The sequence below is a fragment of the Rhipicephalus microplus genome, chromosome 4 (assembly GCF_043290135.1).
Source record: "Rhipicephalus microplus isolate Deutch F79 chromosome 4, USDA_Rmic, whole genome shotgun sequence".
NCBI classification, from domain to species: domain Eukaryota; kingdom Metazoa; phylum Arthropoda; class Arachnida; order Ixodida; family Ixodidae; genus Rhipicephalus; species Rhipicephalus microplus.
In genome coordinates, this window is record NC_134703.1 from 127,974,260 (window position 1) to 128,118,438 (window position 144,179).

Consider the following 144,179-nt stretch of genomic DNA (forward strand, 5'->3'; position numbering starts at 1 on the left):
GTTGTTGTTGAAAGCTCACTTTATACGTCATCATATGCAACCAAAGCCTCTGCTGCCGCATAGTAGTGAGCATGCAGATGGGCTGGTTTGCGACGGGCAGCATTCCCACGACGAGATGGTTGCATATTCCTGTCTCAGCCGCTGACAGCTTCCAAAGCAGAGTTAAAGCGATAAGCCGGAGATAAGCAGGTCGCATTAAGGCGGTGGTTTTAGCCTAGATCCTTGTGATGAAACATCAGCCGCTTCGACGTCTTTGCGGCTATTCTCGCTCTGTTGTACGAGAATACATAGAGCCGAGTCCATTACGTATGCACGACGTCAACGTATCTGTTGATTTCGTGTCGTCCTCTTTTGTTTGCGTTGCAAATCACGACAACCTATTCGATGCTAAACAGCCCCACGTTCACCGTCTACAACAACACGGGTAACATAATCTTGGATATAGCCATGGTAGCTTAGCGACGTTATACAGTGTTGTGCTGGTAAGCGTAATGGTGTGGGTTCGATTCTCAGCCATGGTGGGCAGCTTTTTGTTGGGTGTAAAATGTCAGAATGCCCATTAGGTTCATATAGGATCCCATTAAAATACTAAATTGTGAAAGGTAATTCGCAATCTTCCTCCCCCCCAGCAGGCGGCACGTTTAAGAAAACGTTACATTAAAACTGCGTAATTGTTTCCGCATTTAAAATCATGCCAAAGATTTTCTTTTGTGCATAGGATGCCGCAGCTTCGAAGGTATAGACTATAGAGGACAACAGTTCTCGTAATCTTTGTTCCCAGGTTTGTGGCAATCGGTAAAAAAAAAACAATGCCGTGTATTTGCATGCTTCACTGCAAATGTCATCGATAAGTCTTCTGGCGGCCGTACTAAATTAGTCCTGGTCTCATTCGCACGAGATTTGGCACTGCGTAAGATATGGGCACCATCTGTAAGTGTCAACGGGAAACATGAGCTTGTGCAGAACCCAGGATCACTGCCAGGCAGGCCGCAGCACCATATCGTCCACATCGTGTATGGCGTTGCATTTTCTTCGTTCATAGCGTCGCAGTTTCAGCGCATTCTAAGAAAAAACTATAGGGTCTTTAAAATTACGTATCTCCGTATTTTCTAGTAAAAGAACACACCACCTAATACTTACCTATTGATGTTGCGCCTCAGATATGCTTAATATTTGCTTTTTAATTGACGATGTTCACACTGAGTATGAACGCAGGCACCAGTTGCAAATGGCTGGGAGCTCAGCGAGTGCTTAAACTTTGGCTAGGTGGCTGAATCATGCGACAGACAGACAGACAGACAGACAGACAGACAGACAGACAGACAGACAGACAGACACAGACAGACACAGACAGACAGACCGACAGACAGACCGACAGACCGACAGACAGACACAGACAGACAGACAGACAGACAGACAGACAGACAGACAGACAGACAGACAGACAGACAGACAGACAGACAGACAGACAGACAGACAGACAGACACAGACAGACACAGACAGACAGACCGACAGACAGACCGACAGACCGACAGACAGACACAGACAGACAGACAGACAGACAGACAGACAGACAGACAGACAGACAGACAGACAGACAGACACAGACAGACAGACCGACAGACAGACCGACAGACCGACAGACAGACACAGACAGACAGACAGACAGACAGACAGACAGACAGACAGACAGACAGACAGACAGACAGACACAGACAGACACAGACAGACAGACCGACAGACAGACCGACAGACCGACAGACAGACACAGACAGACAGACAGACAGACAGACAGACAGACAGACAGACAGACAGACAGACAGACAGGCAGGCAGGCAGGCAGGCAGGCAGGCAGGCAGGCAGGCAGGCAGGCAGGCGGGCAGGCAGGCAGGCAGGCGGGCAGGCCAAAACTTCTGTTAGGCCCGTGGCATGTTGCGTTTTCAATTTTATTTGTAAGACTTCGGAGTGGTAAGCATAAAAAAACGTTGCTCATTTAATTTCAGGCATTCAGAAGCATGCAAAGTGCGAACGCGTAGAAAATTGGAAAGTGACGCGCTTTAGAGGCAGTGCGGACCAGGAAACAAAGTCTCGCCGCACTTCTCGTGAAAGGCACGCAATTATGTTGATACCAATACAGAAAGTTTACCGAATACTGTCAACGAGTTGTTGCGAAAGCTTGAGCTTCACAAGTGCAGGGACGTAAGCGGTATGCCTTTACTTACTGCAACGAAGGTTTCGTGCAGTGCGATGGATATATCAGTCAGCGCTGGACAGCTTCTGTGCTCCGGGCATCTGCGTTGGGGCTATGCGTAGTACGTATACCTTCTTTGCACATGAACGCTGATGTATCCATATTGTTCACTGCTGTGCGTGCTAAAATGTCACTTACGTGGCCTCTATTTTGTGTAAACATCGATCGATTGACCTGCAATAAAACGATTTATTGTTGCAAGCTTGTGTGACCAGCGTTGTCATTTCGCTTGGCCTGTATGCGGCATCACAAATTACTGAAGTAAGTATGCAAGATACTTATGAGCTTATATTGAGCAGTTTACTGCAATGTACTATGTGGAAACGATAGAAATTGGGAAAGGGGGCTGCTACAACGAGTGGGGGTCAGCCATGACGCAGAAGCAGACGACGACGATGCCGTCTGCTATGCAGACGGCCAGTCGCCATATCGAAACACCCTGATGTTTTTGAAACCTATTTCATTTTATACGCAATTAAAATCATACAAACAACATTCTTAGTTATATTTGCTTCAAAAATATATTTATGTGTAGAAGGTAATGAAACCTTTTTCACTTATTAGTAAAACAGTCATTTTGCAATCTTTTTACGATTCCCTACAGAACCCTGACGGCGCTACCGTCACTTCCAAATTGCTGTACTCATTGGCTCTATGGACATGTCACTGCTTCTGCGTTCAAGTATCCCAAGAAAGACAACCGTCTTTAATAATCTGGCTGAAGACCAGCAAGTATCATTGCAACAGAACTTCAACAACACTTGCCATGGCCTGCCGAGCTATCTGAATGCATGTTTTCTCCGACAGTGATGTAATAAACGTCCTATCGATCGACTGAGTGCGTCTTAATCTTATTATTCGAACCGAACCAGCGTATTCTACAATGAATGAGGGTCACGGGAAAGGTCACTCATTTGATAATGAAAGATGTGGAAAAAGGAGGTATGATCTAGGTTCATGCTATCTGCACTACCTCCCCTCCTCCTCTTTCTTTTTATTTCAGTTTCGGTGATCTGCACGTTGTGGCAACTAGACGGTTCCCAAAGCATATTTCCGAACAAACCCGTCACACAATCCCTTTCGGCAGTCCACCACGTCTTGAGCCGCAGGGACAACCGACTGCAGCATTCACGATGTTCATGTGTCGCGTCTCATCGCCTTCGTATAACTTGAGAATCCAAGCGCCTTGCACTGAAGGATCACCCTGCAGCCACTTCAGGAAAGCCAGCGAAGGCACGTGCGTGAGTAAGGCATCATCTCTCGCGTTTACCTCCCGTAAATTGACTGTGGCGCTGTGGCACACACTGAAATAACCCACATGCAAACGTCCGGTCGAAATTAGACTGCATGACGCGATTGTAGGCAAAGTCACATTCAAAAGGAGATCGTCACCAATCCGCATCTGTAAGCAATCACACCGCGCACACTGGTGTGATCGCAGTGTTTGTTTCCCTTTGGTATAGTGATGCTTAGAAAACGTCCACGCATGAAATTTCCAGCAAATTGCCAGAACTTCTTACCAGTATATTGTCCCAGATCTACATCATAGTGCAGTGCATCACCACAGCCAGCCGTAGGGAAAGTACATCATATTATACATTATATCCGGCATACCGCGCATTCCATAAGCATCGGTAAACAACCTGTGTCCTGTTTTGGAGGGCCGGCGGGTATTCATTAACTTGTGCCAATGAGAGGCGCAGTAAATTTAATTGTTTTTTGAAGATGGCAAGGTATTGCTGTCTGTCCGTCTGTCTGTCCCATGGAGAGATATCTAATGAATTTGTAATTATGACGACCTGCTTTAATCCGCACAAAACATACGACCACTTCGATTGCCTTAGTGTGCGATCTGCAGCACTGCGGGAAAAAATGATAAATACGGTCCACATTTATGAACAGTCATTAACTAGATCGTTACTGAACGCGATAATAACGTGCAGTTTCACAAAGTTAGCCCTACCCATTGATGAAAATGACCACGAGTGTAGCTTTAAGAACCCCGAAACAGTATGCTTCGGCAAAATTTTTAAAAGATAACGAACCAGCGCCGTAATTCTAATGGAACGAATCTACTGCCTCTGTCACTGCGCGAAGTTAGCACACCCTCACCATCAGAGGCGTATAGCCAGAAGTTTGCTTCGAGGGGGAGGTGAAGGGCACCTCCTTAATACTATTCGGGGAGGGCACCCACTTGTGGACATTTTTTCCCTCTCTATACCATGGTGGAAAGAAATTTTGGAGGGGGGCAATGGGTCACGGGCCCAGTGTGGCACTCCCTGGTTAGGCTCTTGCTCATCATACTTGACCTCACGATAGCAGGTGACTCTTCTATCAATAATGATGTTTTCGTTCATTAACGAAGACTACAATGCACAATAATCCTTGGCATATTGTTAGCAGTAATCATACGAGATAAAAATTTCTATAAGTATTTTCCAAGGTGTGTGCGTCAGCAGTATAACCTGTTTTGTCTAGTTTGGGATGCAGATCCTGATGTTTCACGATTGTCTCTGCATCGCATTTCACGGAGGTTTAATCCAAAGGCTTATATACTTCCCATACGAGCGCGCAGAGGGGAGCTCTGCGCTTCTGTAACTGACGTTCGCGATTAAACATATGTGGCTTTCATTGTGCGTGTGTTGCCCGAGCCAAATCCTTCGCCTTAATTCGTGCCAAGAAAGTTCCCAAATAATATCTGGTCCTGATTCATGCCACTATGACTGAGTACTCAGATGTCTAGACGTCCGATGTAGCGTGCCATTTACAATACGCTAAATTTCCATCACTTCGTGACAAATACCTTATGTTAAATGATAATTCAGATAACGTTAAATGCTAATTTGCTAATTGCAATTCAGATGCACGTAAGATTTTCAAAATAACGTATTAGTGCCAGAAATAGTTTTAAAAACCCAGACTTCCACACGCACGTGACGCCTAACAAGCAGAAAGTGACTCCTATAGCTCTGTACCTATACAAGGTCGTCCGAAAAAAAATGCTTCGAGGCAAACTAAAGCAGTACAAATTGACGAGCCGTGTGACAAGCGGCCCTCAACATATAGCGCGCTTCCTAATAACCAACGCGCTGGCTGCAACATGGTGTCGCTTTCGTGCGGCGTTTTCGGAACACCTCGCCCACACCACCCGAAGAAGTGTCGCCGACTTGCGCAACCGAGGCACAAACCGCTCCTGACATGACGTATTGCTGCTCGCTCGAGAAGGACGCTCCGTTGGTCACGGCGGCGCAAATGCCTGCAGTCAGCGCGACGCATCCTCCGACCTTCAAAGACGAACAATCGTCGTGTCACGAAGGCAGTCGCTCACGCGACAGAGTGGGTTCGAAATATTGTTTTCGATACGTGGCCCTCCATTGTTTCACCGCACCTGCGCACATACCTGCGTGCATGGCCCTGAGCTGGCAGAAAGAAAAACGGTTTAGCCAAACATACTCCTGGTGTAATTCATAGGTTGTTTGTGGCACGTTTCATTTTGTTGTTTAGGGTTTATAGCAGCGACGCAGTCGAACGCACTAACACCGATAGATCAATTTCACCAAGTTCACAGAGCACGCACCGCACCCCGCCCAATGCAATGATTTGTGTGTAACGCAGTTTTTTTTTTGCTGTGATTTAATACATTCTAGTTGACACTGAGGAGCTCGCTGACAACGATTCCTTTCTATTCGGTGCGCATTGGGTTAATTTAAGGCTGTGAGGTTTTTCTGAACATCGCACTTGATTCACCGGTGGGGTTTAACGTACCAAAACCCCCATCATGATTATGAGAGACGCCGCAGTGAAGGGCTCTGGAAGTTTGGACCACCCATGGGGTTCATTAACGTCCACCCAAATCGGAGAACACGGGCCTACAGCGTTTCCGCCTCCATCGAAAATGGAGCAGCCGCAGCCCGGATTTGATCCCGCAACCTGTGGGTCAGCAGCCGAATACCTTATCCACGCAACCACCGTGACGGGGACCAACATCGCACTTTCTATGTAATTTAATTCCCGCCGCACTTCATTGCCAATGGCTGTGCTCATCATATATAGTGTGAACACGACACCTTGCTAAATGCATTGGTCCTTCAGCTCGTTGAGGACCAGTGCATGACATATATGAGCAAGAACAATCATTTGCGCATGTCTGAATGTTCTTTAATATAAAGTGAACACACTCTCATAAAAAAAAGGAAAGAATCAACATACCTGTGTCAATACCACTTCTATATGGTGGTTGATCTATACAGTGGTTGATCAAAGGATGGCCTCATTCAGGTGCGCCTTGCATTTTTCACGTCAGGACAAAACGACGAAAGTCTCAAGCCAGAAAGTCTAACCTGATGCGGCACGAACAACTGCGTAGACTATATTTCGTCTTCACTTTCTTCTCAATTCAAGCATTGTTAACGCGTCTATGTTATTTTACATATTTGTAGTGCCATGGTTTATACTGATATATCTGCGTCTCGCCTGCTCGGTACATCCCCTCTCTTTCGTAATGCGCACACATGCGCGTGCGCCTTCACACTCGTACACTAATCGTGACGTTAGGGACAAAGACAAAATGTACAAAAGGTTAAATGGTGGTGTAAATACGCCCTCTTTCTCACCTTCTGAAAAACGTTCGGGTACAGACGTGTTTTTTTTTTGTGTGTGTGTGTGTGGGCTCCGCCATGTTTCTAGCAGGCATTTTTTTTTCTGGTCTGGCAACCTATCTGGCACGCGAGAATCTCGCTATTTGCATAGAAGGTATGCGTGCGGTGGCAACAGGTAACAAGCTACGCCAGTGCTCGTGAGTTGTTGGCAAACCTAGCATCAACGACAGTGGGGCTTGAACCCGGGCCCACTGGGTGCCAGCCCAGAATTATACCACTGAGCTACACCGGTGCTTGTGACTTGTTGTCAAACTTGCCTTAGGCAGGCTTTATGTAGGGAAAGCAATCGCGTTAATACGACTTATAAAGCGTTTTACAACAGCGAAAGAACAACCAGTCGTCGCACAATGCGAATACAGTAACAAGTGGGCCGTTTAATGCTCCTAACCATCACAAAAGCTTGTTCTTGTTCCCCTATAAACTGTCGTGCATACCCACTTCAGCCATTATTCCTCATTATCGTCAGCCACTGCATGAACAATATGCACGAAACGAAATTCTTTGCAACTGTTCAGCGGATCCCACGACGAAAAATAGCAAAGCAAATGCCGGCCTACTACCCAAAAGTATTATTAATGCCATAGTGGGCATCAAGCAAGCGTGCTTGTTACCCAATGAGTGTTTTGAAAAGGCTCTGAAAAGTCACACTTCTAGCTTTCGCTGTGACTGTGCTGCGCCTTCCGCGCAGGCCTGGCGTTTTTTTTTTTAAATTCGAAGCATTTCTTGGCAAACTTTGGCAACTTTGAGCTTATCTATATCTATCTAACTATCTATCTAGCAGCTTACGTTTGGGTGTTCTCGTGGCCACCCCGTCAGCTTGGTGTGAATCAAAATAGGCATGGGGGGGGGGGTAAGGTGGTTTGACAAATATGACGCGCTGGTCAATACATGAATAATGTCACAGTCCCGTCGCTTACGTCGTCAAACACTTCCCACCAGACAATGGCACATACCCACGGGCGGGTATACGTGCCGCTGGTATGCGGGTATGTGCCATAGGTGATTGACAATATCGGAACGACGAAAACACACACAGGATATTTTAACGCGTGAACGTTAAGCAATACCCAACATCGGCAGCGTCGACCCAATGAAGGCATATAATAAATGTCAGTGTTAAGAAAACCTTACATGGGCAGCGTCTCAGCCGGGATTCGATTCCGCGACCTGCGGGTCAGCCGCCGAGTACCTTAGCCACTAGACCACCACGGCGGGGCTCCTTGCCCGATGCAAAGGTATATAAGGCACACAACGAAAGGAAAATGCTCGAGTAATGATAAAGCGTGGGCGCTAAAGCATATGGAATGGCTTTTACACTGTACACGTCACTATACAGGCTAGGCACACACAGGGAGAGAACCTCTGCGGAAAAAGGAAAACTCAACACTGAAGCCGAGAGACGTCGGGGTGCCTCCCTTCAGTAGCCACAATACCTTCTCGCTCAAAAGGTGGGTGGCCACGACGCCGGATATAAAACAATGTTCCGTGCTTCCCCCAGTACACGTACGCACGCACGCCGCACACAACGTCGCATTGTTCGAGCATATTGCAAGAAGTGGACGCAAAAGCACCTGCACGCGCACGCTATAGTATACGCTCAAGTCTTTGTACATACCGAGAAGAAACAGTGCACGCCATTCGCTTTTTGTGTGTGTTTGTGTGTGTGTGTGTGTGTGTGTGTGTGTGTGTGTGTGTGTGTGTGTGTGTGTGTGTGTGTGTGTGTGTGTGTGTGTGTGGGTGTGGGTGTGCGCGCGCTTCCTGAAGGCAGGCGAAGAACCAGCGTCTTGTCTGCCGCCCTCCTCGGTGGTCTAGTGGCTATAAGGTACTCTGCTGACTCGCACGTCGCGGGATCGAATCCCGGCTGCATTTCCGATGGAGGCGGAAATGCTGTAGCCTCATGTGCTCAGATTTAGGTGCGCGCTAAAGAGCCCTAGGTTGTCGACATCTCTGGAGCCCTCCACTGCGGCGTCTCTCATAATGATATGGTGGTTTTAGGACGTTAAATCCCACATATGAATCAATCGGCGTCTAGCCTGCCACCTTGTTTGTTCTTTGTATTTGCGGCACTTCGGTGGCATCCCGTTTTGTGCACCCTTCATTGGTGGCTTGATGGAAAACCTCGTCCAGACTGTGCCTGTGTCGTTAGCGCCTGTGCCGTGTGTCCTCGTCTTGTGTCCCCGTTTCTTAGCGCTATTTTCAGTCGTCACAATGCACCAACAAGCCCAAATTTCGACAGTGGAAAACCTCGCCAGGTGTAGGCTCTCGACCGGCGTGCAGTCGACAACATTTATATACAGGGTGTCCCACATAACTTGAGCCAAGAATTTGAAAGTCAAAGGCTCTTAGGAGGCGAATTGAACCAAACGCATACTACTGACACTAGCCTGTAGGTACTCAGGCTATTTTTTCTTATTTCTCCGGATACTAAATAGTTAATAATTAATAATTGCCTATTTTTTTTTTAATTATGGACTGCAAACTGAAGATATGAAAACTGCGATGTTGGGCACTTTTCGGAACCACCGACTAAATAGTTTTCTGAGCGATACGTCTAGCGATGTTATTCTTCCCACGTTGTAAAAAAAGCACGCAAAATGTGAAAAGAAGCCGTGTGACGGACCACGAGTGCACTTCTATAGTGCTACTATAGGCTTTCTTTACAACGCGGAAAAAATAACAGCACTAAACGTACCGTACAGGAAACAATTTAGTCGGTGGTTTCTAAAAGTGCTCCACATCTCAGTGTTCATATATAGGGTTTCCAGCCCATAAATAAAAATAAGTTATTAAAAATCAATTATTAATTAGCATCGGGAGAAATAAAAAATAGCCTTGGTGCCTACAGACTAGTGCGACTAGTACGCGTTTGGTTCAATTCGCCACTGAAGTATCTTTCATTTTCGAATTCTTGCCTCAAGTTATGTGGGCCACCCTGTATATAACGTGGGTGGATAACGCTGCCTCCTCGAAGTGGGTGTCACGGAGGCAGCGAGTATGCAGTGGGAGACAGCGCTTTCACGGGCATGCATGGGCGCGTGCATGGGGTATTCGCTTTTCGAAAGCGTACCATTCATTCGACCATTTTTCCGCGCCTGAGGGACACGCAAAATGGACGCCGTGAGAAGCGAAGTGCGCGGTGCGTCAGACCACTCGAGAAAAAAAACGTGCGGAGATAGCGGAGGCATACGAAAGAAAAAAAAATCACTGCATATCCACGGAATGAATGATGACGAGTGGGGCGAAGCATCCGTCCGTCCGTGCATCTGTTTCTCTGTCCGTCCTCTCCTATCACATTAGAGCACGCATCGGACGGGTGGACGGACGCTTCGCCCCACTCATCATCATTTCACTCCGTGGACATTGTGTAAACTTTCCACTATAATAGCGCCATCTATCCTCTTTTATCGTCAACAATACGAAAACCACTAACGCCATCTAGTGGCATTAGTTGCAAGAGCCTTTGCACACAACGCCATCTAGTGAGCAATTCTCAAAGCCAACTACAGAAGTGGCGCTAATACAGCACCCTACGAGGGAACGGCCCACACCCTAAGGAGCTTCGCCCCTAAAATTTTGCTCAGCCAAACGTCAGTTCTACTAACAGATGCGGAATTTGCTTTTTTGGACGTCACATAACCCAGTGTTTTTCTCTGTGTTACGTTTTTTTTATTTATGTTTCTTTGTTTTTTACGTTTTATTTTCTTAGTTCTTGGGACGTGTTTGTTTCCGGTTGTGGGCGCGTGCATATTTTGTATTATCACGTTTTTGATGATGACAGGGGAAGTTGGGAGTGACGTTCATGCGTGTGATGTATTTATAAGTGTTCGCTTCGAAATAAAAATTTCAGTTGCTAGTAAGCGCTTGTCTGTGTCCTTTCTGAGTGTGTGTATTTTGTGCGCTTGTCTCATCATGAACCATTACCAACACGCCGAACTGGCAGTCATCCTTAAAATTTTGCTAGAACGCACCGCGTCATCTCCACCGATCTTAGCACTACCAAGAGTCAAATTATGTAACGGACTTCATTTCTCTCCTCCGTTATGCTTCATCTACTATGCGACTCGTGTGCTACAGCTGGCCGCATCTCTCCGGTTTCTATCTGGACAAGCAGCGCTATCAGGTGGCGATCGCGCTAGGTACGTAAGTTGTCTGCGAGATTCATGCATCGATGCTGTGCTGATGCATATATGAGCTGCAGTCGGGGTGCTCTCTCGTGCGTCCCTTGAACGCGGTACAACCTATATGTATTGCCGCGCCCTAACGCAGTCAACAAAACATCACACCCTTCCCTCTAATGCTCGGCCTCTGAGACCCGCGGCGCGCGAATTAATGCTTGTAGTGAGATATTTCTTTCGCCGCCTGCGTGCATTTGTGGGGGAAAGACGAACTTCTGAGCTGATGTGCTTAAGCAGCTCTTGCACGGGAAGCGTGTACAACTCCACCCTGCAGGCGATATTTTATTGTTCTTTTTTAATCCAGAGCAGCTGCATAAGCTTCACATATGGAAACAACTAACTTTGGAATTAAAAAGAAAACAAGTTTGTAAAGGGCCATTTGAGAGGAAATGATTGAGTGTTCCTTGAAAAACTGGCAGCTCGCCCGACAGCAATGACGACGACTACGCCCTGACGTCGTTGACATTGTCGCCGTATCGCTACTCGAATGCGTAATGACACAACCTTGCAGACAGTTAGGAAAAGAACCAGGTGGGACTGGAAATGACGCTCTATACTTCCTGGCGAGCGTTAGTTCCCAAGAGAACGTGACGTCGACGGTTAAGGAAAACTGACGGTGTCGTCTCTGTAGGATAATGGCCGAAACGCTGACGGAAGTTCGTTCTCAACGTATCTATCGATAACCCGACAGAATACGTGGTTTGCGTATTTTCGTTCGCAAATATGTCCTAAATAAGTTGACAATCTGCAGTGCGAGCTTTGTTGTAGTCGCAGGGTGTATACCTGTAGTTACTATTCACCACGTGTATAACAACCTCTGTTTCTGTTTCGTTCTGTTCTGTTCTGTTTTAACTGTTTTGCTGTAGAGAGGTTGAGGTGCCTATTGCCTCGGCTACTCCATATCACAAAGTTCTGCAGCAAAAAAATAAAATAATAATACAGAACGGTACGCTGTGACGCAAGCGAACTCCGGGAAGTTTACCGAGCAAGTCGGAGCAATAAAAAAATAACGATAATAAACAACACTAAGGTAAAAGAGAAGTCTCTCGGGAAAGCCGCGTCAACGGACTCTCCATCATTAACCGTCATCGAAGCGCGAGCCCTCGAAACTATTGGCGGAGAAACGCGTTTTCTTCATTTTCGAGTGGAAGCATCATTTTGTTCGAGGCGCTGATGCTATTGGCCGCCTGCGCCTCGGCTCACATCGAATGAGTGAACGTCCCAGGAAGACGAAGCCGTAGAAGAAGCACGGCGCTGAGAAGCTGAGAGGGGCAAGTTCGAGCGCGTTATGAATCGCATACTTCATGCGCCCCAACGGGCCACAACTGCTCCGCGAACAGAAGCACGCGAGCAACCAAAGATGCGAGCACGCGATTGCTGGCCGCCACAGGCCGCTCCAAGTGTCTGTCGAAACTTGTTGACCCTGAGCACGAAACGAGCTCGCAGCCGAGTAGTTAATCACGCGTCGAATGGGGGCCCATGCTGCTGCATGCTATGCGCGCGTCGAGACTTCAGGGACCGCGGCCGTCGCCGAAGCGCTCGCAACGGCCGCACTGGCAGTGAAAAACTGTGTTTGCGGCCGGCAACCAATGAGCGGTTCCTATCGAAAAGCAATCAGCGCGCCCCGCCCCAGAATTCACACACTCGTTCCAGTTTGGACGCAAATGAAACGGCTCTCGCCTGATTTATCTCCGCGTTCGGTCGGCGTGCGCTCGGTGCGCACGGCGCGGCTGTAGCGTGCACCGGCCGCTCTGACGTCGGAGCGAAAGACGAAAACAGGAACCCCGTTTATCAAAAAAGTGGCCCGCGGAGCCGCCCGGGCAGATATTTATTGCGCCGAGATTCGCCACTCCTTGCTGTTATACTTTTTTTCCCCCCCTATTTGCATTCCAAGTAGGCGACGGGCAAGAGCCTATATGGCCGCTCCTTAAACGTGCGGCCATTTACCTGTAACTTCGTTGAGTCGACGGAATGGCGCACTTTTATGTTATTCCGCGAAGGGGTAAGAAAGTCAGCCTCGAATACTGGTCTATTGCGCAAAACGACAATGTGACAACAGTCGTTATACAGGTGACGCTTCGGATTGCATCCTCGCATATATAGGTGTAGCCTTGCTTCCTATATAGCAAAGTATTCAGCTGGAGAACAACTGCATCTCCTTTCGCAACGACGCGATGAAGTCCAAGCGCAAAGAAGTCTAAGCTGCAGGGAGGTGATATATGATGCTATAACGTGACGCGCATGAGGGATAATGGCATTCTGGAGTTTTACGTGGCAAGCAGCCATGCTTTACGACATATAAGCCTCAAGAAAGACACGCTAGGCATACTAACAACTGTACACAAAAAATAACTTGCCGAATTCCCCATTTCTCTAACGATCACCCCAACACGTAATGACAGTAGTGAAAAAAAAAACAAGGGGGGGGGGGGGTAAACAACAAGAGGGAAGGCAGGGAGGTTAACCAGGCACATGCCCGGTTTGCTACCCTACGCTGGGGGAATAGGAAGGGGGCATAAAGATGAGAGAGAGAGGAAAGAGAAGAGAAAGAGAAAAAAAGGATTGTCAGTCAATGGGCTGACGCGTATGCAGCGGTGGCACTACACAGAAGTTAAAGGTGGTCATGTAGGCCTGTAGTCCTGAAAAAGCACAAGACAGCGTTGACTGCTTTTTGAGACGACGAAAGGCGAGGACGGTGTTCCAGTAGCATCTGCACAGAGAGTGGCCGATCGTCCAATTGTCGCAATGCGTCCGAAAGCTTCTGTCTTTCAGAAGCAAATCGAGGGCAATGACATATCAGATGGTCGATGTCTTCTTTGGTGCAGCTGACGTCGCATTCCGCATTGTCGGTCAATCCGATGAGGGTTCTATATGCTTTTGTGAAGGCAACCCCCAAACATAGGCTCCTACAAAAAACAAGCTCCTACTTAATGTATTTGGGAAGATACACACATTTTCTTTAAACATGCAAAGAGGCTTTCATACCTTCTTCGACCCCCTATCTTGTGTAATTTGGACATACTCCACGCATGCCTCTTTATTTATTTCTTGTAGCATTTCTTGTGCATAAGTCATTCTCTTTGTTCATTATGGTTTCGCATGTTAATCACAATTAAGTACTTATTTTTGAGTCTAATTTTCAAAAACACAGCGATGTTTGATTCCACCGTTCATTCACACTTGTTTTGTCACGTGTGACTGGTTATACGTGGGCGATTGGCGCTTCGTCTGGCTCTTTGCCTTAAGCCGAACCCATATAGGCTATGCATACTGGTCGTCTGAAAAACATATATAGATCACCTATCTTCTCTGAAGTAGGAGCGAGAGGTTTGGGGCTTAAAAAGATGCTCATTTCTGCGTTGTACGGGACCGAGCTCGTTCTTGCTGCGCCGTGAGTGACCAAGTGTGGAGGTGTAGGTCAAGGAATAGAAATGCCACCATTCGAGATGAATATGCCGAACACTTCCGAGCAGCGATTTGGTCCGCCTATACCACCCTTTAGGAAAACAGGCAGGCTGGCCAGCGGAACTGCGGGAATCGAGACCAGTATTTCCCTCATCGGGGAGCGGATGTCTTCCTTCACCTCCTGCACTGCAGTCTGGAAGTGGGAGGTGCAGGAGCAGCTGCAGTGGTGATGGAAAATGAACGAACACGCGAGGGGGGGGGGGGTGCTCCGAAGACTAACTCTAAGAATGATACTTTCCTTATTCAGGACTGTCTGATTGCTGTATATGCTCGGTCGAAAGAAGCAGGCTGTTGGTTCGTGCTCATCACTGTCTTCGCGCACTGTATCTCCACCATACCGTCTCTCGCCCACACGCGTTTCTAAAGATATTAGTTTTTTTTTTCTTTGTGGTTATCCATCTTCAGCTTATGCATAGTATACCACGAGGTTCGCCGTTTCTGTCGCCCGCTCCTTGGTTTAGAGACTGATGAACTGTCTCTGACAGAGCATCGGCCCCCACGTTTCCGCCGCGCACTACGCTGTGCAGCTGGCTCGCAAAGCAGTGCAAACGCGGTGTTGAGTGACTGCGAACGAGAGCGAGAAAGCTGTGCGAGAGAAGGCTGGCACAGACTGCCGTTGAACGGGAGCGAATCCAGACTGCATCGCGAGGGTGTTTTCTCTTCCGATCCGTCATGCCCGCAGAGCTACTCGCGAGTAGCTGCACCGTGTACAGCTTTCACAGACGCGAATCTTCTTCAGCGGCCGCCCCTCCCCCATGAAGTCTCGCTATTGTTTTTATTTATTTCTTTACCCTCCCGCCCACATCTCGCGCTCTGCATGTTCAGCCGTTCTGCAGAGCAAGATGGGGGATGCGCGGGATATAAATGAACGCGAAGAAACGAAAACCTGTCTGCGAAAAGAACTCGGAGCAGACAGGCCGAGTGGTGTGAACGAATAAACAAGAGTGGCACGGCGCCGAGGAAATCGCGGGCGAACAGAAATCTAAACGGCGGGATTCGCTTACGTTCCCTGCTTCGAAGCTCGACTCGCGGTGGGTTTTTAGATCGGTCGTTTTAAGGCGGCCCCCGAACAGATACGCTAATGCAAAGGTTCCGGGCTCGGTTCTCGCAGGTGGCGAGTTTTTTGTTGTTGTTTTTTGACCACTTTATTGACCCTAATCACTGCAGTTAGCTAAGAAACTACAAATAACGTTTTTGACATTGGTACCTTCTCCCAATGTGTGCACAAGTTTCGTAATTGATTCAATCCTATATAAAACCATGTCTGACTGACTCTGACAATTTGCATCCTTTGGTATCATTATATGTTACGTAGGTAGGGTGTGAATGACAGAAACGGGCCTCTATATCAATTCAACTTCTTATCTTGCTTGCGCTTTAACGTTGTATGACCTGAGTTGGTGCTTATGGTGCGGCTATAATCATTCTTCGCTGTAGCCATTTCAGGTAGTTTATGCTCACACAGAGCTTTACTGCTGTGACTAATACGTCTGTAGCTACACCCACGTATACTGAGATGACTCGTTACGTAGTGTAAATAGTGCAGAAACCGATGAAGAAATTGGACCTTTTTCATCACTCACTTACAGTTCTTTTTTTTTTTCTTCTTCTCGTCGCGTTGCGACGATTGGACGATCGGCCGCTGTCCGTGCGGGTGCTGTTGCGTCAACGTCTTTGTCAGTTGTCGGCCCACAAGGCAGTAAAATCACTTCTGTGCCTCTTGAAGACCGTGGGCCTGTTTGTAGACCTTTGACAATCGTATAGTGCAACCAACACTTTATTTTTATTGCGGCACATACTTGCTCTAAAATCCTAACATTTTGCATGTGTATTAGATGTGCGCCGTAAGGCCGGTGTTGTGTAGGAAGTGAAGCAGTGTCTCGTGGAATTCGTCGTCATGTTGTCCAACGGTCATAAATGGTTGCGTCACTGAGGTGAAGGCTGGCTTGCAGAAAGTGACGGGAGCATTCGTTACTGTAACCCATGGCATGTCCAAATAAGATGGTATGCAACTGTTTGCAACCGACTCGTATAACTATCAGCGCATTTATTGATCACGTCCTTCTTCTCTATACACCCCTCCCTCAGTGTATAGGGTAGACAACATTACGTGGTTCTGGTTAAACTGGTTAACGTCACACGCCTTGTATGTTTCGTTTTTTTTTTCTCTGCTACTTCTATTTGCGTTTGATAGAATCCTAAGTCCTATTGAATATCGAATTCATTTTTGTCCCTTTGTTTTCTTTTTTTATTTTGTTACTTTACCTGCCGCATGACCGCAACATCAAAGCCCAAGGCGCGAGTATATAATCTCGCATTAGCACTTTTGCTAAACAAAAGTCAATTAACGACCAGTAGACCTCCAGAAGCGGAGTCCCATTGTGTACACAGACGCTCTTACAACTCAACTCCGTGTAACATTTGTTCCCACGATGTCATTTCCGTGCTGCCGCTTGTAGTCTCCACACAAATTGCTCACGCCGGAGGAAGACGTCTTTATTTTGCTCGCAATTAGAGGAAGCCCGATTGAGCGGCGTTGTTTACACGAGCGCGTCTATACGCCTTCCGTTATACTGAGCACTCGCCGCTGACCTTATCAAGCGGAGGTCACCAATGGTGCAATTACCGCCACGCAACAAGAATAATGTTCCGTCGCGGCGTTAGGTATATACACGAACTACGCACACAGAGTAGTGCGGGCATCGAGAACACGCACGCAACGTTTCTTCGACGGAAAGGCCAACCAACGTAGTTTTTCTATGGTGCTCGCAATTCTTTTTTTTTTTCATCCTACCCTCTCGCGTCCGGCACCCTTTATCGGTAATGAATTCCGGAAACTGGAAAGTCGGGTCGGCCGGCGGGACTCTCTGAAAGGAAAGCGCATCCTTTTCTTTTCTTTTTTTTTTTGTTCTTTTGTGGCCGAGCGCGCGCGTGCATTCGCGACTTGTACGACACGCGTCGATGCGTACGAAGGCTTCCGGCCCGCAAAAAGCCCACGGACACGCGAAAAACTGCCACGCTCTTCAAGAAAGCACAGGCGATCGGCGCCGAGATGAAATGAGAGAACTGAGTTCGCGCGTCGTCCCGACGCCAAAAGGCGTATCTACATGCCCGTATCTTTTACGTTTCGTCTAACGTTGTACGAAAGAGGGGTCGGCACGGGTTTTCGCGGGTTTATTGTACAAGGCGTCAAAACGCGATAATATCCTGCACAGCCTCGATCGACTTAGCAGAACTCATGCGAGGTATCGACGAGGGGCTGCGTCTGCTGGAAGGGTGATGTGAACAAGAAACAATGACGCGTGTCACGCCCAGTTTCATATGACGAAGCATGCATGAATATGAAGCGTGCATGAATGTGGGTTAGAAAAAAAAAAACGGGCGCCGTTGTGACCAGGCCCGGCATCGATGCGCTTACCTATATCAGGTGTAGTCGATGAACCGTACCGCTTGCAAAGTAGATTTTGGTGACGTCGCCAGCGACCGGCAACTATATAGAGCCAGAAATAGTGGACTGCTCGTTTTTCGGTCACCGCACTTGTGTACAGTCTGCTATGGTTTAATGTATACCCATAATTTTGAGTAGCTCAAGAAGCAGAGGCGTCACCGAGGTCCACAGTTATATATATATATATATATATATATATATATATATATATATATATATATATATATATATATATATATATATATATATATATATATATATATATAAAATCTGTGTGTGTGACGTAACTAAGCTCCGCGTGAGTGCCTCTGTGAAGCCTTCAGTCCGCGCGAAGTGGGGCTCCGCCTACACAACCTCAAGCTACCCATTTTGTCCCGCACCAGCACGGGAATCAGACCTCAACCACCTTTTATGGACGTGGACAATGCCCTGGTTTTCGAATGGCTCATCGAGGCCATTCCGACGCAGCAATGGAATTGTGGTCCGAACCACAGGTGTCTGCCGCCTCGGCTTCATGAAGGAAACGCAGCTGCACAATTTTGTTGAGTGAGGGCTTTCAGTGAGGGATAGCGACTTGACCACGCCTCAGCGTCATTCTGTTTAAAAGTTATATTTAATGGACAGAGCTTGCTTCTGAAAGAGTAAACATGAAGTTTCAGTTTATCGTTCTAATCATTTGTTTTGTTTTTTGCCGTTTGCTCTATACATAACGACAGACCTAAGGCGTCGTACATGACATTAACAGATGAGCCATAATTAACCTGCAAATGTCATGTATACGACGCTTTAACAATTGCAGAAAAAAAGTTATATATATATATATATAAGGATGTATTACTTAAATTATTTTGCTACAAGGCCGCATTTGCAAACAACTCTCACGGTGGAAATATTTGTAAGACTGCATAATACATATGGAACCTCTACCAAGTACATATACTGAAAGCCAGTTTTGCAAATTGGGTCTCAAGTACTCATGTATACTGTATCTATATTAAAGTCTTCTACATGGGGCCAGAAGAAGAACTTACACTAAGCCTGATAATGTATTCCACGTTTTCTGTTTTTCTTAAAATATGAAGTACTGGTTAAACAATTAAAGGACAGGACGCCCGATCCTCATGGCCTATATGTTTAGATCACTTGTGTCGTTTCAACAACGAGGAATTTCAATGAATAAGTTGATTTGTCCGCTGAATATTCCATCAGCGACGGCTACTACACACGCCTAGAGTATACTTATGCGGCAACAAAGCTTCGCGGGCCTGGAACTTGGCCCAAAAGTGCTCCAGCGTCTCGCTGAAGCGGCTGATGTTACCCGCACGCACTGCTGCACAGACGGGGCAGGTTCCTACGGCGCAAGTATCGATTGATTTGTGGGGTTTAACGTCCCAAAACCAGCATTAGATTATGAGAGACGACGTAGTGGAGGGCTCCGGAAATTTCGACCACCTGGGGTTTTTTAACATGCACCCAAATCTGAGCACACGGGCCTACAACATTTCCGCGTCCATCGGAAACGCAGCCGGGATACGGCGCAAGTATTCGGTATGACGTTCGTATAAAGTAACTAAAAGAAGTGGAACTCGCCATGCATTCCCCCTCCCCTCCCACGTCGCTTACATCACACATCCCAAGTGATACGAGAAGTATCAGGATCGGGGAGGAATTTCTCATACGAACGCCTCAAACATAAGAGCCTTGACAAGAGAACATGGCGTCGGCTTTGCTGTTGTCATGGAGATCCAGACGTTTCTCCAGCCACATCGTCTGTCACGCTTTCTTTCCTAATTAACAAGAGTATTTAGCCTTTATACTCACCGTTGATCAGATTCCTGTAGGAGAGCAGCCATAACCACGAACGTTTCACGCATTTCTCTGCAGATCACTTACTCGAAGCATCGTTTCTTTCCCATATCAACGCATGGAATGACGTCTTCCGGCCACTCTTGAACGCAGCAGCACGTGCGGGCTTCAGTACAGGCTGCCCCTGTTAAGCCCAAAAAGCCGGAACGGCAGCTCCTCTGATGACATCCAGGCGCATTGCGAGCAGTGAAGGGTCTCTGTAAGCGTCTCCCACCCCACATTCTCTCCGTCTCTTTTCATCTCTCGCGGCTTTTGAAGGGCGGTTGCGACAGCGGCCCAGGACACCGCATCTACATGGAATCAATGCATGTGCACGTGGAACGTCTCGGAAACATATGCAGAAAAAGAAATTCGGATCTCGCTAGGTGCGTTACATGCAAGTGATAGGCAGAAAGAGAGAGGAGAGAGAGTTCAAGCGTGAGATGCAAAACCCGACGCTGAAAACGAACTAAATACTAGAAAAAGATTGAACCATTGCCAGACAAGTATAAAAGCGGTACGCAAACTGTTCACTCTGAACCGCTTACGCCAGACGAATATATATATCTATGTCTATACACGCGCGTCTCGTAAGAGGTGACACGGGAGTTGGCCAATAAATCAACGCTGCTACAATATTCGTCCGTTCCTTCTCCTCCTCACGACGCGGCTGAGTTTCTTCTCTCTCTCACTCTTTTGCATTTCCTTCTTTCGACCCTCCTCAACAGTGCGCAGCCTGTCCTCTCGGATTCTTTGCCGAGACGGCTGGAGAAGCCGCGGCGACAGCCCTCCCTGCACGAAAGCGGCAGCGACGCGAAAGAAAGCGCACACGCTGACTGAGCGCTCTTACGAAAAACAAAAAAAAAAAACAAAAAAAAAACCTCTGAACGATACAGAGAGAGGCCAACGGTTTCGCGCTGCCTTTAACAAAAGCGCTGTACGGCGGCGCTGAGCTGTGCTGCAGTAGTTGCGTCTTTTCCTTTCCTCAACCTCTCTCGCTCAACGGTAGCTTCCAGCGCGTCCTCTCGTGCTCCTCCGCCTCGCCAACCATGTCGGCGTGGCGGTCGGCCTTGCAGCGCGCTCTTGGACGTCGAAGAGAACGCCGGCCACGTCTGTTGCAAGCTGCGGCCCGCATCGGCGGATATCGCCGCCACTAAGCTTACACGTGGCATGGTCTTCATCGCCATGGCGCTTCTATTCGCGACCCCGGGACAACGTACTGCACCTGAGTGCTTTCTTTCTTTATTTTTCTCTTTCTTTCTTTCTTTCTTTCTTTCTTTCTGTTGTCTTTCTTTCTTTCTTTCTGTTGTCTTTCTTTCTGTTGTCTTTCTTTCTATACACTATTCGTCTCACGTCGTTGTATACAGAAACAAGTCGTCTCTCTTATGCGCGCTCTATATTCCGACATATCTTCCCTTTTATTCCTTGGGAACCCCTCTCCCCTCCTCACAGTATCCTTTCCCAAACACACTCCTTGAGCATGCACGGCTGGAAAGCAGGCTCGCCGGACCAGAAGGGGAGAAATCTACGCGACTGCAGCCCGCGCGTGTGTGTTGTCGCATCGGTTGTCGTGACGCGCATGCGAAAACAGGCTGCGGCTCGCGGACAGTCGTAGCGAGGCCCACGGCCCAACTGCCACGGCGCCGGTTCGGTCGAAACACGTGGTGTGCCCCTCTCTGCCGCCTTGCGCGTGCCGAGCTCTAACGATGCCGCTGCAGGACTGAGGGACCGCTGCCGTGCATGGGCGCACGTATGCGGGCAGGGGCGTATATAGGCAGAAATGTTTTGCAAAGAGGGGGAGGGGTCACCACATTGATCTGAAGTGGTGGCCGGGCAGGTCAATGGTAATTTTTAGCTCTGTATACCACGGCAAAAAATGAATAACAATAAAAAAATTCGCGGGGCGCACTGGCCCGGTGTGCCACCGCCTGGCTACACAACTGTATGCAAGCGATGAGCGAAATGTGCGTGCGTCCGCTGTGGGGAAGCAGTCCACAGTTTTGGGGCCAGTCGGTGGGGAAACATGGAAGCTTTTAACGCTTGATTCACAAAGCTTGGCTAATATTTAATATCACGCCTGTTACGGCATTCTCGTTCACGCGGTGGTCCTAACTCGGCATACGTTCATCTAGAAACTCAGACTCTTCACTTACACATGTGAGTCACATGTGCAGCCCTCTCTTTAGAGAGGCACGAGGAGTCTCTTTAGAAGAGTCGTGGGACACATGACTTTCGAGAAGAGAGTAAGTGTATGATATATATATATATATATATATATATATATATATAAAGATGCAAGGAAAGGCAGGGAGGTTAACTAGACGCACGTACGGTTGCACGAATCTCCAAAAAAGAGTCAACGTGTCTACACACATGGCTCTCACGTGTGTAAATGGAGAATCAAAGGACACCGTTTTTTTTTTCTTTCTAAGTGCAGGAACCTCTTAATTAGTTGCATATTACGGTAATTTCACACCCAGCAGTGACTGGAGCTGGGTGAAAATGCAGAAGCAAAAGTTAAGAGGTTAAGTTATCGCTATTGCATCGAAGAATATACATAAGATGAGCCAAAGAGAAGGTGCAGCGCTTTGATTGTGTCTCGGTCCGATTGGAGACGCTCAAATGGGTATTGAGTTTGTCAATCTCGATTATCGTCACTTGTCCACAACGCGTTCGGTCACTGGTGCAGACCTCTCTCGCTATTAGGGCGAAAGCCCTAAGCATCATAACCAACAAGAAAATGTACAATCGGCGTTGACGCGTGCGATGGAAAAAAGTCACCACGTCACATGGTGACGTCATCGCCCCTTCGTTCGGTCGTAGGTTGGCCGATCAAGAAGGCGCGTGAAGTGCGGAAAATTTGCGCTGCCTCAGACCCCCGAGACAGTCCAAAAGCACACTCTATAGGTGCAGAATGCGTTCAGGGTTAAAGGATCATTGCAATCTAATTTTAACAAACAAACAAGCAAAAACAAGATACGATGCATTTTGCCTTCGAGTCATCCTGGGCGAATGCATTCGGGAGCCTATGAGTTTTTACGCGTTGTTTGATTGTGGTGAGTGCCAATTATGCGCATTAAAACATTGGTTCACGTGGTATATTGATCGGGCACTTAACCTTAGTACCAGTTCGGCTGCACAACTATATACAATATAACCAGAAATGCACCTCTCTGTAACAATATAATAGCATAGGCCAACACTAACGGTGCGTTCGTTGACAACATATCGGAAGCGAAGGGAAAACAAGGGCTAAGTCCTATGTGGCATAGACTCAATACCTTACATTAAGGGGTGCACTACAGCGAAATAACAATCTTGATTGTAATGGACGTCATTGTTCCTTAGATTACGAGCCTACTTCAGCTTTTGTCTCCAGGCTTCCGCGGGATCCAACTTCGTCGCGGCAATCTCCTTGCGACGGACTGACCAATCAGTCCACCCGTCGCGAATGGCACAAACACAAGCCAGCGTTGTCCGTGACATCAACCACATTTTAATGACAGCTTAGATCATACACAGTTCATGACTTCCAAGTAATGCACTGGTATAGCAAGAAGGTGAGGACGACCCGGCTTTGCTTGAAATCACCCGCACATGAGTACATTAACAGGCATCAAACATTTCTTTTTTTTAAGCGACTCACAATTTTGTCTCGAGCATGTATCCTTTCCCCCTCTTATCTTATAACTCTGCACACACAAATATGGTGGCGTTTCTATGTTACTACTATTGCCTCACTCCCTACCCTATCTCCTTATTTTTTTTTTATTACACCACAACCGGGAAACATTGCCGCATTCTCTTTGAACCAACCGCAGATGACTAAGTATGCTTTTTTTACGTCGCACAACTGTATCTCATGAGGCGCGCGCGGAAGAAAATGATTCAAACAATAAAACAAGACGTTGACACAGTTGAAATGACAATCTACACGCTATTAAGACCGGGGGCAACATGGGAGTGGACGAGGGACGGGGAAAGGACTGAGGAATCGGGAGGTACACCATGAATTATATGACAAAACAGAAGGGCAGGGCTTCACGTCAATACATTGTTGTAGTTTATGTTTTTTTTTCCTCGTTCACGTGAACAATGGAATGCGACATTCAATGTGGTGTAGATGCAGCGACGCGTGAGTGTGTAGATATATATAATTTTCTTTTTTTTCACACTTCTTCCTCTTTTCCCGTTTGATGACGTGTACATCTACGTACCTCCTTTTTTTTTGTCTGTATATGCGATATTTATATAAGTGTAGCGCTGCCGGGCGATCCTGATGATGGGTATCAAATATTTACAGAGAATAGTTTGCGAAGGCCCACACTCTCTTGCGCGGTTTTCTCGCTCCCCTACAGAGGGGTTCTTTCCTGGCGTCCTGTACGCACCTGACGCCGGAACCGAGGCATTTTTATTTCCCTTTACCGCTCGTGCAGAAGCGGGAAATCAAAGAGCTCTCGGGCGCTGCATGCGAGCACGGGCAACGGACGCTAATAACCTTCTTCCTTCCTCGCCAGTCTAAAAATAACGAAGCGCCTTCCGAGTCGGCGCTGCTCGCTCCTGCTGCTTACAACGAAGACTGACCACCGCTAATCCCTATACTGAACATGTACACACTGCTCTGGTGAAGAACGTGGGTGTCTCCGCAACCGCCCGTTTGTTATCAGACCAAACTCCTCTCCCCTTCCTTGGGGGGAAGGCCGTGACGTCACAGTTAGCGAACCACACACACACGCTGTTCCTCCTCAAATGACTACCGCAACCTTATACACCGGTCCAACGGCGGCGCGCCGCGGTGCTGAGAAGACTTTCTGGCCCTTCAGGACTGCCTCGCGTGAGATGGAGTTCAGAACTTTAGACGGATCTTTAGCGCAACGGTTGTTGTCATCAACCCGTCACCGGCGTGCTCTAGTAATTTGCCCGCGTGAAGGTGCAGGCACGGATTCGTACGGTGGTGTTCCTCGCGACTGTAATGAGCACAGCAGCCAGGTACACCAGTACATGCTCGGCTGGTACCTGGCGAAAGCTGTTAATGATGACGAGCTACACCTGAGACCGACGGTATGCCTTGGAGCATTCATTTGCCGACCTCACCTTGCTCATGCAGAATAAATAGAAACGAGCGAGCTTCAGTACCGCAGCAGTGACGTCAGAGGCACCAATACTGTCGACGTCACTGTTTGGTACGTCCCTGGTGCGCGAATTGTACCACTGAATCCTCTCATTGAATCATACATAAGTTCTCGAAAAGCAACACGAGAACTTACATCAAAGATACAAGTATATCAAAGATATAAGTACAGCGGCCACTCCCTAACTACGCCCTTGCTCGGCTCACTCAAATAATAACATTAGCTGGAAAGACTTGTCAATAATGCTACGCGGAAATTTGAAATTTTACTCAGTAGCAAAAGGACATGTTTCAAGTACCTTCACACGACAACAGTAACTTGCCAGTTGTGACCAGACCAATAAACACTTGAATGCCCCCCCCCCCCCCCCTTTTTTTTTGAGGCACTAACAGAAACTCGGAGCACGCAGAGCGATGTTGGTAACTTTTGAGCACGTCGTACCCTTCCTACAAGATGGAAGGATTCGCCGACCAGGACACTGCATAATCTAATCATATGTGTACGCCGAATGCAAATCGCGGAAAAGGCTGAATAATAATAGCCTTTCGACTGCGCTCCTCCGTGCTGTCACGGATAGCTGTAGCCTCAAGTCAAAGAACTCCTTGAGACAGGCATGTCGCCTCTGAAAGGACAGTCGAGACCAACCAGAAAGGTAAACTAGAAGTCTCCTCTCAGCACCGCGTTGCGCAAAGATCTGCCTTCGCGCCGCTGTTCTCGAACGCCTCCCACTAAAATGAATGTGGATGGAAAGCACTACATAAATAGTAATGTTTATGTATACATATATGTATATATTTATATATATCTGAAAAACTGACTTCGGAGTTGTTGTTGTCGTTTTCCTTCTTCAAATAATTCGGGTCGAGAGGACTCGCCATGCAAATGGCGCTTCTATACAAGCAAAGCGGCGAAATGGACAAAGGGGGGCGTGCGATTGGTCGGTCAGGCGGCGCCATTACGGACCCGCCCACTTTTCTTCTCAAAGTGGGCTGGGAGTGGTTGCTTACGCCTATGGAGAACTGGTTATTGTTGTCATGTTTTATTGTTTTTTCCAAGCCACATATTTGTACGAACTGTATTTTGCTCGTCACGATGTGAACTCATTTAGAAGTAAACGGAGTTCGAAGTCAAATACCATTTGCTATTGCCAATGAGGGGGTGCTTTCGAGTCGGCGAATCAGTAATCGCTATTAATATTTAAAAATTTCGTAATACATACTGAATACATAATACACTGTTTAACCTACCCAAGTTCTTAACTACTGTCATGATGGCAACTAATGTAATAGAAACGAAGCTGCTACCCCCTCCTTCCACATAAAAAAGGCCCGCATTACGTTTAATTTCGTTTTCTGCTAATCTCAAATAAGTAGAGTGCCAATAAGGGCTGACTTACGAGCACATTTATGTCCGTTAAAGAGGGCTTTTTTTTTCTTTTTTAACTGCCTCTACTTCTGTGTGGCGTTTTGGTTTACCTGTTTGATTTTGCAACAAAATCGGGACAGAATGCTGTATTCGCTTCGATAATCGAAGGCGAACCTTTTTTTAATGCAATTGTTGGATCCGATTGACAAATTTTTCACTTTCAACGCGGTTCGAACCTGCCTTGAGAGGGCTCTGCGATAGCGACGAGATAAGCATTTTGACGGGTCGTTCCTAAAGTGCTGACTACAAATTGCCGCCAAATTGCTCACCCCGAACGGCTGCCGTTCAGACCCTGTTTATGAACCAAGCGCGTCAGCTGCGCGACCAATCGCACTCCATGACATGTTTTATGCAAGGCGGGACGAAAAAACCGCTATTGGGAAATCGTGTGCCGGTGAGCGAAAAGCCGAAAATCGGTCTCCCAACATCTATCGTGGTAAATGCAAACGCAATAAATTAGCACTATGAGGAGAGATCAGCAAATTGAGAACAATATGGCACGAACCACAATTCTCTTGCTTGCCTCCAAACATACATCTATCTGTTTCATCGGGTTTCCTTTTTCTTTTCAGTACTTTTTTTTCCTTCTTGGCATGACTCTGTGTAACACAACATTGGTTCAGTCCTCAAAAGAGAATAAGATAAACCAACCACAAAATGAGCAGCACATTTTCACAAACTGTAAAAAAAAAAAGCAACAACACATGTAAAATAACCTATGTACAACACGAAATTCACAACCACATTCTCTAAACAAGCGTAGAGGGGTATCTCACCAAATGCTGCAGGTAACACGTGAAGTTGTAAATATAAAACTCAATTTTGTACATTCCTCCTTATTTGCACCAGTGTTAGTGGTGTGTGTACAGGCGTAAAAACCTGAGCAAAAAAAAAAAATAACACGGTGACCGAGGAAAACAAAGACACAGTGATAACCAGCCAGTGAACACAGGTTCATCTCTCCACACACTCCGCTCATTCGCCCAGCGATGGGTCCAAATAAAGTGCAACGAACCATCAATGCGACAAACGGAACAAGCAATAAAAAACACTTTTCGCCCACGTCACGAAGAAACGAAGCATCACACTTCACAACACACTTTTCGTTACCCACAACAACACTTCCGAGAAAACTATGGTACAAGCTGTAAGAGATATCTCGATATAGCACACTCGGCTAGGAGGGCGAAAATCTAGGAAACAAAACACAGACGGGGAGCACCCTACACTTCCTCGTAAGCTTCAATCTCTCTCGCGTTCTCCTTAAATTATTGAGTGTTCTTTTTTTCCACCTTCGCCTCTTGCCTTGGCCTCTGCTTCGCAACCACTTTTCTCCTTTCTCTCAGTAGTAAGCCACCCCACAGCCCATCTTTAACCCCTCAGTATGCCATCACATCAATACAACGACACTCTCCCTTACACCTTCTTGCGTCGTTTCATATTTCAGCTCCGAGGTGTTTTTTTTTTTTTTTTCGCGTACATGCTTGAAGACACCGACGCACACATAGGCACCGTTTCACGTAGCGTCCGCTGTGTTTAGGCATCATCACACAACTCGCGTCATAGAGTCCAGCCCTCGTAGCCGAAAGAGTGAGAACAGTTTGTTTTTCTCGTTCTTCTTTTCCTTGTCCCTTTGCCTTGGCCCGTGCTTTGTCGGAACGCCGCGAGCTCCCATTGGTGGCTTGCAGCGTGCAGCGCCACTCGGCGACTGGAGGAGGACACGGGCGTCGAACGACGTCATCTCTGGAACGATCGCAGCATTGGAGAAACAGGGGTGAAGGAGAAGGGATACACAGTTCGTGGTCACACAGTACTTAGCGTGTGTCTTTTTTTTTTTTGTAGGTTTGTGTTTCGTGTGTTTCGCGCGTGTGTGTTCGGTGTGCAAATCGTAGCTTTCACTTTTTGTTTTTTTTTGTTTGAATTCTGCCTCTCTCACTGCTCCATTATATCTTCGCTTTACACTTTACAGATCATACGTACTTTATATATAATATATATACATATAAATATATATTCCTTTTTTCCTTCTTTTATCCTGTGTGTGTGTGCGTGTTTCAGCGGTGTCACACACTGTATCTCTCGTCTTACAATTTTTGGTTATGCCGACAACCGGTGTTTGTTGGGGTGTCGTGTGCAGTTCGTGTACACACTCCGCTCACGGTGGGTCGGGGGTTGGTCCGAGAGTGTCTATCCAGGGTGGTGCCTTTTTCTTTTTCACCACAGCACACACAGAGCGAACGAACAAGAAAGCAACCCGTTACCCCTCCTCACCACTTTCACCCAAACAGTTCACTCGGATGACGCGGGATGGAGGAGGGGAGGTGACGTAAATGATGACACCCTCTTGCTAGCGTACGGGGCGCTCCGCGAGAACGCGACTCTTCCGTGGGTGACACCCGCTGGTGAACAAGAAGAAAGACGCCGGTGCGATGTGATGACGTCACTTTCGTCTGGTGGGTGTAGAGGGCGTGCACGTCGGAAAGCCAGTCCTCGCGTACACCTTGTAGGCGTGTTCACATGCCGAAGTCTCCTTATCGAAATTTTTTCTCCAAGCCTGTCTTGTTCCTCGTAGTATACAAGATGGCCTCCTCGTCTCGGCGAGTGTTCGGATGACGTCGATTCGTGTGGGTGTTGCGTGGGTCTGGTTGGTTGGCGCGAGTCCTAATGGTTCGAGCGTACGGCGTTTAGGTCACGCTTCTTCTCCTCGCGGAAGTGTGTGCCACACGGGTCGTGTTTTCAGAGTTTATAATGTTCTTCTACTCGTCGTCGTTGCTGTTTTGTTGCTTGCTCTGTTTCTCGTAGTAGTATGATGATACCACACGTGTGAACGCGACATGCACTTCTGGGCAAAGCTATTCCTTGACCGGATCCTTTTTTGTTTTTTTTTTTTAGCAATGCGATATGCTTGCCAGTCGAAGGGCAATTGTCCGCTCGTGTTTCTTCATATCTTGCCTGTTTTTTTTTTTTTTTTAAGTACGACGTGCCGGCGCGATTCTCGCGATAGTATGTCTTGTCGCACTTTCAGATTTGCCAATTTGGTGCAAGGATCCAGGTCTGTGCTCTGCTTATCCCAGTATTTCGATCACCACGCGCGTAGATAAGACAGCCGTTGTTATTCTCACGTTTGTTTGTTTCCCGAAAAAAGGGGGGGGCTTCAGTGCGTAAAGACACACCGACCGCAGTATAGGTTAGATAGCTGCCATACACCGCTGTGGAGGATTATGGGAGAAGCTTCGAAACAGTTCTGCTCGTTTTGTTTGTTAGTGCTGGTCGCAAAGCTACATTTCCGATATGAAAAGGCAATTAGGTCTTTATTGGATGCGCGAGGCTGAGACGAACCGATCGGGCGCAAGATATTGGTTGAACGGTGCTGGAAGATTGGCCCTATTTTGGTAATAAGTTTTAATGCCAGAATTCGAGTGAATTTTGTAAGATCAAGAATGCCTTATTACCAGCTTCAGCTTGAGGTTAACTTCCGAAGCGTAAGCTACTCAGAGCTTAATAGTTTTAGACAGAGCTGACTAATTAATAAACTCTCAGCAATTTAGTCGCGGGTGGGCAAAGAGTTGAATAACTGGCACCAGATGGTGTTCATCGGAGCTCGCTTCACTGAGGTGGTGTACGCATGGTGGCGGATGGTTATTACCTTTTTTTTTTATTGGGGCCACTTGTTCGTAATATCTTTTTTTCGAGTTTGGTAGTGTTACGTCTTCTCCTCCGAGAGAAGTGAAAAAGAAGAAGCTCTGTACGCACATGGCTGCCGAAAGCAAGCAAGGGGGAGGAGAGGGTCATTGTTTTTTGAAAAGCGATTTGACTGAGCTGGCTTTTTGGGCTGATCTACAATTCACCTAAGAAGCCGACGCGACCACCAGAGGAATAGCAGCTGCCGCTCATCACCTCTAAGGATGGCGGGGCATTGTAGCGTAATTGTAAACTTTTTTTTCTTTAAGACGAGGTGTTGACTTTGGATACTTTGATGCCCTTGGTTTTGATGATGAAACTTGCCTAATTATCTTAGTTATTTCCGCAACGTAACAATCAAATGCACACTCAGAGTGGCTCAGTGGCTCTGGCACCGTGACGTAAGTGATCGTTAAGACATGTTTTTTTAGGATTCGGCAACGTCATGTCGGATGATTAAGGAACCACGGAAGCAAGTCGTAGCTGCGAGGAACCATAGTGTTTTTTTTTTTTTTCGTCTGAGAGAGATGGGCTGATTCCATGCTGCCGCTTATCACGCTAACGTTTGATATCAAGATCACCTAAGTTCAAGTTAAAGGTGGCAGCTGTACACGACGAAAACCCCGGTATGAGGTGAATGACGCTTCCGAACCGATTTCCGACTTCCGATTCTGCGTTCCTCTGATAGCGCGACGGCTTCCGGTATTTCGTTTTTCGAATGATTCAGTTCGCCGGAGTCATTGTACATTTAATTGCCGCTTGCATCGATGCGGGGAGATCAGTCGACGAGGGATGGGACGCGTCTCGTGACCGCGGTCGCGCGTTCTGACGTCACGAGATTGCGAGGAGCACCGAAATGAAAAGAGGTGGTAGAAAGAAGAAGTTAAACGCATTTTAAGAAAAACATCTTAAAATAAAGAACGAGCGCACATGAACGAACGAACGAGGCGGGATCGACTGTACTTTTTTTTCTTTCGGCTTTTCTTTCCTTTCTCAAAATAATGGTTGTTTTTCCACATCATCTCCTTTCCGTTTTTTGTTTTTCCTCAATCTGGTGTTTGTGGGCATGTCGGAACGGGAGAAACAAGGAGAGAGAGAGAGAAGGGGGAGGTTTGTTCAAACAAACGGTTGTTATGAGAACGGCAGCAGCTGGCCTGCCTACGCCTTGGTTTCGCTGTGCATGTGCGAATGGTGGTCGGGGATCACCTGCGGAATCTGGGGTGGAATAGTGTTGGCCATCTTGTGCTCCTTCTTCCACTTCATGCGCCGGTTCTGGAACCAGATCTTGATCTGCCGCTCCGACAGGCACAGCGCGTGCGCGATCTCAATGCGCCGCCGCCGCGTCAGGTAGCGGTTGAAGTGGAACTCCTTCTCGAGCTCCAGGGTCTGGTAGCGCGTGTACGACGTCCGCTGCCGCTTCGTCTCACCCATGGCGTTCACGCCGTCTGCGTCAGAGAAGAAGAACAACAACAACACTATAAGACTCACGAGGAAGAAGCCGGCTCTGTGGCATCAGCGGCGCAGGTTCTCATCAAAAAACGCTTTTGTCGTGCGTCTGTTTGTGGGCGTGCGTGTGCAGCGTGTATGTGTGTATATATGTGTGTGTGACTGTAAGCGCTGTAGTCTGTGCCTCGTGTGCGCGAGCCACAGTGTGCGCGCGTGGACGCGCCAGAGTTTTAGTGGTACTGCCCGTTCGTGTGTGTGGCCGACGCCTAATGGTGCTAAATCACTGACCACCATGCAGAGCGTCCTTGCAAATGCATCTTCCTGCGAAAATCTTCCGCGATTACAGGTCTTTTCTTTCTTTCTTTCTTTCTTTCTTTCTTTCTTTCTTTCTTTCTTTCTTTCTTTCTTTCTTTCTTCCTTTCTTTCTTTCTTTCTTTCTTTTCTTTCTTTCTTTCTTTCTTTCTTTTGTTCGGTTGCTATTTTCTGCCCACTCATTGTGCATGAGCGGAATTTATTTCCTTGTCATGTGCGCCTCGAAGCTATAGGCCACAATAACAAAGCCTTTCATTTCTGTCGCGAGTTCTGACATGCCTGGCTAGAAATGAGCGACAAATAAACATCCGCCTTGAGTCAACGTTTTTAGTTGGGATTATGTAGAGGTGAAACTGGGCTCGAGTTAGCGAAGTCTTCGTCTTAAGATACGTATCGGTATTGTTCGCGAGAGAAAATTTTGGCCACTCCCGAAGTGGTACATATCATTAGTGAAGGGCGTCGACCAATGGCGAATAGCGCTTACATACGACTAGCTTTGTGAACATTGGACTTGTTGTATCCGTGTTTGTTCGCTTCATTTCTAACTTTTTTTTTCCCTAGAATAAGGTACATATACTGGTTATGTAAGCCCTGCTCAATAGCGAAAAAAAAAAAGAACGTATACATTAACAAAGTAGGTCTTCACAACAATGGATAGACGTATACAGTGAGATACATCTTCCCTGGGACAGTAGTGTTGAAATGTATCATGCGATAAGTTGTATTATCCGATGCAAGTCCAAATAAAATATGAATATAGGCGCACATGGAGACGAACTAAGTATAGCGCTGCCTCGTATGGCGTCAAAGGACACTACACCGCATGACACATTATGTTTTGTAGCATGAACCACATACAGCACACTTCGCTACTGAAATATTTCGGAAGATCACCTATGGCATTTGTAACGAAGTCCCCCCCCCCCCCCATGCTTGTAAAGCCGCATTAACCGATTCATCGAGTAAACGTAATCGCGATGAACGTATGAAAATTTTCTCTTCCGACGGGAAGCTAGTCGAAAACCGACAAAAAAAAAAGGATTACTCTGAAAATTCTATTCCGTGGAATAGTATCAACGAGATAACGCTGTACACATGAAGAGAAGCATATGCTCAGTTTCGAGCCCTAGTGGTGGCGACATCTTGTGACACTGCGTTCAACGATTCATTCCGATCGGTGTACAGTCACTGCTGTGCGGCATAACGGTGTAGGCAGTGATGTAACAACCACCATGACGGTATCTTCGTGTGGCTTCTTCACGAAGGTCATGCCACACGGGATCAATTTCAGAGCTTCACAGTCGCTCACGGCGCAGCAAGATGTCCTTATACCAACACGTGCTGTTTCAGAATGTGTGTACCAGGGCGCCTCGGTATGAGGGTATACGTTAAAGATAACAAGCCTATATATATGCTGTCTCTGCTGGACTTAAAGCAAACTAGAGGCATAGAATTTGTTCAGGCTTACACAATATCTGCGTATTTTCGTACGTTCGTGAGTGTACTCTCGCACTACATATCTTAGGCATTTACGAAGATAGTGTCAAGCTTCTGACAAGCTTTAAATGCTCAAAAATACGGTATAAAGTGGCCCAGAGGATAACCGCCGCTGTAGCTCGGTCGGTATACATCATCAGCCACGTTATCCGAAGGTTGCAGGTTCGATACCAACAGCCACCTGTCTTTTCGTCCACTTTTCTCTCTTTTCATTTATAACATAATTACTACAGTTAGACTACAAATATTGTACCCTATATCTTTCTAGGCTTCATTCCTTGTTGGTTGCATTAGCTTGCGTGTACAAAGAGATGCGCCTTTCATCCATTCCTTCTTCTTTTGTTAGCATCTGGCACTTCTCGGGAACCTGCAACAACTCGGAGATTGCACAGACTGTCTTTTTCTTGTAATTTGATTGTCCCTGCACGGCTGCTGTAGTGTTGTGTAAACCACACGTGTAATGACAATGTCAACGTTTTCGTTCGGGACATCTTATATACATCAGATGGCATGGGTCATTCACATCGATTCTATATACAGCACCTTGAAAACACTACAGAAAGCCCCCCCACAGTTGATCTTCATCTCACACCTTAGCCGGCCGGACGACGTTTCTAGAAGGCCACTTTAGTAGCATATACGTTCGTAATAGCGACTAACGTGCTACGACGTACACAGACAACAGAAACAAAACCAGCGGCGGCGCAGTCACATTTAGTTCCGCGTAGCAAGAGCGCCCTCAAGTCATGTACGGTTGTCGCTATATTCGTCTTGGTGTTTTTGGCACGTAACGTTCGGAACCACGCAACATAGCAACGCCAGATAGGGCATTCCATTCGCGTTATAGGAAACAGCAGGAGTCCCAAACTACATACCAACAATTCGTTCGTGGCGTTGGCATAAACACGTGCATACGCGACAGTCAGGGTCGCGATATCGCTACCCATGACGACGCCAAGCGTCATTTAGCGCCGCCGCAGGCTGGTAGAACACGTCGCGTCGAAGAACGGGACTGTTATCATTCATTTCCGCGTAGGCGTCAGAGGAGAAGGACGAAGCGGGACCAAAAGGCGCGAAAGTCGCGTGTCGCAAAGACTTCACCAGCTCAGTGGGACAGTATATACGGGCGAAAAATATTATGCCAGTTCTGACCACGTCGCAGGAGTCGATGAATTGCCTTCTATGCGCTGGAAATAAAGGTTGCACTCCAATACTGAAATGAGATTTGAAATGAGTTCGTATTTATGAAGCCATTCGTTTTTTCATACACTGCTTTTGGTAAAACAGCAACTGTTAGCTTGAGACACAGGTGCGCGCGCAGACAAAGAGGAGAACGCTATTACGCGTGTAACAACTATAGCTTCAATCGCAATTGCTCGTTACTAGTGAGTGCCCATCATGGAGCGCACGGGACAGCTTTATGATCTCCCATAGTAGAATACCAAGTACTCTAATTTGTTGACAACTTTTTCTAAACACAGACATTTTTTTTTCTAAACACATGACCCGGCCCGAGAGTAATTTTTGTCGATGCCGCCTCATCGAGTGCACCGAGGGACGGCTTTCAGTTCACTTATAGTATAGTACCGAGTATTCTAAACCGTTAACCACTCTTTCTATTCTAAACACAACCACTTCTTCTAAAACATCGTATGGGTCAGCGGGACGGCTCACTGCTCTACATGCCACAGTTGAGTACGAAGTACTCGAAATCGTTGAAGACTTCATCTAAACAACGTGCAATCGAACATTGGTTGTGATATATAAATATTAAAGGCAAGGTCCGATTAAAAAAAAAAGAAACACTCGAAGCGCGCTTGAGCTTCGCCTATTATAGAATGCCATAGCGTATGCATCAGGCCACGCATTGCATTCTCAACTGCTATCATATATAGCTTCGGTTCTCAGAGGATGCTTCAACCGTGCTGCAAGGAAAGAAAACATCTGTGCATGCACATAACCTTGGCCGTTTCGAACTATCCGGAAATGCCTATTGCAAGTGCAGTCGCAATGTGCCCACTAACGATAGTTATAGTGTGAGAACGGAACGACGACACAGAGACAAGAAGGACTCGAAGGACACGAGCGCCATGTCCTTCGTGTCCTTCTTGTCTCTGTGTCGTCGTTCCGTTCTCGCGCTATAACTATCGTCATGTCATACCATGCAACTAGCCCAAGCTGCCACACTTCTAAGTGCCCACTAAGCCACAATCCTTCGTCTTGTGAATCAACGAAGAGCCCACCATACACGTGCATAAGGTAACAAAGGTACGCAGCTGCTCACTTTCTTGATGCTTTTGCTGCTGATGATGACTAAATATACCTGAGCGCTTTGTAATAGGTGAGCTTTTAGAACGCCCACTTGTTGTGCAATTCACATATTTTGACACCTAATGCGATTCTACGCTTGTGTCACGCAACATTACAAGCGTTAAGGAGACTCCTCCCGCTGCGGGAGATTTATTTAAGGATGAAGCTTCATGAGGTCGAAGCTTGCACGTTGGCGTTGTGCACCGTATACCCTCCGATGACGATGACGCTGACGACGATGAAGAACAAGCGCGTTCCAGACCACACATTCTCTTTCTACAATCACGGTACATCACACGCAAGGTACCCGCTATACGAAAAAGGGATGCCGATGAAGCGCCCACTATTGCACTATAACGTTCATCATTCTGCTGATGAGCGAGGTACCCGTTACACATCATTACGTACACTTTGTTCTGTGGCTGACGGATGGATGGATGAAAAACTTTATTGGGGTCCTGAAGGATTCCACCCCTGTTTTATAGGGGTATACGATTGCGGGCAGCTCCCACGTTGACAGTGAAAAATAAGCGCGTTCCAGAGGTTCCCTTTCTACCATGGATGAAAACAATCGTGAACGCGCTGTCGTCATCTAAGCTGCAACGGCACGGGGAATGTGGACATTATTAACGACGACTGGCTTGTGCGGAATATGACGCCACGATATGCTCTAAGATGCGTTTCATATGACTATAAACAACCAACAACAGTCAGGGGCACGTGTACAGACCTCGCCTTTAAGAACTTCAGGTTACATCTTATCGAATAACCCTTGGCTCTTCATTTTAATGATCATAAGACAGTCTTAGTGAAGGCAAAAACGAAGTACGCACCTCAATACCATATACGACGAATAAAACAGCATCGTATGTACTGCACAGACGCGTTCTCACCCATGTGCACATTCTAGTTTGCATTCGAGTGCGTAATGTACAGAGGATTCACGGTAATCATCGTTCACTTCGTGGATATGCTATGATTCTTTGTTTTTTTCTGAGCTGTTTCAAGCGATGGTGTGACTGCGTCCTAGAACACCTGATTGACCCGGTTTGATACTGCCTTGAACCACAAGTTCTAATTATTTATTTCATTTGAATCTTTCTCGGTTTTTCGCTCCGTGACAACACTGATTTTTCGCTTACATTTAACAGCGTCGATTCTGACAGCAACACCAAAATTTCTGCAAAATGAGCTCTTTAACACTGTCGCTTTATTACTTAACAATAAACAAGATAATTTTAGCAGTAAGGGTTTAGTGTAAATAAAAAGTAGAAAGTTAAGCTTCAACTATTTAGAGCATCAGGAGGAGATAAGAATGAAGATATTTCAACGGTGAGTGGTGAACACGAGAGTACTTAGGAACTAACAACAGGTATAAAGGAAGAAATAAAGGAAGGAAGAACGGAAAAAAATAATGAAAGAAGGAAAGACTACACGTACCCCTTCACTCTCTAATTGCGTTCTCATTTATGCATGCGTCACATTCTCCCATTTGCCTTGGCTATTCTAGAGTTCTCACGTTTATCTTGAATTAAGCTCAAAGTTCATTAAATATACACTCAAGAAAGGACCGCCATGGCAACAGGCTCGACAAGGCCACTTTGTACGCGTCACGAAAATCAACATGCCAATGAAAACAAGGAAGAAACAAACAATTTGGCAACGCCTGACCCCATGAGAGCTTAAACGAAGCGCAAAACCCGCGACCAGCGGAAGGAACATGTCTGCAAACAACGCCGAGACTCGATAGAAAGCCGTAAGAAAAGCAAGAGATGCTGTTTACCCAAAACCGGCGCGTCTCACAATTTGTAAATGGCGGAATAAATAAATTATGCGTACGTCAAGAGGGAAGGGCCGCTTCAGCCGGGCAGGAGTCTGTCGCGCAGAGACAATCGCCTTCGTAAACTGGAAGAAAAAAAAAATACAACGGCCGGCACGCACAGGTCGCGCGACCGTATAAATCTTGAGAAATTAATCTTCGCGAGGAAAAGGAGGGAGTCGAGGCGGCGTGGACCGGAAAGGAACTTGGTGCCGAGAGGCGAAGCGAAAGAGCCGCCGCCGTTTCAGTCTGCGGCTTCTTCGAGAGGCGGAAGGCAACGGGGGGGAGGGGGGGGGCAAGGAGGATGAGAGGAGGGGGAAGGTTGTTGGAGGCGAGAAGAAGCGAGGGGCAATGAGTGAGGCTTCGTTCGTTCGTCGCCGGCGCGCTGGAAACCCGCGAATGCGCAAATCTCTTTCCATGGCATACAGCTTCCTTCATCTCTGCACGCACGACACGTTTTCTCTTATATACTACAGTCTTTCGTAAGAAGACTGCCTTTCTGCTTTTGCTTTCTTTTTTTTTTAACACAGGCAGTTTTGCAGAAGACGCTGCACGCTTTACTTCGTGTAAGCCTCCATCCCTGTTTGTCTGGCAGCACTAGGTCTCGCCTCCACTCCTACTCCAATTTGCAATCCTGATGGCACTTCTTCGACCCCACGTCGTTCTCCTGGTAACTCCTTCATACACGTCTCCGCCGGCGGCGAGACTGTTTATCTTTTCTGCTTTTGTTTCTGTTGACGACGCGCCTTCTGCAGCCGGCTTTTACGTATACCAGACAGACTGGGAGGGCTGCTGGGAGGGGATGCCGCGACGCGTCACTGGAGCGGCCTGCCGCAGGCGGCAGTGTAGAGAATTCGTGAGGCTGCGAGCAGCAGCGGTGCATCGGTGCTTGGGGGGCTGCCCCTACGCACACGCGTAGACGAGGCAAAGGCAGGAAAAGAGGCAGGCAAGCCAAGCACGCACCCACTTCTCCTCGCTTCGTTTCTGCTGGCCGCCGTCGTCGGACACGCTCGCCTAGCTTGAGCCTAACCTCAAGAGCACCCCCCCCCCCCCAAACCCCAAGAAAATGAACCCGTAATAATTGCGTGTTCCGCCCTCTCTGACCATTCACGGGCGGCGGGCAGGTTGATGCATTGCCATGGAGGAACCGGTCTCCGCCACAGAGAGCACATTTTCCTTTTTCTTCTTTATTTTTCTCTTCATTCGTTTCGCTCGGCCAGAGTGTGTTTCTTCGTTCACTTGTGGGGCTGTCTTGCAGACGCTTGTACCCTCAGGCTTCCGTCGGGAGAGTTCTTTCGTGATTCCGATCGCTTGGGCCGACCATGTCGGCTACTGCTTCCAGTCAGTTCCTACCGACTCGCTTACCGTTTTTGTTCTCCTCCTTTTTTTATTTTTCGAAGAGCGCGGGCAGTCACAGCAGAGTGTGCCGCGTACACTCAGTGGCGTCGTCACACCGTTCGGATCGTTAATAGATCACGAACTCTTCATATCCGAAGAGCCAGTCCAGCCTAAAAGGCACAGCCGTGCGGAAGGTACTACGCCCCCCCGGGGGGGGGAGAGAAACGGGGAGGGGGGCGTCAAAGCATTCTCGGGAATTTCCCTGCGGCTTTCATTTGGCCACCGGTAGGTGGCGCGCGCGCGCGACAGAGTGCGTTGACCGGCGCCACAGTCCGGCACAGGACAGGAGCATCGGCGGGATGGTGGTGAGACAAGTTGAAAGATCCCCTCCGGCAGGCCACTATAGCAGAAGACGCCACGCAATAACGCGTGCACGGGCGTGATAGAAAGGAGTGGCTTTGCATCGCCCCATCAGGGCCGGCGAGAAGGCCGACCGGCCATAGAAGAACGCGCAGGTCCGGCGAACGAATTCTCAAGCGTGCTTCTCGTTTCTTCTCCCCCTCTTCTTAGTCCCGATGCTTTGGAGCAAATTACTTCCAGATCGAACGTAGATCGCACAGAGGTGGGCCAGGACGGTTTGCCGCCTCCAAGTGCGATGATGGTCCGGAACCATGCAATGGAAGAAGTGGTGGCGCCCCATAGCACCACAGCTGGCACGCCCCGCAGAACCACAGTTGGTGCACGGGGCTTGTCGATGCGGAGATATGCATACTTAATGTGAATCCCATTTCCAACGAAGGCGCTGACTGCGGCGACACGATCTTTTTTTGCTTCGCAGTCGGGACGGCGGAATGCTTAATTCGGCTAATTGCAGAGAGCACTCTGTGATTTGGACCGTCGCGAGAACGCGGGCCGGGCCTGTCGCGAAGGCTTCCCTTCCCCAGCTCGGGCCCACATTTACGCACAATTACGCCCGCAGTGACGCCTTGCAAAGCCATGTTTTCTGTCTCTCTCAGTACGTGTGAGCCCGTGCTTCGAAGGCGTTACGGCGCCAACCCTGTCGTTACAAGGACGTTTCGATTCGACAGGTCCCGTGTTAAAATAACCCATGTTTTCTTCGGGTTCCCGCTGGCCTTATACAGCAGGTCATCATTTTGTTTTGAACGAGAAGTACACCACTTGCTTTCCACTTTGCTTGAAATAGGCTGGTAAAATGTAGCGTCGTTCTCAGCCTCGTATTCAGGAAAAGGACTCGCACTGAAAATATGCGCGAATGTTTCAGCCAACCGTAACCCTAGACATCTCATAAGCAAAGGCCACTAGCCAATGGCAAAACACTTTTAGAACAAAGCTTTGTGAATGCCATCCCGGGGGGATCTAGGCTTTCAGTAAATGGCGTATGGGAATTCAGTCCCAGGCGTATATGGCAGCGTTTCTTGTCAAGTCTGAGAAATGATGGAGTACCCCCTACGTAACACCGGAATATCTAATATGACAAGCGCGGAACGTTGGAAGGGTTTTAAATTTACAAACTCGTAATAACCGGAGTTAATTGATTGATCGAAATGTGGGGTTTAACGTCCCAAAACCACCGTATGATTGTTAGAGACGCCGTAGTGGAGGGCTCCAGAAATTTCAACCACATGGGGTTCTTTAACGTGCACACGAATCTGAGCACACGGGCCTACAGCATTTTCGCCTCCTGCGACAATGCAGCCGTCGCCGAATTCACAACAGCTTTACGTTCGTACGATTGGTTTGCATTGGTTGATCAGCGTCGGTATACGTTTGATATACGTTTATATAAAATCGGGTTTCGTTTAGTCTGCTCTCACTGCACTCAGGGCGTGAAACATTTCTTGTTTATATATGCGACAAGCAACTTCAATGTGTACATGTGTATGTGTACAATACATGTTGATGAGTGCATGCTCACACATGTGAAAATGTGCACAAGCACTATATGTATACATACACGTGTGTACACGCATTATACAGCAACGGTGGTAGGGGCTGGTCGATGCTCTTCAACTTTGTTTACCCACCATTTTTCGAACAGGCAACTGATGTGACTCTACTGATTATTTTACAATTCGCCAGCGAATAAAAACTGAATACGCTAGTAGATTTTTTAAAAAAGAAAATGTGTTTAGAACCAACAGCGACCATATTATTCGGAGAAGCCGAATACCAGCGAGAAAAAAGTTCTTACGAACAAAAACATTTGTCAATTCAGTTCCTGGGAATGAATTAACAAGCTTTTTCTTAATCGATGGCGATCTGCCAGACACATCCTGCAGCACCACGATTAGCTACTGTTTTCACTCATTCAATGTTTAAGCGTAAATCATTTTTGTGATCTCTTAAGCAGAACAGTTACAAGATTTTCTGTGGCGTAAGGACTCGTTCCATTTTAATTAAATAACAAAGTATAGTCTTTACTGCTATAACATAATATGCCATGGTCATCTTGCAGTCTGACACTATAAGATTAATATAGAGGAAAACCACCCGCTGCAAGCATTACAATAAATTCTGAATATCCACCCATTCGTAGATCTTTATTATTATTTCGCTCTGGTGCATTGAGAAACTGGGCATTTTCTGATATTTCTTGCTCCGAGTGACTGGTTTGTTTGACTCAAAGGTGTTTTTCTTTTTTTTCAGGACTAATGCTTTTCACTATAAGAAATGGCTCCCTTTGCTGAGGTAGTTTTCAGAATAAATCGTATACAGTTGAGGACGCGATCATGTTGCCAAATATTAGCCCAGATGCTCAACCAAATCACCTTAAATAGTGAAGCTGCTTCTGCAACGTACGGTAAGAACTAGCAGCTCAGTAACTCTGATAAATATAGTCGAAGAGCACTTCTCACCAAAACAGCTTTATAGGGACGTTAATATAAGAAGTTACCAAAGCTCAAAAGTACGTTAGAATCAAGCAGACAAGAATTTAAGATATCTTAGGAAACTGTATTGCCAATCGTGATCAGGCTGATGAATCAGCGACATAACTTCGGTCACAAACGAAAAAGAATGCCCAATAACAACAAAGAAATGTTTATATGAATATCAACGGCAAGCTTAAAATTGAAGTCATAGACGTGTACAATGTTCGTGCCCCCCCCCCCCCCCTCCCTCCTTATGTATATGTATGGGGCTGACATTGCACTCTCCACCTCTTAGGTGACTATAGGGAAAGCGCACCCCTGATCCTCCCCTCCCACATGTGGACGCCTATGATTAAAATGTCTACTTGTGTATAAAGAGCGCATTTTCAGAATTGTGGTCATCTTGCATACGGAGCACGTGCCAATTAAAAGATACAGCGCACTGGTGTTTGAGGGGAAAGTTCACCGAATGGTACGAAAACTGCGTAGTCTCTGTCGACGTTGCTTCGTTTTTTTAAAATAATATTATGTTGGGTTTTACGTCCCAAAATCACGATATTATTATGAGAGACGCCGTAGTGAAGGGCTCCGGAAACTGACTATCTGGTGTTCTTCCATATGTACTGGCATCGCAAAGTACACGAGCCTTCATCTACTTCATTCATTCATTATCTCCAATATGACCGTCCTTCCGAAAGGTACTATATAAAGCTTCACATTATTCAGCAGCGACGTTCAAACGTACATAGCTATACAAGAAACGAACCTGCGTCCTTCGAACTATATTACGAATTAGCATCGAAACGAACAGTTAGCGCTTGACTTGGCAGCTGTATACGCAGTAAAAAAGAGAAGCCACTTGACACATCTTCGTTTGTCCTGACTTGCCATGTTTACGACTCTCTTTAAAGATAAATGTGAACTCTCTTTGCACATCAGTATATTTTCGTCGAAGGATCGTTCGACCTCAACGACTTGCTATGACTCTCTGACGAAATTCATACACGTGGCAAGCCAGGACTCTCTGAAACGAGTAACACACACTGTAGCTTTGCCTTAAAGAGTGTATTCTTGCGCAATCTTCCACGTTCTGCTGTAGCGGTCCTCAAGCGATCCGTCCCCGTGGTCACTTGGGACTATACACAAGCGAGAAGCCACAGCCGTGACCCCAACTTCCCCGGCATGATAGCCACCGTTATGCAGCTTATACAGAGTCAGCGATTATACGGGCTTATAACACAAGCCGTGCCAACGTCAGCGGCGCTCCTCTCGAACGTCGCAACAAAAACTCGCAGAGCTCAAAGCAGAACAGTGGGAAAGCCGGGATGAAAAAAATAAAATAAAGGGGAAAAAGAAGATACAAGGGGCAGATAAAAACGAAAAAGTTTCGATGAAAAAAAAAAAAAAGGGAAGTTCTGTAGCTACGTTTTTAGCTGGTACGCCTCTCTTTCTCTCTCTCCCTGAGAGCGCGGGAAACACCGCCGGCTCGCGCTGCAGCGCGCGGGCCGTCCAATCGAGAGCGTGCAGAGCGGCGGGTCCCTGACAGGCGGTCGACTTGACGGTTGATGAAGATGAACGAGAGCAGAGCGGCGGCGGACTCCCGTCCCGTCACCAGTCGCAAAACCGACGCGTGGGCGAGGAGGCGGCGGGGTGGCGTGGTACCGGCGTGGCGTATATGTGCCGGAGATGCTGCTGGCCGGACGCCGGCAAGCGGCAGCGACACCGCCCGAAGCACGCCATAACTGAAGGCGCCTTTAACCGCGCGAGTCCGGATGTTGCAGCCGCCGTCCGAGATGACGCTTTCGACGGCGAAGGGAACGCGCACACCTTTTGCTGGGCTGCTTGCACGTCTTCGAAGGAAGCCGCGGTGTTGGTGCGTGCGTCGGGAAAACCGCCGCGTGGCATAACGTTCGCAGCGCGACGTGCAAAATGATCGATCCGGGGTCTCTTTTGGAGCTGCGGTCTTCTTAAGAGAACGACTGAAGGGAGAGAGACGTTGGGGAGCGACGGCGTGGGGAAGTACAGTTTGCGACGGCGTATTGGACACAGGCTCTGGACCTCTCCACTGAAGCTGCACATATAGCATTGTGTGTATATGTACGAACAAGAAGAGTGATAAACAGCCGGCAGACACGGCTGCATGGTTCTCGGCCCGAAAGCTTTCTGCAAGCTCGTTGCGATTGTTGTTGTGGCGGCGCAACTGCGTGCGCTGCGTTTTCTTTTTCTTCTTCGCGTGCCTGGCGGTGATGAATGAGTCCCCGGGAGAGCGGACGGGCGGCGCATCACGCATGTTGTGTCTGTGCACACGGCACACGCTCGACGAGCTGATTGGCTCGAATCGCGCCGTGAAGCGACGACGACGACGAAATGTGGTGACGCGCAAACGGCTCCCTCTTTCCCGAAGAGCCGACAGCGAGGACAGTAAGGGAGTTTAGCGAACACACGAATTGGCTCAGAAAACAAAAACAAAAACAAAAAAAGGCGGCGGTAATCGATCAGGCGCGACGTCCGGTCGATGCTGATGTCGCAAAGCGCTCGCCCATCAGCCGCGTTGAGTGGCGACGCGAGCATTGAACAGGATAGAACAATGACGTACAAGTGAAGAGGTTTCTATTCTCGTGAATTAATCCGCACCTTTCAGAGTTCTTACTCAATAACTTTCACTATAAGAACATATAGAATCATCAGGCCGCACGACATGGGGCTACATCATTTAGTAAGATGGCTCTAATACCTTACTTCGAAAAAATTGACTGATAAGACCGTGTTGGGCCTATCTGATAAGACCGTCACGACCAACAGTGCAACTGTGGTCATAAAAGTGGTTACAACCTTTCTGCAAGCAACTGGACTATATGCGCGGCTATAACATTTTTCTCAGCTAGAAAGAATCCTATATACTCACCTCTCTATCTCACCATCGTCATCCATTAGTCCTTCTTCTCCCCTTTCCCCTCCCCCAGTGTAGAGTAGCAGGCTAGAGCAAGCTATCGCTCAGGCCGACCTCTGCCTTTCTGTAAATAAACCCTTCTCTCTCTCTCTCTCAAAAACTGAACAAGACCTTTTGCCAACAGTCTACCAAGGGTTACGATGTCATTTACCTGTTATAGCTCTTCTACTGCGTCTTCCCTGGCCTGCTACGGTAATGCTCACCGACCTTGGTGCACCAGCCTTGCTAGATAATAACCATTTTAGTTGAGCGTCCACACAGCCGTTGCCAATGCTCAACTAAATCTTTCTTTTAAATGTGCCATAAGCGAAGCTGTCGCTTCCTTTAACCAGTCTCTTAAATTCATTTCCTGCGCCAGAAACAGCATAAGTACCTAGGGCAGCCAGTGTCTTTTGATGCGTTAACGCTGCCTATAAGTTAACACGACTCGACAAATGAATTTTTTCGATGCTATATATAGCTAAGCACAACTGAGCGACCTAATTGGGATGCATAACGATCAGGGGTTATTTGCCATGGGTGGAATTGGGTTGCCGTGAATCGACTCGGGTCAGAAACGCGTGTCCAGTGTGGTCCATGTGTTCTGATTGAAAGAAGGGGCTAGCCTTTCGAATCTGGGGAATCAGGAGCACGACCTCGGGGTCATTACACGAGTGGGGGGCCCACATACGCCATTGTGCATTGAGACTGACGCGCACGCACACACACAATGGGGAGCGATTGCACGCATGCGCTCGTTACACGCAATTCAATCGCAGACAAAGAAACACTCCTCCTGCGACCCCTTGTCCCCAGCGCGTTTCTAACCGCCGGTGGTCGGCGGCCCCGAGGGCGCTGGATGTGCCGCATCGCGCGGGCTGCCATTCCATTCGAGCGCACGTAAGCCCAGCGGCTGAAGCAGCATACTGCAGGCTGAAGAGACCGTATCCAAACCGGCGCTGTCTCGCTCCTTTGGGTGCGCGCGTTTCTTGTGTCTGTGTGTCACTTTATGTTCTTTTTGGATCCCCCGCTACGGTGCTGCGTTGTTGGTCCGCGTGCGATGTGCTACAGACGTCAGTCCTGAAGCAGCGAGTCCCCCCCCCCCCCCCCATCTCGCAGCCACCCTCGAAGCTGCTGGGCGACGAAGTAGCTTGCACGAGCGTCTCGAATTCTGCTTTGTCCGCGCGGCTGCCCAAAAAATGTGTCTACCTTGCGCGCGGCGGTGGAGGGACGCGCGCGCTCTCTGGCTGCCAGTTGTTTATCGCGACCGAGCGACCATTTTTCATTCGCCGAGTCCAGCGCAGCGGCATTGTGATGGATGGTCGCCGCGAGCGCTTTTGAAAGGCAAGCATAAGAAGAGCGCCCTGTTACTCTCCCTTCTCACTCTCTTCCTCAGCCTCCCCCTTCGCTCTTGATCGCGCAGCGAGAAAGCTTGCCCGATGCACCACCGTTGGGCTTCTGCTGCCGCCGGGTCTGTGGCTGAGCTTCAAGTCGACCCGCGGTTTCTACTCCTGCCTAAAAAGACCGCAGCCCCCATCCCCCCCCCCCCTGCTCCCCTCAAGCGCCCCTTCCCCCAACATCACCACCAACCATCTCCCTCCCAGGTATGTCCCAGGTGTCTCAGTGTGCGGCCCCGACGTGCCACTGCTGCAGCTGCGGCAATGCCTCCTTCCTTGCTCGCTGCTCTGCAACACCCCGCAGTGTCTTCGGACGTGCATCGGCTCGGCAAGGTAAACTCAACGTGATACAAGATATACGCATATGCACGGCCAAGAGAAAGCACGGTCATTCCTCGTCTGGCATTCCTACACCCTAAAGGCAGCATCCGCGCAAGTTGTTGGCATTTTCGCTCCTGTTTCGCGTCCCTGTCTCACTCGAGCAGGGTATCTATTCATCACGCAGTTTTTGCGCCTGAATTCCGATCCTCGTCGCCTCGACACCAAGGAACGCGAGAGACTCGCGGTAGAAGGCATTGGAACGGATGCTCAGCTACAGAAAATTAGGCTGCCGTCGCCTTAAGAAACGAGGTTTTAGCGTCGTTCCGCACTCCAGTTAGTACGTGGCAGCCTTCCAAGAATCACATGCGACGTGTTGCTCGGAGAAGCTTTGCCTTCCGCATGGCGGGTGCCCAGTTTTCTTTTCGTCACTGCAGTTCGCACGCTTGTAAATAGTTGGAGGAACTTGAACGCTTGAGTAACTGTTTCTCGTTGCCGTGCCGGTGGCCTAACGTAAAACTAAACGAATACAATCTTTCTCGTAAATCAAAAAAAGAGTCAATAACAAGAAACTAATCGAATGACAAACAAAGCTGCAGGTGTTGCTTCTCTGAAAGAGGAGAGCCTGAAAGGCGGCCGTCATGTCTATCGGTCATTAAATGTGTATTTATAACGTCACAACAGAAAAAAAGACAATCGCTTTTACTTGGGCTTTTTTGATACCCATGGCCAAATTCAGAAAAGTTCTCTTTATCAAGTACTTGTTCCCCGGCTTGGTCAGTGCTTGGTCAATGCTATCAAGTGCTTGGTCAGCCGGCTTCACTAATGATATGTCCAATATGGTGACTAGCTGAAGTATTCTCATATTATCTTACAAGAATTTTTTAACGTGGCATTTGTGTGAATATACGCCCACAAGACGAGTGGATAAGCATAGCTACAATAAAGCAGCGGTCTGGAGTAAGACAGAATAGAATAATAAACGGCTGCAGGACAATGCAAGCCTCTCTGTACTATACATAGAATGCAAGCGACTCTGATACAAAGAAATTCAGTCTACATTCGCTACAGTGCACTGTATTAGCACCTAAATCGACACTCAAAGCCGTATGGCTGCACGCCGCTTGCTTCTATAAAAGGGTTGCAATCTAGCATTTAAAAAAAATGGGGGCGGGAGGCACTGGCATCTGAATGTGCACCTGTGTGTGTCTATTTGAGTGTGTACACAAGTGGTCGCATACATACAGTTAATGATGGCGCACGCGAGCGAAGTCTATAATACCTTTTGTGTTATTGTTCGAGGACTGTTGTCTGTATTTTCTTCGGCTTCCTTGCTTCGGCTAGACCTTCGCCGCGGACGAAGCACGCAGTGGCAATGCGTAGAATGACTCCTGTACATAGAATAGCTGCTGCGCACACACAGCAGACTGTAAAAAAAAAAATTCCAAAGATACAGCAACCAGGCGTGATTGTGCAGCTGCCAGCATGCGGCAATACGTCGCCGCCACCGCCGCCATGACTGAGTCACAATGGACGACTGAGTAGACGGGCCCTGTGCTCTGCAGATGGCTTTTCGCCCACTAGATCTTCATGAGAGCCCACACAAAAATAAAAAAGGCGACTTCTTGGACGCACGGAGTGAAAAATGACATCATATATATATTCCGCCACACACGTCTTCGGCTGGGCCACCGTATATTCCGCATAAGCAAACCGGTTGTGGAGGGAGACCGTCTGTGCAACACTTTTTCGTTTAAAATTGTGTATACTATAGCTGCAGTTGTTCCATATTGAGAGCGGGATTTCCAGAAGGCCACGCTTCGAGTGAACACTCTAAGCTTCGATTTTAATGAATGGGAGTTGTCAATATATATACATGAAGCAAAAGCAGTTGCGCACAGGGACCACCTGTATGCTAATGGTTTCGTACGTTTGAATGGTACACAAGATTATGCAATGGTTAGACATGCTTTCTCCGTTTCACATGTCTCTTTGCACGAAAGCTATGGAAAGCCCCATGCATGGCTAATGCCCTAGCATTAACGCGCTTTCTGCGCTCATGCTCGCCACCCAAAAAGATCTGACCGGGTGCACACCATGCTTGTCTCCATGGTTCATTCATCAGTCTTAACTGCTCCTTTAGATGCTGAAATGTCACCAAAATTCACCTCAAACCGCCAAGTAATAGCTTTTCTTCTTAGCTTCTTTCACAACATGTATTTTAACAAGCTGTGAAGAACAAATGAATGAATGAATGAATGAATGAATGAATGAATGAATGAATGAATGAATGAATGAATGAATGAATGAATGAACGAACGTATCTGTTGGAAGAACTTATATTCGATTCTGAGTATTAGTCATCATTTCTCGAACCGAAGTGGAACCGCAGAAAGACAAGAAGGCCGCGTTATCGTGATGGGAGTTAAAGATGCATGTGACATCCTAAATTAGGATTGTGCGCATAGTGCACGATGTCTGGTGCCACGAAAGCTCTATTGTGCTTCTTAAGGACCACCGGACTTCACGGGCGATTGTGAAAGAACATGGCGACACCGTGCTGTGTAGTCTCTCGAGCTGACTACTTAGACATCTCTTTCTTACTCTTCTTTTGTCTCTTCAACTCTTTCCTTTCTAATATTCCCTCTGTCCCCCACCCTAAGTGTATAGGGTAGGTAACCTAGCCAAGCTTAATTAACCTCGCTGTATTTCCTTTCTATTTGTCTCTCCCTCTCTCTAGAGCATATTAATTACCATTACGAGGCCGAAGTTATATGAAACCTTCCACTATACGGTATCTTCCGCATAGTTAACCCCTTTGCGACGTTAAACATCGCAAACAAACCGATAAAACAAGACACACGGAAGCAACATTATGAGCGAATTCGAATCATAGCTGCAAAATATGGACGTCATTTGTATCGGAGAGAGGAAACACAGAGAGACGCGTCCAGTAACGTGAACGTGAACCATGTTTTTTTTTTTTTGCCATGCATTGCTGAGGCAGAAAAAAATGAGAAATGGATAACAAAGTGATAAAAACTGAACAGACACACACACACACGCACACACACACACACACACGTATATATATATATATATATATATATATATATATATATATATATATATATATATATATATATATATATATATATATATATATATATATATATATATATATATATATATATGTGTGTGTGTGTGTGTGTGTGTGTGTGTGTGTGTGTGTGTGCGCAACTTCCCGAATCAAGCACTCCTCGCGTTAATGGCCGCTTCCTCACCGAAAGGGAGAGGCGATAAGGAAAGATGAGACGGCACATACCAAAACAAAGCGGGCTGAGATAACCTCCCCTGAGCGGAGCTTCGGAACAAAGGCGATCCCAATTCGGCTCGTACAAAAGAACTCCGTCGGTGTCGCGGACTCGAAATTGACGCGTCCTTGCCAGTTCATGAACACTTATGTAGATATACGAATACGGAACGCAAGTACGCATAAACAACCAATGGAAACACAACTGCATGCACGGGAGCAACTATAGCAGCGAAACCACGAAGGCGTAGCACATAGGATGTTACGAGGACGTCACGAGGACGTTGCGAGAAAGGAAATTTCCTGGTGTCTGAACCAATGCACAGCGAGGATGGGAGGAGAGGAAGACGAAGAGGAAGTGAGGAAGAAGGTCCTGGGACGACGTCGACTGTGCTCGCGGGGCCGGTCGGAAATGGCTCGTCAGCGAACGCCGAGTCAGGAAGTGTCGGCGCCGGCGCGCCAATGGCTTCTGCCATTGCCTCTGTTTTTTCTCGCTCTTCGGCACCAGCAGTGGAGGACCAGTAGCCGAGCTAATTACGGCGGGCACGATGTGTTTTCGTACGCGTATACGCGTGTGCCGGGTCAACAAAGGCGGCGCACTTGTTTCTTCTCTCGACTTTGTTGCACGCAACAGGATGAAGGGAGTGCGGGATGGTCTATAACAAACACGGCTTCTGTCGCAGCTGGAAAGGTTGCCATAGTTACAGCAAGCGCAGCTTCGGAAATGCCACTTCGGCGACAAACTTCATCTAGCGCCCCCTTCCGCTATACGCCGCGCACACCGACTTTCGCCTAAGCTATGTAGTCACGGGCGCGGCTTTATTGAGCCCCGTGTGGCTGTGTTTCCGTCAGCGCGGAGGGTAGTTTATATATTTACCATTTTGATTGTATAGGCGCCAGCCTGTGCATCTTGGAGATTTTGTTTTTTTCTATGCGTGTCGTGCTTGGCTCGAATACAACGACTCCGGTCTGTTATTTGTTTATGGTCTTTTTTTTTTTTGATCGACATTTTCACGCGTCAGCCCCATATACAACCGAAAGCGGTTCTGATAAACGAGGCGTTGACTGTTTGTTTAGTTGGAACCACTCGAAAAGCTGCCGAGCCATACGAGTGACGCGACGAACAAGCTTCTCTCCCGAATATGAGGTTGTGAGGCTGTGACGCGTATTGTGTGTGTATGCATTAACAAATAAAGACGGTGCGTCTGAGGCCACACCAGGCAGCCTGTCACGAAGTTGTGGCGCCTTCATGCCGTCACGCCAGGGTTACAATGAGATGAATAACTCGGCTAATGTTTCGGTTTGGTTTGGTTTGAGAGAACTCGCGTGACTGGAGCCTAATTGAAGTGAAGCGAGGAGTCAGATGCCGAGAGGCGCTAATGAAGTACAGATAAGAGTTGACAGCTAACAGAGAGTCGTTGTGGTATACGGGCCTGTTTCACGCTTGTGTATAAAAATAGTGAAACGAGTGCTCAATCGAAGTGCGATGTGTCGTAAAAAAAATATAGTTCTAGGAAAGCGCTGGTCGACGAAGTTCTGGCAGGTGGTCGAGGCCGTAGGGTTTCTGGAATAAGGTACCCTCCCACATCCACTCATTGGCCACCTAATGAACGTTATCTTTCTTTAAGAGAGAAGTAAAAAATTACCCGTGCACACTCAACCGAATTCTCTCAAACGTTACATCTCTCTCAAGTTAGATAGGTATTGATAACAATTATTTTCATAATTACCACGGAGACGTCTCTGCGATTAGTAGAGAGTTAAAAGGATATGTCATATATTGATAAAATAAACCACCCGCACCTTCCCACGGGGGGAACTCGAGTAAATGCGTCAGGTGGCATGAGACGCGAGCTTGTAAAATGGGGGTGTCGACGGCGCCGCCGACGCTGGATTTGAGACCAGGTGCGACTATGAAATGCTCCGTATTAAAAAAAAAAAGAAAGACGGAAACTAACACACCGACGTGACAAATTATCCCCTCGCGCGTCATAAGAATCTGGCCTCGTACTTTCGGGTCAAAGAGGCTCTGCAGTTACGTGGAGGGATCGGTTAATCAATCAGGTCAGTTTATGCGGGGGCGCAGTTTACGGTTGCGTCGGCAAAACAGTCAGAACAGTCGATATTTGTCGTGCACCAAACCTACGCGGCCTTTAGAGCTGTATTATTATTATTATTATTACTATTATTATTATTATTATTATTATTATTATCCGGTGAAGTATACGTGCATCTGTTGCAGCATTGTGTCGTTCGAAAAGTATGGCGCTATACATTACGGAAAGTGAAACAACATTGATCGATCAAGCGAAGCTCCAACCCCGGCGGGATCACCAAATGGTCACAGCCAGTGGAATCACGTGAATCGGCTCGGATATATAGCAGCGGGGGCCTCTCAGCAACGCACGGAGGATGTCGGGATATATATATATATATATATATATATATATATATATATATATATATATATATATGTATATATATATATATATATATATATATATATATATATATATATATATATATATATATATATATATATATATATAAGCCACCTCAACGTTCACGGCGTGCACAATTTCAGGACGTCCCGATGGGGTCCGAAAAAGAATGCGGTGACGAAAATAACGACTCATTCCTCACGCAGTCACGACAAGACAGCGGCAACATTACGCGGAGTCGAGGGGGGAGGGGTCACGGTCTTTGACCTGCCCTGCGCTCGCCTGCCTTCGGCTGCCCTCTCTTTTCGTTGGCTAAGCTTGATGAAGAGCTCGCTGGAGCATCGAAAAATTAATGTGCAGAGAAAAGCGAAAACAAAGAGTCATTGGTACATTATTGTTTGTGAGATTTATTTACGCGACCTAGTAATGGCGGTTCCGTGCACGTGCGTGCGACCACCTGTATAGATAATGTATAAACGTCTCTGTAAGCCGACCGCCTCTTGTCGCACAGGCCATCATATCACATCTTAATAGCAAAGCGGAAGAAAACTGTGCACGTATAGGCTTTATAAGTGAGCTTGAATGTTACTTTAAGTGATCATTTCGAGCGCTGAATTGCCGTATGCCGAAAGGAGCAGCGAAAACATGTTTTGCGAAGAGTCGCGCGAGGTCTTGCTTCCGTAATGACTTGCCGTCATGGTCGTGTTTTTTTTTTCTTGAGAAACACGACACTTGCGTATACATCCTTCTCGCGTCGTTTGTCCGCATACGAGTTTTTGCGAGTGAGTGAGTGAGTGAGTGAGTGAGTGAGTGAGTGAGTGAGTGAGTACGCATATCCTCTGACAATAGAAATACCCATATAATATAGCACATGCATCATCTGATGACACACATACTGATAGAATACAGTACACATATTCTGTATAATAAAGTACACATATTCTGTATAATAAAGTACATATATCAGTATAATAAAGCACATGAATCTTTTTATGATGCCTACCGAGTCGCAGCTCATATATCTTCTGATAATTGATTTCTCAATGGTTTAAGCCACGCACGCTTTGCGTCGGCACACAAGCCTCTAAAAGCTGTAAAATACTGAACTTATATTGTATCGCCTTATAAACTGCCGTTACCAATTTGTGTCTATATATTTATGAAGGCAGATCTCTGCCGAGGATCAGTAGGCGTGAAAAATATAGCAAGCATATAGAAACGCATAGCGCTTGCGCTTTCAAAGGGAGAAAAAAAAATCCCCGAAAAAGACGTAATCTCGCCAAGTGGCACACACCTGAATAACCCAACGCGGGATGAAGAGAGACGCAGAAGGGAAGGGGAAAGGGAAATTAAAGCAAGAAGAAAACGCGCCGAGAAGTTGAGCCCACTGGTTCGAAGGGTCAAAGTTCAAGGCTGTTTGCCACTCGGTGGAGTCAGAGCTGCTCGGCGTCGCTGCAGCGCATGCAGCTGTGGTGCCCCCTTGCAAAACTGTGACGGGCCCAAAGCGCCGCGCCACTTTCGCGATCTCTTATCGCGTGCTCTCTCTTCTTCTTACAAGAGGCGTTCTGAAAGCTAATGGCGCTGCTGCTGCCACGTCGTCTGAGCTGAAGACGCAAGCGTCAATGTCTTCGTGCTTTATAACCGAAGAGACGACCTTCTCGAGGCCTTGTGCGACTTTTTTTGGTTTCTAATCCGCGCGCTCCCGAAAGGAGGTCATATTACTTCACTCAGTGTTTTTGTGTTTGCGTTCCTCAGTTCTTGAGAAATAAACAAACGAAAAATTGGCGGTAATGTAACGCGTGCACTGCGCGAAGAGGAGGACCCTAAGAGGATCCGCGCCGAAAGTTTAGCGCCGTAGACAAACCTGTTTGTCGGCTTATTTCACGGTTCTAAAATACGAAGGGCCACTGTCACCTCTATTGCTGTTTCCTTTTTTCTTGAGAGCTTCGCGTGAAATGCGAGATCGCTTCAATGAAATGGGTTTCAATGTGCTCGAATACTTGAAACAACCACACTCTGGATTTTAAGACGAATTTTGCGTGATCTTTGCAAATAATTTGTTTTTTTTTTTACGTAACTCGAAACGTACCGTATACACTCGGGAAAATATAAGCTGCTCCCGTCGGTATAGACCGCACCCTGCACTTTGGAGCCTCGGCTAGACATGGAAATCAGGCACCCAACGAATAACCTTCGTGAAGCGATGTGTATACGCAGGCCATCTTTAATTACCACTCATATTACTTGCTGGGGTTTTACGTTCCAAAAACACGACGTTAGTGTGGGGCAGGTCGTAGCGTTGGACGACGTATTAATTTCGACCAGAGGGCGTTCCTTAACATGAATATATGTGACGCAGGAGGCGTGATGGCTGTACGATGAACCATTTTCTGAGTTTGGGTGAATATGTGAAGCTATGATGAATGACAGACGTGGCCTGGCTCATACCTCATGTTTATTCTGATCTGCACTTCTTCCTCCTGTGCTTCTACCAATCATCCCTTCATACGTCACACGATTCCCCCTCCCCCCGAAAGAAGGCATGGATTACGAACAAGGAAAAGTACACAAGGAGAGGTTGAGAAGTCACAAATGTCAAAATGCACAATTGGTTTCATGGCCCCGTGGTGTTCCGTAAACTCGCAAAACTTCGGGAAAGAGTGCAGCAGTCCGGTTAACGCAGGAGTTCTGGTGGGCGAGGCTGATGGTTGCGTCCTGGATAACACAAGAATGCTTTGGACGTGGAGATAGCGGAAATCGCAGCCGGCATTCTTGTGAAAAACAAACGAGGTTCGAACACCTTGCAGAATGGACAGTTCAGATATCGTAGGCATCGAATCCTTCGTCGTGGCACAGGTCGTGCAGGCAGCTTGCGTGCGCGTTGATCGAGGTTGATTGGGCGCTGCCTGTGTTTCTGCCGAATACAAGGGGTGCTTTTGTGGCTTTTGGAAATTTTTCAATGGTGATGTCGCAGATGGTTTGATGGAAGACACATTCTTGATCTTTGGTGGAGAATGTATCCACCACGATGGGCCTTTTTGCAATCTTCTTCAAGCCTTAAGAGTGCACTCGATGAAGTTTTGTTACGCCATTGACAATGTTGAAGTATTCGTTGACGTTGTAATTTCTTCGTTTCGTCAACTTGCTTGTGGTGTGACATTGATCGTGTTGCGCCAGGATTCTTAGCGAGTCCTCCGCAGGCTTCTACGACGCCAACCAATGCAACTGTTTTCGGCGCAAGATAATGTGGCGGGTTTGATGCACTTGAATCTTCTGTATTTATAAACCGTTCATTGTTGGTCGTTGCCTGAAGCGTACTTATGTCATCAGAAGTCGCACCTGCGGTTTTGCTTTCATTATATGCAGTGAGGCTGTATACTGGATTCACGTCGCTTCGATCTTGTGATTGATGAACACTCGACGCTTCTGCAGAACACTTTTCTTCACAAGATGCTGATTGTGAATGCTTCTGTCTATGTGGAACTGCTGAACTGAATACTTTGAACAAATGAGATTCCTGTGAACATTCGTTGTCTGGGATGGTTTTGTGCGGATTTACTAACTCGTCGTGCGTAAATGCCGTCACGCGTCCGAAGCCGTGTGGGCCATGTGTGCGACACGAAGCATCAAGTGATTCGGGTTGTTCAGTAATACCTGAAGTATTATGGTGCCGTAAATACATTGGAAATGCCGATTTATTTGCCCGTGAAAAATCCACCCGTAAGTCCGGTCTTTTGGCAAAATGGTCTACATTCCTATCGGCATACGGTGGCATTACCTTCTCTGCTGCGACGTGCAAGTTCCTAGTTGGTGTTGTAATGCGTGAAGACTGATTTTCACTCTTTGAGTCATCTTGGCGTTGTTTGGTATTTTCCCCATGTGTCAGCTGGTCTACCATGAACAAGGCGTCCTTATGACACGAATAGTGACCGTTAGGAGCCTTTGAAGAGCTGTGTCGTAGAAAACCAGGTGGTGGACCATGTATGCGAGACGAAGCCTGAAAGGCATCAGTAGGGTGTGCGACGTCTCGTGTCGTATGTTGGTGCCACGACTTTGAAAATGCCGACTTTCGTGAAGAGAAACCAGGTGGAACGCCACGTTTCTTGAGAAATAAGCGTGGACTGTGACGGCCGAGTTTGGTTGTATGCAGATGGTCGGTAATGAGGAAGTCTTGGTCATAGTCATTAAAACGGGTAATCATCTCGTCTTTGATTTTTTGCCATGACTCATCGTTCTCGAATATGTGAATTAGGTAAAATTTGAATGCCTCACCGGTGACGTAGTCGCTGAAGTTCGTAACCATCTCCCGTTCCGACCAAGATGCAGCGGTAGCGTGGAGTTCGAACAGGTTGAACCAGTCCTGCACGGGTCCGTCGTCCGCTGATCCGGTGTACTTGGGGATGTCGAGGCCAGCCGATGGTTCTGTCATGGTGCTGGTCGTTGTCCTCCTATAGGCGATGATTCGGTAGTCAATGTACGGTCAGGGCGTCTTCTGGGGAACTGCGTCGATGATGAGTGACTGATGAAGGGGCAGGCAGGTCTCCATCCTGTCGACTTGTGTGACGCAGGAGGCGTGATGGCTGTACGATGAACCATTTTCTGAGTTTGGGTGAATATGTGAAGCTATGATGAATGGCAGACGTGGCCTGGCTCATACCTCATGTTTATTCTGATCTGCACTTCTTCCTCCTGTGCTTCTACCAATCATCCCTTCATACGTCACATATATATGCACACCTGATTATAGGCACACGAGCATTCTTGCACTTATAGTCCCCGTCGAAATGCAGCACCCGTGGAATGTGGTCAAACCCGCGCCTTGAAGCCTACAGCAGCGCGACACCACGTCTGCTAACCTGCAGCCCAGCGGAGTGCTAATAACCCCTGTTTAAAGTGTAAGTTTGTCGCGCTGCCAAAAGCTAAATTGTAAGTAAGAACATCACAAAGCAAACACTAAAAACAAAGAGAAATATTTCCCGATGCGCTGTAAGAAGACGTGATCGATAGGAAACACGACAAATGAGGTGCAAAGGCCACTTGTGTTGCTGCTGCTGTCCAGAAATCCCCCGCACTGCATATATTATGCGCCGCGGCTCGCCCATAAGCAGCCAAACGTGCGCTGTCATAGGAATATACAAGGTTAGTAAATTGTAACCTCTTAGAAAATATTAGCCATGACGTAGTATCCGGTTGTCCCGCCACGGTAACTCATTTTTACATCTTAAAAAAATGTAGGAGGGGTGTGTACGCCAAAAACAGAGAACTGCCGCATGACAATGTTCGCCTGTAACACGGTTTTAACGCAATTATACGGTGCCCACGTTATCAACGTGTTAGCGACAACTGTTATTCCGGTTGTGTCAGAAGCCAGTATGACTGATACTCGTTGATATTCGTTATGTGTAGTGTCACCGCCCTTATAAGCACACTATAATATCACTCAGCACGAATAAGTATATCGGCGTAGCACGCACATATCACACGATTAAAACGTCGAATTGCGACGATGAAGCTCGCTTTATGTTTTAGTATTTTAACCGTAGCGATAACTTTAATCAATAGTGTTTTTTTTTCCTCTCTTTGCACTGTGTTATTCTGCAGATGTCACAAAATGTCAGCGCTGTAAGCTACGCAGAAATAGCTGTTGTTGTTCACCTATTTAACGTGGCGCATACCCACTATGGGGGATTGGCCAAGAGTCGAGTGGCTTTAAAAATTACTGATTCTTGGCCAATCCCCCATAGTGGGTATGCGCCACTTTAAATAGGTGAACAACAACAACCACTATTTCTGCGTAGAAATAGGGCAAGGTTAATAAGAACAACTCAGTGCAAGCGAGCACTGCGCTGTACAATCTTGAAAAAAAAAATTTAGTAAAATTACTACCTAACTGCAAGCAGATAGGTAGTAACTGCAGACCTTACTACTTTTCTTTGACCGTTACTTACGTTTTGCTACCTGTTTACTACCTGAATTACTAAATAGTTAATGACTGCAACCGTTACTAACTTCTTGCTACCTGTTTACTACCTACGTTAATACACTGTTGGTAACTGAAATAAAATAGGTAATAAGTGCAGCCGTTACTAACTTTCCTGCATCGTTACTATACATTCTTGCTGCCCGGCCGTTGACTATTTAATTTAAAATAGTAGATAAGACCTATTGTATTTATTCATAAGAGGAGTCATCTCGACGTATCATCCTTAACATGAAAAACGACACAGGAAGTTTCCATAGACCAAGAGAAAAAACATGTTATAAATTACGCGACCGAGACATGTAAGCGTCCTTCTGCTATTGTGAAAACAGAGAAGTACAAGTTAATGGACCGTAAGCAAGTATATTACTACACACACGCGATGTATTAGGCGGTTACAAGAAATTTAGTAAATTACAACAAGCTAACATGAAGTTAAATAAAAATTAACCAGATGGTCAAAATTAATCCGAAGTCCGTCACTATGGCCTATCCCATTATAATATTGTGGCTTTGGCACGTAAACCCCAGAAAAGATTCTTACTTTTTAACCACTGATATATTAGAACTGCGAACTATTTAAGTGCACTGAGACAATGTTAACAAGTTCGGTACCTTGTTTTGGCCGTTGTAGATAATGCTTTCTCGTGGAACATTTATAGTAAATAGATATGACAAATCGTATTATATAAGTAAGGCTGATCAAAGGCCTTGTAACCAACACAAGTAACCAAGTAGTATAGGCTCATATTTTTTTTATATAATTTATCCTGAAACATAAGTTCTCACCTGTACCAGATATGCATCTTCTGTGTATACATAGAACATATACTCATAAACTCATCGAGTCATTTAGCACTGTAGCGTAGAGAACTTCTTACGTTTATTCGCCGCGTTGATGACACATGGTGCATCGCTGAATTTGAAGGTCGATGAAACATAGTGACGGCTCACTGTTTTCTTATAGTTGAGTGCGAAGTACTCGGAATCGTTAAACACTTCTTTTTAAACACACCGCACAAGATCAACCCAAACTGTGTAGTAAGAAGAAATTAATTGACCAGTAATTACAATTTGGAAATAATGTGTCAAAGTTAACATCGCAGTATCGGTTACTACTCTTTTCAAACCTTTAGAAGCCACTACCTGCGGTTAGTAACTCCTACAGCAGTAAGAATTACTTAAGCTGCTAGTAATGACAAAGCTATTGTAACTGCTACCACCCACACCGTTACTAACTGCGCTTACTAGCACAGTTGTAACACACGTGACAAACCATTACTACCCCAAACTTAGCAAGAACTACATTTTTTCAAAGAGTGTTCATTATACTGGGATGGCATATGGAATACAATCCTGAAGGTGCTTTCGTCTTGGTCATAAATAGTTTTGTTTTCATATAGCAGTATCGAAACTTTGCGAACGTGCTCAGAGTCTCAGCTGTCGCACTAGGATGCTATATTTGGTGTGCTTGGTATGACAGCAAGGGTAAGAAGAAACGTGAGGGAGATGTAACTTGAAAGAAAGAAAGAAAGAAAGAAAGAAAGAAAGAAAGAAGGAAAGAAAGAAAGAAAGAAAGAAAGAAAGAAAAGAAAAGAAAAGAAAAGAAAAGAAAGAAAGGAAGAAGCGCAAGAGTCGACCTATGCATGTGTGTAAGTGTGTTTCGCACGTATTATGCTGTAACATGCGCATTTAGAGCATAATCATGCCATATATACGTGCGCATGCTCACACGTCTTATTCTCCTTAATCCACAACGCACGGGTCGGATGGGCCGGGTCAGTGATATACAACGCGTTCATCGCGGCCTTCGCTGACGTTCGTGCGTGCGCGTTCTGAAAGCCCTCATCTCGCCTATAACGGCCGCGTTGTGGACAAAGCGCACCTGTTCTCCTCCGGCGCCGCCCGGGCGAGACGAGAGCCTCGCAAAGTGGCCACTTTTGGGCTTCTTATATATACCTCTCTCCTATATACCTGTGCGCGCGCACCTCAACTATACGCCTTCCTGTAATTGCGCGTTGGGTCAGCGGATGCGGCTTTCAGCCAGGGAGATGTGTATGGCGTGCGCGCTAGCCTGAAACAGTCAATGGCTATATATGCAGGTTATTCACAGTTGTCGTACAGCGTATACGTGTAGAGAAAATTTGGAGCGCGCCGCTTACAAGAGCATTTGAAGCGGTCAAACTATAATCAAGCAGCCGAAGACCACTTTGGCATGGCTTTTACGGATCGGGACTGAAAACTTTCTTATCGTTTTTCTGTTTATAGTTTCACATGGATTGCGATAACGAACCGTGCAACAGGCGTGTATTTGAATACATGTTGCATTCATATTCCTTTCATTATATGCATTTTTTTCCATTATTGCATTTTACAGATTTATGTCGTTACTGTTTCTTGAATTTCTAGCTTATTTATGACATTTCAGTGAAGACAAATGCCCATGGTTCTACTTTCCATTTCAGCATTTCATTTTTACTTATTTTTTCTAAGCATATGTCGTTACTGCTTCTTGCAGTACTAGCTTATTTATGACATTCCAGTGAAGACAAATGCCTGGGCCTATTTTCCTTTCAAGTACTTCATTCGTACTCATTTTTCTGAGCCATAACATGTCATTTTAACCCAATCCTGGGCACACAGACCCTGTCAAAGCTGATCAACCTTTTCGTCGGTAAATGCTAAGCACCGGAGTGTTTTTGACGCTGAAGGAAAATCCTGATTGAATTACTGACTGAACGAATGACTAAAGCTTGGTGTTTTGGAAGACAGCAATGTTGAAGCCTGAAACGAAATATCGGAACCATAAAAAAAGAAAGAAAAAACGCCTGCTAAAATTTAGCGATATGGCTTTCAACCTTCAAAGAATGGAAGTCCACCTTGCACGGACTCTAACGTCAGCAGTAATATTACTGTGATCAGTAATGGCTCTTCAAACAAATGACTGTCTATAACAATTAATCCTGAATGTCTTGTACACTTCCACCACACGTTTGCTTCGAGTGTAGAATCAAACTAGCCAAGAACGTATACACACACATACACACACACACACACACACACGCATATATATATATATATATATATATATATATATATATATATATATATATATATATATATATATATATATATATATATATATATATATATATATATATATATATATATATATATATATATATATCGGCCAGTTTTCCTGGCGACAACCACCAAACCAACGGGGAGTGGCTCGATGACCCTGATTTCGGATTCAGCGCGCGCCGATGGGCGGACCGCTCAGTCATTTTTATTTATTCCGTTTTTTCTTTCTTGGCCTCGCGTGCGTTGTCTTCCTACACGCGAACCGATGCCGTAAATAAGTCGTTAAATTAGCACGAGTTGGTGGTGCACTCGCGGTCTATATTTTTGATAAGTGCGATCGCGAGCTTTGGTGCATCATGAAGGAGACGGTGGGTTGTATTTATTATCCCTATATCGAACGGTTCCGAACCGAAACGCGATCCGCGAAATACTCTACACCCGGACCGTAACGCTTCTCGTCTAGCTGTGGGTGGTTAAGCCATCATTCCGAACCGCTAAACGTTTTCGAGCGTATACTTATCGACTGATCTTCAAGTTGTTGCTGTCGAACAAAGGAGTGGTCGTATATATACTTGCTTTTGTTGGTCTTCTCGCCAGCCTCGATCGTAGAGAGAGAGAGAGAGACGAGAAAAAAGGAAGGCAGGGAGGTTAACCAGATGCTAGTATCCGGTATGCTACCCTACACTGGGGTTGGGGAATAGTGGGTTGAAAGAGAAAGGGAGAGTTATGATACAGCAACGCCGTATACGCTGAAATCCGGTCTGCCGAGTGCGCATGATCTATTTAGGCTTCATGTCGCGAAAACGAGTTAAGAAGTCACCGCATAGAGTTGAATGACACGGCAGCAGTGGTACTGAAACCGACTATATATGATGTTATACGAGACCGCCTGCTGCTGGAATGTTTACAACTTGGCACGACGCTCTGATGAGACCATCTACAGCGAATGATACATGAATAAGAATAACGACTCACTCACTCACTCTCTCTCTCACTCTCTCTCTCTCTCTCTCTCTCTCACACACACACACACACACACACACACACACCACACACACGTGCACACACCACATGTTTTCATATACAAAGAATAACCACACATAAACATACCCGCACGTGCGTGCACATACACGCACACACGTACACAAATAATGAACACACACACGAATACACTTCCTCGCTTGCTCGTATTCTCTTCTTTTTTTGCTCACGCTTAGTGCAATGCAGGGAGCAATGTGATGGATTTACTCTGCAGCAATCACAATCGGCGCTTGCGCTCTTATCGCAGCGCTTCTTTCTTCTTTTTATCGATACTCGTCGCTGTTCCGCCGATCCGTTCCCATAGATTTCGACCGCTTCGGGGTCTGAACGTGACGACGCATCGCCCGATAAGAACTATAGACCCGAATTACGCGAGAACGTTTTGCGCGCGCGAACACTTATTAAGTGAAAACAGCTTGAGACAAATCGCCGCGGATCGACCTTGCTCGTTGCGCCCCCCCCCCCATTTTTTTCCTCTGCAACAGTTCACTAGTTCACTCTGCAAGCGTATACGCTCGCACTTTATCATGTCTATAGACTGAAAATAGAAATAATTGCGGTCGCAATCACGCAAACAGTTAATTTTCGTCTTTCCATTTGTTCATCGCCAGCGCGGAAACAATTTCGTGCAATTATACTCCGGGCCATAAGATATACGAGAGCATGCATATGCATAGCCCGCGGAAGAGCCCTCAAAATTGCTCCCTTCGTTGCGTTGTGTATACTAATGTGAACGCACGGCAGCTCATACAATAAAAATGCGTGCGGTTGAAAAATACCCACAGGCATAAAAATACACACACTCACGGCAAGCTTCGCATGGCACAAATACACGTTCCGCCACATGAGCCGCTTACACGAGATTCCCCACTGCTAATACCTCATTATAGGGCTGTTAATATCACAATTAAAAACAAAAACGAGGTTCAAGCCGCTAGTGAAGAGTGTTTCATATCAGGATCGCAGCAACTCCACTATAAGAGCAAAGACGATCTGAAAAACGCGCTTAAGCTAAATGAATATCTGGCACAGCACCAATACTCGAACGGTCAATCGATTAATTTTGTCGGTGTTATGTACGTTTGTCAGAATATTTCGTTATTAACGGACGTCACCTAGCAGAGAATGCTATGACACGACATTGATTTGCGCAGCATAGATTAATCGTCCCCTTTTACAAGTAAATGACGCGCGGGGGTGTATACTAAACATTCCCATTGAGTTGAACGCTTTTGCTCTATTTATTTTTTTTTTTTTGCTGATATGGTATATTCTCTTTATATGAAAGCGCCCAGCACACAATTTCCCACAGGTCCCGAATGTAACGTTTTTTCTTACTTTACCTTTTTATACTCTTACCTAATTAGTACAGATCGATACCATGGTTTCTTAAATGACCCGTACCATGTTAAAATATAGGGCGTGGACAGAGGCGTATGATGTAATCCTTATCTCGGAATTAGCCCCCAAGTGCTACTGCAAATATCTAGAGGGCGTATGCAAGTGAGCATACTTATTAGATTTAAGTAGACTATTCATTGATAACCTGGGAAAGCAGCACCAGATTTTCATTTATTGCACAATTCCGCGGTCAGAGAGCACACGTCTCCAATGACATTGCGCGTTCACTCCAGACCTGCAAAGCGTTGATATCGATAGGCGGTAATAACATGTAGCTTATCAACCATAGCACCTCTATAAGCATAGCTCTGAACTTCCAAGCAGTTACGGTGACTATAGCCTGTTTCTTGATTGTTTTTTTTTCTGCGCTCTTGGATAGTTATTCTTTCACGTGTAAGACTCTTCTCATTAGACATGCAATTGCGCATGACGATCGATGCTGTAGCGCTGACTAAGAGGAAAAAGGTTACTGCAACTTTTGTGTTTCTTTTTGTTTCATTTTTTTATCGCAAAGGCCGCTCTAGGTGCAGGCAACAATTATGCAGAAATGGGCAAGTCACCCTTGCATTTCTCGTTTATATCTTCGGTTTTTATGTTGTTTTTTTCATTCACTCAAAGAATGCCGTCTGAAGCTTAACTCTAACGTATACTCTACAACGTGTACACACACACACACACACACACACACACACACACACACACACTTTCAGAGGGGAAGGGGTGAGTTTTCAAACACCCTCCTCTCCCGTTTTGGCACCCGGCCGAGCTGACGCCGTGGCTTACACCGCAAAGTGCCATTCGTTAGGGTGGCTTACCTTCGCGCAGAAATGATGCCCAATGAAAAAAAAAAAAAAAGAGGGAGACAAAAAAATAACAAAGCACGTGAACAAAGTCATAGGCACGTAGTTACAATATTGCGTATAGTACGTATATACCGCTCGAAATTTATGCTTTCAAATTGCGAGAGTGCAACACGGCGAAAAATGGGCGTGCCCTTAGTGAAGATGCGGCCTAAATGTATGTACTGAATTCAACCGTGCGCAACCACTCCGCGCCACGTTTTCCACTTGTGCACGGGCTTTGACGAGTACATATACTCCAACTTGCAACGGCGACGAAAACGGCCAATGGTTGTTTTCACCATAGGTGACGCAGCATAATATGGCTAGATGAAAGAAAAACGGCATTACTTGGCAGTAATCGCACGAAAGCTATAGCTAGCTAAAGCGATTCTTAATAAAATGGTGCCTGCAGGCTGAACAAGCGAACGTGAACTATATACGCAGAAAGCAACCACCCAAGAGCAATCATTCACATATGCCGAAAAATATTTACATTACATAGGCGTGCCTTAAGGGAGGGGGAGGAAGCCATTTTCACTGCAGCGTCCCCCTCTCCTGTTGGGTAAGTTAGAAGAAAAAAACACCATAGATGCAAAAACAACGATGGAGCGATGTCGGGCTTCACACAATGGCGTGTCCTTGGTACAAGGCTTTCCGGGTCTAAAGGTGGATAGCATAAGCAGTCTTTTGAATGCGACATCAGCGGTTCTCAGATGCCATTATCGTAAAACAATATGATTTCTCATCACCTTGTGCTTAAACAAGGCATCAAAGGTCTGACTGAGTAAAGATATGTGGGCGGAATTGGCACCCCTTTTAACATCATTAGAGAGGGTGACTTCCTGCCCCCTCTACCGCCATTTTCAAGTCCGTGACGGATGAATTCACAAAGGTATTCGTTCATGGCGGGTGCTTATCATTGGCCGGTGGTCTCCTCTCATGACATGTCCAATGCGGTAACTGGCTGGCATGAACCGGTATTTATGCAATTACTTCTAACATGAGAAATTCATTTTACGTTCGAACAGTGTGCAGCAATTAAACTTGCAAGAGGAGGGAAACTAGTGTGCGGCGTAATCACGTGATTTTGTTAGACATCACAATTCAGCCTGTAACTGAATTCGCATTTAAAGTGGGCGGCCCTACGCTGAGCTACTTTTTTTTTTTTTTTGTCAGCAACGTGGGTCTCTAGGTTCGGGTAGCGTACTTCAGATGTTAAGATTATTCTTCGATGCATAGCCGGCAAGTAATCAAGGGCGAATGTATTATGCTCAAAGCAATTGCATTCTTGCAGCAATACGTTCTTTCAGTATTCAGCCTATGAGATTCCACGTTGCATAAACAAGTTGGTACTATAGATTTGTAAGGCTACCTTTGCAGCAAGATTACGCCCGCTTGAGGGCAATCATGCAGGGCTCTTCAACACTGCGTGGTTCAAACCTGCAGCCATCGAATTTTCCACATATTGCAATCGCTATCAACCGTGAAACACTTCGGACCATGAATATTCTTCCTGTGGTAGGCGACATTCCTCGCTTCAGAAGCAAGAAAATTAGTCAAGACGGATATATAAACACAGCAAAATATGCATTCTTTCACCCTTCCCCTTCATTCTCATTCACAGTCATTTGTTTTTAGTGCTTATGTTGTTACTGTGTTTACATCATTACTTCATGTTCATTACTGTCACCACGTTATTACTATAATGCGTGAATATAATGTCACTATATTATTATTATGTGCTTGTTGATTCAGAATTTTCACAAAGTTGACTTGTTTTCGAATCCGTTGCTTCTGCTGCCCCAGTGTGGTAGGGCCTAGTCAGGAGATTCGGATCCTCCTTTTGCCTTACCCTGCGGACGAACCATGTATACGTGTTATGCAAAAAAAAATTTACGGGGCGACACATAATGTGACCACAACGTTCTCATCATCAAGCATATACGCGCAGATAAACGACTCTGAGCTGACAGAACGCTTATACGTAAGCTCGTGCATTCGACTGCGTCGCGTCGCAAGCGTATACGTCGGATGGCGAGGGGAGCTCTGTCCACAGTCTTGAGAAGGGGCTCTGGTGGGCACGCTAATTTATTCACAATTACTGAGCTCATTAGCTGTTTTTTAAACAAGGAATGTGGCGCGCGCCTGCTGCACGGCTTCGTTCACCGACTCAACAATTCGTTCGCGTGGCTGTTGCTGCTGCTGCTTATATAATTCTCGCCTCGTTTCAGACTGTCGAGTCCACCATCCCCCTTCCCACTTCGCAAACACGTCGGTTCACAAACAGGAAGCCAGGCATCGCCGCCACCAGAGGGGGGGCGCTGCAAGCGCGCGAAGTGATCGGACGTGCAGCGCATCGGCTCCGTCGTTTTTCGGCTGGAACCGTCGGTTTCTAAGCTGAACCTCAACGAAACTGATGCCATTGGACGCCTAACACCACAAGGAGTCTGTGGACACCGATTCTCCACAGGTGGGCCAATTTTCGAGACTTTCACGCCGACCGCGTCCTGCAACGCCGCGGTTGAGCTGGCCCTTTCAAGGGCTAGGCTCGACGCAGCTGGCGTCTCGGATTCCCGGGTATGGCGGCAACTAAGATCACCGGGTATGACCCGGTAACCATGCAATGGACTGAAATCGACGCCACAAAACGAGATGAAGATGAAGATGTTCCACCCACCGAAGATGAGTGTTTGCAAGCCCTGATGCGTCTACGGCAACGCAGGACACAGGCAAATCCGACAACCAAGGGAGACGCCAGCACAGCGTCGCTGACCCAGGCGGGGATTCCCCGCTCAGTGACTCCCGGCGGTGCTCGCGCTGCTTCGCCAAAAGGAAGTAAGAAGACAGCACAGCAGTGGCGCCCGAAACAGACGCCACGCTTACGCTCGGAAGACCTCATCGTGGTCCTGAAACCTCGAGGAACCCTCGATTTGAAGATGGTTTTCAAGCACGGAGAAGTGGGTTCTGCAGTAGCTCGCTACGTTGGTGACCTGGCAGCCGACGACCTCAGCGTCTGGCCCGTCTGGGAACAGAACGTCATTGTCTGTGGCACTCAGACCCCATCCGTGGTGGACAAGCTTATCAAGGAATTCGACCTCAAGGTTGGGGAACAGACATATCCCTTCCGTGGCCATCTCAAACTCAATGGCGACTGTTGCAAAGGGGTCATCCGTGTCCGCGAGGACGAAACCTCTGCTTCACTCAAGCCGAAACTTCGCTGGAGGGAGGGCGACATCGCTTTCATCCGAAAACTTGGCTCCTCAAATATAGCGGTGGTGACTTTCGTGGGCCGAAGACTTCCCCGTTACATTCAGTACAACTATGAATGTGTCCCAGTACACACCTATAAGAAAACAATCCCGGCGTGCTACAGATGTGGTACGGTTGGCCACCGGGTGGACAACTGCCCTCACCCCGAAGACGGGCGCTGCGGATACTGCGGCAAACAAGTTGGGGCCACTACAGACGGCCTAAGAGAACACGAGTGTCAGCCTTCCTGCATAATCTGCGATGGGGCCCACCTCACAGGGTCCGCGGACTGCACTGGAAAGTTCCGTAAGCTGCAACGTCCGGAGGCAACGAACAAGGCAGGACCCGCCACAACACGGCACAAGCGGTCGCCCCGACCTTCGAAGAAGGGGAAGCAAGGCCAGCAACAGCGGCAACCACCGCAACAGAAAGCCGGAAACAAGCACGTGTCTCAAGAAGTCAAGCCAGGAATAGGGAAACAGGCCCCGACACTCCCGGCCGGGGTTTTCCCTCCACTCAGCAGTGCTCCAAACCAACAGGTGAGTGGCTGGGCAGTGGCCGCCTCACAGTCATCTCCTTCCTCAAACCCTCTCACGCTCGAGATGAGTAATCAGTTGGAGTCCTTAAAGAAGCAAAATGCGCAGCTTGCATCCAAAATTCAGGCACTTGAAAAAGCTAGGGCGGAGAAACCTCTACCGCACATGGATGACGAGTGTGACTCGGCCTCTGTGTGCTCGGGCAATACAGTAACGTCTCACTCGGCCTTGATTGAAAATCTGGAGTCCCGGGTCTCTAATATCGAAGAACAGCTAGTACATTTCCCTGAACAGATGGCCCAGCTCCCGAATATGATTAGTCAAGCTGTGCAGACGGCTATCCAGATGCAGACGCAGCTCATTATAGCCACCGTAACGCAGCAAGTAACGCAATCCATTCAGACATGGCTCAGCAGTAACCCGAGATCTGCACGGCGTGCAGGGCCTATCCGTGAGGTAGGGCGCCCCAGTAAAATCCTCCGTGCAGCGGAGGGCGAAAAACAGCAGGAATCTACCGACTCCATAGAGAATGCGCAAAGTGGCGGTGCAGCTCTCGTCGCTGAACCGCTCACTAGCCCACCTCAACAAATACAATAAATATGGCAGGTACTCCTTCCAGAGCACGGATAAAAGGAGAATCGCTCTCGATAATACAGTGGAATTGCAGAGGTTTCCGAGACCGGCGCAAAAGGTCTCATTTACACCTCTATATTCAAAATTTGGACGTGATGCCCGCAGTGCTGGCCCTTCAAGAGCCAGGTTTGCAGGCTAAACTTTCAGGCTATAACACGTTTCAAAGGGACCCATCCACCTGTGTTCTGGTGCATAAATCTTACACTGCGCAGGAGATTGATCTCGAGCTTAAATCGGAGCATTCCTACACAATGGTGCAGATACTGCCTCTCCGTAGGATAAATCACGCGGTTTATATACTGAACATTTACACTCCGCCTAAAACACTCCACGTCACCTATGCAGAGATCTTCTGCCGTGCACTGAAATGTGCCGACAGAGCACCTCTGATAATTCTTGGGGACTTCAATGCCCCTTGCCGACTCTGGGGGTACACACGCGAGGAGGCCAGGGGAAGGCGGCTTGCGGAGCTTATCTCCACCTTAAGCCTTACCCTTCTCACCGACCCGGCCACCCCCACGCGCCTTGGCAACTCGGTGACCAGGGACACCTGTCCTGACCTCACTTTGGTTAAGAACACACGACACGTTACATGGACTAACCTAGAGGAGACCCTGGGCAGTGACCACTGCCTCCTAAACGTCACACTCTCCACACATCCTTTCAAACGGAAGGACACACAAGCGCGACTAGTTAACTGGGACAAAATGCGCACGGAAACTATACCGCCTATCCTCCGTTCCGGCAATTACGCAGACTGGGCTGCACACATCATGCTTACTCAGAAGAAATACGAAACCGTAGTGCGAACATCGGATGAACACCCAGCCGTTGACAACCACCTTCTGCATTTGTGGGAGGCCCGTCGGAGCCTCACGCGACGCTGGAAACGTCAGAAGCATAATAGACCCCTTCGAAAACGTATTCAGGAGCTAACTACACAGGCAGCTGAATACGCTACGCACTTAGCAGATGCAAACTGGACAGACAAATGTAATGATATCGCTCATCAGATGTCAAGCAAAAGCACATGGGGGCTGTTTCGCAGCCTCATTGACCCCACGCAAACGCGAGGAGAAACACAACGACACCTGCGAAGAGCCCTTCACGGATTTCAGGGTACTTCAACGCAACTCGCGGAAACTCTTCGCGACAGGTATCTCTGCCAGGTGCACGATCCGAGAGGTTCGGAGTATATATATTCGGGAAAAGAAAACGAGACCCTAGATGCCCCTTTTCTTCTACATGATATGAAGGCGGCAATGGCTAAAATGCGTAGAGGAACAGCCCCTGGTAAGGATAAAATCACGGTCAAGACGCTGGCAAATTTGGCCGATCCTGCGCTGGCACACCTCTTGGAATACATCAACGCCATCTGGAGTGGTCGGATATCGGTCCCTTCAGAGTGGAAGACATCACTGGTCACATTCATTCCCAAACCGGGGAAGCCAGTAAACATAGACAACCTTCGCCCCATCTCTCTAACGTCTTGCGTTGGCAAGTTGATGGAGACGATGGTGCGGGACAGACTTTCGGAATATCTTGAACAGAAAGGGGCTTTCGCCCCTACCATGTTCGGATTCCGTCCTCACAAATCGGCACAGGATGTACTCCTGCAACTACACCGAGAGGTCATCCAACCGGTGGCGATGAAACATAACGACAGGGTCATCCTCGCCTTAGATCTGAAGGGGGCCTTTGACAATGTTAAACACAGCGTCATACTCGAACACCTAAGCCTCACTAACTGTGGTCAGAACACATTTAATTACGTCAAGGACTTTTTATCGGACAGAGCCGCCCTGCTCCGCATTGAAGACTCCGAATTCGGGCCGTATCAAATGGGTACCAGAGGGACACCGCAAGGGGCTGTTCTCTCCCCCATTCTATTTAACGTCGCAATGATGCACCTGCCACGTCAGCTGGCGGCCATAGAGGGCATTCATCATGCCCTCTATGCCGATGACATTACGGTATGGGCAACTCAAGGGAACTTAGGTGCCATTGAGACCAGTCTGCAACAGGCTGCCGAAATTGTACACACCTACGCGGCGCGTTGCGGACTCGAATGCGCACCCAACAAATCCGAATTCCTTCACATTAGAGGCATGCCTAAAGACAACACAGATATCTCCATCACTCTTCCTGCGGGCCCAATCAGACGAGCGGAGGAGATCAGGGTCCTGGGCCTATACATTCACCAGCAGCTCCGGATTGACACAACATTGACGAAATTAAGGAAGATAGGAGACCAGGTGGGTCGCATGATCCGCAGGGTCTCCAACAAGAGGGGGGGACTTCGGTGCACAGATGCGTTGCGGCTAGCGCACGCTTTTGTCACCAGCAGGGTCATGTACTCCGTCCCTTACCTCTCCCTCCGCAAACATGAGGAAGAACGAATCGAGGCAATCATTAAAAAGACAATAAAGCGGGCTCTTGATCTTCCGATCTCTACATCCAACAGCCGTCTCAAGGCATTGGGTGTGATTAATTCATACCAAGAGCTGAAGGAAGCCCATCTTTTAAACCAGTACACACGGCTAGCCCAAACCAACTCTGGCCAACGCCTGCTTGCACGTCTGCACATAAGACATGATTTCGAACAACAGGAACGGGTCAAAGTGCCAGAACTGTGGCGCACAGCCCTTCTGGTCCGACCTCTACCCACTAAAATGGACAGAGATGAACACACAGCGCGACGTGACGCACGCGCTCGGGCGCTGGAACGACAATTTGGACAGAAGCCAGGTGTGTACTACGTGGACGTTGCTGGCCCCACCTCCAAGGGGTGGTACACGGCGGCTGCTATTCACGAGGGCACACAGGTGGATGGGCTAACCTTTAGGGCGTATTCTGTAACACAGGCTGAGGAGGTCGCCATTGCCCTTGCGGCCTCTCACAGTAATTCCCGGTATATTATCACGGATTCGCGCCGAGCGTGTCGTAATTATACAGCCGGGTACATATCACCGTTAGCCGAGACAATACTGCGCAACTGCATAAGAGACACGGACCCTCATCCGAAACGCATTATATGGACACCGGGCCATCAGGGATTGCGGGGAAATGAGGCTGCAGATGCGGCTGCCCGAGCGCTCATTTCCGGGCTACCTTCGTCAATGCCGATGGAGACCGATGAGGAGGGTTACCCTCTCCTCCGATATAAGGAAATTCTTTATTATTATCGGGAAAGTCATCGCCGCTACCCTCCCCCCGCACGGGGGTTGAAGAAAGCAGAGGAGCGCATTTTGCTTCGCCTCCAGACGAATACATTGCTATGTCCTGCCATAGTCAAACATTTCGACCCTACGGTCACAGGACAGTGCCAGCACTGTGGGGAGGTGGCAGACACCTACCACATGGTGTGGGCCTGCCAAGCTAACGCAGCCATTACTCCTAACCCAAACCCTAGGCGAGAGGACTGGGAGGCGGCCCTGCTCGGCTGCTCAGACCTTCAGGCCCAGCAGGCCTTGGTCCAGAGAGCCAAGACGGCGGCTTTAACCAATGGGGTCCCGGAATAGAGACTCCACCTAGTCTGTAGGGGCCTCTACAGAGGTCCTACACCTCTCTTTTGTAAATAAATGTTTTTCACCACCACCACCGCCACCACCCAACGCGCAAGTACGGCACCACAGCCGCGTCGATTAACGATTAAATGCCCCGAAGCATGGCTTGTCGTCATTAAGGAACCTCATCTCGGGCTCCAAGATAACGTCGTTTCTTCTTGCCCGCGGCAAAACAAAGCTTGCTAGGCAACAGGAACGCCCCCTCCTCCCCCTTTCCTTTTCCTCACGGACACCCAACTGCATGCATGCAATATGCCTCCACACACGATTTGAGCAGTCCATTATATTTTTGTTTTACTTTTTAATTTTTTTTTACTAGCGAGCGTTACAGCTTATGCCTTTCCTCACGCGCTTGCGCATTATGTAACAGCCCGCGCAGTGATATATACGATGCCTGTTGCCTTCGCAAGCCGGGCCGCGGCCCCGCGCCCGTTGGAACACAATGACAGTTAGCGTTGGTGATTCGTCGGGAAGGCGCATTGAAATTGGCCGGCTTCCGGTCGTGAGTTCTCTGCGAACGATGTTTCCTAATGGTTTTTCACTCGCCGCGGCCACGGCCAAGTTGTAACCTCGGGGCTTGCCCAAGAAATATATAGGATACGGGGGGGACTCCGTGGCAGTCGTACGTCTCCCTTATCGAAGCCAACGCTGACGTTCAACAGTAGACGTTATATATACATGTGCAACTCGTATGCGAGCGTTATGCATATAGTTGTGTGCACAGGGTTTATATCGCGTGCCAATACAATGTACATGTATGTGCAATAGCAAATGTGCGACGGTTATTTGGCTTATTGGCATGAAACTGGGAAATATTGGGAGCTATTTTGCTCAGATTAGTTTAAAAGGCTAGTTGGGTGGGCATACTTAAGGTTAACAGCGCGAAAAGAAAACACATGGCGGACCGAGAATAGACGGTACAAACGCTGCTCCCAACTGAAATTTTATTGACGAGAAGGCTCTTGTAAATAGCCGAGTAAACGGTAAAACACAGTGGAAAAAAAAAGATGATGATAACCGATGCAAAGATACGAACCTACAAAAAACATAAACAATCACTGTGGCCTGCTGCGCCGTCTCTTGTACCACTGATTTCCCGTCCACCGTGTGTTTTTATTATTTTTTGCGCTGTTAACCTTGAAATTAAAAGGGGCTTGGAAGACCCCTGCTGCTGAAAAAAAAAAAAAAAAAAAACTGGAGCGGAATGTAGCACGGCGCTGGGAAAACTTGTGCGATTACGAACCTTGTTAGTTCGTAGGAATTTGACGCTTGCAAATTTACAGGCACCCTCGTTCGCTAATGCTTCTATTGCTTCAAGAGTTCACTGGCTTTTGTTGTTTTTGTTTTTTTGTCCGTGAGTGAACGCATGAGCCCTTGTCCTACACTCTATAAAATCGAGTACTTATCTCTCCATGCTACACATGTGCATGTGACTTTCGCATGTGTAACTGTGAAATAACTGTATAAATCTTTTTAAAGGGACACGCTAACTCTCTTTTGGAGATTCGTGCGTCACAAGACTTTCCTTGAGCGAGTTAACGTGCCTCTTGATACTTCTGCACGTGAGTAACGTATATACGTAACAAGAGAGTCAAACGACTCTCTTTTTTTTCTCTTTTTCTTTTTTTGTTGTGTAACAGTAATCCTCTTCCTATGTTTCTTCCACAACACCTAAATGCTATTTCTCTTTCCGCTTTCCAGTGCACCGGTAGCCAGCAATGTGCTCAGCCATGTTTGACTTTCTTTCCTTTCTTGCTATCTTTCCTCTCTTTCTCCTCATATCCTTCTTTGCCTCCTCCTAGCCAGAATACTCTCATATCGCTGCACTTATCAGGAAGGCACATTTTGCAAGGTATATGTATTATTGTATTCCAAAACAACATAAGTACTGAGTAGATTTACTTCATTCCTTAGCACATTGCGCATAATTAACCCTTATGTGCTTCAAAGCTGCTATTTCCAGCAGTTATTGCGTAGGCCAAACTTGACGTGATGCTTCAGTCACATCAGTCAGTCAAGTGTTTTGTTACCGCTCTCACTCTCGCAACCATACTAGTGTACAATCAAACCTCATCGTAACAAAGTTGCATCTTGCACAAAAACATGTTTTTTTTCCTCCTAAAAGTCGTTATAAAGGTACATTCCTAACATTGCACCTATTGCAAGAGTATTTTTCATTTACTTCGTTACAACTGATATTTCGTGATATTCGTGTTCGTTATATCGAGGTTTGAGTGTATTATCTCTTCTTTTTTCAATAAAAACTGACTTCTGTTGATCAACGCGTTGAGTGTAGTAGCATAATTCTGCAGGCGATGCCGGTCGTTTCTAGAGCAAAAGTGAAAGAAAATGAACATAATTTATGAGCTGGCGATACTTTCCGCCATGGTGACCTCTTACACCGTGCTTTCCGCATATAGCCCACGTTTAGCGTGCCTATACGCTCTTTGTGATTCATTCGCTGACACGTTGTTATTCTGTAAATTATGGTCAAAATTTTTTATTGAATTTAGTTCTGGTAATAATTTCATATATATAATGCAGCACGAATTGCCAAGGGAAAAAAAGAGTACCGTGTCGCAAAATGGTACGTGGATAATATATGGAAGAAGAAATGGAGTGACCAAAGAAATGGAGTGACCAAGTAAATACATGTATCATAGATTTACGCAGCGGACATGTATGATCGAGTAGGCGGTATTCGTCTAAATATAATGCATTCATAAAATATTTTTTCTGTCTTCTAATTCTGATTGTCTTTTCCCAGTGTCGATGCATGCATTGTCACTTATCTGGCTTGTTACGTCTTTTGGTGAACTCTGCTTGTAACTTATATGGCATTCAGCATTGCAAAGGCTGACAATGCTACCTGCCGTAACAGCTGACTCAAGGCAAATTCTGAAAATATGCCGTGTCGTTGTGATTGATACAGTGTTCAGATAGAAACGCTCGCAGCCCCGCTGGAGCTTGGCGATGGACGACTGTCAAAATAAATCATATTAGAATGACTGCCTCCTGCAATTTGGAGCAAAAGCATTGAAGCAAGAGCAGTACAAAAAGAAAAAAAAAGAAATATAATTTCTATAGTGACTCACATTACAAAAAAAATATTGCAAGATAAGTTTGCATAAAAAACAACACGAAAGTTATAATTATTGTGCGACAAACATGACATATGCAGTATAGGTATTGTAGCAAGTCAAACTTTTTTCACAATAACCTATTCAAATGTTACCACATCCCACAAGAAACTCAAGCAGAGAGAGATAAAGGTATAGGTACAAGATACTCGAGTTAATAAAAGAAACACAGTAGTAAAATTGCATAATTTTCTCATCTTATAAATAATACCAAATGTTCCATGTCCAACATGGGTAGTTATGAGGTCGTCTGAACATATGCTGAATATCTCTGCTCAATTAAATCACTTCAGCTTGCTACTTTTGGTGGGCGAAGCGGGTAATTTCATAACGTGTTGAGCACGTCTGTTTACTGTAGTCATTTTAGACGTTGGGCTGTTGACTTTCAACTTATAGTGTTGTAAACGCCCTAATTGCAGCAGACGTGCGCGGCGCGCGATGATATCTCATGCAATAATTTCAAAAGCAAATGATGCCAAAACGTTTTGGCCACAGCAGTGACAGTGTCCCAAATTTTACTGTCTCTCTCTTTCACTGTCCCACATTAAGCGTGCCTTCGAGCTATCGTATACCACCGCTGGCGTTTAGTGACCTAGGCTATGGCTTCGTTTGTACACAGCCGAAGCCAACTTCTGCGATTCTATCGCGCTTTCCTACGCTCGGCCCGACATGGGCATGGGTAAATCTATATAGTGTGTATAGGCTGTATAGATAAACACGCAAACCCATTAGGCGTATGACGGGGAGGTGCGAACGAGACCTCAATCTCTCCACAGATCAGCCGAGCGTGTGCACATCTATATATGTCCATTAAGGACGAGAACTGTGCCGACGCTATATCGACGCGACCAGTGAAGAACACGATATTATTGAGACTAATGAGACCACCCACATTCGAATTCCCCGCATAGCGAATTCCCCGCATAGCGGGGCATGCGGCTTGACTCGAGGCAAAACTCTCAAGGCTATATACGTATTTCAAACCAAAGCATTGCGATAAGATGCGACTGTTCAAATGTGCTTCCAACAATCAAAAAAAAAAAAAAAGACTCCTAACATATGTGTATTGAAAAAGCAAGGCGCCAAATATGCAAGGTTATTATGATTGATTGATTGATATGTGGGGTTTAACGTCCCAAAACCACCATATGATTATGAGAGACGCCGTATAGTGGAGGGCTTCGGAAATTTTGACCACCTGGGGTTCTCAAACGTGCACCCAAATCTGAGCACACGGGCCTACAATCTTTCCGCCTCCCTCGGAAATGCAGCCGCCGAGCCGGGATTCGAATCCGCGACTTGAGAGTCAGCAGCCGAGTACCTTAGCCACTAGACAACCATGGCGGGGCTGCAAGGTTATTATGATCGTGACGAATTTTTAACTCGCAATTAGTATTCTTTTCGCACAAGTAAAGAGATCTCGCTAAATGCAGATCGCTATGACACATGCAGATGTGTCCTTTCTGTTCGAATATATAGCGAACGGTATACCAGTGTGGACTGCCCTTCCTGTGGACTCTTAGCAAGATTCAACCATGTGTTGTGGGAATGTGAAGCCATCGGCTCTGTGTTCAGCGAAGACAGGTGGGCAGCGCTCTTGCGCGGCCCCGAACTTAACGATCGAACTCTGGTCGTCCAGAGTGCCCGTCAACGGGCCGCCAAACTAGGCTTGACGGTCCCTATAGATGGGATTAGCTGGGTGGCGCGGGGCTTCCCCTGCGTGTTCTCTGGACCAGAATAAAGCTTTAATCATCATCATCATCATTATAATCATCACAACGTGTATTACTATCCCCTATTTTTTTTTCGGTAGAAGCTCAGGAGAATAAAAGGCATGAACACGAGAACAACGTTGAACACGAGACCTGATCCATATACGCTTCAAGACTCGATACTCTGTCCCTGTCTTTTTGATGCCTCAGAGAAGACGCTCGTGGAACCGCTTCAGTAACCAGGCCCACGTATTGAATAAACATTCAGTGACTTTTTTTTTTTTGGCGCAGTTAAACTCTTCAACTACCAGTGATGCGGTATAGAAACTGATAAGCCACGATTAAATACTGCCGTTTCAAAATTGACGCACGAGATCTTGGCATCTTCTTAATTATATAACGAAATCAGCCGGTATACAACGGAATTCCGGACAAATGCACACAACGCAACACAAACGAATAGTGCAACCATAAATGTATTATCAAACTAGTTCGTTTTAATTCGGTAGCATGGAATACGCTTCTTTTGTTTCACCACATTCAGTTAAAAGTGCCGGTCACCCCCACCTACAGATGTACAAGTGCTTTCAGAGTTAGAAAAGTATTATTTAACCAACCTGAAGAGATATTCACTTATTTCTACACGTGTAACAGGAAAAAGCGTTTATATCACAATGCAGAAAGTTCCTCCCGCATTTATCCTTTCATTTTATTTTTCCTAATATTGTCCCAATGTGTGACGGTGATAAGCACACGAAGTCATGATTGGAGACTGCGAAAAAGATCGTATATATATATAAAAATCCGCGAGGTAACGTTCACGTTTTTTTATATATATTTAAGCGACAACCTCATGCAAGCACCAAGCAGAACTTCTATAAGGCGCCAGTGCGTCTTTATATAGTTCTGCACTGTTCAGTCTTATATACACAGCTGCGCAGTTATAACGAACCAAGAAGAGCGAGCACTGGCGCGAACCAGTGCAATTCCTCGTCGGGGCCCGTTTCCATTCATCTTTTTTTCGGAAAGGAGGGGGGCATGGCCTGTGCACCCCTCCTGGACTCGTTGGTTGTAGGTTTTTGTCCCCGTGATGGGGATAAAATGAATTACCGGAGGTCGAGCTCGAGAAATGAGCCGACGACGCACAATTCGTCTCCGACGATGGCGAAGAGACGCCACGGCGTCTTTTGCCGCCGAGCTACACGCACGCACACACGCGCGCGCCGACCGACCGACCTATAGCGTGCGCACTTGCTCGCGGCAACCGTATACCCTCTCCAACTCTCTCTCCTCGGCGTCTCGACGACCCTGGCTACTTTTCTGCGCTTTGCCCCGTCCTTTTCGGTCGTGAAATATGGCGCTCGGGCGATTAATCTCTCCCGCTATTGGTATGCGCAGGATTTCCTTCTGTGTACATAATGAATTCCGCCGCCGCTGGCGGCGGCTTGAGTCGCGGGCGCTCGGTTTGGGGGAGACGGGTCTTGGGACGGGGGGAGAGGGGACGGAAGGGTCTACCCCGGTGGAGCGAACCGGGATCCCCCCCCCTTTCTCTCCGCTGCCCCCGCATCAACGGGGGTGGACAGACCACCAGAATGGGGTATACTATAGACACACACGACCCAAGAAAATCGTCGTCTGCACATGCCCCCGCCATATATACACACACAGAAGGTTCGCTAATACGCGCGACATACAATATACACACGCAAGTTAGTTTTGCATTAGCCGCCTGAGCGAACCACCATACCCGGTTACGCGCTGCGAAGATAGCCGTGTTATATGGCATATTCCCCGATGTGCGAGTTAAGCTCATAAAAAGGCACGAAATGGAGGAAATGACATTGGGTTATACACATATACAAGAGGAGGAAGGTTTTCGAACGGCAAGCGAGGAATCTTCAGTTCTGCGGCCTCCGGGTGTCATTAATTGTGCGAGGGATTTCATTAATCAGCTTAAGCGCAGTTGCGCACAATAGGGATGGGGACGCTGCGGTATGCCCCTTCGTATGGCGAACAATAGGACGGCGGTTGCGGCCTTATATAGTACGGCAGACACGGCGAGCCTCTTCTTATTCTCTGCGCGAACGGTGACAAGTGCAGGAGAGAAACCCAGGGCTGGAGCCGCCACAATGGGAGTGCTTGCTGCTGCCGCCTTCCTTTTCAGGAGTGGGTGTGGGGGCCTCCGCGGCGTGTCTATAGAAGAGCTTTCGCGGTTTCTGCTTTTCGCACCGCCACTTCTATCCTCTCTCTCTCTCTCTCTCTCTCTCTCTCTCTCTCTCTCTCTCTCTCTCTTTTTTTTTTCACTTATTGCCCTCTTCTTTACGCTATGTAGGACTTGTTTGCTCCTCGCTCTCACGACTAGCCAGTTTTTGAGGTGCATGCACTTCAAAGCAACTTGCTGTTACTCTCTTTAATATATTTTTTGTTTCAGGTATTTCGGCCTACGCCCCTTAGAGAGTTCATAGAAGGTCAGCCTGACGTCTGAGAGTCGAAACTGCGAAGCTTACGTAACACGGGCGCCCCAAGAAGAAAAAAAAGACAGCTTCTCAGGGTACTGTACAGGTAGTTTAGAACAACGGATAATTGCGGCTACTGATAAGCAACGCTATCCAATAGCTTTACACGACTCCGCATGCGAGGGTCTGATTTTTATAGACATTGTTGGGTCGGCGTGTTCTCTGTGCGAAGGCCATGCATACTGATGCCAAAAGCAGTGCAAATTAGTTCCAACCTTTGCCACAGGTTGCGTCAGTGCACACTCTAAAAACTGCGGAGGTTTTATCGCAGGAGTAAAAAGACCAAGTTACTCTTCAAAGGGTTCTTGTACTCTCGCGAAGCAGAGTGAAATTAATTTTCACTCTGTATGAAACAAGAGAGAGGAACAGCTTTATACTCTACCACTCTTTGAGAGAGTGAAATGCCCATATACTCTTCAGGCATGAGAGAGTGAAACACTTGTATACTTTTGCGCTTGATTACTTTTAGATGCGTCGGCACAGCACGAGTGATTAGCACTGCTTAATAACTACAGATATACGCATTAAACCGTATTGCATTTGTTTGTTGAGTCGTTAGAGACGATTAACAAAAGAACAGCGTTTCCAGCGCGCGCCAGTGAATTTCAGCGCACTGGAAGGCACTTAGAACTCTTAATATCCACGTTTTTAGCTTTGGATATGTGTAGTGAAATACGAGAATACTATCTCATTCAATAGGTCACGATCGAAACTCAACGCAGACGGCTATAGCATTCTCCTTATATTAATATTCAAGTTTCGCGCTACTACCATCACACACGGGCGATGGTGCCGTAAGCCTAACGTACGGTGCGGCTACAGTGAAGTATTGTGGCTTTAGCAGTAGAAGATGAACAAGAATCACCGAAAATATGTCCAAGGGGTTGGGGAAAAAAAGCTAAATTGTTTAGTGTACACTTCAGAAGCGGGATGTTTCGTACGCAAAAATGACTAACCACTCAGCGAATTAGTGCAAATTACGTACATATAATTGGTTGCGCTAATCTTCCTGTTTCTACTGTAAAAAAAAAAAAACGAGTAGGATCAACGTTCTAATCTCTCGAAGCACAAAACAAACACAGTAAACACGTTAGCTGCAGTCCGGCTGGTTTTGAGAAGCGCAGAGACACTCAAATCTATGCGTCTAAACAAAAAATTGCTGACATGTCACTAAAATTACCTGCGACATAAAGAAATAAACGCCCATTGCCGTCTGTCAGTGTGGTGTACTGCATGGTTAGCGTGGCGGGCTAGCGATCTGTAGTACGTCTAGAGGTTGAGTGCTCGAATCACTTCCGGTTGGGTGTTCTTTTTACTTGTTTTTTTTCTTCTTTTTTGTCTTAGTGTTTGTTTTTAGCTATCCTTACACACACGCGCGCGCGCAGAGATCTGTCAAAAACAATTAAAAAAAAACTAAATTTAGGCTCACGTTCTGCTATTTTTTTCGTCAGGTGTACTGTTATACTCTCTTTGGTGTGGTCATGCTACTCTGCTCCGGGCAGCATTACGCTACTCCGTTGAGGTGGAGTGCTTTGACCCGTTCGGGGGAATCACTGTACTCTGCCTGAACAAGAGGTGATTTACTCTGGAAAAGAGAGTGAAATATGGGACAAGTACTCTCCCAAAAAGAGTGCCCAGCACTCTCTTATAGTTTTTAGAGTGCGACTGTTGACTTCTAGACAAAATATTTAGGACTTTGCTCCACAAATGCTCCCCAGCCTGGTCTCACAAATGGTAAAAGCATTCCGTCTTTCTTTCCGTTCATTCGTGCCCTGGCACAGTTTAAGATAATGCGCGTATACACAGCTGTACATGAATGCTAAACAATACGCGGGAAAACATGCGGTGACTATATTGAGGAACGACGGCTCGCCGCGCTGCATGCTGTTTGATTATCATAATTTATTGAGACGATATTCAGCGACTTGAGCGTGAATGGGTAATGCAAGTACGCTAAGACCCAAAGCGTACAACATAAACTATAAATGTATCTGCGGCGTACTCTTCTTCCATACGCACGTGTATACTTGTATAACGTATAGCGCACCGATTTATGAAAGCAGCGCGAGCGATGTTCGAAGCAGCCCCGCGAGACAGCGCTTTTAAGAAGTGCGCGTTTGCAGTTTGTTTCAATGAGGACGCAACGCGGCACCGGGAAGCCCATCCATCGTGATCAGAGACTGCGAGGTTTCTCACATTCCTCAAGCGGCGGCGGCGGCTGCGAAAACCTCGCTCGGCCCCCGCGTGGATCACGCGCGGAGGCTACAAGGAATGAGAGAAGCGACGAAAGAAGCTAAGAAAAAGCATCACGTCGGCCACGCTCTCGAAAAGAGAGAGATGTGTGGTTAAATGAAGAGTGCCCTCCCTCCCCCCTTTCCTTATACTTCCTCAAGATAGTGCGTGATTGTACACAACGTGGCGAGGAGGTACGGGGGGAGGGGGGACAGAGCGTCGGCCGCGTTGCCAGCCTGTGTAGGCCTTCTCCTCCTGCGTTGCTTCGCGCGACACGCAGGCCGAGAGTGAAAGAGCGAGTTTTTTTCTTATCGAGGGAAAGGGCGGGCAGTTGAAAGGATGAGACTCCCGAGGATAAAAGCAGCGCCCGGCGTGTGCGGCCTACACGGAGCCGTTAGCATGATGGGTTCGGCGGATCGAAGCAGGCGAATCCACTCCGCTTCTTCTTCTTCTATATAGCGGTCCCGACCCGCGGCCCGATTCGGGCCCCGGTCGCACCAGTATCACCCCCTTTCTCTTCTTCGCCTCGCTCGAAGGCCTCCTCAGCCACTGCGACCATCCATCAAAAAAAGAAGGCTGGCCGTCTCCGTGGCTCCTTCCTTCCGCCTCTCGCTGAGCTGGCCGCTTCCGCGACCTTCTTTATTTTTGTTTACGTTTTCGTCCTTCGTTCCGTTTATCCTTCACGCTGTCTCCCTTTTTTTCACTCTAGGTAACGTCTCATCGGGTCCAGGCTGAATCCTTCAACAGTATACTCTCTCTCCCCTCTGTCGGTCCCTATATTTGTAGTGACTGTAGGGAAAAAGAAAGCGACATACATAAACTGCGTGACCCACGTCCGAACGTCATTGCACATTGATCTCACGAGTTTTGTTGGTTTCTTTTTGTTTTATCCTGTGCAGTTAAGAGTGACAGTAGTCAACGCATGTCTGTCTGTATTTCTCTCTCTGCAGCGTGCATGACTGCACAGAAACCAAAGACAAACTTTCGAGGCGACACCCCAGTTATATACGAACGCACCCTGGACATCACAGAAGCGTCACAAATTGTCAGGTAAGAAAATATGCGATCACGCTTTTACTGATCTCTCCAGATCACTTGTATTTTCGCTGTATACTCGGATAAATTGATTGTTACGTACGAGAAAGACGCATATATCTGCACTGTGGACGTATACTGCAATTAATTGGGGGATATATAGTTTACAATAAACTGCCGCGGTTTAGGACCGAACAACTGCTTGTCCTCTCGCCTATGTTTCAGGCAAACTACCGATTGTTCAGAAGGCGGGCATACGCCTCGACGAGCGCTTTTGAGTTGACTATGGGTAATTTGCTCTTATTGTTTGAAACAGCGCGCTTTCTTGGCGCGAGACGCGCAACTCTGCCCTTCAAAAAGTACGCGAGGAAACGTGTTGTTTTTGCGTACGTCGTGATGTTACAGTGGAACTCGCCCGGTTCTTAAAGGGACAACAACAATAATGAATAAACAGCAATAATACATAGTGAATTCGCTCGTGCAACTGCACGAGCGAATTATGGTGTTTTGTTCAAAACTCTCCTGGGCTTCGAAAGTGACGCACGGCGTACGCATGCAGTAGAATTCCAACTTTCTTTCTTTCTTTCTTTCTTTCTTTCTTTCTTTCTTTCTTTCTTTCTTTCTTTCGTTCTTTCTTTCTTTCTTTCTTTCTTTGCCATCTTCCTGGCAATCTATTTTTCAAGCTGTTGGTGGTGTTATTCAAGTAAATTTCACAAATGTGGCGCGACGGGAATAGGAAACGGGTGAGCACTTGTGTAGAGAAATGAGAGACATACCAAACCCATCTAAACAATGAAAAAAAAAAGACTATACGAAAGAAACAATATAAAGAAAGACAGAGCCGGGCGAGAGGGATGAGGCGGGACTCTCTATGCAGCGTCGCAAATTAGGTTGGAGACTTGCTTTTGGTTGCTTTTCGTTGTTTATCTGTCTCTTCCGAAGCATCCCCGCATGCAAAAGATTAGGGCCATAAGGTTGGCGGCTCTTCGTCCTATTTTTCTTGCGATGTAGCGAACGGTCGTAGAGAGATGGCGACAATGAGGAATGGTGCTCGTGTTGGTATCATGAACGGTTTTTGGAACGTCATTGAGTATTCCTTCACACTACAAATCTGACATCGTTCGAAGTCCTATAATGTTCGTTATATATCGCGCGCCGTTACGTCGGCATTCCAGGTTTTGAACGCACAACGCAGAACTCTACGCTAACACCACATCGACATATCAAAAGCGCGGGCCTTGCGCAAGCCACCAAAACGTTCACCCATTCCAACACGCCAGCGAGCCATCATCAGGAGAGCGAAGGAAAGGGGGGGGGGGGGGGGGCTACAGGCTAGATGAATCCACGCTCAGATTCGGCATTCCGGCATCCGCGTGGCCGACTACGCCAGGCACGTCAGTCATTCCTCGGGCACCTCTGCGACATTATGCCGGAGCCGACAGTCATTACTACCACCTCGAAGCTGGTTTCCCCCCCTCATCCTCAGCGCTCCCTGTCCATACGGCGGGCAAAAAAAAGAACACAGCGAGATCGTTGGCCGCTCAGTACACGTTTTCGAGACGGCACGAAGAGAAAAAAAACTATAATAAAATACAGCACTCTCAAAAGTCATGAGAAGGGGCCAGGAATGCCCGCTAGCACACGGACCATCGCGGGAGCAACAGCAGTGACTCCAGCAGGGCAACAACAGCGCGGGGCAAGTTTCGAGCGTCGCTGTCGCCAAGGGGTTCTGGGTGGCTGGCCGCTTCCCCTCGCTGCAACGCTCGCTCCTGCTCCCGTCGTCGCAGCCTTGCGAACCCCGTTGCTTGATGCGCTGCTTATAAAGGGGCTCCTAATGCCCACACGCGCCCAGACCTCTTGATTAATTTATCAGTGCTCGCCGTGTGTGCAGCCGCCTCTGCGCATTCACTGTTATTTCTTTCTTTTTTTGTGCTGTACGTCAAGAGAAGGAAGATGACAAAATGCCATGGATGCGTGGTGACGCGGCGCTGCGACTATCGGGAGCTTCGGCGCCTCGCGTATTGCTGATCGTTTTGTGCCTCGGTGGCTCGCGCTTAGTTGCATGCGTCGCAGCCGGGCGGAAATACACGGAGATGGAACAAAAGCTTTACACGCCCGCACCCTACGTATAGAAAAAGACGTATAAATGTTGACGAGTCCCCCCCTATCTATGCTTTTGCAAAAACAATGCTGCCCTCTCGATGGGTGGCGGCTGCCTGGGCGCGTAGTAATGAAGTCAATTCACTTTTTGTTTCTTTTACGTACGAGCGGTTTTCCATTTTTTATTTGGGTATTCTTTTTTTGTGTGCGTGTAAAAATTCTAACTGCCGCCAGTAATGACCATTCCACCTTTGAGTAGTTTGCTATATATTTCTTCTGTAAGTGCCTCACCACACAAAGACTGGTCACCGTGGTGAAGTATATAATTGGATACTATCTCCCACATGAATACAAGCATTGGAGGGGCCTGCGCCCTGCAGTGGCGTATATACAGTCATAGGTTGATGATGATGATGTAAATGATACGAGAAATTTGAACCCTTCAGTGAAGCAAGCTATTGTCATAGAAAAAAAGTAAGCTTTGAGAATGTGACGAAAAGAAATATGCGAGACTGCTAACGCAGCAAGCGGAAAACGACATGCGTACACCATGCAGCCTCGCCCCTACAAAATCAAAATTACGCGCGCACCTTTAAAAAAAATATTATAATAACGAGTCTAACACTTCCTTAAGAAATGACGGCCGTGTAAAGTCCCTTCTCGTCGAAACGTGCTCCGGCCACCGCTTAAACGCAATCCCGCCGGAAAGACACGCCTACGCGAGTTAGCGTATTATGCAAATCCTCCTTTATGGCGCCATTAACGCCCGGCCAAGCGACACTACTTAAGGAAGGAACGGCGGCGGTGCAGGCATGCGCGGCGCGCTTTAGCCGACGACGAAACTCTCTACCGCCGCGATAAAGCCTTTCCTTCCTCAACCTCCTCTCCTTCCTCCGCCACGTCATCTCGCGTCTCGAACCTAAACACGGGCTGCGCTCATATCCCTCCCTCTTTCTCTCGCCGTCTCACTCTCTCTCACACACAAACAAACACATAGGGGGATGAGACCTGCACGACCCGGCTTCAAAATCTCTCGCGCCGTAGTTTATCTCGGCATACCTGTATTCTTCGCTTAGGGACGCGCTTGAGAAAGCGTGAACCCGTTTATATACGCGATATCGCGGATGCGCGGTTGCGAATCGTAGACGGGCGTGCGCGCGTGTGTCTTGAAAAAGCGCGATAAACTATTTCGCAACGTTATATACACGGCGCTTGAGTGCACGTATATATGCAGGGGCGACTGACAAACGTAAGTTTACGTGGACGTGCCCTGCACACGTACGATTACTATATAGAAGCCGCGTTGATACAACGCTATGTCCACAGTAAACGCTAGTGTGCAAATTGCAAGCGGTCTCCATCAAAACTGTCAGACTGCAGCACTGAATGGTTGTAATTCGTAAAGCTGATTCCTTGTCGCAGCGTCATTTTGTATCACCTATAACACGTTACAAATCGCCTGTTGACGCAAATAGGTTAGGTGTTGAAGACGCGCATTTGCATTTTACAGGGTTACTGTGCAGATGACGGCTAAAGACAATTCAGGGCCTTGCAATGCGACATCCCAGCCCGAACTAACTTTATAACGTGCAGAATCTTGGCTTTTCCGTCCCTTGAATAGGGGGAAGCCAAATGGACAGCTCGTTCGGTTGACCATCCTGTATTTCCTTTGTATATTTGTCTAACACACACATAATATAAGACACACACATAATATCTAAAGAAAAAGATGTGTGCAGGCATAGTGTAGTGTTTTCATTTTGTTCAGACAAATCCAAATATTACCACTGAATAACATTATACGCTTGTGAGCGTGGAACAAGAAAGAGCGCCACACCTGCTTTACTGAAGTATCCCAAAACTGGGCCATTTATTTTGCGTCCGAATATCTCCGAACACAACAGAATGAAATTCTCTTGAACTCCTGTGTACAGGACTGCCAAATACTCACTGATGCCTTGGAAAGCAGTATCTCGTTAAGCAATACTCGTAAAGTTTTACAAAGAACAACATCCAATAGCGTAGCAAACTATAGGCGAGAACGGAAACGCCCCCCAAAAACTTGTGCCCTCTCGAACGGACAAGCTAAAAAGCGTGGGCGGAGACAGCGCTGTAGGAAGAACTGCGATGAAACGTAAAAGCCGTACGCAACTTAATGGCGCAGTGTCTATAGATAAGAGCTCCCTGTCGACAGTACTACAGGTGTATTGACATAACACACCGACAGTGAATATGGTGAACTGAAGCGCCACCAAACGTCACGAGACGTGTACTTATGTGCACCGGAAGTCATGTGACCTCATCTGTATGCTGGCTGGCAGGAGTAGGCGGAGCGTCCCATTCGCGGCCTCACGTGGTCTGTCTCGGCGAGCTATTTAGGTCAAGGTCACACCGTAATCACGCGCTTTCGAGTCCTAGTTATTATAACAGGGAAAGGTACCCCTAACGTTTTCTGAAACATTCTTCTGCAGAAAAGCCTCATATCGCTCTCAATTCACAGGGAAGGCGACAGACACATATACGGTGCCCTGTCACCATATTTTTTTCCCCTTGCGAATTGGATGCAAAACAAGGATTTTCTCGCAATTAAATATTCATATTCAGCTGTATTATACAGCTATACAGGGCTCAGAAGGGGAGGAAAAGGCCCCTGCTGTTATAATCTTGAATTACGTCATGATATGCAATATAAACGTTCAAAGAACTTACAAATAGTGTTGGTTCTGATATTCATCCTTACAACAATCATGTAAATCCAATTTACTATAAAGGTTGTTTCTCCTGTGTCCGATGGAATGGGAAGAATTGTGACCGAATTAAGACTTGTCTTTCATGAGTGCGTTTTCCCATTGGTCCTCCGGCTACTATGACGTCATGACATACATTGTATTTCGCATGAATATTCTCTTACAAAACTTGTTTGCTTTAGAGACGTTTTTGTGCAAACAGGCCCTGGGTGGGGTTCAAAAGTAACCAATAACGTCGGCTGGAATCGCATAGTGACACAGCTTACTCCTTACTTGTCATCAACTCTACACATCATACAGCTGTGATGACCCTGCAGTCCTCCTACCAGGAGCAATATTTTATTGATACAGATACTTTCTTTTCTTTCTATATGTGCCTACAGGATATAGAGATTTGCAAGTTCCTCGCCTATCTTCATTTGCACCTTATTATCGTCGGTGATGCGAATGCGAATAACAATTACCTAACATGAGCACCCCATGTAGCAGCTGTCGCATATACGCGATAAGTTTTCATTCGTTTTCTTGGGCGCCACTTTTCCAACACCTTCTTTTAATAAGCCGTTATCGTAGGTCAAGGTTCTTAATAAAGTCAAAACTCGACCTCAGGGACGAAACTAGTTTTCACGAATTTACCGATCTAGCGAAGAGAAAAATCACTTCCATGGCAAGTACCCAAGTGGTTCAATGTTGTTACCAACTCGAACACTATAACGAAGCTTTCATGGCACTGAACTCGACTGAACGAAGTTTTTTCATAAAGTATATGAGCAAAAACTCAGTTATTTCCTGTCAATTTTTACACATCTGGATTTTCTTCCGACGTGCGCTGTAAAGCTATCGCGTTGGATCGTCTAATCACACTAATCACGACACTTTTTTCTGTTTTGACGAGAGAGCGCGCCTTAGTCGGAATCATCTTTTCATATCAACAGGCCGCCGAGTGGTAGTAGGTATTTTGATGTCCCTGCAAACGCTCCCAAAAGAACACGGGGGTTACTTTCGTTCATTAATGATTGATGCGACAGATAGGACAGATAATTTCCCTGAAACTTTCGTACATTAGCTGCATTCGTTCACCCCGCCTTAGAATATTAGAAGCTTGTCGTATAGTTTCACGTAACCGTCTATCTCGTCTACATGTATCGCCCGGACATGGGAAACATTCACACTGGGCCGGCATGGCCTCGCAGACTTTCCACGTGCGTAGGCGTGCATTAGTGGCAAATAAAATGTTATGGCAGTTCACGGGCGACGCTACACTACAGTTTTAGATTTCACAGCACCCAAAAATTATTTGATTTTGCGAACTTTCTAAAAGACAGGACGCGCAAAAGACGGCGACAATATTCAACACACCACAAAGAATTCAGCACAACACAAGCAGTGTTAGTCGACTTCTGTGGTGACATTTTTTGGGGGGTCCAAGTTTACACGTCTTATCTTTTAAAATGAGTGCTTAGCAACTAGCGCAGTTCTCTGTTACTTTTAGGGCCTGACCATGCACACACCCCCGTTGGTGGTGGTGGCTTTCTGACGATGCTGCGCGCGCTCTCTCTCTCCATAGGGAAAGGGCGTGGTGCCACGTCAGAGAGCTACGTTCTGGCGCACTGCGACGCGTGCATGTTGTCAGGCCTTGAGCTTCACGAACTTCCCAATTTAACGAAGTAACCGTCGAACATATGCTATATAAAGAGTGGCCACTGGAGCCTTTTCGCGAACCAGCAAGAAAGGGTCCGACCAACCGCTAGATGGCATACCCATGCTCAATTTTACTCCTTTGTGAAGACATGTAATAACCTCCCCAGGAGGACAACGAATACCCAAGTTTGGCATAATGTTTTTGCAAAGAATTTTAGGAATTTGTGCAATTTTCCATATCCGCTCTGAATCATGTCTCGCTGAGGACATTGAATGCTTTACAGCAGAAAACAGTAAAGTAGGACTAGAAAGTGTAGTCTTTCTGCATTTGTTTTGCACAAAGTCCGATGAAAGCGGAAATGTTGTAGGCCCGTGTGCTCAGGTTTGGGTGCACGTTAAAGAACCCCAGGTGGTCAAAATTTCCGGAGCCCTCCACTACGGCGTCTCTCATAATCATATGGTGGTTTTGGGACGTTAAACCCCACATATCAATCAATGTTTTGCACAAAGAGGCACATTCATGTGGTTTAGATGTACTGTACATGTATTCCCTTTGTGGAAGCATGGGTGTGTAGCCTTTTTTTTTTTTGTCTAGTGGTAAAAACACTCGCTTTCGGAGCATAAGGGTATGGGTTCAAATCCCAGCGTCGGAAAAAAAATGTTATTTTATTTATGCTGAAGACGTTATCGATTCTGATCAACCACTGGTGGCGCTGAAAGCAGCGGAGTAGCTGGGCCGCAGGGCTCTACGGGAGTGTCCGCTCTTTATGTATGCTTCTCTATGAAGTAACTCAATCGTGCCCATCACATCGTTAAATCCAGTTTTAACTGTATGTGCATTCATCAGACTGTTATGTTTACAAAAAGTGGTTAACGATTCTGGATACTTTTTGTTCTACTACGGGAGAGCAGTGAGCCATCCTACTCTAATAAATTGGAGGAATTGAAAAACCCGACAGCTCTGCGCACACGCCAGTCAAACGTTCATGAATGCAGAAAAAAAGGTTATGACGATCATGCTAATCCTATGCGCAAGCACTCCAAACAAATGCATGCGAGCAGTTCTGGAATGTATGACTGGTTGCCCTCTTGTTTATTTACTCCATCCGCCTGTCTAGCATATTACATCCACAGTTAAATCCAGCTTTTATTTACTTTTACCTCTGCGTCGCAGGTAAAACTGTCACCTGGTCGTGCATAGCAGTTTTCTTTAGAACCACTAATGCGTTCACCTTGAGGTCACAGGGCAGGACCAAGTTTTCCTTCGTTAAGAGTCACTTTAATGTGTCATTTACTTCGTGAACCGTCTTGAGAGTAGTGCATTTGTCTTTCTTATTCCACAAACCCAAGGAACTGAACGTAGAAGACGAGAAACGACGGCCGCTAAGACGAGTGCACACGATAGCCTGTGGGAAAAAGGAAGAGCAACGAAAAGGCGTACGGCGAGCAATCCAGTTTCGCGCGAACACATGGACAAGCCGCGCGAGACGGCTGCAGAGGTTCCGCGCGGGCAGCAGCAGACTGCTTGCACGGCGAGCAGGTGCTGAAACGCCGGTTGAGAAAACGGATGAACGCTGCTCGCTCCCCGCGCTACTCCATTAGTCGTCCTCCCGAGGATGGCCTTCCTCCCCTTCCTTCCCATTTCGGGAGTTCTGTTCGAAGAAAAGAGAGAGAGAACGAGAAAGAAGACAAAGCAGCGCCTGGCACCGAGGGAGCATCGCAAAACAGGGGCGTCCGCCGCCGACCGACGACAACGACGACTACAGGCAGCGGAGGGGCAAGGAGGAGATACAAGAGAGAGGGTGTTGTTCAAGTAAGGGAGGAGTCCCTGATTGATTGCCCGCCGCTGGCCTCCGCCGCCGTCTCGCTGGCCTCGGAGCGCGCGAGACTGTGAAGGCCTTGCCACCCCCCTCACTCCGTAAACCCTCCGATGCGTCTAGGGTAGAACGCTGCTGCGGCGTCGCTCCCTCCGAAGCTGCCCTCAAACTTCGTTTTCTTTCTCTCGCGGCGAGAACGCTTAACTGCGCCAACTACGCTAAGGCACTATAGTATACGCTGACGTTGCCGGCGCGTGTGTCACATATCCTGCGCGGGAGAAAAGGGACGGAAGACGGGAGCGGGCACAAGCGCTTTCCTCGTGAAGCACTGAAGAGGGGTTCCCGGCGATCGGCCGTGGTAATGGAAGTCACCGGCCGATCCCTTATATTCCCCGAGCGTTTTCGCCTCAGGTGCGGAGGAGGCGGTACACAGCTTAGTCGGGGGAAACCCATATTGATCGAGAGCGCGCGTGTAGGAGACAGCGACAATGCCTGGATTTTTTCAGCTTTGAGAGAGTTTGCATTGGTTTTTTGTCTTCTATTTTTTTCCCCTAGCTCCGCATGCAGCGTATACAGGACTCGCCGCCGCTTTTTAGTTGATCGATCTCGGTAGTCATCCATCACGGTGTTGTTTTAAACGGGCTCCCTTCTTCTTTTCCCTACGCCAAGAAACGTCGCTTTAAGAATCAGTATATACCAAACACGACGGCGCACAGCGCTGGAAATTTGGCAACAAGCGCTCCGTGACGTGGCGTCGTATTCCGCCAAAGTAATATGCTATAATATAGATGTTTTACACTTTTCAATGTACAGTTAATTCAAGTATAGAATAAAGCCGTTGCTTGATCAGCACGGTAAATACCCGTATCTTGGTCATTGCAGATATTACTTGATAATGCTCTTCACGCAACCGTTAAAGTAGCCTAGTTAAAAAGACCTTATCGCACATCTCCACACCTGGTTTCATTACTACGTAATTTGGTTACCCGGTGAGCTACGTGCCCAGATTTTAACGCCTCCTTGCAATACCAACGTCTTTCCTTCTTAGTTTCTTTTCATCTTACTTCCATTAGGTTACCTGCAGATCCGAGTATTAGTCTCACAGAAAGTGAAAATTATATTGAAGCAACATAACTCGTTTTGCTACTTCATGATTAAGCAACGACACACAAATGAAGTGTATGTGAACATCTCCAGCAAATAGAGCAGCCATTTTCCTTCTCGCACCTGCTCTCATCTATACAAGCGCCCACTAAGTCGATCACCGTTTGCTTGACTCGAGAGTCGTTTGTATTGAGATGCAACTGCCAGACAGATAAACCAGAACATACGGGTCTGTGTAATTAAAAGCCTTCCGTCAACAAAAAAAAAAAATTACGCTGTTTGTCAAGTCAGTTATTTTTTTTATTTATTTTTTATTATTTACAAATATTGCTGTCCCATGCCTGGGACATTGCAGGATCGGGTACAGAAAAATCAACGAAAGCACAGAAACAAACAATAGTGCGCACAAATTTATGTGGCTAACACATAAAATTTTTCCCGAACTCTACAGTGTTCAGTCTACGCAATGCACCATCAAGCTTGTTCCAAACTTCCACCACACGCGGAAAAAAAGAGAATTTGAAACAATCCAAACGAGACCTGAAGGGTACAAGGTTCAAAGCGTCTGTACTACGTGTTGTACGCGCTGGTATATCAGCGAAGGATAAGGGCTATCAGCGAAGGATAAGGCGAAGTATATCAGCAAAGGATAAGGGCGAAGGATAAGGGGATAAGGGCGAAGGATAAGGGCGAAGTTACAACAGAACAAGGCCAGCACGTATACATACAGCTTTGTGTACTTCTCGCGCCTATATTGTGCCAAGCGAATGCATCGAGACGTATGAGTCACGCTGTACGATTCTCTTGCGCGGGGAGGGTAAACGCAGTTGGCACTGACACGGTATACCCTTCACTTGTCTCTGTAAATGTAGCTTCGCACCGCTCGACCTAACACCTGCTCTCCAAAAGATGGTCATACAGGTACCCCGCGCGGACCTCTTCTGCGCTGCCATTGCCTTGTTTGTCACTTATGATGTACCGCCCTGTTAAAAGTGCGTTATGCGCAAGTGCTGGCTGTGGAAGCCAACAATTAGTGCATCTTAACCGCGCTGTAGTATACATAAACGGTCCTAATCAAGTCACTATGACCCCCCCCCCCCAATCCGAAAACTATGCGCTCAATAAACAGGTAGTAGGTGTACACACACACACACACACACACACACACACACACACACACACATATATATATATATATATATATATATATATATATATATATATATATATATATAACCTATGGGCATGCGGGCATCCTTCCAGGTCATGAACCCTGCGGCTGTGCATGTTGCATCCATGCATGTCTACGTGCTCGATCTGCCAATGCTGCCTGCCCTTCGAGCAGCACAAAAGGGTATATATACAGACACGACGAGAACGACCGAGTGGACGCCGACGCGGCGTGGGGAGGAATATATATGTTCTACGCAGCCACATCGATTAAAATCTCAGCCATGTTGTAAAGCAGGCTCGGCCAAGCCCATACAGCGGCGCACGGCCACGAAGAGATTTCGCGGAGAGCCGGCCGACGCGTCGCGTATCGAGACGCGAGCAGTGGGTGACATTTTCGGGCTCCCGTCCAACACACAGCGGGAAACGAGACAGAGTGTAGCATTAATTAAACGGCCGTCGGAAGGGGGCGCCTGGGTTATGCGCGCGCTGCGCCGCCTGGCGAGATGCAAGCACGACGTACAGTGCACCGTACAGAAGCAAGCCGCACTTGCTCCCCCTATTTGTGCGGCACCTTATTTTCTTTATTTCATAGCTCGCCGCCGCTTATCGCACTCCGCGATGATTCAGAGACCGGCGAAACGATGTCGAACGACTCCAGCGGAATCGGCAGAGCGGGAAAAAGGGCCTTTTTTAAAATCGGGTTATGTTTTCAACAGAGGATGAGCAGAAACCTCGTTACACGGAAGGGATGAGGCGCTTGCTGTTCCGTGCGAATGGATACGTTGTCTGTGCCGCTGTTGCTGCGCCGAATATGAAAACGATTGAAAAAAAAAAAAGGAGATATTCTCGTAGGCATCACATTTTATCGCGTAGCAGAAACCACGTGGCCAGATCGCTTTAGTCTATGCGGCGTAGACGAATCCTGAAGGATTTTGATCCCCCCCCCCCCCCCTCTGCATTCCGCAGGCCAGCCACCTCATCTTATTTGGTGTAGAGCACTTGCGGCTATGCAAGATATAACTGGCACACTCACTTTTCGGCCGAGAATCCAGGTTACCTTTGTCAAAGCAATGCCTTCTTGTTGGCATAGTAGTGTACCATTCCGACTTGATTTCACGCGAGAAAAAAAAAAAACATTGACAAAACTGGACACATAAGTATACACCTTTGTCCTTTTCTGTCCAGTTTTCTCACCCGGGCTAAAACCAAGTCACGGCGTATAAATATACTTCGGTTGACATCGCTACGACGAACCTTAATTCATCCAGCGAAATAATTGGTACGATGTCTGACACGATTTCTGTAGTACGGAGGCTCTCTATAGGTATACAGTCATGCATGTCGCCGGTAGAGGGGTGCAAAAAAGGCCCTTATCCGTCCAAGACGCACTATAGCATTTACCCCGCTGCCATTCCTCGCCCCTTTTCCTACAGCTGTGCAACACTGGCCCGCACCCCTTAGAGAGAAAATCCTACCGACACCCACGAATAAGTGTATGATTTACGTGCTTAACTCGTATAGTCTGTTGTGACTACCAGTGAAGCGAAATGTAGCCCCCTAACGATTACAATATGAATGCAATCGTGACATACTTCAAGAAGAGTTCAAATATAATGCGGAGCAAATAGGGATGGTAATTACGACGTATAATAAAGTCTCCGAGTTTCGCCTTACATGTTACTTCATCAAGAGAATAGAGAAAGGTTTTTGTAGGGTAAGCGGTGCTTGCAAAGCTTTGCCTGTTTGTGACACAAAATGCATTAAGTGAGAAAGGAGATGTAGAAGAAAGGAGTATGACCAAAGCGACGAAGTGTTGGTGCTGTTCCATCCTCATTTTTCGCGAAGCGCTTTCTTTCTTTTGCACCAATCAAGCATACCAAAGCAAGCTAACCCGACTCATCAGTTGAACCACACGCTTTACAACGAGCCATTAGTTACTCGTTGCAAATGAGTTCTATACTTCCCGGTGTAAGGCGCGCGCCATGCACCAACCCTCTCTCCCTTCTTCGATTGTTCCAGTTGTCTCATTCTTTTTCTAAACCGAATGGTTACAGAACACTGCATCCTTCGAAAATTTCGGTACATTCAGTACTGCGAAACTGCGGCAGCTAATTGACCGAACCAATTCGCCCTTCACGCCAGTATACAGGCTCGTTTGGCGCAGCACTAAACTCCTCTGTATACTCCAGCCACAACGCCAGGTCGTGCACATGCCAAGGCGACGCTCACGCTGTAAGAAAACCCCCTAACGACGAAACACGAACGGCTCACCCAAATTTGTCCCCGCGGCCCGTCCGGGGTTCTCCCGCTGCTCCGACATAGAACGATATATATAACGGGCAACGAGGAGCTTCACTCATTCGGAAACGGAAAACGCGGAGGACCGCGGAGCTCCAGGTCGGTCTACGCCACGGGTTCGCGTGTATAACGCTCGGCGGGGAAACACAGCGGCGTGTTTGGGCTCGAGTGTGTAGCGGGGGAACGAGGTGCCCGCGGGGCGAGTCGGAACCATCAATACGCATCACTCCGACTCGAAATCAAATGGGAAAAGGCGGCGCCACTGAAAACGCAGCGGTGGAGGGGCAGGGTATTTTTGCAGCCCTTGGGGCATGCAGAGTTTGACGCCGGAAGCGTGACGTATAAGATTAACGCAGGCTGTAAGAAGAAGAAGCAGGAAGGTTGTGAATAAGGAAAGCGGAATTGACGCGAATTCGGAAGAAAGCAATTCAAGCACACGCAAGCATGCACGTGCTACGGGCGATGTCACGCCGTAACTCGCGAGTTCTCCCGAATCATCGAAGTGATTCGGTATACCGCGACTGAACGTCGCCCGATGCTATTCCCATCACAAGCGTGTTACTTCATGTTGCTACTTCTCACTTACGAATGCTTGTATGAGATTCGCACATGCATGTGCGGCTTACAAAAGCAACCAAGAGTACCCAGTTCCGCGGATCGGGAGGCAAACGGGAAGAGGCAGAGAGACATCTCTGTGTAGGAGCAGGGCTGCGGCGATCACACTGAGCACGCCAAGTTTCGAGTGGCTGGAGATTTATACTTATTTCGGGCGGTGCACCGGAGCCACTCCCTCGGCACGCATGCTGCTGCAGCTGCTGTACCACTGTTGTCGTTCCTCGATGCGAATCTCCATGGTCTCAGCTGAAGCGAGGCAGACAGCTAGCACACTCGGGGAGGGTCGAGAGAGACGGGAGAATTATACACGAAGAAACAAAAAACATCCCGAGCGAGAGGCGCCGCAGTGGATGCAGTGTTTTCTCGCGGGCATGCACTCAAGAGAGAGAGCGGGGAGTCGAAATCAGATTTGAAAACGCGCGGGAAAGAGTCGGCAAGCAAACATAAAACGGTGGACGCACAACCCCAAAGCGCGGGCATCACGGCGCCTGCTTTGAAGGGACTCGCCACGAGTGACGTGTGTGTGTGTGTGTGGCCCGCTCCATTACGACGGATGCGAACTGCCAATTCAGTGCTGAGTGCACGAAGCCGGGGAGCTGCATGTTCCACGTCGAACCGACTCGCCCCAGCACTATACACGACAAGCTCTATGGTATATAAAGCACTACAGTGCCGCATTGACTTATGAGACTTGCCGCACCTCTGAACTGTTGGCCAATTCATTTTTATATTTGTACGCTCGTGCGTTTGTGGCTGTATGCGGCTGCGCGTGCGAGTGCATGTCTTGTTAACTCTCCCTGTCGCGCCCATGCATCTAGTCCGACAGCATATCAAGAATTGTGGCTGCCCGAAGGAACAAACCTGGACGTGCGTATGATGTGCCTCTGAAGAGTGTTGTGCATGCGCAGCATTCCGTTGTCTTTCGTTGTGATACTCAAGCCGGCCAAAAACGCAACCTTTATAGGTGATATCGCGAATCAATTTTGAGTGATACACATGAGAGATCGCTGTTAATCACTGAACTAATTTCATTATTTCTGTATTTTTCACAACATAAATTCATAGGTGCTGCATATATCAAGCTAATCTGAAGACAATAACCGTGATAACGTTTGTTAAAAACAGGCGAACGAAATTAAACCACTGAGGGAATAGTAGGCAATCGCACACACACACACACACACACACACACACACACACACACACACACACACACACACACACATACACATACACACACACACACACACACACACACACACACACACACACACACACACACACACACACACACACACACACTGGCGCGTGCGCGCACTACCTCAGTGCGAAGAAGATATGACAGCTATACAGTGAAACGAGAACAAGTTATTTGCCTTTGAGCACTATATGTAATGTAGTCAAGTTATCAAGATATGGGTATGTCAGAAGATAAAATAGGTGCTTCCGAACTTGAACTTAACGCCGCGTGTTCATGCATGTGATGCATGGAAAGACGACAGAGGAACAAAAAAAAAAAAGGACCAGCCCCACAAGCACTTGAATTTATAGGTCTGTGAGTATACGTTGTAAAGCTAAGCGGCAGGCTATGTTACTAACCCGGTTAAAGAAGTGGAAGACAGAATTAAACGATGTGAGTGTTCACGCAATAGCATCACGATTTATAGCATATATACTCTGGTATGCTATCTTATAATTAATGGCCGGATACTAGAGACAACTGCGTCATGACAATGCTGGCTCTGACGTAAGTCTTCGAATAGAAATTACGCCGATATGACGCGAGCTAATGACGTTAAAAACGAAGGCACGTGCATTGCTTAGCTCTAACCTGCCCCGCTGCCATCCGTGAGAACTGTACGTAGATCGGTTTGTAAGAGGTTTGTGATTGGCGGAGCCGCCTTCGCTTACATTATGCCGAATGTCACTATTGGCTGGTCTACCTGCTTTTGATATAGCACAGCTAGCGTGAGAAGCTCATCGTTTTTTTCATTCTGGCAAATGACGACAGTTTGTATTAAAATTCAGCAGACTATAAAGAACGGTTCGAGGGTTTACGTATACGATCGATGGTGTCCTGACTCGACAGTGACCCACATTTTGCTGACACTGTCAAAAAACATGGCCACGCCGAGACGTAGGAATAACTAGAAGCAGAGTTAACCAACCAAAAAAGTTTGCCTAACTATAGGATGGTGGACCAGAATAGTCATAAATTTATATGAAAAGGTTCTAACCAGCATTGCATGCTATATATAGTTTCTGACATAGGGCCCTGCATGAGCATCAACGGTACAAACGCACTGAGTTTTCGAAACAACGTAACCGATGAAATGTTGCAGCTTTGGCCGATAATCTGTGAAGATCGATCGAGTATAATAAGCAACATGCTGACGCGTGCATCTGTAATCCATATACCGGTCAAAAGAGATAAGCTTTCAGGCACAAAGTGTCGTGTTTATGTTTACTAAACGTGGCCAGCCAAAATAAGCTACGACCAACTACACTCCTCCTCCCTGCATTATTAATAGTGGCGTACGAAAACGAGATTATTAATTATTATGTCGTCATGATGTTTACACTACTGTTTTTTTTTTGTTCTGTTCCAATATTCGACCTAAATAACCGTATTCTTTCAGAAAAAAGTCGGTCGTGATCAAGAGGGTGGTTCTCCAAGTACTCCTTCGTGGGCAGAGGAGGCGACTTGAAGCCTCTTTTTATACTGCTGAGTGTTTTCAGATGACTGAGAACATCGATTATCGTACGATATCAATATAGAGATTCTTACAGTCGGATGCAATCGAAGCCTTCCTATGAAAGTACGTACGACAAGCAAGTATGTCGAGCTATGCCACGAAGGGAGGTCACTTTCGTGCAACTATTAGATCTACTCCTTCATTACAAATGCACCGATGCTGGCACACAGCGTGTCGATGAGAACGAGCTAGGTGCTGTCACCGTGACTTCGAGAGTTACAGTCACACAAACAAAGCAGCAATAATTTTCCTTAGCCACGTTCAAAACGGCTGCAAAACCTATCCGATAAGTATACGTACACGCCTGTGGTGCTTGCCAAGCCCCGCCTTCTACCGAGCTGTGCCGCCCTTGCCGGCGCATTTTGCATATCTCGCGAACTTATTTGGCTACTACTTTCGGTTTGCCACTATTCGCGTTTCCGGCTTTTATTATTTCTTTTTCTAGTTTTGTCCTGGGCGATTTTACTAGTATGAAGGAAGCCGATAGCAAAGATTCTTTCGTCTCGCTTCTTTATTCGAGTAAGATTGCACATTTTGTGCAACGCTGAAGACGGTCGGCGTGACCATGTTACCTCATCGCCAATCGATAAGGAGTTGTGCCAATGCCGAGGATAAACTGCTAAATTATGTCCTACCGCTTTCGATGCAGTTATTTAAAGTAATACACCTGAAATTATGACTGCATAACGATCTCTGCAAATGGTGTGTTTTATTAAAACTGCAACTTCAAATTCCCTGTCTTGCTCCATGCCATCAGCTTTGCAAAGGCAAATGTAAATAGGTAAATTTCGCGCTGTTCAAGAACATAATTATTTGTATGCTGTTTCATTCCGGTCTACTGCTGAAGGTCATTGGGAGCTTACACGTGGAAAGAAATTCACTCATACACACAATGCATGCGTCCTGGTTGTTATGAGCAATATAAGAGAAAGAATGATGGAAGAGACGTAATCACACAATGTAACCTGAGTTAAGAACCCACTGAAGCAACAAATGTTAATGAAGTTTTGTTATACAGTCAGAAGTTTACAAGCTATATAAATGTTTACCGCTTCAGAGTAATACAAATAAGCCAGCAGAGTGTCTTGCAGCCGATAGCAGGCCCCAGGGGTGTGTTAGAACAAGATAGTGCGATCGAAAGGCTAACGGTATATGCACCTGACAGTATGAGAGGATATAAAGAAAACGAAAAATCGGTGAGAGTGAAACTTTTCATCCACTCGTAAATCGTCTTTCAAAGGAACACAACCTTAACTTATAAAATCATCACAGACTCGTCATTCTTCTCATGAAATATAAAAGTCACTAATGACTCAATTTCAGATAGAATATATGTACCGTGAACACGGTTGACACTTCAGCCATTTTCCCCTTCAAAGTTGTCATTTCTGTGAATATTTCTGGAAGTATACACTCGTCTGAGTCCTGTGTGACTGCCCGGAATACAATTTAGAAAGACAACACCTTTCTAATACAGTAAACAAGTTAGGTGACCAGCCGCTGTCAGAACAAAGTATACTGCGCCATCGTCATGACTCATCATCACAGAAGAAGGCCGTGCAAGCGCCACTGGGCTGCTTGCGGACTACTGGCCTGTCAGAACGCCTCAGAGTGGACTGATTTTGTGTGTGCGTGCGTGTCGGCGTCTTTCTTTTATTTATTTTTAACTCTCTCTCTCTCTTTCAACCCTTTATTCCCCAACCCCAGTGTAGGGTAGCATACCAGATACTATAGCATCTGATTACCCTCTCTGCCTCCCTTTTTTCTCGTTTCTCTCTCTTGTTTAACAATTAAAGCGCATATAAGCACTACGCGGTAGCATCACAGGAGCTTCATATGGAGACCTTCATATATTCGTATTCATATTGAGACCTTTGCATCTATTTAGCCTTCTCGATTGGCTTGTACCACGGTCATTGCCCGCTATTCGCAACTTTCACGATCTATAAATGTCGCGACAGTACATTCAACATGGCGGCCGTTGAGATGATCGCCCCGAGCAGCCCCGAGAGAGACGGTACCGAAAAGTTATACACATTTGACGAAGAATGCGATTCTCCGCGCTTCGGTGGTTCTTCGGTTTATGTTTTTTATGTAAGTAGGGGAGCGCTAACATACAATAATAATAAAGTATATGTTGGGTAGCACATTGGGTAGATAAATATGCGCAAAATTGTGAATAACGTACACACACTCTTCCCGTTGCTGGCTGTACGTAATCGCGCGCAATGCCTGCTGTCATGTTGGAAAAAAATATAATGGGAGCTTCACTAAAATTTCTCAGTAATATCAGAAATATTTTCGAAGACGTGCTCTATCTTGCATGTCTTGCTCGCGTTTCATTCTGGCGCGAAGCTTGTTCAGCTCACCTAAAAGCAGAAAGAAGAATAAGCGGACTCAAAAAAAAAATAAAAAATGTTGCTTTTCAATACCGAAGCACAAGCACCAATGGGGCATGTCCTATTACTAGCAATATGATTTTATAGCACTTTCTTGATTAAAAGAACTGCAGAATATCAAGAAAATAAAACCGCCAAGCAGCGAACAAAACCTGGCAAAATATACAATATTCACGTTTAATGGGTGACGTACGTTCCCGTTACTGGTCAATGTTTTCATTGTTTGAGAACTACAAAAGATGGCAATGTAGAGGGGGGGGGGGGGGCAGAAAGGACAAAAAAGCGGCATCTTTAAGAAACACCGGACACAAATTGTTGCAAATCTAGGTCATGGAGGCGCTTCGCAGACGCTTCCCACGTGGAATGATGCGATGAACGTTTTGAAACCAGTCCCTTCATTCTATTCCATAGGCGGAACGCATTCCTGATTAGTTCTGGTACTGTTTGTGTTGCGTCTTGGCGGCCCCGGCACCGACGAAGAAGCATTGAACCGAAGCCCGCAGCCTCCTCCAAGTGCTCATCACCAACCTTTCATTTACAGGTAATGTACATTTGCATAGGTATATACATTTGTATATACACTTACAGGTATGCATGCAGCATTTGTACGTCAGTTTGCACAGCGACCGTGCCGAGCGGATAAACTAAGCGCAAAAAAACTGATATTCGAGGTGCACACCTGGAGGTTGCTGTACTCGTGCACAAACTGGGTGCTCCATACATTCACGGAGCTTGGTTATCTGCCTACTAAATTTAATCCTCTTAACCACTTGCGGCTTTTAGGGGCATTGATTTCAACGGGAGACTTACTTTGCCTCCCGGTGCATACATGCAGCTGTGACCATCGAGGCTCGCAGTGAAATCAGTCTGTTTTCTCTTTTCCTTCTACTTTTCCATTAACTTGACAAATGTCAAAGGGCCACGACAATATCGAGGCCGTTCACAACGTTGCAAAACGACTAGAAACGCGGGTAAACAAGCAGCAACATTTGCAGTTTGAAACAGGTCCAAAGCTTCGATCATCTCAACAGAGCTTCCGGCCACCACCGCTCAGTGGCGCCACGGTACGTGGAAGTTGTGAATAGTTAGCAGGAGTTTACACGTCACCGCGATATAAGGTTTATTATTATGTATATTTCCTGTGTTTGCCTGTGCATATATATCGTTTGTGTCATTTATATTTGATACGTATAATGCGTTGCACACCCTCAAGCGTCAGTTCGTTCCATGCTTCACCCAGCCGTTGTCAGTCACGTTAAAACTGTATATACAAAGAACAGGTTACAGATTACAGTACAATAATACAATTGGTGCAAAATGTACAGTGACCCAGCAGCTGTTTCTGAAAAAAAAAAAAAAAGCCGTGATGCACATGCGCGTTTCAGTGACTGAGCGGCCGTCTTTCCCGTGTAAACACAAACGCCGAATACGCCGTGTTTCCATGACAACGGTACCCAATTGCGCTGAACGAGAGAAACCACTATACAAGCCGTGCGGCGTACACTGCGTGCCGGGCTAATTTAGCGGCTGATAAGAGATAAGCTTCCATTATAGGCTGCACTTATCGCGCGCTCGCGTGTGAAACCGATGTCGCGACGAATGAGCGACAATACGTGCTTCTCTATACAAACACACACCGTTGCTGCAGAGCTCTCAATCGACGATTATGTGCTGGCGATGCTTAACAGAAACTTTATTTTTTTCAACCCACTGTTTACGCTGCTGCACGCAACTGTGTGCCGCAGCGCCCACTACCTGTGATTTGCACTGTTTCACCTGACATACACGAAGTACTGCTTTACGGGCGCCATTATATGGTCTGCGAAAAAAGGCTGAACAAGTACAGCAGCCATGATGGCAATAAGGGCGCGGTATGTATCGTCGTGTGACATTTTTTATTAGGGCTATGCATTTATGTACCCCGAAGACTGAAGAGATGTGCAACGCTTTGTAAAAAAAAATACTTTCTGCGTAAGGAAAGCTTGTGTTCTGATGTAGCAAGAACGTAATGAAATTTTCATAAAAAACAATCATTGCAAAAAAAAAAAATCTATACAAACATTAGACAAGCCTGAGTCATCGTGATAACTGCCAGGTCCGTATTCGCAGAAACATGTTACGCTGCGATTGTATGTAAGCAACGTCAGCCAATCGTAGCACTGGACATATCATTAATAATTTTAGCTGGCCAATGGGGAAAAGCGCTTAAGAAATTGAAGACTTGTGAACTTAAGCACGATCTTACTTTTATAGGACCCCCAGCAATCACATTTCCGCCCTATATATGTAGTCTACAGTTATCTCACTCTCAGTGCAAACATTAATATAGAGTAGCCTAGAAGAGAACAGGAATTTTATTCGCACGACGAATACGCTATAGCTATACCCTGCGCGAGGAATGATTTGTGTAGCAACGTGTTCACGCTCGTTACAGATAGTGCAGTGCAGATTATCTATCGTCAGAGCATTTTAGGTTTGTATTATTTGATTGGGAGTGCGGGCACTTTCAAGCCTTCGGTTTGTACGCCATTGCAAACATTTCTTTTTTAGAAGCTATAGCAAACGATACCCTGCCGCTACAGTGCGCATATGTGCCATTAGCAGCGTATTGGCTCATTTTCTTCGATTGCTCATTGGTTAGAAGTTTCGATAAGTGCCCAGGTAACCAAAAGACAACTAATCATTTAGCTTCAGCGTAACAATCGTGACGCGTAACAAGACACTTACAATCAACAAGCGCATACCTCCCACGGTTAGTTCTTCAAATGATAGCGCGTACGCACGGCACCCTGTGCAATAACTCAACATAAACGTCCCGAACATCCCCTCAACCTTTTCGTCTATCGAGAAAACACGAACCAGGAATACGTTCTTTGAGAAAGCGAAACTGTACTCAATTTAACGTTGTCGGTTGCATAAGCAAAGTGCCCTATCCGACACGATGTGCCAGTGATAAGAGCAAGCGCACTGCGGCTATTCTACAGTGCCCGCTCAACTGGATCGTCGTATCCAGGGAAACCCGTGCTTTCACGGCAAGTGCGAACACGCCAGGGAGAAAGACTGTATCCTTCCCTCGTCGTGCAGAAACTCCAAGCGACAACCGCCGCATCTTCCGCGAATCTCCCCACCAGACTGCAGCTGATAGCAGCAGCGCGGCTGCTACAGCGGTGGCAGCCCAGTCGTCTGTTGGCATCAGAGCCGAGCGCGCGGGCCCCGTTGCCACTATAGTTCGGTGCAGCGCTGTCAAAGTCGAACCCCTACGCGAAACCTCAAAGTTGTGGTATATAAGCATCGCACGACGAGAATACCGCTTGCGACGTAAAGAACAGCCCGGTGCGGAGTTTACAAAGCTGTTTACATTTCAAATTGTCTTTGTTACTCGTTCTCAATCACGCATTTGTTTTTGGACCATAATAGGGGGTCGTATGTGCTAATTTATGAGCAGACAAATATTGTTTCAAACAATGCGGTATGCCTGGTGACGCTTGAAGCAAACATGGGTAGCGAGGAGGAAAAAGAAAGCACAATAAATTCCCTGCATACTAAAACACAGCACAAAGAAACATTAATTCCAGCGCCACTACATAAAAAAAGAAACAAATTTATAAACAATAGCAACAAATACAATGAATTTCTATACTTAAATGTCATGAATGTCATGGCATCTTCAGCAGTGATGCTGAAACCTTCTCTTATGTGCAACTGTCCCGTAAATTTTTCTTTTGCGAATGCACGGACTGAAGAGGTTGAATTCCCAAAGGTTCTGTGTGATGGACTCTCCTAATGTTATATGCTAGCTTTCGATGTACGATAGAATTGGTTTCTAGCAAATTTACTAGAGTAAGAGGACTTTGTGAGTTCACAGACTGACATCCGTGCGCAACCTCTCTTGGCCATTGGCTGACTACCTTCGGTAATAATATGTACAGAATCACGATTTGCTCAAGCGTTCTTTTTACGGAGAATTCTAAAGTGTGATGCGAATACAGATTCAGCAGCGGGAGATTTTCATTGTTAGTGGGGACATATCAGTTCCCTTCAGAACCGGCATGCGGTATGAGAGGGGTATGTGAAAACTACTTAGCTCTTACCAAGTGCCTCGTTCAATACTTTAGTTGGAGCAAATGACATATTGCTGTTTACATGCGACCCAATCGCAACAGACACCCTCTGTTCGTCATTCTAGCGGTGTTAGAGCTGTCATTAGAGGCTACGCTGACGTTGTGTAACAAGTATAGGTACGATTCTACATCAGTGCGTAGCACACAATCCTCTTATTCTTGTGAAATATGGTTAGGCTCTTCGGTGATCACATTTTTCTAGTGAAGCTGTCTCCCACTTTAATTTCCTGTAACGAAACGTGGCTGCGATGAATGCAAGACGTATAATTTCGATTTGTATTGTATTTCATTCTATTTCTTTGTAATGTACGTTTCGTGCGACTTTGTAAGCTTTATAAAACACGCCAAGTTTATAAGCTTGTGTGACGTGTTTAAGTCAACAACGTTATACAGCAGAAAGCACAAGACAACACATGCAGAATGGATGTGTCGTAGATTCAATTTACGAGGCTGTTCGCATTCGTTAACATAACGGAGTACCAAGAATGAAGCTCGCGCTCTGCTGCACACAACTGCGGCGCGCACCCGAGCGCCGAGCCCACGTTCTCCAGCCGGGCGGTCGGCCGGCTCGGTAGGGGGAGAGGAGGCAACCAGGGTGGCGGGCTCCTGCGAGGTCTTATACCCGCTCGCAAGATACGCCGCAGTCAAACAGTGTCCCATTGACGCCAGCCTGGAACTCGTTATTAGGGACCCATCAAGATACCACGTCTCGTCGTTGCCTACCACCGCGTTTTAACAGACCCCCCCTTCCCTCTTTTTACTCGACCATCTCGTCTCGCTTCCAACAGTTCCGTCCTTGCCTCGTGGCGTAGCGCACGAACCCTGGTGGCCGCTTCAGCGACACACACCGGCAGCATCGATCATTAGGCGCGGCGCATCATCAGTCACCGGGAAAAGGGGGGACAAGCCACCTATACGTATAGGGTCGTGCTATAGCCGTTTTAACTGCGACACTGCACGGCCCACAGACGCGCACATGCCTGCTTGCTCGCCACATTCATTCATACACCCATATACACACGAACACGCGTCCAGGGGCTGAAAGACGGTGCACAGCCCTCCACATGTATCCATATACAATATATACACATACAGATAGACAGACGCGGACATATAGCCCCGAGGTTCCTTCCGTGGATTCCATGGCCGGCTCTTCGTGGAAACTTCCTGCGGGAGCGCGCACGCTGGAAGTGGGCGCTTAGCCGTGTGTTATTAGGTGGATTCCGGCCAATATCTTCGGAAGCATCGATTGGACATAATGGTTTTTTTCGCGGTGTAATTTATGACTCTCGCGCCCCCCTCTCGCGCACTGACAAAAGGACAGGCAGTTTGGAACCTCCGAGGTCTCTTCCTTCTATCCCTCTCTCTCCCTCTGTCACTCGTGGAGCGCTATTCGTGCTGTAATCCTGTGTTTCGTGGCAGGACTGCGGACTTGCGCCGCTTCTCTTGAGCGTTTGATGGCAAACAGATTAGACATGCGCGCTGCGCAGTTGCATATACATGCTCGAATTCGCGGTCCCCAATCCTGCAGGCTGCACACACTTAATGATAACTCGATTGCAGAACTCGGCTGAACTATTGCGATAGGTCGCGTGAGCGATTCGCTTTGACGAGCTCACGCTGACTGTATTGCAAGCGTCAATGTGTGACATCAACGAAGAAAAATATCGTTTAATGCGCCAATTATTATAGACAGTCAGAACAAAGTTCCAACATGTATCACAGAACATATACGTGCCTCCATACACGCGTCCTACATATTACATATTTATTATTCCCTACACATTGGTTTATACATGCAGATTGGAGAAATCAGGCAAAACAGCCGGCTCAAAGCAATCAGCAAACGTAAAGGCTGGTGTTGGTGGTTAATACCGGTGCTGCGATGGAGTCGCTGGTACTGCTCCATGGTGGTTAATGCCGAGTTAGCCGCGACGAAACGGTGCACATCAAAAAGAGAATGTAGCGATCGTTATTTCTCTAATTCTTTCACGGTTTATTATAGCTAAGCAGATGGCGTAAGCCTGGCCTAATTTTGCGTATTATAGTTACGTTCAATACATGCGTCAGTGCACATTTCATTGACCACACCGAAAACAATCAAGTGTATAAACGTATAGTCTCACAGGCAGGCAAATGGCAACAATGTGAATGAGTAGAATAGGTATAACAGAAGTACCACACAGATGGCACGCAGATGGGAATGTTTATCTCAAGGGTAAAATGTAGCATATACATAAGCAACAACAACGCTTCATGATTTTGTGTCTAAATGTTACGTTCCATACGTATACGCAAATTTCACACTACCGCACATGCATCACTTCGCACGCAACTTTACATGACCTGTCAGCTGTTGTATCGTGCGCTTACAGACGCAAAGTTCAACGTGTACTTGAACCTCGTATAAGTAAACGTCATCGGGATTTGAGCTGTTCATTCATATATTTTTGATCAGTTATTGCAGTTTGATGAATGAATTTAAACATCACTCCTACATAATTTTAGCACCTGGACGACACTGTTTGTGTACGTTTCTTTAATACAGTGGCTCTTTTATGTTCCGTACATAATTTCATGTTATTTGCGTATAATTAAATATTTTATCGGTGTTCATAGCTCTGTTCGCTTACAGATAGGGTATTGCTCATTTTGCTCACTCTGTCAGTTTTCATTCCTTAATTCGAAAAACAGATGCTACCGTTGTTATAAGCTCCCAAACTCCACTTATTTTTACTTGTAAGCGTGATACTACAAGAATTAAGGCCGCTTTGGAAACTGAAACCTCTGAAGCAGACCAGTATAAACATATTTCATGGCGGTCTTGATGTGTTCACGTTACTAAACGATAATGACACAATGTTCAGTGGCGTCAAATATATGATATTGACAAAACATGTCAAATCGTTTTATCCGCCTAAATGAAAGATAAGTTCTTGCGGCACTATTTTACGCTGCATAAGCACCCAATCGTAGATGGTCGTACAACGTCATCTGATCGTAGTTTCAACAGACGTCGACAGACAGAAATGAACATGCTTATTAGTACTCTGATAATATATATTTCGTAGCTATTAAAAAATCTAGTGCTGCTTCAAGCGACGATTAAGAACACTTAGTGTTCGGGATTGTGTCTTTATTTACTCTGAATTGCATGCCAGCACCACATCGACAGTCTTTTCTCTTAATTCCGTCTTAACAGAAACATTCACATATGATAAGATGTCAGCAGATCATTGCTTTATATAACGGCCAACGAAAAAATACCTTCAGCTTCGATATACGACACCAGTAAGAAATGCGCACCAGAATTTCATATTATGCCCACGTCACGATTCAACTGCAGCGCCTCGCAGCGACACACGCGAAAAGGCGACAAGCAATGGCGACGTCTGCGCAGCGATAGGTGGTCGGGGAAGGCGTGTCCGGTGTCAACCAATCACCGATGCGCTTGTAGGAATCGCGTCAAACCTTCACCATCTGTAAGTCTGACTTGTGACATGCATCACAACTTTTTGTTCGTTAATGTTATAACTGCGAAACATACTTGTATTTGCTTGGTTTAGCCACTGCCAGGTACTTTGGACCAATTTTGAGGCCAGCATAACATGATGGGTTTAAAGTGAGTCACCGCAAGGGGCTTCCACACAGACAGCGATCCCACGTCATTTTTTTTTTCTTTTCGCCCTGCAGCTTCAGGACATCTTATCATTTAAACATCATTACTTCGCACGAGCATTTCTCAATGAGCAACGAGGCACATGCTCCTTTTTTTAGCGATGATTTATTTTTTCAAACCAGCGTGCATGCGTCTAAAATTGTCCCGATGCCAGACGAAGACGATAGTTATAGCGCGAGAACAAAACGACGACACAGAGACAAGAAGGACACTGTGTCGTCGTTTTGTTCTCGCGCTATAACTATCGTCATGCCATACCAACTAGCCCAAGCTGCCACACTTCTAAGTTACATTGCCAGACGAAGGCTACGGAATTACTGCTTAATGACAAACTAAACATGAGAAAGTGCAGAGATAATGTGGAACAATAAAGCATACGTTATAGGACACATATCGTATATTTTCATTAGTAGTGCCGCTGCCTAAAATTAAAGCGTGTTGGTCCGCACTACAATGTGCATCTAATGACAGGCCAGCCAGCGCTTGTTACAATCCTTATAGGTACGTGGATTTCTTCGCCATTATTTAAATGCGAGGTGCTCATGCCACAGCACCCTTTACACGTGTAATTGGAAACGAAAGACATGCTTACAGTCGTAATGTCATTGCTTGCTCTTTTTTTTTTGTTTCTGCTACGTGTATTAACGTAATGCAATAAACGTAATGCCGGTCGTTCGTTACCTTATTCTTGTGATTTTCTTTTTCGGGAGCAATGAAGCTATAATCGTAATGACATTCATTGCTCTTATCAGAACCAGTACTTCGTGTGACGCGAGCGATAGATACGTTCTCGTTGAACAGCTCAGGTTTAGTCGAAAGACGCTGCTGCTGATATCTTGCGCGACCAAGCGTGTTAGCAGCGTCGAAGTATCTACACAAATAAGACTACGATATGCACACTGAAAATTAACCGCTTTAATTTTTGTCTGCGACGCTAGTACTAAATTTCATCAAGTATAGCTTGCTTTCAAGTGAGCTGACAGAACCACTCCAAGGAAATTGTCAACGACACTCGCACAAATCGATCTGTTCTTGCGCAAGCCGAAACGAAAAAAAATGAACCGAAGCAGCCATTCAAGACCCGCCTATAACGACCGTTCATTTTCCAACCACACGGTAGATCTTTACGACACATTGTGCTGAGGGAAGCTCTAAGCTCACATATCTGCACGTTTTAATACTTCTGACGAAGTAGTCATAAGAAACCATATTTACGATGTTCGTGCAAACATTTTTGTACAGCATTGAAATCTAAAAATGGGTTGGTGCAGACCCATAAATTATTACTACATAAACAACATTTTGAGCAATTTACACACATGTTAATGCGTATGCGAAGTGTAAAAGGTGTTCCAGTGTTTCCAACCCGGAGGTCTTCAGTTTGCCCACATATCACATAAGCTTGTGCTAACCGCTACATGTTTACCGCCACACAGGTCACAGCGATCAAGAGCTGTGTCACTGCGATAAGCTGCCGCAAGTCGCTTGCATCGCCACAATATTTTTGTTCCTCTTTTCGACAGACTGTAAAAGCAAAGCTTGCCGCTTACACAGCGTTACGACCTACATAAGGTGTTAGACAAATCTCTTTACGACTGACAATATGACGTGACAACATTTATTTAAGATCGCTCTCACGACAGGTTGCCTCGCTGTCTACGCGAAGCGCGCGCAGATGTTTCACGTGTCACCGACCGTCGTTGTCGCACAAGTGCTGAACGAGGCACAGGTGTTGGATAAAACCACGAGGTAGAAGCTTACGTCGTCGCGATCGAAAGGTCCGGTGCCACGCGACTGAAAGTTTAGCATGGCTTTCTTGCAACGCGAGGCCACAACGGCCGGCGTAGGAAGGGAGCAAGCGAGCGAGAGCAGAGCGTAGCGGCACCCACGAGGTCGTAAATTTGTCCGGGCCGTTAAAACTGCCAAGAGCTCGGTCGGGATTGGGTCGGTCGTTCGGCCGGCAATAGACACCCTCCGAGTCGGCCATTGGGTTGCCGGGTTTTTATGGGGCTGCCTCGAGCAGACCGGGGCCACTCGAGACGCACCCCGCGGCCACGGTGCTGACAGGATTACGAGCCGCGGACCTCTGGAGAGAGCCGCCAGGGGAGGCGCGATATTTACGAGCATCTCGCGGCGAACACCGGCAACGCCTCCGCGTGGTCTGGCGCGTGCCGTGTGTTTACTACTGATCGTGTGTGGCAGCGACTCACTCTGGCCGACGTGGACTTTCCGCATCCAGGGGTAGATCTGCGGCGGGTTGGTGGGGTAAGCGGGCTTCTGCTGCTGCGAAGACTGCTGCGCTTGTTGCTGCGGCTGACTGCCAGCTGTCGGCGTGGCCTGCTGTGCCGCGGCGGCGCTCCTGGGCGGACTGCTGTGCGCGGCGGGCTGTCCCGGCGACGGCGAAGAGCCCCGCGTCTCCGGGCTCGACGGCGACTGGGTGCTCGAGGCGCTCAGGTCCTGCGGCGACGCGGCCGTCGACTCGGGCGTCGCGTACTTGCAGCTGGCCGCAGACGGCGTCGGCGTGCGCGGGTGTCCCGCTCCGCCCGGAAGCCGCTGGCCGCAGCCGGGAAAGCCATGCTCGCCGCCGTTCTGCAGGTGCGCCGCCGGCTGGCTGTATGGTCCACCGTAGGGCTGCACGGGCGACGCCGGGCCGCTGTAGCAGCCGGTAGCGGCGTACGGTTGCACCTGCGGCGTGTAGTAGTCCGTGTCCTGGCCTCGCTGCTGGCCGTAGCAGGAGGCCAGCGAGTTGACGAACTGGTACGAACTCATGGGTGTCCGAACTCAGGGCCCTCCCGGGGGCGCCATGGGCGCGCAGCAGCAGTCACGCGGAACACACAAAACTGGTAGGAGCACACGATGCCGACCCAACTACACCCGATCAAGCCTCAGGGCACGACTGTGCCGCCGGCCCACGGCCGCTCGCCTGTTATACGTGGAGGGGGGGGCAGAAGAGGGGCAGCCCTGGCCACAGCGCCCTCTGCACCTTTCTGGCGCGCGCGAGAGAGAGCTCCGGCGGGGTCCGCTGCTTGTCGCTCACTGCTACGTCGCGCGCCCCATGATCGATTCCCTTCTGGGCGAATGAGACGCCAAGAACATTTCCCTCCTAGCCCTGAGACCGCATTATAATTTCTTCTAGCGGCAATTAATATGTGCCAGCTCTCTGCTGTCCTCCTCGCCCCGGACCCGGCGGCATCCGCCGTCGAGAGTAATCCGGCTACGCGCGTAGCAGGCCGCGACTCCTCCTCGCCGCCGGCGCTGAGCGCCACGTCCCCTGCGGAGCCTGGAGTCGCGCTAGAGGAGGTACCAGCCCTCGCCCGCGCGAGAGGATTTTCCACTCTCGTACCCGGCTGCTACGGCCACCCCTACTGAGTGACGTAATCGGCACGTGATGAAGAGTGCTCCGCCTCAACGCGCGCGCGCATGCGCACGGCCTTCGCAGATCGAGCGCGCCGCGAAACAAGGTTTATTTTGCGCGTCGCCGACGGAAGTGAATGGAGGCCGGAAGTGGCTCTAGTTTAGTAGCACTTCGACGTTCGGCCGTGTTGCATCACAACAGTCGGGGACAACCCCGGCGATCGAGACGTTACACGTCCACGCTCGCGACCGCGTCATTTAGGTCGCGATTTATGCTCGCTTGTTGCCGCGAAGTTTACTTTTCTTTCCGCCTGGATAGGAGTGCACTCCAGATAGAAGGTAGGATTTTTATTTTGTTTTAATCAGTTCTCTTTACTTTTTCCCAACTTTACTTTTTGCGGTTACTTTCGTTAACGTCTTTGCCGCGAAAATGACTCTTTTTATGTAGGGTTGAGTTATCGACATAAAATCGCCCCGTCATACAAGAAATAAACTTTTTCTTTCCCCGGTTCGCTTGTGAGGTATTTTCTCTCTATAGTGCGATCAACTTCGATACCCCTCCGACTACGTTACCAGCATGACATCGTGCGGTGATCACTGGCTTTATGTACACTGCTTTCTGTGAATCGAGTAATAAACAGTACACCGTTACTGAATTTTGGGCCGAATGTTGCCGGGACTTGTAAGGTTGGTGTCATTGACGCGTGACCACCTTCTCTTACGTATGCTCTAGGTTATAGGTTTAGCGCGCTTCGGATCGGATGCTACAGAAACCGTTCGACTAGTGCTCGCTGAACTTAGACACCTGTCAACATAATGGACAGCGTCGTCATTGATAGTCATGCCATCGCAGAGTTTATTGGATATGCTGAATAAATATAACATCCTTGCTGTTTTCTCGCAATATTGTTTTCGTTGGTGAATAGAGATTAGGAAATAATGAAAAAAGGAAAGTTTGATCAGGCACAAGTTTATTTAGAGTTCAAGTGCCGGGCGCCAAACTGAGCAGCGTGGGTCAGACATGCGGGCCCACGAGGGAAGCCATGCCGGCGGCTCCAGTGGCTGCGCGGTTCAAAAGAGGGCGCCAAAACACGACGCCCCTCGCCCGTCGAGGACGCCATAAATCTCGCGCGAAAGCGTGCGCGGCTCCCTCCGCGCCGGCACACGTAGCAGCGTAGACTCCGTTGCCGACGCTCTTAGCAAGCATTACCGCCATCTTAACGCCTTCGGTACGACTCGAGAAGGTGCGAAGACCCACGCTAGCGCGAGTCACAGGTAAATCACCTCTCTTTTGCCGCCGCTTGCAGGCTTTCTTTGTGACCGACCGTGCCGCTCGATGGAGGCCGCCATGACTGCTTTAAGCGCCTATGTAAACAAACATGGCGCCGCCCATAGGCACCGGCCACGGAGCAGGGCTCACGCGCTTATTATTATCTTGTGACGTTCTCGGCCCACTGTTATCAATTCGCGCGCGCGCAGACGCTTTTGTTTGGTGCGAAGACGTTATTGTCTTCAAGTGCTACGGTTCTATCACGACAACTATGTAAATGGCCATGTTGGCACTTAATATTGAGGGAGAAACGGATCGGTAAGCGTGCTCGCTCTGTTGCTATTACTTACTGTCTCCTTTGCTATCAAAGGGCGTTGTAAGTCCATAACGTGCAGGTAAGGACCATATTTAGCCTTCAAGGTGGTTCAAAACGAGCACGACTTACTGTTCTCGCGCGTAATGATTCTGTTCGATTTCGTATAGGCCATGCAAGAAGGTCGACATGTTCAATTAAATTGCCTTAGTAATACTTGAAACTGTTACCACACTGGACCACGTTCTCGCAATCGTGCGATGTCCAGGTGATAAACTATTTATTAAATCCATTATAAGGAGAACTATTCAGTGCTATTGAATTCAAAAGCAAATGCTAGTCGAATATCTATGGCTGCTGGCGCCTATCTCAAAGACCACATTCAACGTTGTTAAATATTTCATTCCGATTGTTTTGCATTAACCTAAAAATAGTGTGGGTCAGCCAATGTCACAAGGATGTGACGAATAGTTCAATACTACACTTTGCAAAGTTCACTTTGCATGGTACACTTTGCATAGTACGCTTTGCAAAGCCCCGCTGAGCACGTTCCACGAAAATTAAAGCTTTTTGGGCCGTTTTCATTGGTCGGCCTCGTTCCTAACTATATGCGCGGCAACAAGATTGGTTAGAAATTTCCTTAAACCTGTAGTTTCCCTAAGCACTGTAGTGAGGTCGGCGAGTGTCTGAAGAGCCTTGTTCGTGTACCAACCTGTAGATATTCCGTGTGCCTACTTGCTCATCCTTGGCTTCGCTCGTGGCATTTCGTCGTCAAGGAAGAATCGAAGGCAAGAATCGCGAACACATTTGAATTTGGAGTCTCTGCGGCATTCATCGTGGCCTGCATTCATAAATACTCACGCTTGAACTCTTCGCAGTATGTCAGTCAATTTGGACAATTGTCCTATATTGACTGAAATCAGTTGCATAATAGCTAAAATCAATCGCAAGTGCAGTGTGTTCCTGCTGTTTTTTTTTTTAAGTAAAATCATGGCATAAATAGAAAATGTGGTCTATCGGACAGCCACGGTGGGAATTTCCTTTGGTACACAATTATTCAAAATTATATTAATTATTATGTGCCTTTTGTGTTCAGTTTGCTTTTTATTAATAGATTCAATTAACTGTACAGTGTTATCTAAATGAACTACGAAAGAAAGAAAGAAAGAAAGAAAGAAAGAAAGAAAGAAAGCAACCTCGCTTATGTGATGTCTAGCGCATTCGTTAAGAAAATGTTTTGTGTTAATTACACGACCGCATTCTTCAGAGAACGAAATACTGAACTTAATGTAGTTCTTTATAACTTTCATAGCATAATAAGGCGACTACCGAATTTGCTGTCAAGAAGTGGCAGTGGCAAGACAACACATCTCGCACTGAAAGGTACTCCACAAGTTCAAATATTCAAACTGATGGCTAGCTTGCATATTATTAACATGCCAAATTTAAATGTGCACATTATAAATTATTTCAAAGCGCGCTTGGTGCCCTGTGTCAGTGTGGCTCGTGTGAGGAGGCGTCAACTTACATCCCCATGCTCCTTGCTTGGTATGGTGTGCCTCTGTACGCGCACACAAAAGTTGAAATTGTTTTATTGCACGTCGCAAACCTGTGTGTCTGAAGAAGCCGAAACCAACGCCTCAGCTACAGATAAGTATAAATGATTCTGTATTTGTATAGTAAGAGAATAAATAATACTAGGTGTAATTTCTCCTTTCAATAGTTGAACATGATAAGTGGCACTTACTGGAATTCCGACATATTAGTAAACGCGTTACAGAGGTTAAATTAAGACTGCCATTCCAGCCTAAGAAAAGAGAGTCATTCGGCTCCTTTAAAAGTGCTGTATCGCCACGTGTATGGCTCTCCTTAAAGAGACTGATTAACTCTCTTTGAAGGTCATTATATACTCTCTTCTAAGAGTCGTGTGACCCACAAGAGAGTTAACGGGTCATTTTAAAGCGAGTCATATGCTTGGAAACTCCAGACTCTCCGAAAGGAGTCAAATGACTCTCTCTTTTTTGTTTCTCTTTGAGTGCGGGCTGAACCAGTTTTCGCTTAGCACAACGTTTCATTCGAGTGAACCGGCCCGAATAAATGGATCATAAGGATGAAATAAGATGGCGCAATATCATTAATCGCAATACATGGTGGCCTTGGTAGGCCGAATGACCCGCGGTTCTGTCTCATGTTTATTTCCGAATGGCATGTACACCTTCACGCGGTTCGATGCTGTAACCTGTTGACTTTAATTATACGCGGTCAAGAATCGCAAAGTCAGTACAAATATTATCCGGGTTCTTGTATTTCATGCTGTGGCAACCATGGTACTCACTAATTTTTAAATTCGTTTTGTTTATTTGAAACTTTTTTTCTGTGGAAACCTAGGCAAAGTAAGTGTCCATCGACAAACTAAGACAAATGGCCTTGGATTGTGACACCTCAGTCGCACATACGAATACAATATATCTATGCTTAAATAATGCCTTATTTCCAAGAATCAGGATATGCTATACTGTCACCAGGCAAGTGGGTCTAAAAGCTTTTTATTCCGTTTTCTGAGACCGTCTAAATGTGTGACTATATAAAACTTCGCGTGTGGAGAGGTGTATGCGCATAATTAACTAAGAGAAGCATCTTCTTTGAAGGAACGTGATAGCGCAAACTTTTACAATCATTCTTTACTGCTGGCGCCAATTCTTATAGGCCAGCTCCCGCACTTGTCCATGGCTTTGATGTCAGACAAGTATTCTGTTTATTTAATGTATTACAATGGGGCTATACGTGAACGCTTGCCGCAGAGCAGTGGCAGTAACGAGATGGCTGGGATGCATTTGTTATTGTTCAGTATCATTGAAGCGTCGACTCGTGGTGAAGTCGCAAGTGCATGGACTGTATTGAGATCTGCTTATTATAAGTTAATCAAACTCACTGAGACGCTTCCCGGTGACGTGAAGTAGACTATTCGTCTAATCCAGCATCTATAAAGACGGTTTTCAAAGAGTTAAGCCTCGCATGAAGTTGATGAGGCCTCACGGGCGGAACCAGCTGTTCATTATAGAGGGGGGCCGGTGCTGGCTAGATTTGCCGGTTCAGGTTGTAATAAGCGGATTTGTGGTTATTTTCTTGTCGAATCTTACAATTCGTTTTAGGCGTCAGTCGCGTTTTCTTGGGCTTAGTGCATTTTTCTTTCAAATATAGGTATTTTAGTAATCATTTTCACCAATAGTGCATTCGTGGTTAACTAATAGCACGTTTGTCAATGGCTTGAGTAACTGATGATTAACATTCAAGTCAAGCATACGTTGGAGGGGACCAACAAGCAACATTAATCATGCATTGGCAAACGTGCAATCAAGCTATAGTGGAGACCACCCTGGAGACATTACAAAAGAGGAAATCTGTTCTTGTTCGTAGCTGCGCATATCTTCGCTCTACAAAATAATCAAAGTGAATTCTACAGATCCCCTTAGTATTGGAGTGACATTTTTGTTAGAATTAAAAGTATTTCCAACAAATTTTATTATATTCCCGCTCCTTCTGGTCTTCTTGGCAAAAGTCGCCCTGCTTTTTTTTTCTTTAGGGGTGGGTTTTTTTTTTGTGGTTACATCTTGCTTGTTAGCTTGGCAGCGTTTGACAACTCTGGACCGGGCTGTTTTTTCAAGTAGTTTCTATCATCCCCCAAACCCCATCACAACATATTTACAGGTACTTTGTCCGTCTCGTTTGTCCTAATCAGTGATAGAGGTGGACGACAAGCAATGAATGGAGGTGGGGGGGGGGGGGGGGGGCTGCTGACACAGGCTTTAAGGGGGAATAGTAGGTTGTTAGCCCCCCCCCCCCCCATTCCCATCTGCATCCGTCACTGCGGATTCACAGGTGGGTGGTCGGGATGTGCCATGATATATAAGGGGCGTGTCTTTAAAACATATAATATCATATATGCAGCACGCTAAGATATAAAAGCCACCACCCATCGTGTCCTTCCCACGAGTTTGTCGTGTCAGTGGTGCACTTCCAAGATTCATAACTTAGGTTGGTGTTCACGTATAGTCATGCGACAGTTAGAAGGCTGCCGATTCACTCCCGCGGCTACTGTCATATTATTCTGCGAACTAGAAGCGCAACACGGCGTCCTGACTCATGTCGCATTCTCACCGCACCTGCAGCTGCGCGCAAGAAGCATTGAACAAAACAGCAGCAACAATTCGTCAGACAAGAGTGTGAATTCTTACGATAATTTATGCTTAGTGCAGCGTATTCGGTATTTTTCAACCTTATAAGAATATAAGTGTCGCTTTGTAGACGCCAGGTGAACCCTTTTAGTTGATTTTCCCATAAATTAGCCAGCACGTTTTTACGTTTAATAAGCAGTGTGCTCGATGTCAACCAGAAACTGTAAGTGCAATGTTTGAGAAAACACCTGCCTTCTGAACATGTGACTTCGCTGAATGTTGATATTGCCAATGCTTTTGAGAAGACAAATATGGTTTTCCTGCATGTTGTATTTACATATTCTTGCGTGTTGCTTTTCTAAAGCACACAGACACGTTTTCTGCTTTACATTCGATCCGAGATATGGTAAACGTGCGGTTTGTCTGTGCATGTAAGCGTTCTCGCTTTATAGCATTGTATACATATGTTTCAGCATCGCGACTAACCGGTGAGAACGCCATGTTTTCAATACGGAAAGTTTGTCCAATTTTTCGGAATAATGTAAGTTTAGCGGGAAGGAACGCTTTCTTCCTTTTGACCAACTTTCTACGTCGTAGATAAGAACGTAAGTCACTCCATATAATGTAGTATATTCATACTCTTGCACCCACGTGTGCATAGCAAGCATACACGATCTTGACTCCAACTATCATCAGACGGTGCGCCCAGCGCTATACCGTCAACCAGTTGGCACCCTTAAGGGTGCTCGCCGTGTCTACACAACTAACACCCAACAATAAGGGTGTTATGACAACCTACACTATAAAATGATTTCTGGAGGAACTGCGCAGTTACCCCGAAAAGGGCTCTTTGCTCCATCGAAAGACGAAACGTGCGCAAAAAAGTGCAGACGGCACGGCAAGTATACCCCAGGTGGTTTAACTTTTCGGAGACCTTTTGTACGGCGTCTCTAATGATTATATGACAACTTTGGGACGTTAAACGGAACAATTTTTATTGCAACAATTATAGGTATACACCCTTCTGTTCTTCAACACCCTCACGAACGGCATAATAACACCCTTATGCCCCTTACACCCTTCTCTGAGGATGTACCAGCAAAGAAAACGGTGTTAAATTCGTTCAAAAAGGGTGTAAATCTGTAAAACACCCTTTTCACACACATAAGGATGTAAAATTTTTACTGCGTAGGGCCTTGCTTTCCTCCTTTTGGAGTAAATCACTCGTTTTTCGGAGAAACTGCAGGAATGTTCGCGCCGTGTGCAAATGACCCATGGGTGCCTACATGAGCCTGTTTCCTTTCAAGCGGTGCCGCATCGTGGCGTGGTGTGCGCGCGTGCCGACTGAGTGGTCGTCAGTTTGAATCCCGTGTGTTTGCTGCGAATTTTCCGAAATTTATTTCCGAATGTGATGATTGCACGTCGATTGTATGCCTAATAAAATGCCTGCACGCACTTCAAAAGGCTGGTTAAGTCAACCAAAACCTGATTTTTCCTTTGCACAAAATGGCTGTCGCTCCTTTGAGGAGTACAACCGTTATAGCATGGTTACTCCTTCGCAGTTATTCTCTAAATGGTGCAATGAGTCTGGAAAGGTATTTACTCCTTTAAAAGAGCAAACTCGATATTCCTTCTTTTTTTTACTTATTAGAGTGTAGAGCACCCTTATTGTAGGGTGTTAGTTATAGACATACAAAGTACCCTTAAGGGTGCAAACTGGTTTACAGTGTATAGGAGCTCCGGGCTTGGATACGTCGCAACCGATAACCGATTGCGTCACAACTGGCCAACACTATACCTGCCAGCACAACCATAACGCTATAAGAACAGGGGAATCACCGTCGCAGTAGTCCGTTTCTTGGGACCAGCAGCGCCCCACAAAAAATGGCTGCAATCTGCAGGCGATGAATGTTCTCGTGTATAGTTCAAACGAATGCTCCGTTGGCTGAAATAATTTTTTGCCCACAAGAATCCACCGATTGTAAGCACCAAGCATCAAGAGCTGCTCTCGGACGAGAACTTCGTTTAACGAAAACGTGTATATATTCTGCGTGTGTCTGATTTCTTGCATGTTTTCGGACTCGCCGCATCGGTGAGTCCGAACTTTCTCCCTTTCTTCCTCTATATTTCCTCTTCTCTCGCACAGGATAGCAAACGGATGCTGCAACCTGTAGCTCTCTGATTTACTGCTTCCATATGGACCTACAAGAACCCAGTAAAGAAAAAGCGCGCCTGTGACTGCCATTCTCTTATGAAATGAAGATAACAGGAGAAATAAATTAGGCTTGTTTGCGTTTACAATGTAACATTATTAAAAAAAAAACAGCTATTACACTCGAGCAGTAATATTACGCTTCTGTAAGACAAACCCACGGCTGCAGCAGCGTTTAAAAAAAGAATGTGTCGCTGAGGCCTACGTAGAGATTACTTGTTAGCCCTCTGTTATATATCAGTTTATACAGATGTTTCTGTGAAACTATCTAGTTAAGGTAAGACAGATGCGCTTCACAAGCGCACTTTGACGTCAGTGTGTTCTTAGTTTGGTCTTAGGTCCATATGGAAGAACTAAATGTGGCAAGATGATGTTATTCATGTTGTATTGTGCTGCAAATGGAAAACAGTTCTACATATATGTTACCTATAAATTAATGAACATATTTGTTTGCCTGAATAAAAGTATGCGGCCCTCGGTGGCTTCTGAACGCAATAATTCTGAGCCGGATGGAAGCGGTTGTGTGAGGCTCTCATGTAAACGAGGATTGTGCCCTGTACGTTTCATGCTTGTATGAACGTGTATTTTAGCTGTTTGTTTCCAAGGCACTATGTACAATCGCATGTAGTACTTTCCACTCTCCCCTTCCCTAGTGCATGGTAGCCTACCGAGGCTCAGCCATTGTTAACCTCCCTGCCTTTCTCCGTATGTTCTCTCTCTCTCTCTCTCGCACATTGTGTGTGCCAGCTAACGTGACTTGATGTGTTTGTCTTATTTTTACTTATATCTGCCAACTAGAAAGGTCAGTTACACACAGAAATAGTATTAACTAAAGTGGATACACGACCAAACACGTGTACATGTCCTGCAACCACATGTTGATTGATTTGATTGATATGTGGTGTTTAACGTCCCAAAACCACCATATGATTATGAGAGACGCCGTAGTGGAGGGCTCCGGAAATTTCGACCACCTGGGGTTCTTTAACGTGCACCCAAATCTGAGTACACGGGCCTACAACATTTTCGCCTCCATCGGAAATGCAGCCGCCACAGCCGGGATTCGATCCTGCGACTTGCGGGTCAACAGCCGAGTATTTTAGCCACTAGACCACCGCGGCGGGGCCTGCAACCACATGTTGTGAGACTATATACTTCCCTGGCTAAATTTACGTGGGATACCCGTATAAGGCAAGTGCATATATGCAGCCGAGGTGTAAGTTTCGAACATTTGGGGTTGAAATTCATGGCATTGCCACATGGATACCGCAGCAGCGGAAATTTTTCTTGTTTGCTCTTAAGAAACTTAGTTGAGTGGCTGCATGCATATTAATGTGTGATTGTCTGTATTTGATATTCGTGTACAGACTGAAAATCGGAACCATACGAAATTATTTTTACGAGCGTGTGAAGTAACTCACCAGAATGACATTGCCGTGTACACCTCACTCTGTAACCACTCAAAACCCATATGTTTCCGGTATTCGCTTGTATAAACCAATTATGACACCGCATCACATAGTCAATCACTTGAATCTATTTTTATAAAACCTAATCTATTTTTATACTACAATAAAATGTACGTTGTAGACGCCACTTAATTCACGGAATATCTAAGCACAGTTCAGCAGAATCCTAATGTTTTGCGCCATTCTTTTGGACAAGCCTTCTCTCTCTCTCTCTCTCTTGTCTGTGACGTTCTTGCTTCTGACAGGTTCATTTACGTTCATTACGAGTAGCTGTGATGACAGTCAACTCTGAACTCATGTGAGAGCGCAGTGAGACAGCTAATAACATAGAGGCCCCTGTAAAATTATTACTGATAAAACTAACTTCGGACAGTGCTTAGTTGAAAATGGTTACAAAAGGGATGTGTAGAGGAGCTGTCTTTAAACAAATGTCGCAACTCATTGACTCAAACCACAACACGTGCTGTTTAGCATGCGAGTTACGTGCGTTTCATTTACAAATGGTGGCTGTGAAAGTGCTCAGCATGGAAGCAAACTAGAGCACAATGAATCGGTGGATGGACTTGTGTATTGCCGTGTATTAAGCAAATAGAACTAGGTTGATGAAATAAGTCATCTGTTTCAGTAGAGGTGTATGAATTTCTAGACGAAATGGACAAAAATCAGCCTGGATTCTTGGGCACTGAAAGCACGAACCGTGCATGTCGTGTTTGGTGTACCAATGGTGTTACGGCATGTGGCTTCCTTGCCTACACTGTCTCCCTTATTCGCGTATGTGCTCAAGTTTCAACTTTCGCACTGAAGCAAGTGCAACTGATAATGAAAACGAATGGATGGTAGCAAAGAATCCTTCTCAATAGAGCTCTTTCAGACCAAGTATACGGGCTGTCCAGAAGATCCGTGATACGATGTAAGCTTAAGCCTCACTGTCCCGACGCGAGAGCCGTCTCAGGTAATCCTAAAGTTAATTATACCAATTGTCATGTCAGCGTCTAGTGCACAACACAAGACCTTGTCCTGTGCTGTAGATGCTGAAATTGAATACCAACCTGCACAAAGTTACGCTACATCATGGACATAGTGGCGACAGTGCAATAATCTTCTTTTTAGGTAATGACGTCAGGGAACAGGTGAATTATTTAGGGGCAGACGGCTAACCGAAAAAACACCGTTGTGTTACCCATACCAAGAAGCATCAAATTCCCCAAATGCGAAATCATCGGTGTGAAACGAACGACAAGGCATATCAACTCGGGTATCCACTTCCGATAGAAACAGTCACGTGAAGCAATAGTTAATCGATCCAAAGACATTCGCATTGTTAAAATGAGGTATAGAAATCGCATGTTGAAAGTTGAAGTGTTGGCCAAGCAGTAACTGGCGCTGTCGTATGAAAACTACTCTCTTAATCAAGCCCCGCGTGCCGGATAGACGGTAAAACGGACATTTTTGTCTGGTTTCCTGCGTGTAGCCAGCCTTTAACCAGGACCCGATCGTGAGTGTACTGGCTTGTATTGTACTCGACCCGGTCATGTGACAACTACTGACTTGTATTGCTATTCGTGTGCTAAGTGTGAAAAACAAAAAAAAAAACTCACAGGAAGCTTGAGCTTTGTCTTCAAGAGTCGAACGCACGAAGTGATTAGACCCTGTTCACAACGGCTCCTCCTCAGAGCAAAGTGAAGGTCACCTCACTTCGCTCCTCCGTGGACACGTCAACCGTGGCACAAGGAAAAAGAACGTCTGCACACGCAACATTGACCGTTTGAAACTAGCCAAAAAGACCTACCCCAAGGACAGTTGTTAAGTGACCACTACGCCACAATTCTTGCTTCTGCAAATTGGCATAGTGCCCACTGTACGCGTCCGTAACGCAGCACGCGCATCGGCTCCACAGCACACTCCGTCGATGCTGTGTTGCGGATGCATGAGGTAACGTGTGCACGTGTGTGTATTCCTTCGTACAATTTCTTCACACAGACCTATTTGCCTTGCTGATGGAATATTCCTGGTTTCCCAACGATATACTGGTAAATATCGCATTTTTTCGTTCATGCGCGTGGCGAACCTAAAAATACGCGCGGAAGCTCGGAGCTTTGCTCCTCGCTTCTTGAATCACCATTGAAAATTTGGTATCGGCTTGAAAGAGAAACAACAGACAAACGGAAGGGCTCATTCACCCTTATACATTGTGGAAATTCTAATTTTTTTTTATATGAAGCCACGCAATTCTGTACACTGGGGAACACGCTGAAGCTATAAATAACATACGTATACATATGCATCTCAAGACTCTATGACGGTGCTGAGACCACACGATAAATCACTGGGTGGGCCGTCTCGCGATGTCACCCTTTCCTTGGCGTCTATAGGAACAAAGGTATATAGCATAAGCGACCTGCACGTTCAAACATGTCTCGTAAGCGCTCTTATCTCTCTGCAGTGCATGGATTAACCTTACCTTGGGTACAAGACGTATACGTTTACACTCTCCGACGCCACACATCGTCGCGACAAGCACAGCACGCACATGGAAACCTACTATGGAACATTCAAAGCGGCTTACGATCACGGTCACCCGTCCGACCGGGGTCAAAGTCGTCACCGGCAGCAAACACCTCTGAACACTGACACAGCCACCGCACACTGATGCAGCACACAACGACGTAGCGCGGGTTCTGCCCGGACGAGGGCGCTGCTTTCGGGGAGTTTCTGTTCTTTATTTTTGTTCCTCTCGCGTTCGCAGACGGGGACCACCATCAGACTGCGCTCTCATGGCCGTCTTCTTCGTTCCATTCTTCGTGCGTTTCGAGCATCCTTCGTCGTCTTTCTTTTTTTTTCTTTTCTCGGCAATTAGGCACGCGTGGAGAGTGGGTAGGTTCGGAGCAGCACTTCCCGCATGGGCCCTGGAAAGACACCCCGTCCTGGGAATCGGCCAGAAGGGGTGACTCCCAGGGGGGCCATCCAGCCCTTTCTCGAGAGGGGGGGACCCCCTTAAATGGGTCACTAAATGGCGAGACGAATGCGGACTTCTTTGTTGCCGCGAGCATCCAAGACGCCGCACAGGAAGGTCCTCCATCGAGCCAACGGTTCCAGCGAGCATCGCTTTCGGCTCGCTCTTCGGTTAATGGTTCCCAAAGACGAGCGCCGAGTCGCAAGACAATGGTCTTCGAGTGTCATAAGACCATCAGCGCGCTCTTGAGCGAGGGACCCCCAATGGAGAAAGAAAAACGGTCTCCGAGGCACCCATCGCGGCAGCGACCACCACCTGACTCGCCCCGGGTCGGCTGCTGCGCTATCTGCGTGCATGCGCGCGCCCGATGGCCGCATGTGCGCTCGCTGGCACGCCTGTCCCTTTGTGGTCGGGGCAGCAGATATGAAAAATCGTCCCGCGACCGAGGGTGCCGTGGCGGCGTTTTACGGCTTTCGTCCCGTCCCATTGAGTTGAGGACAGTCGCATCGTCAGCCGAGCAGTCGTCGGGGGCCTCGAAAGAAGGAAGCGTAGGGGGTGCCGAAAACGTTCAGAAAGAGGCGCCCCTTTAGGACCGTTGTCACACTGCTCGGAGTGATACGCGTCGCGTCGTTCTTTTCCGAGGGCGCGCTTACTCGCGACACCTCTGCCGAAGAAGTTGGGACACAGAGGCAATAAATTAGAGACCCTCGGCTGTCAGCTTGCGGTTTGCTGTTCAAGGTGAGCGCTGCGGATCTTTCGTGACGACATTTTTTTCCTCATTTCTTTTGTCAGGTGCGCTTTCGACCGTTTAACGCTCACGACATCTTGCGGCGCTCATTCGGCGAACATATCTCTGTAGCGCTCGTGACTTTCCGTGCAGCCGTCCGTTTTCCTTGTTTTCCTGGTTTTGGCTGCAAGCTTCTCACCTGTTGGCTTCAAACAGCATGCCGAAGTGTTATCGTGCCAACTATTGTTCGTTCCTACGAGCCGCGTCGCGGAAGTAGGCAAGTTCTCCCACCGTCCGCATTCATTTTTCTACGTTCAGTTTTTATGTGCTCGAGTTTCGGAGTTCCGGTGATTGCTCATACAACATCTCGCCACAGCTATACGATAAGCGTTGCTGCGATCAATTACATATGGTTTGTACTTTGCCCGCCAGCGGTACGCGGTGCATCGACGCACACACAAAAGAAACCTGTGCTCTGATGCTCTCAAACCGTCATTCTCGCTTGTTCCCGCGTTTCGTGAGAAAGGTGCTTGGTGTATTAAGGACGATGGAAATGTACACATGACTTGACACTGACACACAGACACACATTCAGCGCGCGCGCGCGCGTACACTTTGCGAAGCGGGTTGTACACCACGATGTTACGTCGGTCGCGCACATGCCCCTCTCTTCAGCTGTAAACCACACTGTCCAGCATAGTCGCACCGAGCCCCTTGGAGTCCTGAAGCACACTAACTAGTTCGTTTCCAGGCTTTGGAACGAGGAGTCCGCCTTGAAGCTTGTTTTCTTTCTTGGCCTTCATGCGCCGGTTCTGGAACCAGATCTTGATCTGGCGCTCGGTCAGGCCCAGGGCGTGCGCGATCTCTATCCTCCGGCGCCGCGTCAAGTAGCGGTTGAAGTGGAACTCCTTCTCCAGCTCCAGGGTCTGGTATCGGGTGTAAGTCTGCCGCGTCCGCTTGGGTCCTTGCGAGGAATCTGCGTACCGACGTGACACAAACGTGTTATTCCCTTTAGAATTACTGTCAGTTGGGCGTGTTGGTAAATGTTCATGATAAAACAAGCGCAAAAATACACACACTCAGAGAGGACACAGACAAGCGCTTGCTAACAACTGAAAATTTTATTTCGAAGCGAACGCTAATGAATACATCACACGCATGTACGTCATTCCCGACTTCCCCTGTCATCACCGACAACGTCATATAACAAAATATGCACGCGCCCACAACCCGAAACAAACACGTGTCAAGAACTAAGAAAAGAAAATGTAAAAAAAAAACAAAAAACAAAAACAAAAAATGAAAGAAATAAAAAACAGAAAAAACCAAAGAAAAAAAATTCCCTGTCAGCGATGATTCCCGTGACTGCCAGCTGGTCAAACAACCACTTCGCAAGTTATATCAAGCCATGTACGTCTACAACTAGGTGTGTAACGTAACGTTACTAAGCATGTGTGAGATGATGATGATATAGTCAGATTATAATGGTGGCACTTCCTTCACTTATTCGCGGCGGGCTTCACTGTTACACAGGCAGCGAAATTAGCGAACGATTGAGCACAGGGCAGCGGTTTAGGCTTTCTTGGTTAGATTTTACGCGTTGCTAAGGTGTCAAGTACGTTCGGTGAAGGCGCCAGCAGACTATCTTTATTCATTGGGGAAATGCTTCGACATTAAGAAAACCTGACTGTGGCGCCAGAGATTTGAACCTGTTTAATAAACGTACGGGCTCTTACGACATAATTTCAAAATTAAGGTATATATGGCGACAAGGCTTGCCTAAAATTAGGTATCCCTATGCTTTTTCGTATGTATACAGTGTAATTATTTTGCGTAAGAACTTTTGTTATGTCCTCAACGGGATGTGTCCTTTTTTGTATTGAAACAGCATTTAAATATCGACACCATGGCAGAGCAAGTGTACGCTTTCTTTATTGAACTTCCTAGTACTACAGAATATCTATAGCTTGATGTGAGTAAGTGCGTAAGTATATAGGCACCAGTTAAGCTTGCATGCGTCAAGTCAAATCGTAGCTTATTTTTAATGTCTGTTTATTCATTGAAATTTAATGTCGTACAAATAAATAGCTGAAAGCAATATAGGTACTGATTTGCCCAAAAAGACCGACACTACACAAATGGAACTAACACAACACACTGCAGGCTAAACTCCCTGCTCTGCTTCTCTGTCGGTTTCTGTTGCAGAGATAAACACACTTACGAATGTAAGTAAATACACCCTTTGAAGAGTATTGTTTGCAAAGTTTAAAGGTAACACTACCTTATTTATTTTAAGGAACCAGCACTCCCTTAAAATGTAACATAATCCATAGTGGGTAGGTTCTGTTGCAGAGATAAACACAATTACGTATTTAAGTAAATACACCCTAGCTTTGAACAGCATTGTTTGCAAAATTTAAAGGGAACACTACCTTATTGTTTTAACGAACCAGCACCCCCTTGAAATGTAACATAATCCATAGTAGGTAGGTTATCCTAAATGCCACATAGAAGTAGCACTTCATCACATGGGCGTCGGCAGTGGGGTGCAAAAAAGCACACCCCCCCCCACCCCCCCCACAAGCCTTACCAGCACTTGCCCTCACCCAAGCTACACCTGTGCTTTCCCCTTCCCCCCAGCACCGCGATGCATCCCCTCCCCCCAGAAATATCCTGCTGATGACCATGCTCTATCGAACATGTAATGGTGCACATGCTAATGAAGCCTTTCCGTTACTTACTGTGTCTGTGTTCTCTCTTTGCCTAACTTTCCCGGTGTGAAGTTCTTCATCCCCTTCCAGGGTAGCATACCGGTTATTCTAAACTAATATTTGAACATTTACTCTCTCCCCATTTGTTCCTCCTCTACAGATGCGTGAGCGTGTTGTCACTTGCTCTCTCTCGCCCTATATATATATATATATATATATATATATATATATATATATATATATATATATATATATATATATATATATATATATATATATATATAGAGAGAGAGAGAGAGAGAGAGAGAGAGAGAGAGAGAGACGAGAGAAAATATATATATGGATAGAAGTAAGGGAAAGAAGTGTATACCTAAGGGCTCGTTTTTCCGTGTTTTTAACACAATAATAATGAGATATAACAGACAGTAATGCCAAGGAATGTACAGGGGAAGTTATTAACATTAATGGAATGTAAATAAGAAGAAAGAAAAGTGGATGAAAAAATTACCAACTGTATAGAAGTAGATATAGACGTGTATGGGACGCATATACTCGGTACTTTCTTTAAGAGTTCATTTCATGGCAGGCTTTTTTTTTTTTATTCTGCCATGCCGGGGTTAAACTGTGACTAGAAGTTGTGCGACACCGAAAGCCCTGCGAACAGTGACCATATTCGTGATTCCACAAAATTGAGTAGTAGTTGCAAAACATTAACACTAAGACAACCAGGCAAAGGGGTAAGAATGCAAAAGAAGTGCTGAAAAATCGCCATACGTGGTGCGATAAGACGTACAAGAAACACGGGCAAAAAATAATGGGTAGGCAGCTAAGTGTTGGGAGACGTATCGAATGAAGACATGCTTAATGTTAAAGCTGTGAGGTAAAATAAAGCGAACATTCGACTACGAACATTAGCCGTATTTTAACCAACGTTAGCTAACAGCCAGAGTTAGCACGTGATGGCTGCATATAGGAGCAAATACGACAATTGATCTATCTGAGAAATTTGACGTTGCTTTTTGCACAATGTGGGAGCAACAAGGTCATGAAGGCACTGTCTTCTCCGCATGTATAGTTATGGGAACTGTCAAACTTCAGTGTACGGTTATGATACTGCCCGGTGCGAATTCTAAGGCGTCTGTTTCATCTGTTTAGGTGTTTTGATATTGCGATAAGTCGGGGGAAACGGTTCTGCTTCGGCAGCGCGCCCCTCTGGATTCAGGCGTCGACGGTGTTGAGCCCCTCCCCTGCTCGGGCAACTCATTTAGTAGCAAGCACTGCTCCACCAGTCGCGTGGCTCATTCTTCAGAAGGAACTGGCTGAGGCTATTTTGTGTATATAGGTGCACGGTTTACGTTAAGAAGAGAACGCCGTGAGTAGCGTGACTGGCGCGGAATATTTCGTGCACCCCATTTCACATCAGCCGCCGCCGACGGAGAGTAGCACGACTGCATCGATAGATGGGACACCGTGGAAGGCAGGTCATGGGTGCGTTCCGCAACAGATGCACGCGCGACGGTGCGCAGTACGGTGGCGCCGCGGGCGGCAACCATGGCCCGTGGAACCTGCCGTCTCGCTACTGTCGTTCCCTCCTCCTTACGCTGTCATCGCAATCGCTGTCCCCAGAAAAGAGCGCATTAACATATATACGGTTGGCAACTGCGGACAAGCTATCTAAAGAAAACCTATCAACGCATGCAGTGAATGTTAAACGGTAAGTGGTGCAATCAGAACAAAAAACACCCTCACACACGACAACAACAAATGCTTAACCGGCCTTTTTCAAAGCCATTGATGCAGGTGCCGAAATGAGTGAGCGGCGGGTAGCAATGTCGCGTAATAAAGTGAAGAAGGCACCCCGGGTTTACATACATACTCGCGCCGCGGGAGCTCTCCAGAACATCCCCGATAGGTGGCGTGTGGAGTCGATAACTGCCTCGTGGGACACCGGTGCACAGCAATATACGTCTCACAGGTGCGGCTGCATGCATGCTGTGCTGAACGCCTTTTGGCGGTTATACGCGTCATTCAATGTTGGCTTTCGCAGGCCACCAGCTTTTTTTTATCTGATGTGTATACAATGAAATGTCCCAACTCTTGCTTGCCCAAGAAGCGTAACTTTTTAACGCCACGGACAAAATTTTGCGAGGCGCCGAAGTACCGGTCTAGAGGCAGCTTGTGTTCAACAGGCTGTTCTATAGAATGTGGTGCCACCGCCGATGCGCGCAGTAGTCGTGGCTGCGGGCATGCGGACACAGCCCAGCGACAGCTTTCGAACGGCGCCCCGACATCTCGCAAAATTTTGTCCGTGCATGACTACGTTGGTCAGCATCTTCTTCCCTTATAAAGTTTCAGTGCGTCTAAAACTGAAATAAATGGACTTGTATATCTGGGACAGGACAACAGAATTGAGTGCCGTGAAGCTTTGATAGTGGTGTTACCGATTTCGCACATGATTAACACGTCAAAGTGTCATCGCAAACCCTGCAAAACATTCATACGTCTTCTGCATTAATCGCGCAAGTAGATATAAGCTATTGAGCATCTAATCTTCTGAAAAGTTCTTTCATGCCAAGTGAAAATGTTCGAGATATATAGTCAAGAGAAAATTTTGTATTAAGAATCTGTTTTTTTTTTTTTTTTGCCTGAGGTATCTTTTCTTCATTCACCACGTAAAATGAGACGTGGTGTCTTGCATAATATTGCGAAAGCCTTTTTTTTTTTCGAGCTGAAATTGATCATACGTGTAGCTAACGAAATTGGTATTCTGTAAACGATGTCTTCAAGTACGGTTCGTAAATTTCTGCGAAAAATTTCTGCGCTCCAGGTATTTAAATTTTACCTTACATAAAAAAGGAACTCCGAAACGGCCGTTAAAAGACAGCTGTAAATTGTTTGCTCGAGCAGATTCTCAAAACTAACCTGTAATATGCATATTACCAAAAATGTTTTGATCCAACAGCATGATATATATAGTAAAATTAATATATTAACTAATATATTATTTATAACACACAACATAAGACTGGCGTTAAATTCCAATTCGCTGAGTCAGTCGAGTATCTTTCTATCTCCAGGTGGCACTCTGTCCGAAAATGAGAGTATACCTTCGCGCAAATTAAATAAAAAAAAGGAATGTCATTGCTGAAACCAAGAATGAGTTTTACAAACTAATAATAATAATTGTCGACTTTCAGTCATGTAGCAAATGAAATCAAGTAAAACAATGGATCGCGCAGAACACACGTCAGAATGTATCTTTAACGTTCAATTGTCTATCGAGTACTGAAAAAAAATTGATTCTGAATGTCTACCGACCGTTGGCACGTTGGCAACCTATGTCAACATAAAACGAGCTTATAGAGTTAGAATACTTCAGAATATTTGACTGTGACACCAAGTTATATGCAACTATGAGCACAAAAATAACGATGAAAAAAATCAGTGTCAATATGTGAATGCTGACACGTCCGACACTGGCTTACCTGAGTACGACTTCATCCACGGGTAGAAGTTGTCCGTCTTGCTTGGAGACTGCGCGTTCGTGGGAGACCCCTGGCGCTCGTTCCCGGAAACCGGCTCCGCGCTGCCAGCGCTCCCGGCGTAGCTCTCGGGAGTGCCGGGACCGTTGCCGTCGGGCTGCGATCCCGCGCCGTTGCTACCGGGAGTCGCCGCCACTGGACTCGAAGCCGCCGAACTCTGGCCCGGGAACTGCGTCGCCTGCTGCTGAGGCTGTTGTTGCTGCGGCTTGACGATGGCAGCGAAGGGAGAGACGGTGCTGGTCGGCTTGCCGTACTCCTTCGAGGCGACCGCCGCCGACGTCGGGGCCACGTGGGCGTGCGTCTCGGGAGGAGGCCTGGCAGGAACAGCGGCCGAGTAGTACGGAGCCACGTTTGGGGGCTCGTAGCACGCCGCCCCGGGTTGCTGCTGCTGCGGCAGCATGTTGTGATGGTGGTGAGAAGGCGGCAAACCCAGGGATTGGTGGTGAGCGTGCTGCGGATGGCCATGGTGGTGATGGTGGGGATGGGACGGCGACATCGGGTGCTGGTGGGCATCGTATCCGAGTCCCTTGGGAGCTGCATCGAAGCGGCCCGAGTACGGGTAGCGGCCGCCGGAGCCGAAGGTCGCCGATGCCGCTGCGGCGGCGGCAGCTGCGGCCGCAGCCGCCGCGTACTGGTGGTGGTGGGCTCCGGGTGTGTCGACGTAACCTGCCGGCGCGGCCGAGTACTTGGACGGGGCGTAGAGGTGCGGGTCCTGGGCGCCGGTGGGCCAGCCTGTCGCGCCCGGGCTCAGGTTGCCGAAGTACGAGGTCATGACGAACCGCTGCCGATCGGAGGAGTCGAGGCCGTCAGCATTGCGCGGCCCGTCACGGCGCGCCTTCTCGACTTGCCACGGGGCACCGCCGTCCCGGAGAGGAGGGCGCGGACCCACGCGGACCGGACACTGGGGAAACAATGGTGGGGGAGCAGGCTCTAAGGTACCCGTCGGCCCGGCAGTGGCAAATTAGCGCGCCGCCGCTGTAATCACAGGTAGCCCGTCACGTGACCGGGCCTCGGACGGCCAATGGGCGCCCTGTCCGAAGGAGTCGCTCGTGCGTCAAGCCTGCCAGCCGCATAACCTGGCAGCTGAAATGCTTATGATGAGATATGGATTAGACGTCGGAAGAGAGACCCCCTCACGTGTCCATTACGATGGGTGGGGGGAGCCTGTGGGCTTCCTTCTCTTGCCTTTGCTTTCCTCCTCGGCTGCCGTGCGGCCGGCTCACGTTTCGGGGCCCAGGAGAGAAGAATACAGACACCTTGGGCGCGCGGGCAGCCACCGACCAATCAGCGCGCGCGACGCTGACCAGCGGGCAGGCCGTCGCGCGGCGCTCATGCCAACCGGACCGAGGGCCACTGATTTGTGGCTCGCGATCACGTCAGCTAGACGGCCTGCTGATGGCCATTCTGACGAGAGCTTGCCTGCCCAGGCGAGACGGACAACTCCATTTTCTCCTCTCAGTGTTTATGTGCTCCGCTGCCAAAGTTACGGAACTGGCTCGAAATACTGGTTTCGCAATTGCCACTGTTTTTCTTCGTATTTAAGAAAAAAACAAACAATTCCGCACAGCAAAGCGTTCGTACTGTAGCACTTTGAAACATGGCGGTCTCGACATAGCTGGAAACGTCGCCTTCCATGTACTAGATTTCGAAGACTTCACAACGGCATAGCGTTTCCCTGTCAATAACCATAATGGGAAACGAGCAAAACCTGGCGTGCCTCGCTTGGTAGCACGTGCTAAAATAACGCTTGTAAGAGCGCTGTCTGATTAGCACCGATCCTAGTGCTTAGATTTTACGAAATATTACTCCTTCGGTGATCTCTTTTCGTTGTTTTGTTCGTCTGCGAGGTCATGGTACTAAATTTCATATCCTACATGATAAAAGTAGCCCTACGTTTCAAGTTGAAAAGCACGCTGAAACGCGTGATCTAGCATGAGACACTGCAAAGGGAGTGGTGCTCTAACGACTCTATACACGAAAAAAAGAAGACAAAGTCGGTGACTGAGTCGGGAGAGCGGCTTTCCCAATGCTATATAGGCGACGTGTTGCGGAGAGAGCGGACGGGAATCGCCTCTCCCGTCTAACGTATTGGGTTACGTCTGTTATGCGCTCAATACATCACGGCCGGAAACACCTTCCGCGCTGGTGTCCGGTTACTCGCGTAATCGTTTACCACTCGCGCGAAAATTGCTTCGTTGCACCTTTTGCAGACGGGCTTCAGGTATATGGGGGCACGTGCCTGTTATGCAGGCGAAGCTGCGGACTGCTCTTTTATGAAGGCCGCTCTCGCTTTCTGTATTTGTTCAGCTGTTAATCGGCTATGTTGCTGATAATGAGAAAGGCAGCGTGTGCATCCCGCTGCCTCTTTGAACAACTTTGCACGAGTGCTATATATTCCTTGCCAATTTCAGTTAACACCAGCAAAGTTTTCACTTTGCGAGGCTGCATTGAGCCTGTATATAATTTATTCATTTATTTAGAAGTAAATCCTTTCTTTTGGAATTCCTCTTTTCTCACGAATAAACAAACAAAGAAGCAAACAAAAAGAAGCAGATATCAAAACTCAAAGAACTGATTTTTTTCCTCGTTTTAAATTATACGAACAATACAAATGAAACTAATTGGTCATTATAAATGCGAAACGTGCGGCCTACGACCCATACTTGATTCGTCACCTTTAAAAACGTTCTGACAGTCCTGACTAACCCTGGCTTAAGAACATGTGTGCTCTGCAGTATTAGCTTCGTCTACACGATTATCCGGTATAGTATATATATGCTTCGCTGGGTCAGCCTATATAAAAAACTTCTTCTACGGTGAAGAGCAGCGCGGTTCAAAGAAAAAAGTCATCTGCATACTCACGAGTCCTCAGCGTCGACGGCAGAATGGCATCCGTTTCGACGCAGTCTCCCTTCTGCGTCCCGGCGAGCCCGAGCTATAATACCTGGCCAACGCAGCCCGTCGCCGGAGCCAAAGTGGCGCGTGATGCGAGCCAACTCTTCCGAGGAGGCCCTTTGCCACTCCCGACACGGCAGCCACCGGGGGATTCACAAGGGCCACGAGGACCCGGGCTCTAAATTTAGCGCCGAACGACGACAGATGTGTGGGTCGCTCCCTGCTCGCATTTTCTTCATTTCCAAAGCGTTTGTGTGGCCGTTTGACTACCGCCGCTCACTCGCGACCGAACCCGGTGTCCGCCTCCTCCTTTCCCTCGTCAAACCTGAAAAGCTAACACCGAGGCATCAACGAGGCGCACGCGAACGGTTTCTGCCCGTGAGAGGGAGCTCCGCACGCACAGTCACTCACGCACGCACTCACGCGCCGTTCACATACAGCCAAACACCGCTCGAAGGAGCGACCCCGGAGTTCAGCCAATGACCGAGGACCGCTGCTGCAACCCGCGCACAATCGGTCAGCGGAAGAGGTGACCGGTCACTGGCGTTTTTTCTTTCCGTTTTTCTCGCCTCCCTCGACACACCGAGCAGGAGCTGCCTCGGCGTACACGCACGCACAATAATCACACTCCCTGGGCACACACCTAGCGCGGCAGGGGGTTCTCCGACGTGGCTGCTGCGATTGTTGCCCGCGCCGCGGCTTCCGGCCGGTGCGCCCTCCGCGAAAATCTCCAGGGGGTCCACCGCCGATCGGGCCGTCCCGTCCGGGGCGCTGCGTCTGTCACTCCGTCATAGGTGTCCAGCCGTGCGACGACGGCGTAGCCTGGCGCGACTCCTGCGCCGTCGTTGGCGAGGTGCCGGGGGGAGCGCGATGAAGAAGAGGAACGAAGGCGATAATCCAAAGGGGCACGACGGACAATTCGAAGTCGACACGGCCGACTCCGAGTGCCGGTCCCTCCTGCGGTCAGGCCGACGTCGGCGCGAGTGTCTGGCTGACGGACGACCCTGGCGGAGCGTTCCCGCGTTTACGTAAGTCACCCGAGAGTGACCTGGGGCTGGCGGCGGCGTCGGCAACCGAGTGCGATGTATGTTTTCGTTTTGCGGCCCTCGGCGGGTGTATAATATCGCCGACTAGGTGCGGGGGACGGCCCAGGTGAGGGAGGGGGAAGGGACGGCCGGGGAGGGCGATGCCGACCCCCTTGCGGCGCTGGTCCGCCTCGCACGTTCATTTCGATGCGCCGTGCCTTTCTTTCCTACCCCCCCCCCCCCCTCTCGCGGACATCAAGAGCCCGCGCCGTGGAACAGGAAAGCAGCCTCACGAAGGTCCCCGAGCGGACGCTCATTGGCCGGCGGCCTCTGCATTCGCCGCTCTTGTTTTCCTTGCCCGTCGGCTTCCCAGGCTGCTACACCGTCCCACCTGTGTCTGCATGCATGCCCGGATCGTCGTCTGCCAGCCGCCGCCGTGAACGTGCGTGCGTGCGCGCATGAAGCCGCCGCCGTATACAACGTGGTGGCCCCTTCGCGAGCGCCATGCACGCCACGCCGACGCGCAAATATCTCGAAACGGGACGGCGCCACTGAAGCGCCCGGGATTTCCCCGTTCGAACGAATTCTATAGTTGCCCCCCTTTGTAGGCTCCAGGAGGGTGCTTTTTCGAGTTCAAAAGAAGCAATCGCGAACAGGAAGCACTCCGGGTTTGGCATGTCAGTGATAAATTTTGACTAAAATGTTTGGGGTAAATTTGTAGTTTTGCCACTGCGGCTGCACAAGAAGCGAGTGAACATCATTCAGCAATAGGGTTCATTCGATTGAGAAAAATCCAAACTATACGATTATTTACATCCTTGGCTGCAATTTAAATGAAAGAAACCAATAAAAGAACAATTTATAAGAAAGTCTACATTCTGGACGGCTGCTTTGTCCTAGACGCTGCCTAAGAAGCATGGAACGTGAATGGTGAATCAGGGCATAACACAAAAATTATCTACATCACCGTACATTGCGTCTATAGGGTTGCTGCACATACCTCGAAGTCATCCACACATTTATAGAAAACTGGATGGTGTTTCCTTCATTCACTTTGGGATTTGCTTCCACAATGTTATGATTCATAAACATCAATCTCGCTTTTTTTTAAAATCATTGTCATTGAAAGAAGGGGGCAAATGTATTCGGGCACCAAGTCGTACCAACCCGGTATATAATGTTCTTGCGGAAGATGATATTTGTAATGACTGTTGTCTCCTTTTATTTTCCTTTGCGAATTTCCTATCACTCACTGTACAATGACAGCGCTATCAGACAAAGGTTACAATTCTCGCCCCTGCTCGTAAATATGTTGCAACATCATTGAGCCATTCATATCCAATCACTGAAATATTTCCTTCCATCGACATCACTCCGACGCTCGGCCCAGTAGGCGAAAGCACACCGCGGAGGTTATCTCAATGCGCACAAAGTAAAATAGTTAACTGCTCCAAAGACGTCCTCGTGTACGCTTGGCGCTAGCCAAGTCGTAACTTACTTCCGTCCCCGTCGGAGGGAACCAAGTGGCACGCGTCTCCTGTCCACGGTACTCAACAACCTCGGTAAAGCAGCTTCCTTCTGTGGGCGAGCCCACGACATTTATGGCCGTGCTAACATATGTGGCCTGGTGGCTTCGCGGTTAACAAGTGTGTCAGCCGAGTTTTATGCGCCCCGAGATAAAGGGAGCGACAAAAGTGCACTCGGCTTCTGAGAGGCCGACAAAGGCTAGAGGCCAATTGGCTTTCTAACACCTCCTCTCCCCTTCCCCCTTTTCCATTTCTTTTTTTTTTTTTCTTTCTTAGAGGTAAGCAACTTCAGTGCAAGACGACGACAAACGGGCTGATTTCTTGCCTCAAGTGCAGCGATGGCTATAGCACCTCCCCGTAGCACTTGCGAGAAAAGGAGAGAACTTGGTGTACATTGCGGGGGCCCGCCGCGCGGTTCCGTAATATATGGCTGCGCGGCGCAAGGTCTCTTAAGCTCACTTTACTTCGCAACATTCGAGCCGTTTAGGAGGGGGAGAGAGTGGCGCGAACACTTGGAGTCTCGCCGCGTGGGCTTCTGCGCGGGACCCTGCGCAGAAGCCTCTACCCAGACCGTAGCCAAGGGCGGGAGTCGTGGAGCTGAAAGACATAAAGAGAGAGAAGCAAAGAAACAGCAATTGGTTACTATAGCGCGAGGAAGCAAATGGCCGAAAACGCCGGAGGCGATAAGCTTTGTGCGTGTGTCCCGCCTTGGACTCCCGGAGCGCGCGACGCAATGCTTTAGCGAAGCTTGCCTCCGAGAGGGTCGTCTGAAAGAGGGGAGGGCTGGTTGCGCTCTTAACGCACAGCGCGATAGCTCGTAAAACGGCTACAAATCGGTACTCGCAGTATATGGTCGCATGTGTGTTGGTGGGTAAATAAATTTCGGGCGCGCCCCTCCCCGCCACCGCGCGCGGCAGCGAGAGCCCTCGGACCGCAATTTATGGGCCGCAGTAAAATTCGACTCCCCGTCGGCACTTGTGGACAGGTGGGTGCGAGAAGTATAAAGTAAAGTAGAGAACGTCGCTTCGTTATCGCCGAGTCCCGTTCCTTGTAAGCACTTACACCTCTCAGCCCCTTCGTCCCCCCCCCCCCCCCTTTTCTATATTTTTTGTGACGCCTTCTTTTCTTGGCGTAATGCTTACACATGGGCGTGTATATTACAGGAGGGGTCGGCTACTGGGCATTTTACACACACCCCTCTCCTTACTGAGCACGCGTTTGGGGCTAATAAACGTCTGTCGTGGGAAAGTGCCTGTATACGCCTGCGTAGTCCACCTCACGGGAATATTGGAGCGACGAATCGGCTTTGCCGTTGCTTCTTTAAAAAAACGACCATCGCCTGCGCCTTCCGTTTCTTCAGTGCGCATTTAACGCTGTTGTGGGTACGTGCTCATCGGCTCTTGTCAGCTTACATTTACTGCACCCTTTTGATAATTTAGTCAAGTTCCCCGTTTTGTGGTTGTTATTTGTTTTCCCTTACTATTCTTAGGTCTCTTCGAAAGATGTACTTTTGGTTTGTGGTATCTTGTCAGTTTGTGGCTCGCTACCTCATATTGGAATCAGCCAAGACTGACGCTTTTTTTTTTTGTAAGCGTTATCATTTCTATGAGTTTTTCTTTTTCTTTTTTCACTGACCTATCGTTTGTATGGGTTGGTGAGACTGTTATACAGCGATTCAGGCTATGCCAGACAATCAAGGGTGAACTCAAAAGCGGTCTGATTGTCGTCAGAATGCCTTCGCTTTGTTATCATATCTAGCAGACGTCATCATTGCCGATGAGTGGAAGACATGCTTTACGACCGAGAGCTCGCAGTGTGTTCGTGGGACCGCTGACTGCCGTGACTCCCGTGCGGGTTATTCCGACGTGCTCAATTACGGACTGCGATTTCAGTCGCGCATATATATAGCTCTAACTATTCGAATGGTCGTTCGGAATGTTTCAAATGGCGCGGAAGCAAATATCGTCGACGCTTCTCTGATTACCATAGGTCATCGGCAGCAGCCACTGTGTCCCGCGCCAATCGTCACGTATGTGTGCTGTCACGTGGGACCTGTCCTCGCCACTTCCCCTCCGGGTGTTCTCACTTTCATTTTGTACGGCCTACCGAAAAATCACAAGCAAGAAAAGCACGTCCATCCACGTACTCGCTATAGTACAGAGCATCATAAGCAGCAGCGCGGAAGCATTTTGGGGCGCGACCAAGTTTGCGACAACAGGGGCAAAATTATTGGACGACGGCCGCTGGCCAATGGGAGACAGTGTTTCCACACGGCGCCCATGGGAACGGAACGGCCGAACCAAAGCCAAGACATACAAAGCATTGCAAAATAATAAAAATGCAAAAAAAAACCAAACGATCGGCGACCAGATTTGGCTGGTGCATAGCGTCACCCTCGCCCGTAGGCCGGTGCGAGGGCTATGTACCACCTTGGCCCGTTCGGGAGGACCCGCTCCTCGTTTTATACCTGGACGCCGCTGGCGCCAAGTTCGCTTCGCTCTTGTCTCTAGGCTTTCCTTCTTTCCGAACCATTAAGTGCCATCTCGTAAGCTGGCGGCCTCTACGGACGGTATTCGGAGCTACAGGAGCCTCCACACGTCAGAATCACTCAGGCGAAGCTTGCGGAACACGACCCAGCCTTTTTTCGTGTGTATGCGTGGCTTCGGAATGCTTCCGTGCATGAAACATTTCATGATCGCTACACGAATAACTTTTTGAAGCGAAAACTCGCTTGCTTCGGCTTCGTACGCGCAAAACTTGGAGTCAGCGATCGTAGAGAAGTGTTCCATCTAAGGTGTGCCTATTACGCGTGGGTTTGTACGGGTCGTTTTACCGTAACTAGTGTTCTCTCGGTTGCGGGCTTGTTTTGTGATCAGCCGTTTCTGATGTGGCTATTAGATGCATCGAAGTGACTCATGATATCACATCGTCAGGATTAATTTTTTTTTATCCTGGATATGAACGCCAGACCGTGATTAACTGGCTCTAGCGTTGGACTACGGATCACGTACATCAAGGTCCAATACCCGGCAAGAAGGGACGAAACAGTGAGGAGGCAGCGTTGCGCAATGAGACAACTACAAAGACATTTACAGAGCCAGACTTATTTCTCCCAGGCACAGACGAAAGAATGGTATGACAAAAGATACGAATACTATTTGTGAGGCACGCAAGAAAGAAATATGCACACTTGAGTATATGCTGTGGAACACTATATCGGTCACTTGGCCTTGGCATTTCCCGAGAACAGTTTACAGGGATGATCAAGTCCCTAGACCCAATCCCCCAAGTTCTGGCTCCACTACACCTATGAGAGGGCTATAGGAGGCTTGACTTCCCGGTAGCGACGTGGGATTAGCCAAGCAGGTGGCAGCACCGTGTACATAGTCTAAACAACGTTATGTCCATTCATTTATCTTTTAAGTAACATCACGCACGCACAGTGGCGTAGCCAGAGGGTGGCAAACCTTGCTCATGCATCCCCCCGTCATGACTGCCGCCCCCCTCTCCGGAATCAAAGAGGTGTCCCTCCGTAAAAAAAAGTCTATCTATATACGCCCCTGGACACGCACTCGCCGAGCTTCGCTTTCTCCCAGCTTTTCTTCAGACTTGGTGCCTTTAGGTTGTATACGAGAGTCTATTGGTCAGCTGCCAGGTCGTAATAAGTTCACGCGCCACGTGACGCCACACAGGCTCATAAAGAGTGTGCCACACTCGCTGCCATGGCTACTGGTGGCGCTGACTGACACTCCCGCGTTGAAATTCACATATATACCGAATAAAGTGGCTGGGAGGATAGCCGCCGTGGAAGCTCGGTGGTAGAGCATCGAACGCGTTATTCTAAGGTCGCAGATGCGGTTTCTACCCTTGGCAAGTTATCTTTTTATCCACTTTTATTTCGTCGCATTTATACATTACCATTAGGTCTAATAACTTCCCCCATACTTTTTTTGCATGAGTGTCTGTTAGATCTCTTTAGTATTGTGTCTAACGAGAAAAAAACGAACCTTAAATATACACTTCCTTCCTTCACACACACACACGCCCCCGCCCTTCCACATATATATAAATGAATAAATAAATATATATATATATATATATATATATATGTGTGTGTGTGTGTGTGTGTGTTAGAGAGAGAGAGAGAGAGCAAAATTAACTGAACAAAGCGTTCGTTCAAGTAGGCTACTCCACAAGCAGCATACAGTGAAGGGAAAGCGCACTTGTGTAGTTTTTTCTCTATATATTTATATTAATGTTTGCTGGCAAACCCTCGCACGCTTGAAACAGAGACCACAGTTATGAAAGACGGTTCACGTCGTCATGCACGAAGATAGATCTTAGTTCCGAGAATGGCGTTCAGCCTATTACACCTCGAGAACGTTTTTTACCCCTTGTTTCCTCATTCTTATTGCAGGGCGCAAATGACTCTGGTGGTTGGCACGCAAGTGGTAATTATACACGATGACATAAAGCTCATTCTCATCCTTGAGACATTGTGCTTAAGCAACGGTCAAGGTCAGCAGTGGTCCAGATATGTTGTTGGACGAGATAATTAAGCCAAAAAAAGGTAATTAATACAACGGGCTACGAAGCAAGTGACAGTGAAACCAAGAGAAACAAAGAAAACAATATATGTAGTTTTTAACTGTAGTGTAATAATCATGGCGTCAAGAGAGATGTCTCAAGCGGATAAAAAAAAAGCAACTTGTGGCTGGCAGGGCCCTCGGCGCTCACCTACATTCTACGGATCTAGGAACCGGGAGCGAAGTTTTCAGCACCGGACAGACTGCTTTGTTAGTGCTGATTTCTGCACCTATTGTTACAATGACTATCGCCTATAACAAACTGAACTATAGTTACAATGCTGTTTCGGGGTAAAAAGGTTCTACGGTATTTTCGACATTTCCGTAAGCACTTCACATAACGATTATGAAGACATTAATATACTAAATGGGACTGGAAGCAGGTAAACGCGATGTACTGAAGGCTAATTGTTAGGTGCTTTTAAGTTAATATTGATGCGGCTACTCTGGGAAGAATTGAGTATGAAAATGGTCGGAGGGCATCTCAGCAACAAGTGATTTGCTCATATTGTTGCCCTGTTAAACCTCGCCGAAAGTGACTTGCAACATATCACTGAGGACATTATCTTGCGTGGTCTATAGAAGCAGATTGTAAGCTTAATATGCAGAATGTCAGAATGATGTTTAATAGAGCGCATCAAAAGAATTACTCTTCATCATTTTTATCTATCTCCAGGATGTTAGCTATCGTATGTTTATTGAGGCTAATTATTTAGTTGGAAGACATTTTGATGATCACTAGAAAAGAAATGTGTGGAGCAATAGAAAGGATTATCCGCCTATGATAGGTTGCCAGTTCCTGCCAAACTATGACTGCTATAGTCATAGTTTGGCTATGACTATAGCACTGCTATGACCCCCTCTTTCCTCCACAAAACAAACAATGTAAAAAAGAAAATAAGTGCCGTTGTGCTGGTGCTACCATTATTTAGTAGTAATTTAGATGTCAATAAAAAAAATAGACCGCGATACACCAGGTACAGACAAATTGAGACTTGACGTTAGCGTAGAGGATCGATGTGGTATGTAATTGAGGGAATATTGATTATCTCTTTTGCAATATACCGAACGCGACTGACCGTAGCTGCTGCTGTTACATTTTCATCGTAACTATCATCCATCACAGCAATGAGTTGTAGGGGCCTATTGTCAATCCATACAGAGGCAATCCGTACGCGTTTTATGTATCAAAACACTCTTTCGTACTACTGCAGACTTGACTAAATATAGCGGTACGACACGTCTGCAGCACTGATAATATCTATGCCGGACATATAAATAACAGACATTGTAAGAAATTCTCTATTGCAAACTTATAGGCGGCATACATTCCCTTCATATTGATGTCTTAGGCGCCTAGCACAACGTGATAAGAAAGGAACTGATAACAGGGCCCTAAAGTGTAGTACTGTAAGCATTCATTAGGGCGGTATCCTCAGATGCCTCATCAAACATGAGAAGTGAATGTCGGAGTTTGCGTAGTCGGCAGCGCTGACACGAAGGATGCCAAAATCATCGCGTGATGACGTCACCTTGTGACGTAATCTTGATGGTGCCGACAGATTTCGGGGATGGGATGAGTGATTCAATTGACCTATGACAGAAAAAAAACAAGCAAGAGGTGGCTTTTCTCTTCGAGTCGTAGTACGCGAATGCATGCATTAGGAATAGCCTTTCTTTCTTTCTTTTTCGAAGAGCAGAGCTGTTCGAGATTTGCTGCGCGTCGTCGATAGAAAAATTATCATCATCAATAACCGGCATGCTCTCAATCACCGGCCATGTCGCTAAGAAACAATCTACCGACCAACCAAACAACCACTGGGTATACAGGTGGTTAGCAAGGTAAGTTCACCATATGTCAGGTATACTCTGACAGGCGTTCAGAGAGGCTGACCTCGTGTCCACAACAGAA

At 47.1% G+C, this 144,179-nt stretch overlaps 2 protein-coding genes across 2 annotated transcripts; both read right to left on the minus strand.

Annotated features, from left to right (window-relative positions):
• Positions 1–30,992: 30,992 nt before the first annotated feature.
• On the minus strand, positions 30,993–112,393 carry LOC142814603 (uncharacterized). The gene is made up of 2 exons (XM_075893643.1): positions 111,720–112,393; positions 30,993–31,526 (listed from the first exon to the last, which is right to left on the minus strand). Exons 1-2 carry the CDS (start codon positions 112,276–112,278, stop codon positions 31,240–31,242), a joined length of 846 nt encoding a protein of 281 aa, XP_075749758.1. The 5' UTR covers positions 112,279–112,393; the 3' UTR covers positions 30,993–31,239.
• Positions 112,394–124,491: 12,098 nt separating this feature from the next.
• LOC119172867 (uncharacterized) lies at positions 124,492–136,173 on the minus strand. The gene is made up of 3 exons (XM_075893645.1): positions 135,098–136,173; positions 132,179–133,136; positions 124,492–126,958 (listed from the first exon to the last, which is right to left on the minus strand). The coding sequence occupies exons 2-3, from the start codon at positions 133,005–133,007 to the stop codon at positions 126,654–126,656; spliced, it is 1,134 nt and encodes a 377-aa protein (XP_075749760.1). The 5' UTR covers positions 133,008–133,136; positions 135,098–136,173; the 3' UTR covers positions 124,492–126,653.
• Between the last annotated feature and the right edge of the window lie 8,006 nt (positions 136,174–144,179).

Coding starts and splice junctions, on each gene's coding strand:
- LOC119172867 (XM_075893645.1), bottom strand. CDS start 133,007: ATGACCTCGTACTTCGGCAACCTGAGCCCGGGCGCGACAGGCTGGCCC. Junction 126,959..132,178: donor GTGGATGAAGTCGTACTCAG/GTAAGCCAGTGT, acceptor GTCGGTACGCAG/ATTCCTCGCAAGGACCCAAG.
- LOC142814603 (XM_075893643.1), bottom strand. CDS start 112,278: ATGAGTTCGTACCAGTTCGTCAACTCGCTGGCCTCCTGCTACGGCCAG. Junction 31,527..111,719: donor GAAAGTCCACGTCGGCCAGA/GTGAGTCGCTGC, acceptor TCTCTGACGCAG/ACGGCGTGAACGCCATGGGT.